Source organism: Salvelinus fontinalis, chromosome 2 (genome assembly GCF_029448725.1).
Source record: "Salvelinus fontinalis isolate EN_2023a chromosome 2, ASM2944872v1, whole genome shotgun sequence".
NCBI lineage: Eukaryota > Metazoa > Chordata > Actinopteri > Salmoniformes > Salmonidae > Salvelinus > Salvelinus fontinalis.
The window spans coordinates 34221909-34366087 of NC_074666.1; the positions used below are offsets into that span (position 1 = coordinate 34221909).

General features: G+C 42.3%; 1 protein-coding gene across 1 annotated transcript; it reads right to left on the reverse strand.

Moving 5' to 3' along the window:
* Positions 1–27021: 27021 nt before the first annotated feature.
* LOC129817551 (WSC domain-containing protein 1-like) lies at positions 27022–57406 on the reverse strand. The gene is made up of 9 exons (XM_055872936.1): positions 57095–57406; positions 42271–42975; positions 41899–42013; positions 40580–40773; positions 38360–38481; positions 31344–31536; positions 30981–31145; positions 30523–30723; positions 27022–27979 (listed from the first exon to the last, which is right to left on the reverse strand). Exons 2-9 carry the CDS (start codon positions 42677–42679, stop codon positions 27633–27635), a joined length of 1746 nt encoding a protein of 581 aa, XP_055728911.1. The 5' UTR covers positions 42680–42975; positions 57095–57406; the 3' UTR covers positions 27022–27632.
* Positions 57407–144179: the final 86773 nt, after the last annotated feature.

Here is a 144179-nt window from a genome sequence, read left to right on the forward strand (position 1 = left end):
TGCGTTTGAGCCATAATGTTCTTTGACTTTCCCTGGTACAGAGGCAATCTCAGTGCATTTAGATGAAACTGCTCTGATGCCTCTCAGTGCACACAGAGAGAAAATGAGGTCCGCTGGGTTCAGCGCACACAATTACTCTGTCTGTTATGGATGCCATCCATTGCACTGCCTACTTGTGCATGTCATGCACGATTGGCCATTCGCAAGTTTTCTGGCCACAAATACTTTTTCATGGCCAATAGCGCTTTAGGGAAAAGGGATTTGAATGGGAATTGTATTTTCCATCGCTACATTTTACAAATGCTATGCTCATATTATTTTGTTATAGAAGTGATACATTTTGTTATCATCCATTTATCAATTCAGGTGGGAATTTCATTGAATCAATTAACAGTCAGTGCATTCTATTTAAATTAGGGTGTCTTATATCCTCTTGCCTCCCACTGTAGTCTGCGGCGCCACTGCTTTTTCACTCTGGCTAGCACCTTTGAGGTTATCATGCTATGGAATGATAGGCTGGTCATATAGAATGAAACACCTTTTCATAGTGGCAGAATGTGGTGATGAAATAGAATGCTTGCCAAAGTGTTCTGGAAAGATCAAGGTCATTAGATAGGATTCAAGGTCTTACCACTATCTTTCATCCACTCCACTCCGTTAATTAAGTGTATGTCCACTGTTTAAGACATGACACAAAAGTCGCCTTTACCAAGGAAACCAACCACTTTGTAAAAAACAATATATTCAGTAGTTTAACAGTTTTCTCCTGGATGTTCAAGGCACACTAGAAGGCAGCAAGTTTGAGTTTAAAAATACTATTATCTTGGCGTTTCTAAAGAACTTGTTAAATATAGACAAGCAATCAAAATGCCAATTTGTTTCAGCACAGCCCGTTTTGACATAAGGCCTACATCATTTACCTTTTCCTTTCTACTCAAAAGAGCTTCATTAAAGATAGGCTATTCAGAAAGATTGGGTTAAGGACTAATAAACAGCTTTGAGAGAACACAAAGTCTGAATATCTCAGAGGAAGCACTCAAATGGCTGTCACTTACGGCTGGAGATGGGGGAGTAGATTGAAATTCTGTTGATTCTGTGGTGGGATATGTTACGAGTTGAAAACTGATCAAGGTGTGGAGAAATGCCAGATGCAAAAGATAAGGCTAACAACTTCTGTATTTAAAGGTTTAATAGACAAAGACAGACATGCATATGGGGAGACAGACACGTTCCTCTACAAAGTTCACAGCAATCTACCACCCTCCAGAGGTGAGGACAGAACTAAATACTCTTTCCTTATCTGTTCGCTCTTTCATCCTTCTGTGCACTCAAGCATTAAATCAAGGCTGAGACCTTGGGGTTGAATAGACTATACATTTTTGTCAGAGTCATGTGTATAGGTGGCAGGGAAGTCAGGCGCAGGAGAATCAAACTTAAGGAATTGGAGTTGTTTAATAACAATAAATAAAACATAACTCCAAAACTATAGTAACAATAAAACAAAGTGGGTACGAGGACCTGTCGCGCATTAATACAAACAACACTAAACTGAACATCAAACAATCTCTGACAAAGACATGAGGGGAAACAGAGGGTTAAATACACAACAGATAATGAGTGTGATTGAAACCAGGTGTGTAGCTTCCTTCCTATCGGTCTGGTTGTTCCAAGACAAAACCAATGGAAAATGAAAAATGGATCAATGATGGCTAGAAGACCGGGGACGTCGACCACCGAGCACCGCCCGAACAAGGAGAGGCTTCGACTTCGGGAGAAGTCGTGACAATTTTTAACATCTTTATCACTTAAAGTGAAGATTGCAGAATTACTATTTAACATTCTGATTGGTTTCATCCTTCAAACTAAAAGTCCCAATATGACATATCACTTTACATTTGTATTTAGGGAGAAATTTATATTTTATCTGAATTTGACTGAAGTTATGTCGGAAAAGCATTTGAAAAAGTGACGCAAAGAGAAGAACAAGCGTGTGAATCCACAGCAGGAGTGGAGCCACTGTCCACATAAGACGGTAAAGTCCCACATCATACCTTGTCCTCATTGTTTAAAAAAATATATTTTGACACTCTTAATAAAGACAACATATAATTTGACCATATCCTGTGATTTCTTTATGATGTATCAGCTAACAATGTTTTTATCACTTGTACAGCGGGCTAGCTTTCAGCATGGCCCCTTTTAGACCCATGCTAACCACTAGAAGCCTTGAAACACATCACTTATTAGCGGTTCAGCACATCAGCATTTATTGTACTGTTACACAAAATCAAGATAAACCTTAACCATCATAGTAGACATTGAACGTCTATAACCAAACTGGTTAAAACTCTGTTGTTGGCAAATAGTAGCTATAGCTAGCCAGATGCTAAACTGAGTGCTAACGTTACTAACGTTACTAGCAGCAGTAACAAAGAGTAAATCCAGGAATAATGGCTAACACAAACATTGGCTACCATCATACCCTTTACGTTATATCGGCCAATAAAGATCAGGCAGTTCAGCAAAAATAAAGGGATACCTTAAAATAAACAGACATTAATCCGATTGGTATTTGACCATTTATTTCTGCAAAATGTGCAGTGTTGATGCAGTTGTTGTAGCTTGCTTGCTGGATTATTCCATCCCCTAAAACCATGCTATATCCAAGAGGGCCAGTTCATTTTGCATGGTGTACTTATCTTCGTTTTTTTTATCTACTAGCAACATAACATGACAAAACTCTTTGGGCACTTTAGTACCGAATTACCTGATTCACCTCCATCACCAAAGCCACCAGCAGGCTGTTCCTTTCTTGACGCCAAAGCCGCAATGTATTGTTGGTATATGAGTTTTTGATAAATGTAATTCAAATTGCAAAAATAGAAGTGTATAATTATGTTTTTATTCACTTTTGCATTAAAACTGTTTAAGTTGATCTCTGGTCTTAAGGGCTGTCCACACCAAGGAAGATAACTATAACGATAAAACAAAAAATGTTGAACAGGGGCGTTCACTACAACAAGAGTGAAGAAGAATAACGAGAGCTATCGTTTGGATCACTTTCAGAGGGATTTTTTCCCTGTCCCGCCAATGATAAAACAATTGACAACCAATCAAAAACATGTTCCGTTGAAGAGTTCTTACTTTTAGGTGCACGAGGCTGCTCGGAGAGAAGGTTGAACGCAAGGTAAGTTTGCCTGAATAACTGGGCATGTGTGAGCATATTGGTGGCCCCATTAATTATAGGATGACATGGGATAATGATGATCCACGACAAACAGCCTATGAGAAAGCTGGTAGGCCTATCTGTTAACACCAATATAACCTAACAAAATACACACTATGACTGGCATGCTAATATGCCGTTCTGGACCTTGTAAACTGTCGAGAATAGAATCATAACAGCATAATCAGGCCTAGGCTGTAAGCATTCATTTCAGCATGATTTTGGTTATTAAAATTAGCCTACATCGCTGCAGTTTACAGCCATAGACAAAATGGTGTACTCACTTGATAACAATAATAGATCCCTCATTGCATTGTGTTGTTGTGGCCTAAGTAGAATAATTTTCTTGTCTAAAAACGTAGACCTAATCAATAGTGGAGCTTTGTGTATCTGGGACTGCAGACTACAACCTGGAGGAATGCACATCTGCCATTTCATAATCTGTGAACTTTTTTTTCTTGCATTTTGAAGGGTAAATATTTATAGCCCTACTATTTATCTAATAAATGGCCTAATATCTAGCAAATATTTAGCTTCTTAGTTCAGCTACACATCCCCAGCCTCTCTCTTCCAGCTGTTCCCGTGCATAATAGGCTATAGGCTACGCAAGCCTCTCCGCTATTCTTCTTCATGTGAAATCCAAGGAAAGCTATAGTCTACAAAAGCAATTGAACATTTATTTAAAAAAATATATATACACTGCTCAAAAAAATAAAGGGAACACTTAAACAACACAATGTAACTCCAAGTCAATCACACTTCTGTGAAATCAAACTGTCCACTTAGGAAGCAACACTGATTGACAATACATTTCACATGCTGTTGTGCAAATGGAATAGACAAAAGGTGGAAATTATAGGAAATTAGCAAGACACCCCCAATAAAGAAGTGATTCTGCAGGTGGTGACCACAGACCACTTCTCAGTTCCTACGCTTCCTGGCTGATGTTTTGGTCACTTTTGAATGCTGGTGGTGCTCTCACTCTAGTGGTAGCCTGAGACGGAGTCTACAACCCACACAAGTGGCTCAGGTAGTGCAGCTCATCCAGGATGGCACATCAATGCGAGCTGTGGCAAGAAGGTTTGCTGTGTCTGTCAGCGTAGTGTCCAGAGCATGGAGGCGCTACCAGGAGACAGGCCAGTACATCAGGAGACGTGGAGGAGGCCGTAGGAGGGCAACAACCCAGCAGCAGGACCGCTACCTCCGCCTTTGAGCAGGAGGAGCACTGCCAGAGCCCTGCAAAATGACCCCCCCCCCAAAAAATAAAGGGAACACTTAAACAACACAATGTAACTCCAAGTCAATCACACTTCTGTGAAATCATACTGTCCACTTAGGAAGCCACACTGATTGACAAAAAATTTCACTGGCTGATGTGAATGTGCCATGCATGTGGCATGGCGCATTGTCCTGCTGGAAAAAACAATCCTCAGAGTTGGGGAACATTGTCAGAGCAGAAGGAAGCAAGTTTTCTTCCAGGGCAACCTTGTATGTGGCTTGATTCATGCGTCTTTCACAATTAGTTGAGGATCGGTGATGATCTGGGGGTGCTTCAGCAAGGCTGGAATCGGGCAGATTTGTCTGTGGGCTTCCAATTAGAGATCAGATCCGGAGGTACCTGCGCCTTCATCCTCTATTCTGTCTCAACTCCGGTGGGTTGATATTCAAAATATATTTTTTAGAAATATTTAACTTTCACACATTAACAAGTCCAATACAGCAAATGAAAGGTACACATCTTGTGAATCCAGCCAACATGTCCGATTTTTTAAATGTTTTACAGCGAAAACAGCACGTATATTTATGTTAGCTCACCACCAAATACAAAAAAGGACAGACATTTTTCACAGCACAGGTAGCATGCACAAAGCCAACCTAACTAACCAAGAACCAACCAAACTAACCAACAAACAACTTCATCAGATGACAGTCTTATAACATGTTATTCAATAAATCTATGTTTTGTTTGAAAAATTTGCATATTTCAGGTATAAATCATAGTTTACATTGCAGCTACAATCAGAAATTGCACCGAAAGCAGCCATAATAATTACAGACACCAACGTCAAATACCTAATTACTCATCATAAAACATTTCTGAAAAATACATAGTGTACAGCAAATGAAAGACAGGCATCTTGTGATTCCAGCCAATATTTCCGATTTATTAAGTGTTTTACAGCGAAAACACAATATAGCGTTATATTAGCTTACCACAATAGCCAGAAACACAAGCCATTCCCCAGTAGCAAAGGTTAGCGATCGTAACAAACCAGCAAAAGATATATAATTTTTGACTAACCTTGATAAGCTTCATCAGATGACAGTCCTATAACATCAGGTTATACATACACTTATGTTTTGTTCGAAAATGTGCATATTTAGAGCTGAAATCAGTGGTTATACATTGTGCTAATGATGCATATTTTTTCCCACAACGTCCGGATATTTTTCTGACACTTTTTCTGACACACATATTCTGACCAAATAGCTATTCATAACATAACTAAAAAATACATGTTGTATAGGAAATGATAGATACACTAGTTCTTAATGCAATCGCCGTGTTAGAATTCTAAAAATAACTTAATTACGATATGCAGTTTACGTTATGGCGAGAGAGTACCCAAAAGCTGGGCACAAATGACTAGTTCACATGTACGACAGATATATGAAATAGCATCATAAAATGGGTCCTACTTTTGCTGACCTTTCATCAGAATGTTGTACAAGGGGTCCTTTGTCGGGAACAATCGTTGTTTGGATTTAGAACGGCCTTTTCCCCTCTCGATTTAGCAAGCACACTTGCCAAGTGGCGCGAATCTCTCCATGTCAACAAACGGAAGAGAACGGAACACGGCAAAACTCCCGAAAAAATTTCAATAATCTGATTAAACTATATTGAAAAAACATACTTTACGATGATATGGTCACATGTATAAAATAAAATCAAAGCCGGAGATAGTAGTCGCCTATAACGACAGCTTTTCATAACGCAATCCCCGGTTCCTTCTTGCGCCTTCCTGAAAACAGGAAATGGGTGACACGTCATTCCAAGAGGATTTATTCCACTTCAGACCAAGATAAACACTCCATTTCTTCTCTCACTGCCTCTTGACATCTAGGGGAAGGTGTATGACGTGCATGTATACTAATACGTATCATGCCCATTTATAGGCAGGACCTAGAACAGAGCCTCGATTTCAGACTTTCCACTTCCTGGTCAGGAAGTTTGTGCCAAATGAGTTCTGTTTTACTCACAGATATAATTCAAACGGTTTTAGAAACTAGAGAGTGTTTTCTATCCAATAGTAATAATAATATGCATATTGTACGAGCAAGAATTGAGTACGAGGCCGTTTGAAATGGGCACCTTTTATCTGGCTACTCAATACTGCCCCTGCAGCCCAAACAGGTTAACAACACTATCAACAAGGCAGGTCTGCAGGCCCTAGTTTTGTCTCACTTGGACTACTGTCCAGTCGTGTGCTCAGGTGCCACAAAGAGGGCTCAGATCAGGGCAGCACGGCTTGCCCTTAAATGTACACAGAGAGCTAATATTAATAATATGCATGTCAATCTTATGGCTCAAAGTAGATGAGAGATTGACTTAATCACTACTTGTTAATGTAAGAAGTATTGACATGCTGAATTAACAGATCTGTCTGTTTAAACTACTTTCACACTGCTCAGACACCTATGCATACCCCACAAAACATGCCACCAGAGGTCTCTTCACAATCCCCAAGTTCAGAACAGACTATTGGAGGAGCACAGTACTACATAGAGCCATGGCAACATGGAACTTGTTCCACATCAGGTAACTGATGCAAGCAGTAGAATCAGATAAAAAAAGAGATACAAATACACCTTATGGAACAGCAGAGACACACACAGGCACAGACGCACGCATACACATGCTAACATCCGCAATCTACACATACGTACACATGGATTTTATTATTGTAGATATGTGGCAGTAGAGTAATGCCTCGAGGTCACACACTTAATGAAAAGTGTTGTGAAATGTAATGTAATGTCCGCTGGTGTGTTATCCGCTGGTGTGGATGCTCGCCAACATTTATTTACTGAACAAAAACATAAACGCAACATGTAAAGTGTTGGACCTATTTTTCATGAGCTGAAATAAAAGATTCCAGACATTTTCCATTTGCACAAAAAGCTTATTTCTCTCAAATTGTGTGCACAAATTTATTTACATCCCTGTTAGTGAGCATTTCTCCTTTGCCAAGATAATCCATCCACCGGACAGCTGTGGTATATCAAGAAGCTGAAAACAGCATGATCATTACACAGGTGCATCTTGTGGAGGGGGCAATAAAAGGCCACTCTAAAATGTGCCGTTTTGAGCAAGTTTTGAGGGAGCGTGCAATTGGCATGCTGACCGCAGGAATGTCCAACAGAGCTGTTGCCAGATAATTCAATGTTCATTTCTCTACCATAAGCCACATCCAATGTTGTTTTAGAGAATTTGGCAGTACATCCAACCGGTGTAACCACGCCAGTCCAGGACCTTCTTCACCTGCGGGATCGTCTGAGGAGGGGGGATGCTGAGCAGTATGTCTTTTGTGGGGAAAAACTTATTCTGATTGGCTGGGCCTGGCACCCCAGTGGATGGACCTGGCTCCTAGGTGGCTGCGCCCCTTCCCAGATTTCACAGTCATGTGAAATCCGTAGATTAGGCCTAATGAATTCATTTAAATTTACTGATTTCCTTCTATGAACTGTAACTCAGTAAAATCTTTGAAGTTGTTGCATGTTTTGTTTAGATTTTTGTTCAGTATTTTATGTATAATTTATCATTATAGTTATTGCTATAGTTATCATCCTTGGTGTGGATGGTCCTATAGAAAGGGTACCTACAGTACAGGACAAATTCCAATAGGGAATGATCATCAGAAAATAGTATTCTTAAACGGTCCGCTGGTGTGGATGCTTGCCAACGTTTATAGTTATGTATCATTTATCATTATAGTTATCATTGTAGTTATCATCCTTGGTGTGGATGGCCCTTTAGAGAGTGTACCTAGAGGCCAAATTCCAATATGGAATAATCATCAGAAAATAGCATTCTTAATAGATGTTAATGTTGAATGTGTATTGAGTGTGCTGAGAGTCGGGAAGCAAGTACAGGGAGTGAGTGTTTAAATAAATAAACAAAATAATAAACATGAAACACAAACAACACACCTACATGAAAGCTGAGTTGCCTGACTTTTTGACACATGGGAAGTCTAGCTTCTACTGCCTCAGAAACCCGGATCCGGGAGCACCCCCCACCTCCCCCACCAGTAAAAAAAGCTGAATAGCATAGCTAGCATAGCGTCACAATTAAATAGTAGCATCTAAATATCATTCAATCACAAGTCCAAGACACCAAATGAAAGATACAGATCTTGTGATTCAAGCCATCATCTCTGATTTTTAAAATGTTTTACAGGGAAGACACAATATGTAAATCTATTAGCTAACCACGTTAGCAAAAATCACAATTTTTCTTTGTCCATCATTTTTTCTCAACACCAGTAGCTATCACCAATTCGGCCAAATAAAGATATTGATAGCCGCTAACCAAGAAAAAACCTCATCAGATGACAGTCTGATAACATATTTATGGTATAGAATAGGTTTTGTTAGAAAAATGTGCATATTTCAGGTATAAATCATAGTTTACAATTGCACCCACCATCACAACTCGACTAGAAAAAATACAGAGAGCAACGTGTATTACCTAATTACTAATCATAAAACATTTCTTAAAAATACACAGCGTACACTAATTGAAAGACACAGATCCTGTGAATCCAGACAATATTTCAGATTTTCTAAGTGTCTTACAGCGAAAACACAATAAATCGTTATATTACCATAGCACATGTGCAAACATTACCCAAGCATTGATTCACGGCAAAAAGAGTGATAGCATTATCACCACCAAAATGTATTAATTTTTTCACTAACCTTCTCAGAATTCTTCAGATGACACTCCTGTAACATCATATTACAACATACATATAGAGTTTGTTCGAAAATGTGCATATTTTGCCACCAAAATCGTGGTTAGACAATGAGAAGAGTACCCAAGCTGGTCAGAAAATGTCGGGCGCCATATTAGACAGTGATCTAGTCTTATACATAAACACTCATAAACTTGACAAAAAAATACAGGGTGGACAGCGATTGATAGACAATTTAATTCTTAATGCAATCGCTGAATTACATTTTTTAAATTATCCTTACTTTTCAATACAGGTTGCGCCAAGCGAAGCTACACCAAACAAAATGGCGGCATAAGCGTTTAACATTTTGACAGAAACACGATTTATCGTCATAAATAGTTCTTACTATGAGCTGTTCTTCCATCAGAATCTTGGGCAATGAATCCTTTCTCCGGTCTAATCGTCTTTTGGTCGAAAGATGTCCTCTTGTCCCGTCGAAATGGCCACTAACGTTCACCATGCACTCGAAAAGTGCCCAGCTCCTCAAAGTGCATCACACAGAAATGCCATAAAATCGCCCTAAACGGATATAAATTGCTATAAAACGGTTCAAATTAACTACCTTATGATGTTTTTAACACCTATAACGAGTAAAAACATGACCGGAGAAATATTACTGGCTAAACAACAGCTTGGAAGGAGGCAAGTCCGATGTCCATCGTGCGTCAGGCGCAGGCAGGAAAAGAAAGCTACTTCCGGTCTTTGGTGTTTTATAGAGGCCCTGATTGCGCAATCGACTCCATTCAAAGTGTCACCACGTACTGACATTCAGAGGAAGACGTAGGCAGTGTTTGTTTCTCCATAGCATTTACAGGGACTTTACAACCGACCTGGGAACAGGGGCCAAGATTTCTGAAATCTCACTCCCTGTCATGAAAAGTGCTGTAGAAGGAGTTCTGTTTCACTCAGAGACAAAATTCCAACGGCTATAGAAACTAGAGAGTGTTTTCTATCCAATAATAATAATAATAATAATATGCATATTGTACGAGCAAGAATTGAGTAGGAAGCCGTTTAACCTGAGACCGATTTATGCTAAGTCGAAACAGCACCCCCTATATTCGCAAGAAGTTTTTAAGTTCACCTAGATCATATTACTCAAGTTCTTCAAAAATATTCCCACAATATTTTTTCCTTGGTGCTAAAATAATGGGAATTGTGGAATTAAATGTACCTTCTGTATTGTAGACCAACATAAATGCTGTTACGAATGAGGAATGGGGGTATATGTACGGACTTTGAGGAAATTTTCATACCGATAGATTTGTGTATACCTGTATTAGTAAATATATCAGTATGAAGACTGAATGAGAGACTGTAAATGGAGAATCCTGTACTGTGAAAATCTGTCAAGCGAAGTTAAACAAGGTTGTCCACTATCTCCATATCTATTTGTTATGGCCATCAAAATGTTAGCTATTAAAATCAGATCCAACAATGACATTTAGAGGTTAAAAATCCAGGGCTTAAAAGTGTCAATGTATACCGATGACTGAAGTTTTCTTTTAACCTGTCTAGGATGAGGGTGCCGCTAGCGGCACTCCCCCCCCACCCCCACTGAAAAACCAGTGCCGCGAAATTCAAAAAATATATTTTTTTTAAATATTTAACTTTCACACATTAAAGTCCAATACAGCTAATGAAAGACAGATCTTGTGAATCCAGCCAACATGTCCGATTTTTAAAATGTTTTACAGGGAAGACACAATGTAAAGATGTACATCTATTACCTAAAAACACATTAGCATAATCTTTTATTTGTCCACCAACACCAGTAGCTATCACCAATTCGGCTAAACTAAGATATTTATAGCCCCTAACCAACAAAAAAACGCATCAGATGACAGTCTGATAACATATTTATGGTATGGGATAGGTTTTGTTAGAAAAAAGTGCATATTTCAGGTAGATGGCATAGGTTACAATTGCACCCACCGTCACAAATGGACTAGAATAACTACATAGAGCAACGTGTTTACCTACTTACTAATCATCACACATTTCGTAAAAATACACAGCATACACTAATCGAAAGACACAGATCCTGTGAATACAGACAATATTTCAGATTTTCTAAGTGTCTTACAGCGAAAACACAATAAATCGTTATATTAGCATAGCACATAGCACATAGCAGCCCAGCATTGATTCTAGCCAAAGTGAGCGATAACGTCAACATCGCCAAAATATATTAATTTTTTCACTAACCTTCTCAGAATTCTTCAGATGACACTCCTGTAACATCATATTACACAATCCATATAGAGTTTGATCGAAAATGTTTATATTTAGCCACCAAAATCATGGTTAGACAATGAGAAATGTAGCCCAGCTGGTGAGAAAATGTCCGTGCGCCATATTAGACAGTGATCTACTCTTATACATAAATACTCATAAACGTGACTAAAAATATAGGGTGGACAGGGATTGATAGACAATTTAATTCTTAATACAATCGCGGAATTACATTTTTTAAATTATCCTTACTTTTCAATACAGTTTGCGCCAAGCGAAGTTACGTCAAAAAACATGGCGTCCTAAGCCACTAACATTTTTCGACAGAAACACGATTTATCATAATAAAAATGTCCTACTTTGAGCTGTTCTTCCATCAGTATCTTGGGCAAATGTAAAGGCAGTCAATGTTGTTCTCCTCCTCAAACGAGGAGGAGCATGGATAGGACCAAGATGCGGATTGAGGGAAATAAGCCATCTTTTAATGAAAACAGCAAAACAATACACTACAAAACTACAAAACAACAAATGAGACTAACCTTCAACTGTCCTGTGAGGACACAGGAACAAACACCCACAAAATCCTACTGCCTATGGCTACCTTAAATCTGGCTCCCAATCAGAGACAAATGAATGACAGCTGTCTCTGATTGAGACCCAATCTAGGCAGCCATAGACATAACTAGACAACCTAACAAACACTATCCCATACACATACAACACCCATGGACTAACCAAACACACACAACATACAATGCCCACCCCAACTCACGCCCTGACCAACTAAACATAATCAAAATAACATAAAAATAGGTCAGGAACGTGACATAACCCCCCCCTCAAGGTGCGTACTCCGAACGCACCACCAAAAGTCTAGGGGAGGGTCTGGGTGGGCATCTGTCCACGGTGGTGGCTCCGGCTCGGGACGCTGTCCCCACACCACCATAGTCACTCCCCGCTTCCGTATCCCCCACCCAATGACCACCCTCCAACTAAACCCACCTAACTGAAGGGGCAGCATCGGGATAAGGGGCAGCACCGGGATAAGGGGCATCACCGGGACAAATTGCAGCACCGGGACAAGGGGCAGCACCGGGACAAGGGGCAGCACCGGGACAAGGGGCAGCACCGGGACAAGGGGCAGCACCGGGACAAGGACCAGCACCGGGACAAGGACCAGCGCAAGGACCAGCACCGGGACAAGGGGCAGCACCGGGACAAGGGGCGGCAGGTCCTGGCTGAGGGACTCCGGCAGGTTCTGGCTGAGGGACTCCGGCAGGTCCTGGCTGAGGGACTCCGGCAGGTCCTGGCTGAGGGACTCCGGCAGGTCCTGGCTGAGGGACTCCGGCAGGTCCTGGCTGAGAGACTCCGGCAGGTCCTGGCTGAGAGACTCCGGCAGGTCCTGGCTGAGGGACTCCGGCAGGTCCTGGCTGAGGGACTCCGGCAGGTCCTGGCTGAGGGACTCCGGCAGGTCCTGGCTGAGGGACTCCGGCAGGTCCTGGCTGAGGGACTCCGGCAGGTCCTGGCTGAGGGACTCCGGCAGGTCCGGGCTGAGGGACTCCGGCAGGTCCGGGCTGAGGGACTCCGGCAGGTCCGGGCTGAGGGACTCCGGCAGGTCCGGGCTGAGGGACTCCGGCAGGTCCTGGCTGAGGGACTCCGGCAGGTCCTGGCTGAGGGACTCCGGCAGGTCCGGGCTGAGGGACTCCGGCAGGTCCGGGCTGAGGGACTCCGGCAGGTCCGGGCTGAGGGACTCCGGCAGGTCCGGGCTGAGGGACTCCGGCAGGTCCTGGCTGAGGGACTCCGGCAGGTCCTGGCTGAGGGACTCCGGCAGGTCCTGGCTGAGGGACTCCGGCAGGTCCTGGCTGAAGGGGCTCCGGCAGGTCCTGGCTGAGGGACTCCGGCAGGTCCTGGCTGGTCGGCTCTGGCAGGTCCTGGCTGGACGGCTCTGGCAGGTCATGGCAGGACGGCTCTGGCAGGTCATGGCAGGACGGCTCTGGCTGGTCATGGCAGGACGGCTCTGGCTGGTCATGGCAGGACGGCTCTGGCTGGTCATGGCAGGACGGCTCTGGCTGGTCATGGCAGGACGGCTCTGGCTGGTCATGGCAGGACGGCTCTGGCTGGTCATGGCAGGACGGCTCTGGCTGGTCATGGCAGGACGGCTCTGGCGCTAGGCAGACGGCAGACTCTGGCCGGCTGAGACGCACTATAGGCCTGGTGCGTGGTACCGGAACTGGAGGCACCGGGCCGTGGGCACGCACCTCAGGGCGAGTGCGGGGAACAGGAACTGGGCACACTGGACTCTCATGGCGCACTCCAGGCCTGGTGCGTGGTACCGGAACTGGAGGCACCGGGCTGGAGACCCGCACCATAGGGAGAGTGCGTGGAAGAGGAACAGGGCTCTGGAGATGCACTGGAAGCCTGGTGCGTGGTGTAGGCACTGGTGGTACTGAGCTGGGGTGGGAAGGTGGCGCCGGATATACCGGACCGTGAAGGAGGACACGTGCTCTTGAGCACCGAGCCTCCCCAACCCTACCAGGTTGAATGGTCCCCGTAGCCCTGCCAGTGCGGCGAGGTGGAATAGCCTGCACTGGCCTATGCAGGCGAACCGGGGACACCACCTGTAAGGCTGGTGCCATGTACGCCGGCCCGAGGAGACGTACTGGAGACCAGATACGTTGGGCCGGCTTCATGGCACTCGGCTCGATGCCCAACCTAGCCCTCCCAGTGCGGCAAGGTGGAATAGCCCGCACTGGGCTAAGCACGCGTACTGGGGACACCGTGCGCTTTACCGCATAACACGGTGTCTGACCAGCACGACGCCCTCTTACTCCAGGGCAAGCCCGGGGAGTTGGCTCAGGTATCCAACCCGGCTTCGCCACACTCCCCTTTAGCCCCCCCCCCCAAGAAATTCTTGGGTGAGCCTCTCGGGCTTCCAGCCTCTCATACGTGCTGCCTCCTCAATCCACCGCTCCTGGGCTGTGGCTGCCTTCTTCACCTCCCGAGAGCGGCGATTCTCTCCAACCTTAGCCCAGGGTCCTTCTCCATTGAAAATTTGCTCCCAACTCCATTCCTCTTCTCTCCATTGCTTTAGTTCCTTTTCTCTCTCCTCAATCCGCTTGGTCCTGTTGTGGTGGGTGTTTCTGTAAAGGCAGTCAATGTTGTTCTCCTCCTCAAACGAGGAGGAGCATGGATAGGACCAAGATGCGGATTGAGGGAAATAAGCCATCTTTTAATGAAAACAGCAAAACAATACACTACAAAACTACAAAACAACAAATGAGACTAACCTTCAACTGTCCTGTGAGGACACAGGAACAAACACCCACAAAAGCCTACTGCCTATGGCTACCTTAAATCTGGCTCCCAATCAGAGACAAATGAATGACAGCTGTCTCTGATTGAGACCCAATGTAGGCAGCCATAGACATAACTAGACACCCTAACAAACACTATCCCATACACATACAACACCCATGGACTAACCAAACACACACAACATACAATGCCCACCCCAACTCACGCCATGACCAACTAAACATAATCAAAATAACATAAAAATAGGTCAGGAACGTGACAGCAAAGGATCCTTTCTTGGGTCTAATCGTCTTTTGGTGGAAAGCTGTCCTCTTGCCATGTGGAAATGCCAACTGCGTTCGGGATGAACTGGAAGCGTGCCCAGCAATTCACAGCGTTTCAGAAATAAATGTCCCAAAATCGCACTAAACGGATATAAATTGCTATAAAACGCTATAAATTAACTACCTTATGATGTTTTTAACTCCCATAACGAGTAGAAACATGACCAGAGTAATATTACTCCCTCCACTAATGCTTGGAACAAGTGCGGGTCGATGTCCTCCAGGCGCATTACGCAGCAAGAAAAGAGTTCCTAGCTACAGGGTTTTTTAATTTATAGTGCCAGTGAACGCGCAATCGACCCCATTCAAATCGTCATCACGTAAAGGCATCCAGGGGAAGACGTAAGCAGTGTCCGTATACTCATAGCAATAACTGTGACCTTTTAACTGACTCCAGATCAGGGGCCAACATTTCTGAAATCTGACTCCATGTCAGGGAAATTGCTGTAGAATGGGTTCTGTTCCACTTAGAGACAAAATTTCAACTCCTATAGAAACTATAGACTGTTTTCTATCCAATAATAATAATAATATGCATATTGTACGATCAAGAATTTTGTGGGAAGCCGTTTCAAAAATTACACGATTAGCATAAATAGTGACAACAGCGCCCCCATCCTCAACAGGTTAAATTCGCAATCTGGATTACTGCAAGGTCTCATTGAGGATGTTGATAATTTCTCTATCTATTTGGACTAAAACATAGGCTGGGATTCAATCAAACTTGCCATAGCTATGTTTACACAGTGTGTTTATTTTTTATAATATTCATCCCTTGCCTAAACTTCTAATTCTGAAAAGTGAAAGCATACCTGTGAAAGGAGTTGCCCTGGCAATAGTTGTAGGTTTTTATACAGTAATTTGACCATTGGAAAAAAGATCTACTGCGTGAATACTGCAATGCGGGTTTGATTGAAATGAGCTCCTAATTATGATGTGTACCATATTACATATTGGATTGTTAACTTTTACAGTACCCTCTAATTTAACAATAAACTGGTCTGATGGTGAAGTAGACAAAATTAACGAACTCACCAAATTCTATAAAAAGCTAGCAAAATTAGACAAGATCTTGCAACCATAGTGAGGTAAATACCAGTCTATTTATGGAAAAATCACACTGATGAACTCTTAAGTCATATCACAGTTTACTTATTTACTTATGGCGCTGCCTGCTCCAGATTACTTGTTATATATAAGCCAAAAATATTTCACTTTATTTTGTATTTTGTTCGGCCAAGGCAGCAGCTACTCTTCATGGGGTCCACACAGGAATAAAACAATTACATCATAATAAAACAATATATCATACAATAACTTATTACATTATTACTCCATTATTACAGATTTACAGTATACATTTTACAACACTACAATAATACAATATTACAATGTGTGTGTGTGTGTGTGTGTGTGTGTGTGTGTGTGTGTGTGTGTGTGTGTGTGTGTGTGTGTGTGTGTGTGTGTGTGCGTGCGTGCGTGCGTGCGTGCGTGCGTGCGTGCGTGCGTGCGTGCGTGTGTGTGTGTCTTCACAGCCTGTGCTGTTCCCTGATGTGTTGTTTTATCTGTTTCTAAATTAGATTTTACTGCTAGCTTTCACTTTATTTGGAACAGTAAGCCAGACAAAATTAAACATGCATATTTACGTAGATAATGAATATGAGTTTGGGCGGCTAAATGTATTAAATATTAAAGCATTAAACCTCTCACTAAAAGCTTCTGTCATACAAAAATTATACTTAAACCCGATCAGCTTATCCAGTAGATTAGTAGGAATGGCTCACCTTTTGTTAAAAAATTTCCTTTTGCCTTTATCCAGATTACAACCTCTAATTCTTGGTTATTTTAAATTACACCTTGTTCAACGTATCGCCTTTTCTAAAACAAGGCATACAAAGCTGTTTACAATTTCAACTTAATCCTCTAGAAAAGACAGAACAAGTATTCCCCAAAATATTATGGTTAAAATCAAATATACTGATTGATATTTTTTTAACATTATTTATGGAAAATAGGTGTTAAAAAATATGTATTAATGATATTATGCATAGTAATGGTGGAGTTATGTCACACGTGTAGCTAACAAAATATATGGGAATGTTTGCTCTATCCAAAGTTACAACCAACTGATTGCAGCACTATCGCAAAAATGGAGGAGGGAATGGGAAGGGGGAGAAGGTAGGGAACTTGTTTGTCTGCCTTATAATAAAGACCAAAATTTGCTGGGAAAAAAATCATAGAAAAATATACCAGATTCATTTCAGGACCAAAATGTTGATAGCTGCAGGTTGCAAAATAACTGGGAAGAGATTATCGATGTTCAGAATCTATGGCACATTGTTTATTAACTGATACACGAAACAAATCTTGTTTCAACAAGCTCTTCAATTTAAATTATTATAAAAAATGATTGCCACCAACAGAATGTTATGTGCAGTATATGTGGCATACAGCCAATTCAGCTCTGCATATTTTGCTGTGAAGAAACAGATAATCATTAGATAATTTATTCTGGTATTGCCCCCATGTAGCTAGTTTATGGTCACAGGTTCAGCAGTGGCTGAAATATTACAACATTCACCTAAAAACCTAACCCTACAAATAGCGCTGTTGGACAATTTGGAAAGCCATTGTCAATCAATAATTGAATAATATTCTTGTCATGCCCTGACCTTAGAGATCGTTTTTATTCTCTCTTTTGGTTAGGTCAGGGTGTGACTAGGGTGGGCAATCTATGTGTTCTATTTCTTTGTTGGCCGGGTATGGTTCCCAATCAGAGGCAGCTGTCTATCATAGTCTCTGATTGGGGATCATACTTAGTTTTCATCATACTGTTTTCTACCTTAGTTTGTGGGATCTTGATTTTGTTAGTTGCTGTATAGCCTGCAGAACTTTACATTCATTTTGTATTTTGTTGGTTTTTGGTGTTCATTTGAAATAAAAGTAAGATGCTTGCCTACCACGCTGCAAATTGGTCCAATCCATCTTTCAACGGACGTAACAATTCTAAATTAATTCTTGATCTTTAATTTACAATCTATGGATACTATGAGATTAGAAAAACACCACAGCACAGTTGAAAAATAAATGCACGTGGAAATCAAGAGAGGGGGAATCCAAGGAGATAGGTGGGATGGGCTGAGTGTAGCTGAGGGCTGGGATTAAAAGCTCATGATCTGTAATCGCCAGGACCGAATACAACATATCATGTACACCAAATATGTCTGAGTACCGTGTAATGTGTATATCAAACTATATGTACTGTATGTCATGTAATACTGTGTATAAAAGTAACATGTATGTAAAAGGCATGAATAATGTACTGTATATGTAACAAAATAACTAAAAAATAAATACAACAAATTCAAACAAAGTTACTTTTGTCCTCCGAAGCGGTTGATGGGCTAATAATTTTTTTTGTATAATCTATTTGCAATGAAAATTAGAATCCTATATCCACAATGTGAGAAACAGAAGGAAATGCTCTTTCTGGCTGTGGAGAAAGGGATTGGGAAGCGTTTTGTCACCATGTTGACTGTTCCTGTGGGTTTTAAAGTCACATATTATTTAGCAGATGGAGTCGTCCGTTTGGACCGTCAATTCAACACAGACCCCCTGTCAGTCCAATAGAGCTGTTTGGCAGGCTACCACACAGGGGGTCCATTATGCCTTCACGTCACTATTTTAACCCTATTATTCACACTGTAAAGTGTTGCTGAGAGAAAGAAGAGTGATATGACAGACAGACCTGTTCTAGTAGGTAAGGCAATCAACATGATGGCCAACTATACACTTGTCACTCTGGACGCAGAAATTAAGAGCTGTCAGGGTTATAAGGAAAAGTGGTTTAAGATTGGATATCATTAATTACTATACTTCACTTTGAATCCCCCTGAGAAATGCTTCTCATACTTTACTTTTTTCCAAAGATGCATAATTTATTAGACTTACCCTGGGCACCTTTTCTCCAAATGCTTTTCTAACATTTTAGAGTAGAGCATCCTTAAAGCTAGAATCCTTGAAACAATAACAACGCTGTCACCCCGTCTGTGTTTTGGTAAAAAGCGGAGGGGTGAGCCTGGAGAATTCTAACCACTCTCAAATTCATAGACTGAGCTATGGATGCAAGGACTGACCATCCATGATATCAAAATTATATGTTTTGAGGCTATACTGTGTTTGTTTATATTGACATTGTTTACAAACATTGGAGTAAAACAAGCTTGTATTTTGGGTTCTGATTTGGTATGACAGTTGAACTAAGCTCACGAGGCATTAAAGTTATATTCTTAAAGTACTTAATTCTATAGCTAGAGTCCTGATATCTTCACGAGTGAAAAGTGTAATTTATTTTGTCTTCATCTGTTGTTGTCTAGTACTGTCTTTTTGCTAGCTAGGGCCATCTACTTTAAGTGCTGCTTGACTTCCCAGCGCCCTACTTGCTGTGGGAACTGATGACTGCTCATCATTTGCAGCTAGTTGATGACTCATCAACCAGGATCAAGGGGCAGAGCAATTTGTGTCTTGTTTTGGTAATCAGTGGATGTATTGGAGGGGGAGTCGTTTGACCTCTCCTAAGCAATTAGCAATTAGTACAGGGAGGCGTGCTCTCCACCTCTGCTAGGCAATTAGCAATTAGTGTTAGTTCTTCAGTCTCCCCTGGTTCCTTAGCGAAAAACTAAGACCGTCGCCGAAACAAAGACGGTTCAGCGGAGTTGTTTGAGGAGGGAAAGAGAGGAAAGCTCCACTCGCTCACTTGAGTATTTTACAGATGATCTAATTTTGGTATTTTGTAGCTTTGTCATCTATGTGTGTGTTTTCTATACCTGTTCGCACCTCTCCATGTAGGCTTTACAGGCGTTCCTCACCTCTTGGCTGCAACCCTTCTAATTTAGTGTACCCTGCGCGCACAACCCGTGTGGAATTCCGGGTCTCTGGCAGCATTTGGAACTGCCGAACTGCGGTCAAGAACACAGAGTTCATCTCGGCCAATGCTGCCCTTCAGTCCCTTTTACTTTTTGGCCCTGACAGAGACATGGATCACCCGAGAGAACACTGCCACCCCCAGCTGCTCTCTCTTCATCTGACTTTTTTTCTCATAGTCCGATAGCATCTGGTCAACACGGTGATGGCACAGGTCTACTCATTTCTCCTAAGTGGAGATTTTCTCTTCTCCCTCTCTCAAATGTCCATCTCTTTATTTTAATTCCATGCTGTCACTTGTCCACTCAAGCTTAGCATTGTCATCTATTGCCCACCAGGTGCCTTTGGAGAATTCCTCAATGAGCTTGACACCTTGATAAGGTCATTTGATAATGATGGTTCATCGCTCTTCGTTCTTGGCGACGTCTGCCTTCGATTCATTTCCTTACAACTCTCTTTCCCCTTGTCTCTTTGACCTCACCCTTTCGCAATATCCTCCAACTCACAAGGCAGGCAATATGCATCTTTACTAGAGGCCGCTCGCCTACTAATCTCACTAACTCCCCCTCCAGGTGTCTGATCACTACTTTGTTTCCTTTTGTCTCCCTTTCCACCAACTCTAACCAATCAGCCGCTACCCAGATGATCATGCACCGTCGCAATCTTCGCTCTCTCTCTTCCACTATTGTCTCCTTCTATCCTATCATCTCTCCCTTCTGCTAAATCCTTCTCCCTCCTATCTCCTGAATCTGCCTTTTTCGACCCTACTCTCCTCCCTTGCCACATTCTTTGACTTGCACTGTCCCCTTTCCTCCCAGCCGGCTCGGCTCTCCCCTCCTGCTCCATGGCTGAGTGACTCATTGCGAGCTTACAGAACAGGACTGCAGGCAGCTGAGCGAAAACGGAGGAAATTAAACTTCCAGTGGACCTATCATCCTTTCACTCCTTTCTCTCTACCTTCCTCAGTATCCACTGCTAAAGCCACTTTCTACCACTCTAAATTTCAAGCTTCTGACTCTAACCTTAGGAAACTAATTTACAACTTCTCCTCCCTCCTTAATTATCCACCCCCTCCCACTGCAGATGACTTTGTCAACCATTTAGAATTTTTTTGATGACATCCGCTACTCATTCACTCAGCCTATTGAGTCCACTGGTCTCTCCCACACACAGAACTACCCTATGCCTTGACCTCTTTCTCCCTCTCTCTTTAGATGACATTCTGCAACAAGTGATGTCTGGCTGCTTGACAACCTGCCCGCTTGACCATCTCTGGAGACCTTCTCACTTCCCTCATCAAAATGCCCCGAGTTGCTCCCCTCAAGGAACCAACACTCATCTGATGTCAAACTACAGACCTGTATCCCTTTCTTTCTAAAACAGTTGAGTGTGCTGTCTCAACTTTTTTGTTATCTCTCTTTGAAACAATCTTCTTGACCCTAACCAGTCAGGCTTCAAGACGGGTCACTGTTCTTCTGTCATGGAGGCTCTCCGTACTGCCAAGGCTGATTCTTTATCCTCTTTTCTCATCCTCCTAGTTGTATCCGCTGCCTACAACACCGTAAACCATCAGATCCTCCGCTCTACCCTCTCAGGTCCGGGTGTCTCAGGCTCTGCCCACTCATGGATTGCATCCTACCTGGCAGGCCGCTCCTAACAGGTGACATGGAGAGGATCTGTGTCTGTACCACATACACTTTTTACTGTTGTCCTTCAGGGCTAGGTTCTAGGCCCTCTTCTCTCTATACACCAAGTCACTCGGCTCTGTCATATCCTCACATGGGGTCTCCTATCACTGCTAAGTGGATGACACTCAACTACTTTTCTCCTTCCCCCCCCTTCTGATACCCAGGTGGCAACATGCATCTCTGCATGCCTGGTTGATATCTCAACTTGGATGTCGGCCCACCAGCTCAAGCTCAACCTCGACAAGACGGCACTGCTCTTCCTCCCGGGGAAGGCCTGTCTGCTCGAAGACCTCCCCATCACGGTTGACAACTCCAGTGTCGCCCTCCCAGTGTACAAGAACCTTGGCATGACACTGGACAACACCCTGTCATTCTCTGCAAACATCAAAGCAGTGACCCGCTCCTGCAGGTTAATGCTCTACAACATCCATAAAGTACGATCCTACCTCACAAAGGAACCGGCGCAGGTCCTAATCCAGGCACTTGTCCTCTCCTGTCTGGACGACTGCAACTCTGTTGGCTGAGCTTCCCGCTTGTGCCATCAAACCCCTACAACTTTTCCAGAAAGCTGAAGCCCGCCTGGTTTTCAACCTTCCCAAGTTCTCTCAGATCACCCCGTTCCTCCGCACACTCCACTGGCTTTCCTACAATTCTACACATTTTGCCATGGGGCTTAGAGAAAAAATTGCAGTTTCATAGCTATTCTAGACATTTTGCAATGAGACAGAGAATTTAGCATTTTTAAGCAAATTTTCTGCTATTCTACAAATTTGGTGCCATGTCTTATGACAGATGTGAACTGTGGTGGGGTTATATATTATACAATGCCTTTCAGAAAGTATTCTCACCCCATGACTTAAAAAAAAAGAAGTTATTTCTACACTCTGCATTTAAAATGCATTACATTTAGATGTTGTCACTGGCCTACACACAGCAGGACTGTGAAGCAGCACAGACGCATGCATACACACAATAACATACCCACTATACATACACATGGATTTAGTACTGTAGATATGTGGTGGAGTAGGGGCCTGAGGGCACACAGTGTGTTGTGAAATCTTTGAATGTTTTAAAATTGTGTTGTACCCCAGGAAGAGCTGCTTTGGCAGCAGCTAATGGGTATCCATAATAAATGCAAATACAATACCCCATAATTTCAATTTAATTTTTGCAATAAATTTAATAAATGAAAAGCTAAAATGTCTCATGTATTCAACCCCTTTGTAATGGCAAGCTTAAATAACTCCAGGAGTAAAGATTTGCATTACGTAGTAAGTTGCATGGACTCACTCTGTGTTCAATAATAGTGTTTAACATGATTTTTGAATGACTGACTCATCTCTGTACCCCACACATAAACCCAGCAAAAAAGAAACGTCCCTATTTCAGGACCCTGTCTTTCAAAGATAATTTGTAAAAATCCATCCATGCTGCAAGGAGGCATGAGGCCTACAGATGTGGCCAGGGCAATAAATTACAATGTCCATACTATACTATGAGACTCCTAAGACAGCGCTACAGGATAGACAGCTGTTCGTTCTCGCTGGTGGCAGACCACGTGTAACACCTGTACAGGATTGGTACATCCGAACATCACACCTGCGGGACAGGTACAGGATAGCAACAACTGCCCGAGTTACACCAGGAACGAACAATCCCTCCATCAGTGCTGAGGCTGGACTGAGGGCTTGTAGGCCTGTTGTAAGGCAGGTACTCACCAGATATCACCGCCAACAACGTCGCCTATGGGCACAAACCCACCATCGCTGGACCAGACAGGACTGGCAAAAATTGCTCTTCACTGACGAGTCGCGGTTTTGTCTCACCAGGGGTGATGGTCGGATTCGTATTTATCATCGAATGGAATGACCGTTACACCGAGGCCTGTACTCTGGAGCGGGATCGAGGTGGAGGGTCCATCATGGTCTGGGGTAGTGTGTCACAGCATCATCAAACTGAGCTTGTTGTCATTGCAGGCAATCTCAACTCTGTGCGTTAGAGGGAAGACATCCTCCTCCCTCATGTGGTACCCTTCCTACAGGCTCATCCTGACATGACCCTCCAGCATGACAATGCCACCAGCCATACTGCTCGTTCTGTGCGTGATTTTCTGCAAGACAGGAATGTCAGTGTTCTGCCATGGCAAGCAAAGAGCCCAGATCGCAATCCCATTGAGCACGTCTGGGACCTGTTGGATCGGAAGGTGAGGGCTAGGGCCATTCCCCCCAGAAATGTCCGGGAACTTGCAGGTGCCTTGGTGGAAAAGTGGGGTTACATCTCACAGCATATACTGACTGTTACTTTTGATTTTGACCCCCCCCCCCCTTTGTTCAGGGACACAGTATTCCATTTCTGTTAGTAACGTCTGTGGAACTTGTTCAGTTTATGTCTCAGATGTTGAATATTGTTATGTTCTGACAAATATTTACACATGTTATGTTTGCTGAAAATAAACACAGTTGACAGTGAGAGGACGTTTCAGTAAGGTCCCTCAGTCGAGCAATGGATTTCAATGGATTTCAAACAAAGACAATGGAGGTTTTCCAATGCCTTGAAAAGAAGGGCACCTATTGGTAGATGAGTAAAAATGAAAAAAAGCACACACTGAATATCCCTTTGAGCATGGTGAAGCTATTAATAGTGTATCAATACACCCAGGCACTACAAAGATACAAGCGTCGTTCCTAACTCCGTTGCCAGAAAGGAAGGAAACCGCTAATGGATTTCACCATGAGGCCAATGGTGACTTTAAAACAGTTACAGAGTTTGATGGCTGTGATAGGAGAAAACTGAGGATTGATCAACATTGTAGTTACTCCACAGTACTAACCTAATTGACAGAGTGAATACAAATATTCCAAAACGTGCATCCTGTTTGCAACAATGCACTAAACTAATATTGCAAAAAATGTGGCAAAGTAACTTCTTGTCCTGAATAAAATTATGTTATTATGTATTATGTTTGGGGCATATCCAAAACAACATATTATTGAGTTCCACTCTCCATATTTTCAAGTAAAGTTAGTGGTGGCTGCATCATGTTGTGAGTATGCTTGTAATTGTTAAGGATTGGGGAGTTTTTCAGGAGAAAAAATAAACAGAATGGAGCTAAGCATAGGCACAATCACAGAGGAAAACCCGGTTCAGTCTACTTTTCACCAGACACTGGGAGATTAATTCACCTTTCAGCAGGGCAATAAACTAAAACACAAGGACAAATCTACACTGAAGTTGCTTACCAAGAAGACAGTGAATGTTCCTTAGTGGCTGAGTTACAGTTTTGACTTAAATCTGCTTACATCTTTGGCAAGACCTGAAAATGGTTGTCAAGCAATGATCAATAACCAACTTGACAGAGCTTGAAGGATTTTGAAAAAAATAATGGGAAAATGTTGCACAATCCAGGTGTGGAAAGCTCTTAGAGACTTATACAGAAAGACTCATAGCTGTAATCGCTGCCAAAGGTGCTTCTACAAAGTATTGACTCAGGGGTGTGAATACTTATGTAAATGAGATATTTCTGTATTTCATTTTCAATAAATTTCACAAATGTTCTAAAAATCATGTTTTCACTTATTCATTATGGGGTATTGTGTGTAGATGACTGATAAAAAGATTAATTGTATCAATTTTGAATTCAGGATGTAACACAACAAAATGTGGAATAAGTCAAGTGGTATGACTTTGTGAAGGCACTGTATAATTAATTAAAATGTCCAAAAATGTATATGGCAACTAAGGAGTCCAGCTTTAATTCAGAACCCTTGACTTTAAGGTGGACAGTGCTCTTCGAACTTAACTGTTACCTGGGGCTCTATTAAACTAGATGCGCTTTAGTTGACATCCGCATTGCGGTTGTTTAGGCGGTGTCGGAGGTAGAACTGCTGTCAAATCCACAAGCAGCTCCTGGCATTATACCTAAATTGGACATTGCCAGTGGCTGCACGGAGTTGCTTTAATAGAATTCCCATGCAGCCTTGTTTACAAGTTCGAACACGGGAATTCTTGATTATGCTGATAGAAATCATCATTATTTCATTTAATAATTTTAAATTTATGTTACCTACACTTTCTCGTTCTGAACTTCTAATGCAAGTGGGACACGTGTGGCTTCGTAACAATGATGAAGAGCAGCTGCTCACCGATTTGACAGCTCCAACGCAGTTACACGTCCGACTCTGCCAAAACATCAGCTATGCGGGTGTAGCTATCGCAGGTATACGCTTGATCTGATTGAATCTAGGTCTTATATTGATCTTATAGTCCCAAAGATTGATTTTATTGTCCCAAAGTTGTTTCTTTTGGATTAAACCAATAAACTACACTGCTGAAAAAGAAAATCTGCATTTGAAAACACATTGAGAGCAATGCATTGAGCTGACTATAGTTCAATGAGCTAGTTACACTATAGTTGTCACGCTTGTGCCATGGTTAGATGTTGTAATGACTGAGTTACAGACTCAGCCTTTTGACAGATGGGTTAATAGTATCATTGAGGGTTTTGATAGGAAGTGTTTCAACATCTTGACTCAGTGGCTTAGAGCCCACATCACTATGCAAATGCATTGTAACACACCCCAAAAACTCAACAAATTCTAATTTAAATGATAGGGTTCAATGAGTTGATTAGTTTTCCGTTGTCTTTGTGTGAAATTCTTTATATTCTGTCATCAGCCAAACACAATGGCAGACAGCCAGAGAGTTGCACCATATTTATTTTCTAATTAGTCTGTGTTTGTTTTGTTCCACAACTATGCCGCTAATCTACATAAACAGATGCCAGTGCTGCCGTCTGTCTGTGCATGGATCCAGCTTTTAGATTCATTAATATGACCAATTGTTTGTTTGTCTATCTTCAAATACCTTTCTGGCCATTATCTTCCCAATGTGTTGACTTGTTGTTTGCAGTAACAGACTGAACATTAAGCATGTAATTAAAAATTATAATTTGGGAAAATATCTTGCACTCAAGTGTCCATATTCTATTCTCAAGCGGTGCACTTTCCCCTATAAACATGGGAAAGCTACTAGACCAAATTAGACCAAAGCTATTAGACCAGCCACAATTTGTACAAGATATGGTACACAATGCTACGAATGGGCTGTTTACCCAGTACAATGTCACTTTAGGTCTCTCAGAGGAATGGAAGCCACTTACAAACTGATACAACTACAAACAAACAAAAAAGCCTGCATAAGACCAAACACTTCAGTTTCACTACCCACTGACTACCACAACAAGATGTGAGTCATCATTCAACCAATAATGAAAAACCTGACAATAGAGCTAAACATAGGACATTTAATTAGCAAAAGTCCAATACAACAACCAGATTACATTGTTGGATGGCATGTTTTCTGTTTAACCGCCCTCTATCAGTAAAACTGATATTAAACATTACAAGAATCCCAAACAAATTCAAACGACCTATGATTCCAATACAAGCTAAAGGACTCACAGTCTACAATGCTTGATTGAATTGTTTGTGCAGACAGGCAATTGTTCCATACTCCTAATGTCTGCAGTAAAAAGGGGAATGTGTCACTTTCAGCAGGAGCTGTAATATTCAGCAATCTTTTCATCCCAGTGAAACTGACAGTTCACACTAAAGTCTAACTCAATGTTATTCCACAACTCTCTGCAGCTATTCACAGTGGGTTGGCAATGTCAAGTGCATCATTGGTGTGTTCATACAGTCACTTTCCCTCTGAGCCACTCTTCTGGAAATGTTTTGTAGCTGACAGAATTCTTCAACACATCTAAAAACTTTCACCCAACCATGCTAATTAGTTGGCTGGACAAATCCCGTTGGAGTGGTGGCAGAGATTGCACCTTCCCCCTTCATTTGTTGTCATGTCCTTTCGGGCTGTAGTGTGGATGAGCTGGTGTTCATCTGGGTTAGTATTTGTGTGGCAGGCCATTGTAGTTCCTGTCCCTCAGGGCCTGGTCCACCCTGAGGATGTAGGAATCGATGGTGCTCCTCATCTCTGCTGTAAAGGGGTCGAAGGAAGGTCGCTGGGCCCCCCCAGAGCGTTTGAAGTGTCCATCCTGGTTGCTTTTGGCACACATCAGCCTCTCCTCCATCATGGTGGCATTGAGGAACAAGGTGAGGAGGCGGAGCTGGGGGAAGAGCGCCCTCTGCAGTTCCTCGTAGTGTACCACCAGCAGGCGACGGCCAAACTGCAACCAGCTCAGAGCGTGGGACGCCCACCAGGGGGCGTAGCTGTCAACAAACTCTGGCCATTCTGAAGTAAACAGAGGAGAGGGGGAAAATAGGTACACTTTATATACAAAAGTATGTGGACAAATTAGTGGATTCAAATTAGTGGATTCGGCTATTTCAACAACACCCGTTGCTGACATGTGTATACAATTGAGCACACAGCAATGCAATCTCCATAGATAAACATTCATAGGAGAATGGCCTTACTAAAGAGCTCCGTGACTTTCAATGTGACACCGTCATAGGATGCCACCTTTCCAACAAGTCAGTTCATCAAATTTCTGCCCTGCTAGAGCTGCCCAGTCACCTGTAAGTGCTGTTTTTGTGGAGTGGAAGCTTCTAGGAGCAACAACGGCCCAGCCGCAAAATCTTAGGCCACACAAGCTCACAGAACTGGACCGCCGAGTGCTGAAGCTCGTAGAATGTAAAAATCGTCTGTCTTCGGTTGCAACATTCACTACCGAGTTCCAAACTGCCTCTGGAAGCAATGTCAGCACAATAACTGTTCATCGGACGCTTCGTGAAATGGGTTTCCATGGCCAAGCAGCCGCACACAAGGCTGAGATTACCATGCGCAATGCCAACCGTCAGCTGGAGTGGTGTAAAACTCATTGGACTCTGGAGCAGTGGCAGGAGGACCGAGCATGCCACCAGTCTCATTGACGGGGCTGTAGTGGAGCAGTTTGAGAGCTTAAAGTTCCTTGGCGTCCACATCACCAACAAACTAACATGGTCCAAGCACACCAAGACAGTTGTGAAGAGGGCACGACAAAACCTATTCCCCTTCAGGAGACTGAAAAGATTTGCATGGGTCCTCAGATCCTCACAAGGTTCTACAGCTGCACCATCGAGAGCATCCTGACCGGTTGCATCACTGCCTGGTTATGGCAACTGCTCGGCCTCCGACCGCAAGGCACTACAGAGGGTAGTGGTGTAGAGGTCTGCCATCCAGGACCTCTATACCAGGCGGTGTCAGAAGGCCCTAAAAATGGTCAAAGACTCCAGCCACCCAAGTCATAGACTGTTCTCTCTGCTACCGCACGGCAAGTGGTACTGGAGCACCAAATCTAGGTCCAAGAGGCTTCTGAACATATAATCAAATTGCTACCCAGACTATTTGCATTGCCCCCCCTCTTTTAGCTGCTACTCTCTGTTATTATCTATGCATAGTCACTTTTAATGACTCTAACTACACATACATATTACCTCAATTACCTCGACTAACCAGTGCCCCCGCACATTGACTCTGTACCGGTACCCCTTGTATATAGCCTCGCTATTGTTATTTTACTGCTGCTCTTTAATTATTTGTTTACTTTTATAAAAACATTTGGGCGGGGGTATTTTTCTTAAAACTGCATTGTTGGTTAAGGGCTTGTAAGTAAGCATTTCACTTTAACATCTACACCTATTCGATTTGAATTGAAAAGCTTCACCATCTCTCAGTCCGACAGATGAATCATAGTGCCAACTGTAAAGTTAGTGGTCTGGGGCTGGTATTCATGGCTCGGGCTAGGCCCTTTAGTTCCAGTAAAGGGAAATCTTAACGCCACAGCATACAATGACATTCTAGATGATTTGTGCTGCCAACAGTTTGGAGAATGCCCTTTCCTGTTTCAGCATGGTAATGTCCCCATGCACAAAGCGAGGTCCATACAGAAATGGTTTGTTGAGATTGGTGTGGAAGAACATGACTGGCCTGCACAGAGCCCTGACCTCAACCCCATCAAACCCCTTTGGGGTGAATTGAAACGCTGACTGCGAGCCAGGCCTAATCCCCCAACATCAGTGCTCGACCTCACTAATGTTCTTGTGGCTGAATGGAAACAAGTCCCTGCAACAGTAGTGGTGTAACGGCTCTCTTTCGGTGAGTGAGTTGACCAAGGCGCTGCGGGTTGTGAATACATAATGAACTTTATTAAACAAGACGAAACTAAACACACGACGAACACTTGAATAATTTTACAAAACAACAAAACGAACTAGACAGACCTAAACTATGAACTTACATGAAACGAGGAACACATAAACAGGAACGACCGAGACGAGACAGTACCGTGTGGTGTAACAAACACAGACACAGTGACAATCACCCACAAACAAACAGTGAGAACACCCTACCTTAATATGACTCTCAATTAGAGGAAAACGCAAAACACCTGCCTCTAATCAAGAGCCATACCAGGCAACCCAAAACCAACATAGAAACGGAAAACATAAACTGCCCACCCAAAACTCACGCCCTGACCATCACACACATAAAAAACACCAGAAAACAGGTCAGGAACGTGACAAGTGGAAAGCCTTCCCAGAAGAGTGGAGGCTGTTATACCAGCAAAGGGGGGGACCAACTCCATATTAATGCCCATGACTTTGGAATGAGATGTTCGATGAGAAGGTGTCCACCTACTTTTGGTAATGTAGTGTATCTTATCAATGTGCGATGTGTAGAGACTATGCTGACATCTCACGTTCAGAGTCTATGCAGCGAGGTATAGCAGCTGACGTGAACATTTGTCACCATATTTCCCTAAACACTGAGCTGTGCTTGTTGTGTGGTGTTACCTTTGCTCCTCCACTGTGCGTCTGTGGCATAGCCCAGGTGTCCAGCACACTTCCGGTTGAACTCTGCCATGAGGGAACGGTAGGGGTTACGGATCAGCAGGATGGCAGAGTCAAACATCTCTATTTCTCTCTGACCACTCTCATGTGTCTTAACACAGATGCTACGCCCACTCTTCCAGTAGTCCTTCTCCCCTTTGAAACCTGGTAGAAAAACCCAGATACCCAAGATGATCAAACATCTGAAAACGTATGCGTCACAGAGCATTCAAGCTGTTATTGCCATTTGTAAGTACTGTACAAGTGCATTCATTGGAAATTCTCTATGAGAGCTCCATGGTAAAACAATTTTTAGCGCATACTTAAAAACATGCAATGATACATTTCAGTAGAGAAACATCAAGCATTCACAGTATGTGCTATTATCCATCACAACACCTGAGCTGTGTTCACAGCCTCACCTCTATTGTAAAGCGCGCCATCAAAGTAGAAGCTACCAGTGTAGTAGCCTGTCACTAGCTCGATCAGGTGGCGTACCCAGGTGTTTCCAGCTCCGGGGAAGCTTGAGAGAGCCACCAGGGAGGTAGACCTCTCAGGCAGAAATGTCCTCTCTTTGCATCTAGAGTCTGAATGAGGCAGAACCAGCAGGGTTGAACATCGCCATAGAAACACGCCATTGATCTATCGCTGAGATACGGTATTGTAGCATGCTGTTGCTAAGAGTTTAATTACAGTTGCAGTGAAGTATAAAGTCCATATATTTTTTATGATTGAAAACTTGGACTGCAGTATCGGTGAAACTAAAGGTTATTCAAGGCTCTCACCAAGTACAGGTGTCTGGTAGACCTGGTAGTAGTCTTGGTCAGATGGGGAAGTGGAGATGGAGGAATCAGTGTGTTCTGTGCCATTAGTCTCCAGACATGGCTGGTCCAGTGGCAAACGTTGACTCAGTCTAAACAGAAACGAGGCCCGGACGCAGTAACAATGTGGCTTCCTCAACACAGCCAGTGGGAGCTCCTGCAGTAGAAACCGAACCAGGATCAATAAAAAACATCAGAGGCATAACTTCAAGCAGTAATTTACAGTGCAAGGAACATGACTGGTCACTCATTCCTCCTCTGGTGGATTGGATGTGATTTTACCATTGGGTGACATGATGGGTGGGTTATATAAGATGTCTGAACCACTCCTGCTCCATTTTCTTTGATTCCTTTTTTTCTAAAGTTCAGATGTTTTTTGCACAAGTTGTCTTAGTTTTTTCCTATTCAATATTGTAAAGCCCCCATCACCTCCACACAAAATGGAATTACAATTTCTATCGAGACTGACTCTGGAGAGAGGCAATTGTGTTATATGCTGGTACAGTTCTCTTTGTTTATTGACACTGGGCACTGGAAGATGCGCTAATGTAAATACACACAAAGCACAAACGTACACACACATACAGAGTGAATAGGCTAAATCAAATACACGATTATCATCACATAGACAAGTCTGTGATATTTCTTCCAACCATGTGTGTAGAGCAGAGCAGAGGACCACCTCACTCAACATCCTAGGCCCACTACAATTGGCATATCGCCCCAACTGATCCACGGACGACGCAATCACCATTGCACTGCACACTTCCCTATCCCACCTGGACAAGATAAATAGTTATGTAAGAAGGCTATTCTTCGGCTATAGCTCAGCATTCAACACCATAGTGCCCTCCAAGCTCATCACTAAGCTCAGGGACCAGGGTCTGAACCCCACCCTGTGCAACTGGATCCTAGACTTCCTGATGGGCTGACCCCAAAGTCGTGAAGGTAGGCAACAACACCTCCGCCACGCGTGCTCAGTCCCCTCCTGTACTCCCTGTTCACCCATGACTGTGTGGCCACACATCTCCAACTCAATCAAGCTGCTGACGACACAACAGTGGTAGGCCTGATTATACACATTGATGAGACAGCCTACATGGAGGAGAAGAGAGCCCTGGCAGAGTGGTGCAAGGATCATAACCTCTCCCTCAACGTCAACAAAACTTAGGAGCTGATAGTGGATTACAGGAGACAACAGAGAGAGCACGCCCCCCATCCACATCGATGGGGACGCAATGGAGAGGGTCAAAAGCTTCAAGATCCTCAGCGTGCACATCACTGACAACCGGAAATGGTCCCTTCACACAGACAGCATGGTGAAGAATGCGCAACAGCTCCTCTTCAACCTCTGGAGGCTGAAAAAATTTGGCTTGGCCCAGAAAACCCTCAAAAACCTCTACAGATGCACCATTGAGAGCATTCTGTCAGGCTGTATCACTGCCTGGTAAGGCAATTGCACTGTCCGCCACTGCAGGGCTTTCCAGAGGTTGGTACAGTCAGCCCAATGCATCACTGGTGGCACACTGCCTGTCCTCCAGGATATCTACAGCACCCGGTGTCACAGGAAAGCCAAGAACATCATCAAGGACCTCAGCCACCCGAGTCAAGACCTGTTCACCCCGCTACCATCTAGAAGGCGGAGACCGTGCAGGTTCATTAAAGCTGGGACCGAGAAGCTGAGAAACAGCTTCTGTCTCCAGGCCATCAGACTGTTAATCAGTCACCACTAGCCGGCCTCCGCCCAGTGCCCTGAACCTCAGTCACTGTTCTGGCCAGATGCACTGTCAACTGTGCGACCTTATATAGACAGGTGTGTGCTTTTCCAATTTATGTCCAATCAATTGAATTTACCTCAGGTGGACTCCAATCAAGTTGTAAAAACATCTCAAGGATGATCAATGGAAACAGGATGCACCTGAACTCAATGTCAAGTCTCATAGCAAAGGGTCTGAATAATTATGTAACTAAGGTATTTCAGTTTATTTTTATTTTTATAAATTTGCTAAAATGTCTAAAAACGTGTTTTCGTTTCATCATTATGGGGTATTGTGTGTAGATTGATGAGGAAAACATGTAATTGAATCAATTTTAGAATAAGGCTGTAATGTAACAAAATGTGGAAAAAAGGTTGGGTCCGAATACTTTTTGAATGCACTGTAAATATACTATATTCTATTCATGGCTCATTCTACATAACTACTGCTGTACACAACTTTCTATTCATATACTGTTCACACTGTATATACACACCATTATAAGTACATGTACAGTACCAGTCAAAAGTTTGGACACACCTATTCATTGGAAAGGTTTTCTTTATTTGACTATTTTATACATTGTAGAATAATAGTGAAGACATCAACTATGAAATAACAGATATGGAATCATGTAGTAAATAAAAAAGTGTTAAACAAATCAAAATATATTTTATATTTGAGATTCTTCAAATAGCCACCCTTTGCCTTGATGACAGCTTTGCACACTCTTGGCATTCTCTCAACCAGCTTCATGACCTGGAATGCATTTCAATTTACAAAATGGCTCCGACAGAGAGGGCTGCCTCGCTTTTAGTCCTTAGGAAGGGTTGCAGTATTTTGTTGTTTTATGTATTATTTATTACATTGTTATCCCAGAAAATCTTAAGTGTTATTACATACAGCCGGAAAAAACTATAGGATATCAGAGTGGCGTCAACTTTCCAGCACTACGACCAGGAATATGATTTTCCCGAAGCAGACCCTTTCTTCGCACCACCCAGGGCATTTGAACTGATCCCAGAGGCCGACCCAAAACAACGACGCCAGAGGAGAGGGAGTCGGAGCAGTCTTCTAGTCAGACTTAGGAGGTGCGCACACCACCCACAGCTTCCGAGTATATTACTCGCTAATGTCCAGTCCCTAGATAACAAAGTAGACGAGATCAGGTCAAGGATTGCTTTCCAGAGACATCAGGGATTGTAACATACTCTGTTTCATGTAAATATGTCTCTCTCGGGATATGCTGTCGGAATCAGTACAGCCACATGGATTCTCAGTGCATCGTGCTGAAAGGAATAAACATCTCTCCAGGAAGAAGAAGGGCGGGGATGTATGTTTCATGATTAACGACTTATGGTGTAATTGAAACAACATACAGGAACTCAATTAATTTTGTTCACTTGACCTAGAATTCCTCACAATAATATGCCAAACATATTATCTCCCAAGAGAATTATTATTGTTGTCACAACCGTGTATGTCTCCCCTCAAGCAGATACCACGATGGCCCTCAAGGAACTTCACTAGACTTTATGCAAACTGGAAACCATATATCCTGAGGCTGCATTTATTGTAGCTGGGGATTTTAACAAAGCAAATTTGAGGAAAAGGTTACCTAAATTCTATCAGCATATTGACTGTAGCACTCGTGCTGGAAAAACACTGGACCAATGTTACTCTACTCTTTTGGGATGCATATCAGGCCCTCCCCCGCCCTCCTTTCGGCAAATCTGACCACGACTCCATTTTGCTCCTCCCTTCCAATAGGCAGAAACTCAAACAGGACGCACCCGTGCTAAGGACTATTCAATGTTGGTCTGACCAATTGGAATCCATGCTTCAAGATTGTTTTAATCACGAGGACTGGGATATGTTCCAGGTAGTATCTGAGAATAATATGGATGTGTACACCGAAACGGTCACTGAGTTTATCAAGAAGTGTATAGGAGATGTTGTACCCACTGTGATTATTAAAACCTACCCTAACCAGAAACCATGGATAGATGGCAGCATTCGCGCAAAACTGAAAGCACGAACCACCATATTTAACCATGGCAAGATGACTGGGAACATGGCAGAATACAAACAGAGTGATCGTTCCCTCCGCAAGGCAATCAAACAGGCAAAATGTCAATATCGATACAAAGTGGAGTCGCATTTCAACGGCTCAGATACGAGATGTATGTGGCAGGATTTACAGACAATTACGGACTACAAAAAAAAAAACGACCACTTCGCGGCCCCAGACGTCTTGCTGCCAGAAAAGCTAAACACGTTCTTTGCCCGCTTTGAGGATAAAACAGTGCCACTGACGCGGCCAGCTACCAAGGACTGTAGGCTCTCCTCCGTGACCGACGTGAGTAAAACGTTTAAACGTGTTAACCTTCGCAAGGCTGCCGGCCCAGATGGCATCCTTTGACGTGAGCTCAGAGCATGTGCTAACCAGCTGGCTGGTGTGTTTACGGACATATTCAATCTCTCCCTATCCCAGTCTGTTGTCCCCACATGCTTCAAGATGGCCACCATTGTTCCTGTACTCAAGAACGCAAAGTTAACTGAACTAAATTACTATCGCCCTGTAGCACTCACTTCTGTCATCATGAAGTGCTTTGAGAGACTAGTCAAGTATCATATTACCTCCACCTTACGTGTCACCCTAGACCCACTTCAATTTGCTTACTGCCCCAATAGGTCCACAGATGATGCAATTGCCATCACACTGCCCTATCCAATCTGGACAAGAGGAATGTAAGAATGCTGTTAATTGACTATAGCTCAGCATTCAACACCATAGTACCCATTAAGCTTGAGGCCCTGGGTCTCAACCCCAACCTGTGCAATTGGGTCCTCGACTTCCTGATGGCCCGCCCACAAGTGGTGAAGGTATGAAACAACACCTCTACTTTTCTGATCCTCAACACTGGGGCCCCACAAGGGTGCGCTCTCAGCACCCTCCTGTACTCCCTCTTCACCCATGACTGCGTGGCCATGTACGCATCCAACACAATCATCAAGTTTGCAGACGACACAACAATAGTAGGCTTGATCACCAACAACGACGAGACAGCCTACAGGGAGGAGGTGAGGGCTCTTGGAGTGTGGTGTCAGGAAAATTCTCTCTCTCAACATCAACAAAACAAAAGGAGATGATCGTGGTAGCACCCCCCTATCCAAATCGACAGGACAGCAGTGGAGAAGGTGGAAACAGCCATCACTAGCATAGAGAGGCTGCTGCCTATATACAGACTTGAAATCATTGGCCACTTTAATAAATGGAACACTAGTCACTACAATAATGCCAATTTAACAATGTGTACATATCTTGCATTACTCATCTCATATGTATATACTGTTTTATATACTATCTATTGCATCTTAGCCTATGCTGCTCTGACATTGCTCATCCATATTTCTATACATTCCTATTCCATTCTTATTACTTTGATGTGTGTGTATTAGGTTTTTGTTGTGTAATTGTTAGATATTACTTGTTATATATTGCTGCACTGTCGGAACTAGAAGCACAAGCATTTCGCTACACTCGCAACATATGTTAACCACGTATATGTGACCAATAAAATTGGTTTTGATTTGGAATAAACAGGTGTGCCTTGTTAAAAGTACATTTTTTTGAATTTATTTCCTTCTTAATGCGTTTGAGCCAATCAGTTGTGTTGTGACAAGGTAGGGGGGTATACAAAAAATGGCCCTATTTGGTAAAAAGACCAAGTCCTTATTATGGCAAGAACAGCTCAAATAAGCAAAGAGAAATGACAGTCCATCATTATTTTAAGACATGAAGGGCAGTCAATCCAGAACATTTCAAGAACTTTGAAAGTTTCTTCAAGTGCAGTTGCAAAAACCATCAAGCGCTATGATGAAACTGTCTCTCATGAGGACCAACACAGGAAAGGAAGACCCAGAGTTACCTCTGCTGCAGAGGATAAGTTCATTAGATTTACCAGCCTCAGAAATTGCAGTCCAAATAAATGCTTCACAGAGTTCAAGTAACAGACACATCTCAACATCAACTGTTCAGAAGAGACTGCTTGAATCAGGTCTTAATGATCGATTTGCTGCAAAGAAACCACTACTAAAGGACACCAATAAGAAGAAGAGACTTGCTTGGGCCAAAAAAAAGAAGGAAAAAAAAGCAATGGACATTAGACTGGTGGAAATCTGTCCTTTAGTCTGATGAGTCCAAATTTGAGAATTTTGGTTCTAACCGTTGTGTCTTTGTGAGACGCAGAGTAGGTGAACGGATGATCTCCGCGTGTGTGGTTCCCACCGTGAAGCACGGAGGAGGTGTGATGTGTGGGGGTGCTTTGCTGGTGACACTGTCAGTGATTTATTTTGAATTCTAGACATACTTTACCAGCATGGCTACCACAGCATTCTGCAGCGATACGCCTTCCCATCTGGTTTGCGCTTAGTGGGACTATCGTTTTTTCAACAGGACAATGACCCAATACACCTACAAGCTGACAAGTGCTCAGCATATGTGGGAACTCCTTCAAGACTGTTGAAAAAGCATTCCAAGTGATGCTGGTTGAGAGAATGCCAAGAGTGTGCAAAGCTGTCATCAAGGCAAAGGGTGCATGCTTTGAAAAAATCTAAAATCTAAAATCTATTAAACACTTTTTTGGTTATTACTTGATTCCATATGTGTTATTTCATAGTTTGGATGTCTTCACTACTATTCTACAATGTAGAAAATAGTTTTTAAAAAATAAGAAAAACCCTTGAATGAGAAACTTTTGACTGGTACTGTATACTATATATTTATATTCCTGTCTCTGACATTGCTTGTACAGATTTTTTTTTTTTTTTACTGCACTGTTGGAGTTAGAAGCACACACATTTTGCTGCACCTGAGATAACATCTGCTAATCTGTGTACGTGACCAATAAACTTTGATTTGATTTGATTTGACCCAACTGATGCACCCATTCAGCGTGAAGGACTGATTCCAGAGCCCATCTATTTCTCCTTAGAGGGACATTAAACCTTAAACAGTCAAATGGTGTTCCAGGCGCTCAATCACACAGAGCCATGCCATTCCCATCTCCCATCTCCAGGGAGCAGAGACAGAGACAGGCCATGATCGATGATACCTCACTCCTAGGTCTGTGTGAGGAAGACTGGGGTCTGGGCTGGTAGTGAAGATGAAATAAATGGTTCAGTGGTTTTCAGAGTTTCTTTTTGGTAACAGAATCAAACCTTATCTGTGCAGGTCTCGATGCAGGTCTGTGAAGTGGAGTTTGGTTGAAAGGAGTAGACAGGGAAGGTGTTGGTGGTGTTCTTTGGAACCTTGAAGCAGCCACCATAGCGGACGTTTCTGACTATGAGTAGAACAGAGGTATGCAGACATCAGACCACATCTTATAAACATAGCTACATTCCTTGAATTTGTCTATATGTTTCTCTGTATTGATCATGTCAAATGATCTACAAGCATAGTCTTACACTGCCAAGCTTAAAGGAAACATTGGCCATAGAAATCTATCTATTATCAACTTAACAAATTGCTAAATCAAATTTTCACATCAAATTTTATTTTGTCACATGCTTCGTAAACAACAGGTGTAGACTAACAGTGAAATGCTTACTTACTGGCCCTTCACAACAATGAAGTGACATGTTAAAAAAAATTATAGAAAAATAGAAACACGAGGAATAAATACACAACGGGTAATGATAACTTGGCTATATACACGGGGTGACAGTACCGAGTTGATGTGCAGGGGTACGAGGTAATTGAGGTACATATAGGTATAGATAAAGTGACTAGGCAATAGGATTTCTCTCCCAGGCTGATACAGAGAGACTCATCTATGCTTTTATTACAAACAGGCTTGACTGCTGTAATGCTCTTCTGTCTGGGCTACCCAAGAAAGCCATTGGCCATTGCAAAACATACAGAATGCTGCAGCACACATTACACCGGTTTTAGGTCTCTGCACTGACTGCCTGTAAGTTTAGAATTCATTTGAAGATTCTTTTATTTAAATCAATCCACAATTGTGCACCCCAATACATGTCAGACATGCTTTTACGTTATGTACCCAGTAGGTCCCTCAAGTGCTCTGGCACTGGCCTTAAACTATCCCAAAGCCTAGGACCAAGAGGCATGGAGAGGCAGCCTTTAGTTATTATGCCCCCTGCCTCTGGAATAGCCTGCCAGAGAACCTGATGGGGGCCGAAACTGTGGACATTTTTAAAATAAATCTTAAAACACACCTTTTTAGCTTTGTTTTCCTTAGGGTGCTTTTTAGTCGTTCAGTTTTTATTGTTATTCTTTAGTTTTTTATCCTCTTATGTTTGTGTAGTAAATATTTTCTAGTTTTAATTCGTTTTTCCTGTGAAGCACATTGTGGTGCATTCCATGTCTGAAATGTGCTGTAGAAATAAAGCTTGATTTGATTTGATTAGGCAACAGGATAGATAATAAACAGTAATGGCAGCGTATGTGATGAGTCAAAAGACAATGCAAAAAGGGTCAATGCAGATAGTCCGGGTAGCTATTGGTTAATTACTCTCTGAAGCGCCTTGCGATCGGATGCCAAGCAGTTGCCGAACCAAGCGGTGATGAAACTAGTCAAGATGCTCTCAATGGCGCAGCTGAAGAACCTTTTGATTATCTGAGGGCCCATTCCGTATCTTTTCAGCATCCTGAGGGGGAAGAGCCGTTGTCGTGCACTCTTCACAACTGTGTTGGTGTGTGTGGACCATGATTATTTCTTAGTGATGTGAACACCTAGGAACTTGAAGCTCTTGACCTGCTCCACTACAACCCAGTCGATGTGGATGAGGTGTGCTTGGCCTTCCAATTCCTGTAGTCCACGATCAGCTCTTTTGTCTTGCTGATGTTGAGGGAGAGGTTGTTGTCCTGGCACTACACTTCCAGGTCTATGACCTCCTCCCTATAGGCTGTCTCATCGTCGGCGGTAATCAGGCCCACCACCGTCATGTCGTCGGCAAACTTAATGATGGTGAGTTGTGTGCTGCCACGCAGTCGTGGGTGAACAGGAAGTACAGGAGGGGAATAAGCACGCACCTTTTTCAAGTGCCGGGGAGTTGGGCCTGAAGTAGAAGTCCTCCTCCAAATTGAGGTTAGTGATATCTGTTCTGATGATCATAGGAAACGACGGCGGAAACATTACGTACAAAAAAAGTTAAGATCAGCGCAAAAGAAATACACACAATAGCACAATTGGTCAGGAGCCCGTAAAATGGCCGCTATTCCTTCCAGTGCCATGCTTGCACAGTGCATAGTCCTGTGGCTATGGCTGATATAGTGTACAGTAAGCATTATTAAAGCACTGGTCTCTCTTGACACTGTTGGTCAGCGCTCAGGAGATGTGGTTCTGGGTTCAGAGATTAGTAAAGTTTTACAGCCATTCAATCAGCCAGTGCTCTATCCAGATTGAATGTACTTACATTTCCTCTGTCCCGGGAGCTGTTCCTCCACCTTGTAGATGGAGAGGCGCCCCACACCCCCACAGGGGACTCCCCTCTCGCCCCTCTCCCCCCTGCAGACCAGGCTACAGTCCTCCTCCTGGGCCCGCGAGCTGCTGATGTGGTTACCACAGTGACATTCTGCTCCGTACTCCAGACCTGCAAATCGGTATCCACTGCATAGAGGAGACAAGCACATAGGTCACACACACACACACACACACACACACACACACACACACACACACACACACACACACACACACACACACACACACACACACACACACACACACACACACACACACACACACACACACACACACACACACACACACACACACCTCAGTGCCTTAGCCCAGAGCTGTCTTTAACCATCATTAGCCTTGGGATAATTTGCCCCAAAGGACACCAGATTGCATAACCCCAGGCCAGCATGTGAATAAATACTAAACATTTTATTTGAATCAATCAGGGCAGGCAGCGGAGAAGCACAGCATTCATTGCTCTGTGGTGCTGGCTGGTAACAGTTTTCACCGTTGACTAGATCACAGTAATAGCTCTGGGTGGATGATGGTCCTTTCTAATCCCAAGGGCGACATGAGTCATCCTACCTCAAGTATCTTTATCCTCTCTCCTTGGAAAGAGAGGACCTATTCAAAATGACCTTTTTGCATTTGCTTTGAGCTCCACCAAACATTTCCCAGACTTTTATTTGACAGCTAAAAGCTTGACTCTACTCTCCACATGGGTGGGGGAAAGGCTGAGCAGGCATATGATTCTGGCTGAATATCCTCCCAGCAGTCCACATTGATTGATTCTATTTGCTTTGCCTATTTGTTTTTGTGGCAATCATTTCCTGTGTCTAAACGTACTGTGGAATATTGCACTGCTAACGGTTTTGGCATAAATTGATTTATACAGTTTTGTCATTAATTTGAATGTATACTAACACTCCTCTAATACCCATTATATCTTATTCTGCATCTCTAACACAGATCTGGCCTTCCACTACACACACACGCACACACACACACACACACACACACACACACACACACACACACACACACACACACACACACACACACACACACACACACACACACACACACACACACACACACACACACACACACACACACACACACACACACACACACACACACACACACACACACACACACACACACTCACACCACCATTCTTCCCCATTGGAACACAGGATCTATTCATCCCAGCGACTGAGACAGAATAATTAACCAAATAGCCGCAGCTCTCCATGGTTCCAGACTCATTACCTTTCTGAGCAGGTGTCTTGACACAAAGAGCTGGTCATTTTGCGCAGGTCATACAACACGGTTCCCCCCAGGGCTTGATCATTGGCATCATGCATGAAGCAGCCCATGTAGGTCCCTTGCCATGTCAAAACAAAGCAGTTAATGAAAAGCCATATTATATCCATTCAAACAACAATATTAATAATTTAGTACAACACACTATTGAGAAGTGATGGCAACACAGGTTTGCAGCAGATTTTAGGCTCTCAGTCCTGTCAGTGAGTACTATTTAACTCACAAATACTATTTAAACCAGGTCTGGTATGCAGTCAGCGGTTAAACTACACCTATGTTGGCAATAAAGTAAACAATGTTGCAGTGGGTAGGTGGTACCTTTGTGCCTGGTATTGCTTTGTAGGGGACCCCTCTGCTCCTGTGCGTCTGGCATCAGACCGTGGAACCAGCGGCGGTGCAGATGTTGGACCCTCAGGTGCCGGGATGTGGGCCAGTGCCGCCCCATCTTGATGCCCATTCCACCACCCAACACGCCCTGGGGGGCTGCCCATCTGGAGCGCGCCCTCATGCCCAGGCCGGGGGCAGCCCTCACGGCTGTGGGAGGCGCTGGCAGTGCCATGAGAGAAGAGAGGCTGGCGCTGCCTGGTGGCTGGGTGGTCCTCAGGGTCAGGCTGGAGCGCTGCAGCAGCAGAATGCTCCCTGCCATCAGGTAGGCGATGCCCAAGAAGAGGAGGAGCATCTGAGCTCGCCGCAGGAAGCAACGCAGCCTGTAGAGGGGCGTGGCCATTCCCAATGTCCAGCTGGTGGCTATTTGATTCTTAGTGAGCCACCATTCCAGAGAGAGGGGTGAGGGATCTACAGCTTCATTATAACCCCATCAGTCCAGTGACAGTAGGTAGGCTACCTGGCTGCAGCTTCAGATGGTTAATGAGGCTCCACGCTTAATAGCCATGCCTCTGGACAGGAGACCAAAAAGACCACTGTGTAATCAGATCCCTCAGATGAGTCACAGCAGCGCCAGACTTTACAGTAATCTCCAAGGCAACAGAACAGCCAGCAAACCCTGGAAGCCAGTAGTTTCACCTAGGGCAACAAAATAGAAGCAAATAAGATTTTAATTGGCAGAATATAATTATCTTTGTATACAACCCCTATAGAATATATGAGGGAAATGTATATACAATAGCTTTGTGGATTAGATCTACAGTTCATGTTGACATATAAGATTGTATTTCTGTTCTAGAGCAGTGAGCATAAAGTAATTTCCCTTGCTATTTGTTGTTTGTCTTTCCTCTGAACCTGGTGTGATATTATATCTGGTGTCAGAGGGTGTGTGGGAAGAGGTTATCTTCCTGTTAGCTACAGAACAGTTTCTCAGCTTTACGCTTGTCTTGGCTTAGAAAATATCCATCATTCTGCCTCAATTACACTGGCAGCATGACAGCATCACAGCACCATCTGTATTATGTTCTTGTTTCCCTGACTTTTCTCAGTGTGTTGGTACATTTGTAAAGCTCCACAGACATGGGTTTGTGAACCATCTTTTGACGATTTGTACCATATCAAACCAATTATGTTTAAGCGGCAACTCAGATTGAGAGTTATGGAAATTAGTGATTTTCAAAAGCATTTAACTGGATTTGTGACCCACATCAAAAGCATTAAAGGGATAGTTCACCCAAATTACAAAATTACATGTTGGTTTCCTTACCCTGTAAGCAGTCTATGGACAAGGTATGACAGTAATCCATGCTTTGGTTTTGTTTCTCTGGCACTGTTTCCAAATGCTAACGTTTTAGCATTTGTGGCACAAATCCAATGCAAGTCATGGTACCTACAGTATCTTAGCATTTTTTGTCCAAATCATCCTAAATTATCTCAAATTGATTAGGTAGCTCAATTAAGTCACTTATTGATGATTTGGACATGATGAGCGAAAAATACTAATACAGGTACCATGAATTAGATCTATGTCACAAATGTTAAAATGTTTTGGAAACAGTACCAGCTGTAAACAAAACCAAAACATGGATTGCTGTCATACTTTATAGGTTAAGGAAACCAATATGCCATTTTGTAATTTGGGTGAACTATTCCTTTGAAAGTAATAGTGCTCTCAGATAACATGTTAATATCTGCCTGCTGCTTCCAAATCTAAATAAAGTTCCTAAAAGATGATTTCACTAGATACACTATTACCACAGTGGGAAATTATGACGTGATAAAACTGTCTTGAGGGGGGATATTTATGGTTGGCTCCAATGAAACAAGCACACATGTCACCCGACTTTAGAGTTTTATCTTTCAAAATATGGATAAATCAATGGCTCTGCTCCTCCACCTACACAGGTTAAACTCTACCATGAAGATTGGAGAATAATGTGATGCAGGAGGGTGTTAAAAATAATAAACTATTTTCAGTATTTTGGTCATGTATAGCAGTGAATGAAGTGTTTAGCTGTGACCTGTAACACTCAAAGAGAGTATAGGCCAGTGGGAAATCGTAAGGGCCTTCTACGCCTTCAGAGCACAGGAGGTTGCTGGCACCATAATTTGGGAGGACGGGCTTGCGGTAATGGCTGGAGCGGAATAGGCGGAATGGTATCAAACACATGATTTTTATGTGTTTCATGCCATTCTATTCGCTCCGTTCTAGACATTATTATGAGCCATCCTCCCCTCAGCAGCCTCCACTGCTCCAGGGAAGGCCTAAGGATTTATAAAAGGATTTATTATTTTTAATAACTTCAATTTCATCATTTATTTTCTATCATTTAAATTATATTCTGATATAATTTCTTCAGTTTGTTTTGGAAAGGGGAAGAGTTAATGCTGAAGCAAAAACAAAAAGATCCAATCAGGATTTTTATTTGATGGTCTCTAGGGAGAAAAATCTACTTAGCTAAGTCAGCCATTGGATAGGCTCTCAGAATCTAGACAGAAGGCATCAACTGTATTAGGGCAGAATTTTGGAGAGACAGGGAAATCTCAAATGCCTAGAAGACCTAGACATGTAACTCCCGATAGCATGAGAATTAGCTTAGTTTTCCAACAGTCTACCTAGCTTTTGTTGTAGTGCGCGGCTAGGAACATAGGTGTGATGCGGCTGCAGCCACAAGTGTTATTGAGGAGAATGTGAAACTAACACTGTAAAAAGGTGAACAAAAATAGATTGGTGTTATTTCCTGATAGTTGCTGGTAGAAAATATAATCTACCAAATAGTTTTGGATTTCCATGGTGACATTACCATGCAGTGAATCTGTTAATAGACCAATAACAAATGGGTCTCCCCAATTGTCCCCAAGAAGGGAAATAAGAGATTTGAATGTTTAGATTTGAGATAACATTTGTCAAAAATTACTCCTCCAAAAGGATAAAAGTTATATATACAGTTGAAGTCGGAAGTTTACATTCACTTAGGTTGGAGTCATTAAAACTCGTTTTTCAACCACTCCACAAATTTCTTGTTAATAAACTATAATTTTGGCAAGTCAGATAGGACATCTACTTTGTGCATGATACAAGTAATTTTTCCAACAATTGTTTACAGACAGATTATTTCACTTATAATTCACTGCATCACAATTTTAATGGGTCAGAAGTTACATACACTATGTCACGATCGTGTGGAGGATTGACGGACCAAAACGCAGCAGTAGGAAAATAAGCCATCTTCTTTTTATTAAGAAGAAGGAGAACCGAAAACAAAACACTCTTACAAAACTAACAAAACAAACAAACGACCGTGAAGCTATGAACGTCGTGCACATACAGGCTACAAACGTATAACATAGACAATTACCCACATCAAACGAAAGCCTATAGCTACCTTAAATAGGGCTCCCAATCAGAGACAACAGAAATCAGCTGTCTCTAATTGGGAACCCATTCAGGCAACCATAGACTCTCCTAGACAACTTACACCCAACAGACACAGCTAGACACATACACTCAACACAAACCCATACACTACACCCAACACCCCCTTTACCATATAACCACCCAAAACCGATAAAACACAAACATTCCCCATGTCACACCCTGACCTAACTAAAATAATAAAGAAAACAAAGAATACTAAGGCCAGGGCGTGACACACTATGTTGACTGTGCCTTTAAACAGCTTGGGAAATTCTAGAAAATGATGTCATGGCTTTAGAAGCTTCTGATAGGTTAATTGACATAATTTCAGTCAATTGGAGGTGTATATGTGGATGTATTTCAAGGCCTACCTTGTCAGTGCCTCTTTGCTTGACATCATGGGAAAATCAAAACAAATCATCCAATACCTCAGAAAACAAATTGTAGACCTTCACAAGTTTGGTTCATCCTTGGGAGCAATTTCCAAACGCCTGAAGGTACCACGTTCAATTGTACAAACAATAGTACACAAGTATAACACCATGGGTGTCGCGTTCCTGACCTGTTTTCTTTTGTCTTGTATTTATTTAGTTGGTCAGGGCGTGAGTTGGGTGGGTTTGTCTATCTGTGATTTTCTATGTTGGGAGGTTTGAGTTCGGCCGGGTATGATTCTCAATCAGAGGCAGCTGTCAATCGTTATCCCTGATTGAGAATCATACTTAGGCAGCCTGGGTTTCAGGTGTGTTTTGTGGGTGTTTGTTTCCGTGTTTGTATTCGTGCCACACGGGACTGTTGTCAGTTGTATTCATTTTGTTATTTTGTTTCATGTTAGTGTTCAGTTTCGAGTTAATAAATTATCATGAGCACTACCCACTCTGCATGTTGGTCCGATCCATGCTCCTCCTCGTCTGAGGAGGAGAACGACTATGACGACCGTTACAGAAACACCCACCAAAAAAGGATCAAGCAGAGTGGGAACAGACAGCAGCAGAGACCGAGGACACAGGACTCGTGGACTTGGGAGGAGATCCTGGACGGCAAAGGACCCTGGGCTCAGCCAGGGGAATATCGCCGTCCCAATGCGGAGTTGGAGGCAGCGCGGCGACGCGTTTGGGAGCCCGAGAGTCAGACCCAAAAAGTTCTTGGGGGGGGGCACACGCGGAGTGTGGCAAAGCCGGGTAGGATACCTGAGCCAACTCCCCGTGCTTACCGTGGAGTGAGAGGGCGTCGTACTGGTCAGACACCGTGTTATGCGGTAAAGCGCATGGTGTCCCCAGTACGCGTGCTTAGTCCAGTGCGGGCTATTCCACCTTGCCGCACTGGCCGGGCTAGGTTGGGCATCGAGCCGGGTGTCATGAAGCCGGCCCAACGCATCTGGCCTCCAGTGCGTCTCCTCGGGCCGGTGTACATGGCACCAGCCTTACAAATGGTGTCCCCGGTTCACCAGCATAGCCCAGTGCGGGTTTTTCCACCTCGCCGCACTGGCAGGGCTACGGGGATCATTCAACCTGGTAAGGTTGGGCAGGCTCGGTGCTCAAGAGCACGTGTCCTCCTTCACGGTCCGGTTTTTCCAGTGCCACCTCCATGTACCAGTCCTCCGGTGGCAGCCCCCCGCACCAGGCTGTCTCTCCGTCTTCTCTCTCCAGTTGCTCCCACCTGTCCAGCGCTGTCAGAGCCTTCCTACTCTCCAGCGCAGCCAGTGTCTGAGCTGCCTGCCTACCCAGCACTGTCTGAACTGTCTGCCTGCCCAGCGCTGTCCGTCTGTCCCGAGCCGTCAGAGCTGCCCGTCTGTACTGAGTCTTCAGAGCTGCCAGCCGGCCATGAGCAGCCAGAGCTGCCAGCCGGCCATGAGCAGCCAGAGCTGCCAGCCGGCCATGAGCAGCCAGAGCCATCCAGCCAGGACCAGCCAGAGCCGTCCAGCCAGGATCCGCCAGAGCCGTCCAGCCAGGATCCGCCAGAGCCGTCCAGCCAGGATCCGCCAGAGCCGTCCAGCCAGGATCCGCCAGAGCCGTCCAGCCAGGATCCGCCAGAGCCGTCCAGCCAGGATCCACCAGGATCCGCCAGAGCCAGCCAGCCAGTATCCGTCCCTCAGTCCGGTACTGCCCCTCAGTCCGGAGCTGCCCCTCAGTCCGGAGCTGCCCCTCATTCCGGTGCTGCCCCTCAGTCGGGTGCTGCCCCTCAGTCCGGTGCTGCCCCTCAGTCCGGTGCTGCCCCTCAGTCCGGTGCTGCCCCTTAATCTAGTGGGGTTAATTTGGAGGAGGCTACGGAAGAGGGGATTGACTATGGTGGGGTGGGGACCACGACCAGCGCCAGAGCCGCCACCGTGGACAGACGCCCACCCAAACCCTCCCCTAGAGTTTATGCTGGTGCGCCCGAAGTTCGCACCTTAAGGGGGGGGGGGGGGTTATACCGCGTTCCTGACCTGTTTTCTTTTGTCTTGTATTTATTTAGTTGGTCAGGGCGTGAGTTGGGTGGGTTTGTCTATGTGTGATTTTCTATGTTTGGATGTTTGTGTTCGGCCGGGTATGATTCTCAATCAGAAGCAGCTGTCAATCGTTGTCCCTGATTGAGAATCATACTTAGGCAGCCTGGGTTTCACGTTTGTTTCCGTGTTTGTATTCGTGCCACACGGGACTGTTGTCGGTTGTACTCATTTTGTTATTTTGTTTCATGTTAGTGTTCAGTTTCGAGTTAATAAATTATCATGAGCACTACCCACTCTGCGTGTTGGTCCGATCCATGCTCCTCCTCGTCTGAGGAGGAGAACGACTATGACGACCGTTACAATGGGACCACGCAGCCGACATACCGCTCAGGAAGGAGATGCGTTCTGTCTCCTAGAGATGAACGTACTTTGGTGCGAAAAGTGCAAATCAATCCCAGAACAACAGTAAAGGAACTTGTGAAGATTCTGGAGGAAACAGGTACAAAAGTATAATGATGTATAACTGTATAATAATACAATTGTCAGGTCTTTTACCTAATCGCAGCGCTCTAAACATACAATTCCCATAGGAACAGACCCATTTTAAATGTGCAGGGCTTGTGCAATTGTTTTTGGTCTAACATGAATGATCTACCTTTTGACCTGTTTAACATTTTGTTGTGTTACAGCCTGAATTTAAAATGGATCAAATTGAGATTGTATGTCACTGGCCTACACACAATACCCAATAATGTCAAAGTGGAATTATGTTTTTAGACATTTTTACAAATTCATTGAAAATGAAAAGGTGAACTTTCTTGAGTCAGTAAGTATTCAACCCCTTTGTTTTGGCAAATCTAAATAAGTTCAGGAGTCAAAATGTGCTGAACAAGTCGTATAGTAAGTTGCAGTGTTTAACATTATTTTGGAATGATTACCTCATCTCTGTACCCCACGCAGAGGTCCCTCAGTTGAGCAGTGAATTTCAAGAACAGATTCAAGCAAAAAGACCACAACACAATACAACCTAAATGACAGAGTGAAAAGAAGGAAGCCTGTACAGAATAAAAATATTCCAAAACATTCATCCTGTTTGCAACGAGGCACTAAAGTAAAACTGCAAAAAATGTGGGAAAGACATTTACTTTATATCCTGAATACAAAGTGTTATATTTGGGTCAAATCCAACACAACACATCACTGAGTATCACTCTTCATATTTTCAAGCATTGTGGTGGCTGCATCATGTTATGTTACTCAAATTACTCAAATATTACTGCTGGAAATGTCATAAAAAGTCTTTAGGAGCTTTGCACACCTGGATTGTACAATAGTTGCGCATTATTCTTTAAAGAAATCTTCAAGCTCTGTCAAATTGGTTGTTAATCATTGCTAGACAGCCAAGTCTAGCAATGATTTCAAGTCTTGCCATAGATTTGAGTCAAAACTGTAACTCGGCCAAGGCACTTAGGAACATTCAATGTTGTCTTGCTAAGCAACTCCAGTGTATATTTGGCCTTGTGTTTTAGGTTATTGTCCTGCTGAAGGTGAATTTGTTTCCCAGTGTCTGTTTGGAAGCTTGTCATCGGCAAGGACTTGGGAGTTTTTAGGATAACAATAAACGGAATAGAGCTAAGCACAGGCAAAATCCTAGAAGTGAACCTGGTTCAGTCTGCTTTCAAACAGACAAATATTGTACAATCCAGGTGTACAAAGGTCCTAAAGACTTTTTATGACATTGCCAGCAGTAATATTTGAGTTTGATTTCCATAAAGACAAGGCCTGTAGCTTTCAAATAGCTTTCAAATGGCCCCTGTACAGGGCCCAAAACAACCACTCAGAGTGAAATGCAGAGGCCATGACTAAAGCTAAACGAGAGTTGTCTTGGGGGATGGTTTAGTCTGGGTGTTCGCACGTGGCAAGCGTTTGTACATTCACTCTGCCAAAACAGTACACAGTTACAGTCACTCACCCTTCTACAGTAGATAACCTGAAACAGTCTAACCAGGTATTGTGTCTTGAAGTCGCCTAGGCTAGCTAGAGCTAGCCAACTTCTTTTGCCAATTAGCTTCAGCCGGCTGGTGTGCGACCATGGCAAAGTTGGTTTGACATGGGATAGTCTATCTCTGGGGCTAGTTAGGGACCGATAAATAAATTACATAAGGTAAATCGGACAATATTTTCATGTTGCACTTCTTTTAGTTGTCTCATTAAATGCTTTCAAATAAGGGGTTACCAACTGAGCATGGTTTGAGGTATTGGCATAATGCATGTATTCCAATTCAAGCTAACTCCATGGTATTTTGTAGTAGGAAGTTAACTGTTGAACATAGCATGTTTGTTTTAGAAACTTTGTATGATCTGAAATCCTGCAGCTGCAGTCTTAGTCTGATTCGTGTACTGTAAATGACAGAAGTTTAATTTCTAAAATGTATTGTATTGTAACTCTGGCATCTCAAACCAATCCGGACATTCTGGTTATAACTGAATCTTGGCTAAAGAAGTCTATGCTGGACTCTGATGTGTATCTAACTGGTTATAATGTTTTTAGATCTGATAGAGTTAAATGTTTTTGTAACCATCACCACCTTTGTCCCTAAGAAATGTGAATGTCTAGTCCTAAACACGGGACTTGGTAAGAATGCCCATCTGACGCTGATGGGAATTTATCGCCCTCCCTTGGCCTCCATACGTGCTCTTAGCAAATTGTTGACCTACTGTATAACTATGCTCAATCTGAATTACTGATAGTGGGTGATCCTAATCTAGATTGGTTGATTCCAGTATCTGATGGGCTGAAAGACATTTGCACTGAGCTAAATCTTACTCAGCTGATAATTAAACCAACTCACCCCAACTTTAAACACCCTGAATAATCTACTCTATTAGATATTATTCTAACAAATTCCCCTCATAAGTTTACAGCCAACAGGATATTTGCCAAATATTTCAGTGACCATTGTTCCTTTGCTTGTATAAGACATATTAAACTTCCTAAATCTTGCTCACACATTATTACAAAGAGACATTTTTGGAATTTTAATGAGCAACATTTTTTGTCTGAGCTGGGGTTGAGTGGCTGGGGGATTGTGTCAACTATCACTGACTCGGATCAGGCCCTTCATTGTTTTATTTCCGTTTTATTTCTGTTGCAGGTAAACGGGCCAAACAAAAAACTAAGGGTAAAAGACTGATGTAATCCTTGGTTTCCGCATAAACAATCTGAGCAATTATAGGAAATACATTTAGCTTGAGTTAAGGCTAGACTAATTGATTCTACGTCTGATTGGCCATTAAGATATTTGAAAAATGAAGGTCTATCCTTGGTTAAAAAGAAAAATCAATATACTGTATTTCTTGAATTGTGTATCAGAGAGTGGTGGTAATCCAGCCCATTTATGGAAAGTGGTCAAATCTTTTAAATAAAACCTACTCTAGCAGGTTTTGACAGCCTCTGGACCCATTCTAGACAAAATTGTAATTTGTGATGCTTTTAATAACCATTTTGCTTCAGCTGGCCACCTGTTTGAAAAGATAATCTCATCCCACTAGAAGATCCTTTAGTCACCTGAGAACAGATTGTACAGAATGATGCATTAACATACCTTATTTTAATTTCAACCCTTTGATGTTTATGATGTACTAAGTGCCTTGCTAAAGATTGGTGTTAAAAAACAACAACATAGGGGCTGATTCACTTGATCCCTTCATACTGCAGCTCTCTGCCCCTCTTATTGCAGAACCACTGACCTATATTTTTAACTTCACAATTGTTTCTGATGTTATCCCTAAGATCTGGAAAGCGGGCACATGTCCTTTCCTTATGTAAAGGAGGAGATCCTTCTGATTTTTACCGTCCAATTTCCAAATGATCTTGCCTTTACAAAGTTTTAGAATCCCTGACTAACTTTCAGCTAAGAACTTTTTAAACTTCTCACTCTATTCTCAATGTGCACCAATCTGTTTTAGACCTGGACATAGCACAGTTTCAGCTGCTCCGCTTGTTTTAGAGGATGTGTTAAATTACTTGGATCATATTTATAGACCTTTCCAATGCCTTTGATACCGTTGACCATCACGTTCCAATTCAAAGGTTGACTGAAATAGGCCTGGATCAGGCTTCTTGCAAGTGGTTTGAAAATGATCAGTCAGACAGGACTCAATGTGTGATCTCTGATGGTGTTAAGTTTCCTGGATATTATAAAAGGTGTACCACATGGGTCAGTACTGGGACCTGTTCTCTTTACTATTGATATATATATAATATTGGTCTATCTGTTAAATCTTTTAATATTCATCTGTATGCAGACGACACTGTTATGTTGGCCATTGCCCCAACTGTTGACCAGGCTATGTTAGAGCTACAATCTGACTTTGTTACGTTACAGAAAGCCCTGGTTGGTTTAAAACTTGTAATTAATAGCGGCAAGACTAAATACATGTTGTTCTCTAGTTCTCACAAGAATGTTTCAGATGATCTACATATTTATTATTGGATGGTTCTCCCATTGATTGGGTTCCCGCCTACAAATATCTGGGCATTTGCACTGACAAAGACTTAATGTTTACAAAACATACGGATGAGCTAGTTAAAAGCTAGGATTTAAAGTAGACTTCTTTTTTAGAAATAGATCTTGTCTCTCCCTAAATATCAGGACGCAGATTGTACAGTCAACTTTCCTGCCAGTTCTTGATTATGGTGACACCATATACCAGATTGCAGCAGCCACTACTCTTAAACCTTTGGATGCCGTGTACCATAACGCCATTCGTTTTATCACTGGTGGCAGTGTTAATACTCACCACTGCATCCTGTATCAAAAGGTTGGCTGGTCCTCATGAAAGTCCCGTAGATCAATTCATTACTCCCTCTTTGCTTACAAAACCCTACTAAACAAGCTTCCAACTTACCTAACTTCATTGTTAAAGTTTTAATTTTTTTAAACATGAAATACCAAACCTGCTCACAGTTGGTTAACTCTTGAGGTTCCTCTCCACCAAATTAGGTAAATCCCCTTTTAGTTTTAATGCACCTCATTGCTGGAACCAACTGCAAAATAAATTGCAATTGGTCGCTCTGATGCTGCATGGGCAATACAAAATATTGATTGGAGAATATGGCTGTTTTTCTTGATTGTTTGTTGTGCTGTATTTTAGTTAGTTTTTTTTACTGATATTGATTTTGAATTGATCTATGACTTGTATATGCAGGGCTCCCTTGTGAAGGAGACCCTGGTCTCAATGGTGACTCCGTTTAAATAAAATAAAATATATATATGCTGTATATAGATTTGTATCTTAATTTCTACAGTTTATAGTTTATTTGTCATTGAAATTTAGAGCTATTGCCATTTTTAAATATTGTTCCATGTACATTGTGTAATTTACTGATGGTCCCTAACTAGCACCATAGGGATATCAAATGTCAAACCAAGCTGACCATGGGCATTACGAACGGGTTGCTGTGGGCATGTGGGCAGGATTGAAATAAACCCAACCAAAGGAAAACTGTTACAGTACCCTTTATTCCGTGACACACCATTTTTTTCTATCATCTTACATGACCAAAATTATCCTATTTACACTTTGTAGTCAATTTTGACAACAGAATAAATGTTTCTGACTCATGTAGATGCCACATAGGTCATTTTCAAAATTAGAAGTTGCTTTTTAGGGGCAGTCGCTTTTTAACATCGTCCTTCAAGATTAACTTTCAACAAGAAGTTAAGTATGAAATGATCATCATTTGGTGAGCAGCACTGTTTTTTTGTAGCTCAATTGCTGTCAGCTCTTTCTTTGAAAATAATGTGTGCGAAAGATTGTTGCATTGAAACTTTAGATCACATGTTACTTTGTGTGCTGAACGTGATAAAATATGTTTGCAATGGGAAGTAATAGTTAAACATTTTGATTTGTAAATGCTTAATGGTTGTGTTTTTGTTATGATTGGGGCCTACGGGGTTATTATGAATGGGTTTCTTAAAACAGTATGCTGTGTGTGACTGCTTTCTTTCTATCGGTCGTGTCTGTGTGTTTTACAAAAAGTGTTCTATCCTAAATGGAGTGAGCAGATTACGGTCGCTGTCCTTTCAGCACCACACGCCTGTCATCTTTGATGTGTCGTTGTTGTCATTACTACGCTATTTGTGATAGTGTGATAATGATGGTGTAAAGGCTACCTGGTTCAGTTTGCTCCTAGCAGAACTCGGCTTGGTGAAGTGAATGTCTGTGCCTCGCATACTCCCTCCACTTGAACCTCCACTTGAATAAAAGAAAATAGCGGCAATAGTACTGTTTGTCCCTCTTGAAACACCATAGCCAGTATACGCTTCCTCAAAATAATCAGACTTAATGTAAGATAATTAGTAATTAATTTTGACGTTTTTGCTGAGGTCTTTGTCACGCAATTTTTCGAACTAAAATGTTTGGTGCAGTTTTTCTCAAGTGAAAAAATGTGCATGAAAACGAGTCGTCTCTCGTTGAATGACAACAAATACTTAATTGAAGAATCCCTACTGTTGACCAATCACCAATGAAGGGCCGTGCACGTTGGCTACTATCAGGGTCGTGTGTATAGGTGGCAGGGAAGTCAGGCGCAGGAGAGTCAAATGGAGTGTAAATGGAGTCTTTTAATATAGGTCCACTTAACATGCTCCAAACACTAATACGTACATACATAAAATAAACATGGGTACGAGGAGCCGTCGCGCACCTATACAACCATAAACAACACTGACATAAAACAATCTCTGACAACGACATGAGGGGAAACAGAGGGTTAAATACACAACAGGTAATGAATGGGATTGAAACCAGGTGTGTGGGAAGACAAGACAAAACCAATGGAAAATGAAAAATGGATCAATGATGGCTAGAAGACCGGTGACGTCGACCGCCGAGCACCGCCCGAACAAGGAGAGGCAACGCCTTCGGCAGAAGTCGTGACAGCTACTGGACTTTGGATTGTCTCAGGAAAAAAATGTTGTGTGCATGAACAAACCCTTGTCGAAGACCGAAACGAACAAAAACATCACAAAATGTCGTCATAGTATATGCACAAACTGTTTTGGATGGGAAGCAAGCAGGTGCCTTTAGGCTACCACAGGTTGTTTAAGTGATTGTTGTTGTTGTTGCTGGTAGCATGAGTGACAGCCGATGCGTTGCTCAGGCCTGTTTGATTAATTCATGGTGTCATCAAAAAGCATTCCTACTCCTGCATGAGAGCTAGATATAATGTAAGGCGTATTAAGTGATGATGTTTCTGTTATTTTTCTTGATTTATGAATTTGAAGTTTGACGGCTTTGGAGATTATTTTCCCCCACTGAAGTCCTACATCTAAAAATCAAGGTTCGCCACTGGTGTAGGCTTTATACAATCTCGCTTATTATGTTTTATTTCTGTTTGTGAACAGCACTTTATACACGTTTTCTCTATAATTCTGTAATAGTAGCCTAATGGAGGACTGCCAGGTAGTGCATGACACGCAAATTAAGACTAAACAGTGGAAAACCTTTTAAGATTTTACGGCTTAAATGAAAGCCACAGGTTAGCCACATGAAAGGCAGCAGTGGGTGCAATTATTTAGGCTATTTATTACCCTCTACGGATGTCACGTTCCTGACCTATTTATGTTAGTTGTTTTGTGTGTTAGTTGGTCAGGACGTGAGGTTGGGTGGGCATTCTATGTTTTCTGTTTCTATGTTGGTTTTGGTTTGCCTGGTATGGCTCTTGATTAGAGGCAGGTGGTTTGCGTTTGCCTCTAATTAAGAGTCATATTTAGGTAGGGCATTCTCACTGTTTGTTTGTGGGTGATTGTCTCCTGTGTCCGTATGTATGTTTCGTACCACATAGGACTGTAGCGTTTGTTTGTTCGTTTTGTTTCGATGTCGTCTGTTGCCTGTTCGTGAGTTTACGTTTCAGTTATGTAAGTTTATGTTCAGGTTTCGTTCTACGTCGTTTTCTTGTTTTGTAGTTTGAAAGTGTTTTGTATTTGTTTTCGTTTTGCCATCGTATATATAATAAAGATGGCTTATTTCCCTGAAGCTGCGTTTTGGTCAGAAGATCCTTCTCTCCTCACCTCTTCCGAGGATGAGGAGAGCACAAGCCGTTACAACGGATCTAACTTCAACCCTGATCCAGGGGCCTAACTAAACTGGCCTGGAATCAAAACCCTGATCAGTTAAATTAGATGAGTTCACTTTAATTCTCTTTGTTAGGGTCGATCAGACCGGGGGCGTTGTTGTCTCATTGTGCGAATCGTATGGGCAGGCAGTGGTAGTGCCAACCACCACTAATTCTGTAATAGTAGCCTAATGGATAAATGTCAGGTAGTGCATGACGGGCTAAAGATAACCATTAACATGAGATATTTTGCTGTCCTATTATCTCTAGACCTTCAGCACAAATACAGCATTTGGACCAATGTCATATTACAGAATTATTGTCATGACAGTTTCTTTTGGGACTTTTTCTGCCACTAATTCCAATTGTATGACTTTTCCCACTGTTCCAACATTATCCCCAGTTCAATAGATATAACCTTCTGGGACAATCAGGCTACCTCATCGTGGGGTTCTTGGGAATACCAGGCCAGCCAAGGGAAGCAACAGTTTGCACATACACTAGGCTTCCACCACAACACGGAATTTGCATCTATCCTTTCGGGAACTACCATTTTCTCTAACTCTGGTCAACATTGTCAGTAATTTCTAAGTATAAAGTGGCCACATTTTCGAGAATATTGCCCCTTGGAAAATAATAAACTATGCTTTTGTCAGCTTTAATCTAAGAGTAATGTATAATTCATAACGACATTATTAAACACCAGTCATTAATCAAAACAAGTTGCAAAGCGCACATTTACTCAGCTAGAATCATTGTGATAAAATACAAATCTGAATACCATTTAGCCTACCTTAGATGTGGAACCCTTTAGGAACTGCGTTTAACCATACAGAAAGCTATCAGGATCGAATCTCTCTCCCACGTACTCTGAAGATTTAGAACATTATTTCCTATTCTATATCCTAAAGAAGTGAAGACGCGTTTGTATTGTAACGATCTTTAAAAATTGCCTCTCGGCTCCTCTTCTTTCTCCCTACTCTCTCTCTCCCTCTCCGTGGCAGAGTAGAGCGTTACAAAACGAGAAGGCAGGGAATGAGGGAGCATACTCATTTGCATTGGCCATCCCCGATGCGTCACCAGCCCGCTGTGGTGTGGGAGATGTGTCCCCCAGCTGCCAGGAACCTCTAGATATGGTATGTTATGATCCCGTGGTTACTGTAGAAAGCTGAGTGCATGTTGCCAATATCAACACATGAATGAAGTTCAAACCATTTAACCATCTCATGGTTACTGTGCTGTCCATCTGCTGCCCATTCTGACATTGAAAATGGACCATTCAGCCCGTGTGTTCATTCATTAAAAGCCTCTCCATTGTCCGTGCAGAGAATGAATACATCAGATAAGGAGAGGAGCTGACTGTCGAAGCATGTAGCATTTTACACAAGACATCAGCACCACGGAGAGGGCAAGTTCTGACGGTTACTTCCACGGTATGAGTTATCTTTCTTTCAGAGCAGAACTATTGTAGGTTAAGGAAGGTAGTCCTTTCTTTCCACACAGAAATGACCAGATATTTTCCCAGAAATTGCATGGTAAAATGGTAACCACATATTAATGTAGATGTACAATGTAGATTTGTTTCTGTAGGATTGATTAAAACAAGCATCACTAACAGTGCACAAGTAGCCTTGCAGCAATTGTATTGAATTGGCTGCCCATTATGTATTTTTATCTAATTTGATCAACCTTAACATATGAAAATTGTAGTATGTAGACTTCTGAGTTTTTTATGTAATATGTAATTGCTGACCAGGAATCTGAGCTGTTAGATCAACCGGTGGGCTTGCAGCTCACAAGATTTTGTACTTATCCTCACATTGATTAAGTCTTCTTCAACTGTTTAAAACATGCAACAGACTATTAACGTAAGACATGTCTCATTTTGCACTAATATTCAGGGAAACATTATGGAATATGTGTAAATGACATATGTGTCTGGGGCATCAGTACATAGGGTATTCTCTTCCTGTCATATGTCTAAACTGTGGCTCAAACACCCTGCCTGTCAAGAGTCAAACAGAATTCTCCATGAGGAGGTGCGCCGAAATATAAGGGCCTATTACATGTAATAGATATGCAACCCTTCAATGATTCTGCCCTCTCTATTTCCTTCCTTCCCTGGCCTACATGTTTTGCAAAGAGCCCCCATTTACAATCCTCTTTCAATTTGTAATCTATTAATTTCATTATGCTGTAGGGCAGTGCACCATGGTGAGCCTGAGTTCCTTAGATGAGACGAGAGAGGGTAATTGCTGCGAGGTGATTCAAATAAACTGATGATTAGTCAGAATGACTCCTGCTGCCAGCTGTGGGTCTGTGGGGCTGTTTCTCTGGCTGCAGGCGTGGCTTTTTATGCAGGTGAGGGGACTTGTGGCTGCAGGCGTGGCTTTTTATGCAGGTGAGGGGACTTGTGGCTGCAGGCGTGGCTTTTTATGCAGGTGAGGGGCCTTGTTTTCAAAATGTGTATCTTTCCATTAAGAGCACAGAACATTCCATTTAATTGCCTTAAAAAGGAAAGGCATTTCAGGACATACATACATCAGCGGCAGGGACTGGGAGACTGTTCAGGATTGAGGGAAAGATAAACGGAGCATACAATACACACATATACAGTGCATTCTGAAAGTTTTCAAACCCTTTGACTTTTTCCACGTTTTGATATGTTACAGCCTTATTATAAAATGGATCAAATCAAATAAATTCCACATCAATCTACACACAATACCCCACAATGATGAAGCAAAAACAGGTTTTTAGACATTTTTGAAAATGCATTACAAATAAAAAACAGAAATACCTTATTTACTTAAGTATTCAGACCCTTTGCTATGAGACTCGAAATTTAGCTCAGATGCATCCTGTTTCCATTTGTCATCCTCAAGATGTTTCTATAACTTGAATGAAGTCTACCTGTGGTGAATTAAATTGATTGGACATCATTCGGAAAGGCACACACCTGTCTATATGAGATACCACAGTTGACAGTGCATGTCAGAGAAAAAGAACAAGCCAGGAGGTCAAAGGAATTGTCCATAGAGCTCCCAGACAGGATTGTGTCGAGGCACAGATCTGGGGAAGGGTACCAAAACATTTCTGCAGCATTGAAGATCCTAAAAAACACAGTGGCCTCCATCATTCTTAAATGGAAGAGGTTTGGAACCACCAAGACTCTTCCTAGAGCTGGCCGCCCTGCCAAACTGAGCAATCGAGGGAGAAGGGCCTTGGTCAGGGAGGTGACCAAGAACCCGATGGTCACTCTGACAGAGCTCCAGAGTTCCTCTGTGGAGATGGGAGAACCTTCCAGAAGGACAACCATATCTGCAGCACTCCACCAATCAGGCCTTTATGGTAAAGTGGCCAGATGGAAGCCACTCGTCAGTAAAAGGCACATGACAGCCTGCTTGGAGTTTTCCAAAAGGCACCTAAAGACTCTCAGACCATGAGAAAAACGATTCTCTGGTCTGATGAAACCAAAATTGAACTATTTGGCCTGAATGCCAAGCGTCACTTCTGGAGGAAACCTGGCACCATCCCTACGGTGAAGCATGGTGGTGTTAGCATCTTGTTGTGGGGATGTTTTTCAGTGGCAGGGACTGGGAGACTGGTCAGGATCGAGGGAAAGATAAATGGAGCAAAGTACAGAGAGATCCTTGATGAAAAACTGCTCCAGAGCGCTCAGAACCTCAGACTGGGGAGATGGTTTGGAACCATCATGGGCTTGAGTGGCCCAGCCAGAGCCCGGACTTGAAAGTGATCAAACATCTCTGGAGAGAACTGAAAATAGCTGTGCAGCGACGCTGCCCATCCAAACTGATAGGGCTTGAGAGGATCTGCATAGAGAATGGGAGAAACTCCCCAAATACAGGTGTGCCAAATATTTTTTTATTTTTAATATTTTTTTTTTAAACATTTTTTTAACTAGGCAAGTCAGTTAAGAACAAATTCTTATTTACAATGACGGCATTCTCAAGGCAGTAAATACTGCCTAAGGTGCTTCAACAAAGTACTGAGTAAAGGGTCTGAATACTTATGTAAATGTGATATTTCATTTTTCATTTTTTATAAATTTGCTAAAATTCTAGAAACCTGTTTTTGCTTTGTCATTATGGGGTATTGTGTGTATATTGATGAGGGGGAAAAAACAATTTAAAAAGTATTGGAAAATTGGAAAAAGTCAAGGGGTCTGAATACTTTCCGAATGCACTGTACAATATTTATAAATGTCTTAATTACATTATTTTACTTTTAGATATGTGTGTATTGTTGTGAATTGCGAGATATTACTTCACTGCTGACCTAGGAACACAAGCATTACACTACATCTACAATAACATCTGCTAAATATGTGTATACGACCAAAACAATTTTATTTTCATTGATTTGACACACACACACACACACACACACACACACACACACACACACACACACACACACACACACACACACACACACACACACACACACACACACACACACACACACACACACATTAACTGGACTCTGACAATAATAGGATATTCTGGGACTAATGATCCTGTATCACCTCTATGTGTTGTGTTCTAAGAAAATGGCTCTATTTTTTTTTTACTCCTCTAACAAATCTTTGTCGAGACATCTGCCTCATTTCTCTGTTTTATGACTAATCCTGCCAAGAGCTTTTCTACCCTCTAAAATTGGGCCCTGTCCAGCCACACAGGAACAAGCAGCTTGCCCACACACAGGGTTTGATATTCTAATATTGTCTCTACACTTCTCACCACCACTGGATTCACTGGTTCATAGCAGGATACAGGCAAAGTTATACTATACGTTTGTATGCTCACGGCCAAATGTCCACAATTCAGTTCATGGTGACCTGTCCATTTAATAACTTGGCCACACCACTTCAGCAGTCACCACTGTTGTATACTCTGTGTTGACCTTGGCTATAAAAGCTGATGAAATCAGATAGGGAATGAGTGACATTTGTACATATGTGATGTCCAGTGCATCGACCAAGCCTCCCAGACACTGTAAAATACCACTACTTGATTTAGAGACCTCTTTGTTCAGATGGATTGCAAGCTCCTGGTGATGCTGCTGGTTTAGACTGGACTGTTCTATCTATTATTACCTGATTGTTGAATTTGTCACATTGCTACAGGTGTACGCAAGGAGGCATGATCAAATTAAGATTGTAAACAGTTGAAAACCGTTCAAGATTTTACGGCTTAAATTAAATCTACATTGGCTACAGGAAAGCTAGCAGTTGGTGCAAGTCTTTAGGCTATTACCCTCTACAGATCTATTGCCAACCCTGATCTTAGGGGCCCAACTAAACTAGCTTGGAATAAAAACCCTGATCAGTTAAAGGAGATGAATTCACTTTAATTCTCTTTGTTAGGATCAATCAGCACAGGGGGCAATGTTGTCTCATTGTGTGGATCTCATGGGTAGACAATGGTAGTATCAACCATCAACTGCCAACCATGGCCCAGCTCGGATCTCGTCATTGTGAGTAATCCTATTATTGGTTTGCTCAAGGTCACAGAACAATCAAGAGATTGATTATGATCAATCCTCCATCTCTCCATGTCTGCCATTGGGGGATAAACTGGACCAAAGCACTTGGATGGCTGTGGAGTTAAGGCTTTAGGGATAGCAGCAAACACATTCAGTTTGTCTCTACAAATGTAGGATCTTAATTTGAGCCAGTTTGCTACAGCAGGGAAATAATCCTGCAGCAACAGGAAATGTGAAATATTATGTGGATTATAATTAACAAAAATTATTTTAGAGGTGGATGCATTTTTCGTTAGGGCAAATCAACTGACATTTTAAAGTGGAAATTGCAAACTTTGGAAGCCTTTTAAAATGTCATCCACTGATGTGCAGAAGAATTCTCAGCAATAAAAGAGTGATCATATTAAGATCCTACATCTGTACATGCCTTTTCTGATTCAATCATCCACAAGTAATTACTGGAAGAAATGAAACTCCCCTGGATTCCAAAGCTGATGGAAAACAGCTAGTGAGAGATGTGATCCTCATAATCTGTGTGACAAGAGGTTGTCTTGTAGGCTACTCACAGGGTCCTTCATGTTTCTATTTGATGTGACTATTGATGTTTAGTGGATGACTATTCACTGATACATTTACACTTTTTTCTTTTTCGTATTGGTTAATGAAATATCTCTTTGTAGACCATCTTGTCATTTATCTTTGAGTTGATTTCACTAGATGGAGAGTATGTTCCCATTAGACAGTGTACAATAAGTCAAACATTGGGATTGTTGGTTGACCCTTTATTCAATCAGCCAATTAGACAAAGAACGAAACAAACAGAAGCATCACCTATGAAGTGTACTGTAGCACAGGCTCTGTCAGTGCCTGACTGCTGTAGTCTGGATTTGTAAACATGATAATGAATAATGATGACAGGTTCATATTGCATGTCAAGACAGTGAGGCAGAGGGCTTTGTGTACTGTCCAATATCTGTCCATTTACATTACAGTATTTAAGTATTTCAAGCTCAGACTGAGTCAATGATGTAATGTTCTCTCCTTTATAATCCCAGTGAAAACCTTGTAGCGTCTGCATAACTTGAAATCTACATGAATGGCTGCGGAATACCAACTGAACTGAATGTGTGGTGTTTCTGGCAGTGAGTGAGTGAGCTGTTGGTCTTTCCAGGTCACGTGCTGTAGACGACCTCTGGGGAGGAAGAGTGAAGGACTTGCTTTAGAGGGTGGAGAAGGCATCTCACTCTCTCCCGTCTTCTATTCGTTGCTCCCCCTCTATCTCTCTCTTTCCCTTATTTCCACTCTCTTTCTCCTCTACCCATCGCTCTCTCTCCCTCTAACAGCTCTTCAGAGCAGGAACGATAGCCCCCAGTGTTTACACTTCACACTGCATTACTTATACATGAAGAAGATCCTCTTCATTCATCTCTGGGACTCCCGCAGCGCACAACGCTCTTGTCGTGTCTTTGCTATCGTTAAATTGAAGACTTATAGTTTTTATCATATATTCCTGTAATTAGGGCTTACGCTATCACTTGAGTAATAACGTAACTAATTAACTATGAATTCGAGGGCACCAGGGAAAGTTATTAGATTACAAAGTTATAATTTCCCAATATAACCTTTCAAATATTTTCATATCTGATCAATAGTCTTCTAATTAATGATTTATTTACTCTACCTCGTCAGTCTCATTCCAAACGTCGTAAATCGTTGATTATCTGCACGAACCCAGTCTTCACTATGAGTCATCCATACATCAATTGTCTTAAATCATTTATTTATTACTAACTAATTAATTCACAGAAATGCATAAACAAACAAACAAACTTAAAATAGTTACATGAAATGATGGGAGCAATATACCCTAGTGGGCTGAACCGGCATGGCGGCTGTTAGACAAAGGGAAAGTTGCGTTCGACTAATAATTCACTACAGAGTCCATAACTATAACAATTGACATGCTAATCCTTACACATGAACGCTCACTCATTCGGGAACAATTGCAATCAATATATATATAGTTACGTTCAGTGTGTGTGTCGTCTTGATCGTTGGAGAGAAGTTCGTTTTTGTTGGAGTTATTGTGGAGAGTTCAGTGACATTCGTAATAGAATGGATGTTTCGGCGGTTGTCTTTCTTCGCGTTCAATGATACCGAATTCCTAGCTGCAGACTAGAAGTCAATATCAAAGACTTGTTATGATTCGTATAAGAGTTTTAACCACGTGGGATGGTTAAAAGATTCAGCAGTCTGGTCTCAAACCTTGGCCCTCTCGTTATCGAGGTAAGCTGGTCTGCAACCTTTGTCCTCTCGTGATTGAGAGAAACATGGTCTAATGGTAATTTCTTAAGAGTTGGGTTTTATTCAGATAGCAAAGAGGGGTGGTCCCATGGTCTCTGACCCATACTGGGCTCAGGGCGGTCCTTGGATTTAGTTCAAATCAAAAAGGTATTTGTATTTTTCTTAATTAAACAGTCCAAAATCATATTACACAATTATACAAACAGTATCATACTCACTCATTCATTTTATACAACAAACAGATGTAAACCTCATATCTGAGGTTATTATATAAACAGCGGTATGGTAATGTGGTCCCACAGTCTCTCCTGAGATTCCCACATGGGGACAAATGGACATGTTAATAGCTAGGATCTTCACCAATCTTTCCTACTTAGGCAGGAACATGAAATATGTTCGTACCTCAAGTTCTGTGAGGTGGAAGAGAATTCCTTTGTCCTGAAAGTTTACCCTCTGTCTTAATACTGTTTGTGGTGGGGAGATTCTCAGGAATTTACGACATCTCTCTGTGATCACCGCATGGGTTGTGGTGGAAAGGGAGAGGCAGGGAGAGGGGGATGGGGTTTGCTATACCCACGCAGGCAACGTCATGACACTCTGTCGTCTGTATTAGTCTCATGCTATGTCTTCTCTCTTCTCTTCTCTTCTTTCTTCTCTTTTCATCTTCTCTTCATGACCAGAGTCAGAGACAATGCACGGCTTTTACTCAGGGCTGAGCCTCAGTCACTGGGAAAATAGCCGGGGCTGAGTGGAATTGAACTGGACAGATAGACCTGGCACTCATATTTGACCACTTTAGTCTTTCCAGGTATGTGCGCAGAGGGGCTTTCACGCAGCCTGTTTGATTTTCTGTCCATATGAGCCTTAACATCTACATTGAAACGTTTAGGTCTCATTATAACCTGGGATTTCAGTTGTTTATCTAATTGGTATGTTGTTGGTTTGTACCAAAAGACCCTTGTAGATTATTGTAGATTTTGTTCAGTTGAGCGGCTGAAAAAGGTATGTGAGTTCCAGTCTTCTTCAACAATTAAGGGCTCTATTCAATCTGTATCACTGAAGCGTTACAGAGAGCACGCTAGAAATTTAACAGCTATTTTCTATTGAGCCGACTTCTGCAGCATTTACTGTGAATGCAGTCTCTGCTAACGCTGGAACATTGCCTTTACATTTCAATCACGCTGTAACGCTGAATTTCCGCCATGTGGATTGAAAAGTAAGAGGTTAAGAGGTTATCTGAAGAGATCATTATGAAAGATTGTGCTGCTAGCCTATTTCTTTATACAATGCAGACTCCAATTATCCCTTCTGATTTGTTTTAAGGATTTCTACCTTGCGCTCAGCTGCTCACTAAGCCAGCTACAATAGGGGCTAATTATGGAATACAAATGTTGTGTAAGATAATCCTTAACCTTAAATTCATTCATGTGTTTTAAATAAGTTTAATCAGCTGTCCAAAAGTTATATTGAAGGTATGAATTCTTCAAAGAATGTCATATAATGTATTATTTAGGCCTTATCAAGACAGAGCTTGAGTGAAGTACTGCATTACTGATTAGTCTTTATGGATTCAGTTTCAGTGTACTGTATCTCTCATTATATCTTTCATATCTGTCATTGCATCTGCCCAGAAATAAAAACCTGTCAATGAGAGCCATTTGTAAGGTGAGGTGAGGACATTTTAACACCTCCCTTGCTGAGATAATAAGGAAGACGAATGTAAAATCCTGGCATTCCATAATATCCATGGTGGCTAATTAGAGGCTGGCTGGTTTATGATCACAGACGGTAAACTTAAATCTTCCCCACCCCCACCTCTGCCACACACATGCACACGCACACGCACACGCACACGCACACACACACACACATACTTTTCACAGCTCTAATAGGCTTAGTTCAATAATGAACGAGTGTGTAAGGTACTCAAGGGTTGAATGTGTTTCATTTTATAATTAAGACATTAATGGCAACAGGGAGAGAAACCTGGCTGCATCCATGGGGGAAAACACCTCACTAACATAAACCAGATGGGAGAGAGGAGACTAAAACATGAGGGACGGTATGACAATTACAGTCAATGGGAAGGATTAGATCACATTGAGCTCTATCTGAATCTCTGGCTTGAAAATATACACACATATACAAAACATTACAAACCCTTTCCATGACATAGACTGACCAGGTGAATCCAGGTGAAGCTATGATCCCTTATTGATGTTACTTGTTAAATCCACTTCAATCAGTGTAGATGAAGGGGAGGAGACAGGTTAAAGAAAGATTTTTAAGCCTTGAGACAACTGACATTTCAGTCATTTAGCAGACACTCTTATCCAGAGTGACGTACATATTCTAGGTTATTTTACATGAGCTATTTTTTTTTTCTAGGTTATTTTACATGAGCAGGTAAAAGTTTATTTGAATGTCCTGGAGGCAGAACTGAGCAATTTTCACTAGATGGGCCGTCTGCAAAGTCAAAATTATCCGATCATGCACTTCGTTTAGCCTAGGCCTATAGCCTATAGTATAGCTATAGGCTATTGTCGTGTCTTTGCTATCGTTAAATTGAAGACTTATAGTTTTCATCAAAGATTCCTGTAATTAGGGATTACGCGATCACTTGAGTAATAACGTAACTAATTAACTATGAATTCGAGGGCACCAGGGAAAGTTAGATTACAAAGTTATAATTTCCCAATATAACCTTTCAGATATTTTCATATCTGATCAATAGTCCTCTAATTAATGATTTATTTACTTTACCTCGCGTTAGTCTCATTCCAAACGTCGTGAATTGTTGATTATCTGCACGAACCCAGTCTTCACTATGAGTCATCCATACATCAATTGTCTTAAATCATTTATTTATTACTAACTAATTAAGGAGCAATTAGGGTTAAGTGCCTTGTTCATGCACCACTTCCAGATTTTTCACCTAGTCGGCTTGCAACCTTACGGTTACTGTCCAAAGGCTCTTAACCAATAAGCTACTTGCCATTAAGGGGGTGAATGGGCAAGACAAAATATTAAGTAAGTGCCTTTGAACGGGGTATGGTAGTAGGGTCCAGGCACACCGGTTAGTGTCAAGAACTGCAACGCTTGTCACGGCTTCCGCCGAAGTTGGTTCCTCTCCTTATTCGGGCGGCGCTCGGCGGCCGGCGTTGCCGGTCTTCTAGCCATCATCGATCCACTTTTCATTTACCTTTTGTTTTCACTTATCTTCCCACACACCTGGTCTCAATTCCCTCATTACATGTTGTGTATTACCCTCTCCCGCGTCCGGGAGCACGTGGCGATGCTCCACCATCTTGGCACTGCCATGGACCACGTTGTCCAAACAATGGACCGCTGGGAGAGACAGGGAGTTCTTCCAGCACCTCCACCAGCACAACCGGGGTCTCCACTACTCACCCCCCATTCTCCTGGTCCCAGTGGGATTCGTCTCGCCCTTCCCCGGGAATACAACGGGACGGCTGTACGCTGCCAGGGGTTCGTGTCGCAGCTCAACCTATACCTGGCAACAGTCCACCCGGCTCCTCCGGGCCGTGAGAGGGTGTCCGCCCTCGTCTCGTGCCTCTTTGGGAAAGCCCTGGAGTGGGCCAACGCCGTGTGGAGAGAGGGAGCGCCCAGGAGTTCGCCCTGGAGTTTCGGACCCTGGCCGCCGGCGCGGGATGCAACGACAGAGCCCTGATCGACCATTATCGTTGCAGTTTGCGCGAGGACATCCGTCGGGAGTTGACCTGCAGAGACACAACCCTCACCTTCGACCAGCGGGTGGACCTGTCCATCCAGCTGGATAACCTGCTGGCTACCCGCGGACTTCCAGTTCGGGGTCTGTCGGTTCCATCCCCCCGCACCACCTCTCCGATACCCATGGAGCTGGGAGGTGCGGTGCGCAGGGAGACCGGAGTAGGTTCCAGCTCGTGCACCATCTATGGCCCCAGAGGTCACACTGCCGGTCGGTGCCGGGTTGGTTCCTCTAGGGATTGAGGCAGCAGGCAGGGCAATCTGGCATCACCCTAGGTAAGCCGGCACCATTCTCACCCAGAGCCCTCTGTTGCACATATGTTTTTGTATGTTACTTTTTCTGAGTTTTCCTCGCATTTCCAACATAAGGAGCGGCTGGGAATGTTATAGATAGATCGTTCGCCCATAGTTTAGGGATCCCCATTGTTCCCGTGGCTGTGCCCTTCCCCGTTCACGCCTTAGATAGTCGGCCATTAGGGTCAGGGTTGATTAGGGAGGCCACCACTCATCTGGGCATGGTGACGCAGGGGGGTCACAAGGAGAGAATTAGTCTCTTCCTCATTGACTCTCCTGCGTTTCCCGTGGTGCTAGGCCTACCCTGGTTAGCTTGTCATGACCCCACTGTTTCTTGGCAACAGAGGGCTCTCACGAGGTGGTCGCGAGAGTGCTCGGGGAGGTGTTTAGGGGTTTCCGTTGGTGCTACCATGGTGGAAAGTCCAGACCAGGTCTCCACTGTGCGTTTTCTGAACATAACGCGCAACCCAAATGGCGTTTTTTTGTCATAAAAGTAATATTTATCAAACAAAAAGAACATTTGTTGTGTAACTGGGAGTCTCGTGAGTGCAAACATCCGAAGATTATTAAAGGTAAGCGATTAGTTTTATTGCTTTTCTGACTTTCGTGACCATGCTAATTTGGGGCTAGCTGTTGTAGCATTGATTGATACACTCACAAAAGCTTGGATTGCTTTCGTTGCAAAGCATATTTTCAAAATCTGACACGATGGGTGGATTAACAACAAGCTAAGCTGTGTTTTGGTATATTTCACTTGTGATTGCATGATTATAAATATTGTTAGTAATATTTTGCGCCCTGCAATTCAGTGGTTGTTTAGGAAAATGATCCCGCTAAAGGGATCCGTAGCGCAGAGAAGTTAACTTTACTGACCTGCCAAGTAAAATAAAAATATGTGTATGTTTGTATTTAGTGTGTAAAAAAATATTTGTATTATTATTTAAAAAAATAATAAAAATAACACTTTTTCTGTTTTTGAGTATTTTCTAATACACTGCCCAAAACATGTACTTTTATTTGAGTTTTTGTAAAAACCAAATAGTCTGCCAAATTGTATTTGATAGTATGTTGAAATATGTATTTCAAATACTATTTTCAAATACCTGGGTTAAATGCAAGGGAGTGTATTTGAGTCAGTGAATTTGAGCTTTTCAAATTATTTTCCAAGTGTATTTCTAAATACATTCAAATACTAAACTACTTGTCTTTTCAAGTAAAACATATCTGAATACTTACTTTGAATGTAGGTGAAAGTAATTGAGCTATTTGAAATAGTATTTGTACCCAGGTCTAACATACACACATGCTCACACACTCACTACTGTCACCACAAACAGTCACATGCACTCACAGTCATCACCACACACAAACCCACTCACCACATACACTACAGTTAAAGTGACTATATTGATCACTATTACCATTACACTGCTGCTATGTTGATAATACGATTATTATTACAATTACTATGTATCTTGCTAACAGCCACTTTCTACCCATTTTATTATTAGGATCATGACCATTGGTATTTATTCTGCTACTAGTCACTTTTACCCCTGTTTATATACACATACCCCTTTTATCTTCTCTCGTTTTTCTTGTTGGTTTTATTATTATTCTGCATTGTTGGGAAGGAGCTCGCAAGTACGCATTTCACTGTACTGTTATACACCTGCTATATCCTGTGCATGAGACAATACAACTTTGAAACTTGAAACTTGAATAGCAAATGGCTGAATGAATAGCAAATGTCACACGTCTTGGAGATTATGTTATTTGATGCAGCCTAATGTAGTCTGCATGCATTACATGTGTACATGAGGTAATAAAGCCATCTCCCTGGTCTCGGCTGCAAGTCTCTGTCTCTCCACTCTGGTTAAAGATGCAGGCTCGCCTCGGAGCAATAGAAATGATCTATAGCTGATGAGATAAGCCATTGACATGCTAGAACACACATGCTAACACATCCCAGCACCCAAAACACCTCTCTTTGAGGCTGAGTACAGGCACGGTGACGCTAGGTTAAGTGATGTATTTATCCTCTGCTGTTTGCAATCAGTAGATTAGACTTTATTGGATTTCCTTGTCGTTCTTGAACTACTGTCTTGGAAAAGCCCAGGGGTCAGATTTGCCAGCTTTGCAACAATTTCTCATCCAGTCAACAACAGAATTACACAACTCACAATATTTGTTGTTGTTGTTGTTGTTGTTGTTGGTGGTGGTGGTGGTGGTGGTGGTGGTGTTGTGTGTGTATGTGTGTGTGTGTGTGTGTGTGTGTGTGTGTATGTGCGCGAGTGCGTGTGTGCGTGTGTGTATTTTTACATGGTTGGTGCAGTCGCCCAAGCGGACATTGTCGTCACCACTTTAGTGCCTTGCTCTGGTCTTTGTGGAAATGTAGCAGTAGAGAGAAGTAGTGTTGAGAGAGAGAAGTACAGTTGATGTTTGTGTTTTTAGGAGAAACACAGGCAAATTGGGAGAGGAAGGAGAGAGGAGAAGGTGCAGATATATGACCGAGCGGCAAAGGCATGATGCAATAGACGGTATAAAATACAGTATATACTTATGGGATGAGTAATGCAAGATATGTAAACAACATTATTAAAGTGGCATTAATAAAGTGACTAGTGATCCATTTGTTAGAGTGGCCAATGATTTCAAGTCTGTATGTAGGCAGCAGACTCTCTGTGTTAGTGATGGCTGTAACAGTCTGATGGGCTTGAGACAGAAGCTATTTTTCAGTCTCTCGTTCGCAGCTTTGATGCACTTGTACTGACTTCGCCTTCTGGATGGTAGCGGCGTGGTTGTTTTCCTATATGATCTTTTTGGCCATCCTGTGACATCGGGTGATGTAGGTGTCCTGGAGGGCAGGTAGTTTGCCCCAGGTGATGCCTTGTGCAGACCGCACCACCCTCTGGAGAGCCCTGCGGTTGTGAGCAGTGCAGTTGCCATACCAGGCGGTGATACAGCCCGACAGGACGCTCTCAATTGTGCAGCTGTTAAAGTTTGTGAGGGTTTTAGGTGACAAGCCAAATTTGTCCAGCCTCCTGAGGTTGAAGAGGTGCTGTTGCGCCTTCTTCACCATGCTGTCTGTGTGGGTGGACCATTTCAGTTTGTCCGAGATGTGTACACCGAGGAACATAAAAACTTCCACCTTCTCCACTGCTGTCCCGTTGATGTGGATATTGGGGTGCTCCCTCTGCTGTTTCCTGTAGTCCAGGATCATCTCCTTTGTTTTGTTAAAGTTGAGTGTGAGGTTATTTTCGTGACACCACACTCCGAGTGCCCTCACTTCCTCCCTATAGGCCGTCTCATCGTTGTTGGTGATCAAGCCTACTACTGTTGTTTTGTCTGCAAACTTGATGATCGAGTTGGAGGCTTGCATGGCCACTCAGTCATGGGTGAACAGGGAGTACAGGAGAGGGCTCCTGCATGTACCCTTGTGGGGCCCCAGTGTTGAGGATCAGCGAAGTGGAGATGTTGTTTCCTACCTTCACCACATGGGGGCGGCCCGTCAGGAAGTTCAGGCCCCGATCACAAAGGGCGGGGGTTGAGATCCAAGGCCTCAAGCTTAATGATGAGCTTGGAGGGTACTATGGTGTTGAATACTGAGCTGTAGTTAATAAACAGCATTCTTACATAGGTATTCCTCTTGTCCAGATGGGATAGGACAGTGTGATGGCGATTGCATCATCTGTGGACTTATTGGGACGGTATGCAAATTGCAGTGGGTCTAGAGTGACAGGTAAGGTGGAGGTGATATGATCCTTGACTAGTCTCTCAAAGCACTTCATGATGACAGAAGTGAGTGCTACGGGGCGATAGTCTTTCAGTTCAGTTACCTTTACCTTCTTGGGTACAGGAACAATTGTGGCCATCTTGAAGCATGTGGAGACAGCAGACTGGGATAGGGCGAGATTGAATATGTCCGTGAACACCCCAGCCAGCTGGTCTGCGCATGCTCTGAGGACGCGTCTAGGGATGTCATCTGGGCCGGCAGCCTTGCGAGCGTTAAGAGGCGACCCTCTCTGTCGGCGCCATCTTGCTATATATCCACTACATTCCTAATGTAAATAATGTACTTTTTACTCCATACATTTTCCCTGACACCCAAAAGTACTCGTTACATTTTGCTTAACAGGACAGGAAAATGGTGTCACGCCCTGACCTTAGAGAGCCCTTTTGTGTCTTTTTGGTTTGGTTTATTGGTTTATGTTAATTGGTTTATGTCTCTTTTTATTTGGTTTGGTGTGATTTGGGGTGGACATTCTATGTTCTGATTTCTATGTTTTTGTATTTCTATGTGTTGGCCGGGTATGGTTCTCAATCAGGGACATCTGTCTATTGTTGTCTCTGTTTGGGAATCATACTTAGGCAGCTATTTCTCTTTTGTCATTGTGGGAAGTCGTCTTTGTTAGGGGCACTATAGCCCTTGTAAGCTTCACGGTCGTTTTTGTTATTTCTTGTTTTGTTGGCGACATTTTTCTATAATATAAGAAAATGTACACTTACCACGCTGCACTTTGGTCCACTTCTTTCGACGGCCGTGACAAATGGTCCAATTCACACACTTATCAAGAGAACATCCCTGGTCACCCTACTTCCTCTGATCTGGTAGACTCACTAAACACAAATGCTTCATTTGTAAACTATGTCTGAGTGTTGGAGCGTGCCCTTGTCTATCCGTAAATTTAAAAAACAAGAAAATTGTGCCGTTTGGATTTACTTTTGATACTTAACTATATTTAAAACCAGATACTTTTGGACTTTTACTGAAGTAGTATTTTACTGTGTAACTTTCACTTTACTTTAGTAATTTTCTATTAATGTATCTTTACCTTTACAAGTATGACAATTGGAATGAAGATGGATGGCCCTCCCTGAACACTTGAAAAAAAACAAGTGACCCTCCCCTATACCCAGAATAATAATTAAAACATAAAATGCCTAGACGATAACATGCCTACTGTTTACCCCCACTCCTAGGACAGACCAGAGACTTTGGTATGTCATTTTAGAAAATGTTCCTTGTCTCTTAAGCATTACATGGCAATGTAGCGTGCAGGTCTACGGACCAGACGATTGGGGGTTCGCAGAACGCTGCGGACATGGGTAGGAGTGAAAATTTGCCCTTTATAATAAAATAATTTCATGAATCTCTCATCATATTCTAGGTTATTTTACATGAGCAGGTAGAAGTTTATTTGAATGAGCCTTGTCCTGGAGGCAGAACTGAGCAATTTTCACTAGATGGGCCGTCTGCAAAGTCAAAATTATCCGATCATGCACTTCGTTTAGCCTAGGCCTATAGCCTATAGTATAGCTATAGGCTATTGTCGTGTCTTTGCTATCGTTAAATTGAAGACTTATAGTTTTTATCAAAGATTCCTGTAATTAGGGATTACGCGATCACTTGAGTAATAACGTAACTAATTAACTATGAATTCGAGGGCACCAGGGAAAGTTAGATTACAAAGTTATAATTTCCCAATATAACCTTTCAGATATTTTCATATCTGATCAATAGTCCTCTAATTAATGATTTATTTACTTTACCTCGCGTTAGTCTCATTCCAAACGTTGTGAATTGTTGATTATCTGCACGAACCCAGTCTTCACTATGAGTCATCCATACATCAATTGTCTTAAATCATTTATTTATTACTAACTAATTAATTCACAGAAATGCATAAAGAAACAAACAAACTTAAAATAGTTACATGAAATGATGGGAGAAATATGCCCTAGTGGGCTGAACCGGCATAGCTTGTTAGACAAAAGGGAAAATGGCGTTCGACTAAGAATTCACTACAGAGTCCATAATTATAACAATTGACATGCTAATCCTTACACATAAACGCTCACTAAACGCTCACTGAACAATTGCAATCAATATATATATATTTACGCTCGGTGTGTGTGTCGTCTTGATCGTTGGAGAGAAGTTAGTTTTGTTGGAGTTCCTTCTGTCGTAGTTAATGTGGATTGTTCAGAGTGACATTCGTTATAGAATGCTTGTTTCGGCGGTTGTCTTTCTTCGCGTTCAATGGTACAGAATTCCTAGCTGCAGACTAGTAGTCAATATCAACGACTTGTTCTTATTCGTCTTAAGATTTCAACCACGTGGTATGGTTAAAGATTCAGCAATGGTACTTAACCTTCGTTCTCCTCATGGAGGATAAACATGGTCTAATGGTAATTTCTCATAGTTGGCTTTTATTCGGATAGCAGAGAGGGGCTGTCCCATGGTCTCTGACCCAACTGGCTCAGGGCGGTCCTTGCATTTAGTTCAAATACAACAGGGATTTGTATTTTTCTTCATTAAACAGTTCAAAATCATATTACACAATTATACAAACAGTATCATACTCACTCATTCATTTTATACAACAAACAGATGTAAACCTCATATCTGAGGTTATTATATAAACAGCGGTATGGTAATGTAGTCCCACAGTCTCTCATGAGTTTCCCACGTGGTGGCCAATGGGCATGTTAATAGCTGGACTCTCCACCGATCCTTTATACTTTTGCAGGAACATGAAATATGTTCGTACCTCAAGTTCTGTGAGGTGGGAGAAAATTCCTTTGTCCTGAAAGTTTACCCTCTGTCTAATACTGTTGGGCCATGAGGAGATTCTCAGGAATTTACGACCTCTCTGTGACCACAGCATGGGTTGAAGAGGCAGGGAAAAGCAGGGAGAGGGGGTGGTGAGGTTTGCAATACCCAAGCAGGCGACGTCATGACACTATGTATAATTTGATTGAGACCACAGGCACACGGTGCACCTGATATTGCGCATTCAGCAGAGAAACAGGGATGAGGGTCAGAATCGGGCAATACAGAAATTTCATCAATTACAATTTACATGACCCTCCCCTGACTGAATTTGAAAAAGCATGGCCCTCCCTCATTTTTCTCAGAGTCCCAGTTACAAAAATTTAGAACAGTCCCTTGATAATGTGCAATTCCATTGAAATATCCAATTTGACAACATGATGTCCCCAACCACTACCACTACTGGCAACAGCGAACGTTCAGCCTGCTGCACAGCAGACCTGGGTTCAAATACTATTTCAAATATCTCAAGTACTTTCAAATACCTTCAAGGTAAGTACTCAGATACATTTTATTTGAAAATAAATATTTTAATATTTTAATGTGTTTAGAAATACACTTGGAAACTAAAATACACTGACTCAAATACACTCCCATGCATTTAACCCATGTATTTGAAAATAGTATTTGAAATAAGTATTTGAACATGGTTTTTATAAAGAACAATTTAAATCCTCAAATAAAATTACTTGTTCTGGGCTGTTATTTAAAAGGTATTTTAAATAACAGATACTCAAATACACATGTATTTGAAGCCAGGACTGCTGCACAGTCACCATAGAAGCTTTAGTCTGAAGCGTCCGGTTAAATTGTGTTTAGGATCAAAGTTGGTAGAATCTTATTCAAAACGATTCACAGCTGGAAGTGCTGCCAAAGGTGCTTCCACCAAGTATGAACTCTGGGGTGTGAAGACATGCAATCAAGACATATTCCTTTTTTTATTATTAATTTGTAATCCATTTTTTAAGGCAGCATGTATGTTTCTAGCTTCAACAGTGCAGTATACCTAAAAAAACAAAACAACAATACTGTAACGGCTGTCTTTCGGTGAGTTAATAGACCAAGGCGCAGCGGGTGATGAACACATAATGCTTTATTGCAAGACGAAGAACAGACACGAAAATACACTTGACTACTTTACAAAATAACAAAACAAACTAGACAGACCTAAACTACGAACTTACATGAAACGAAGAACACATGAACAGGAACGACCGAACGAACGAGACGAGACGAGACAGTACCGTGTGGTGCAATAAACACAGACACAGCGACAATCACCCACAAACAAACAGTGAGAACAACCTACCTTAATATGACTCTCAATTAGAGGAAAACGCAAAACACCTGCCTCTAATTAAGAGCCATACCAGGCAACCCAAAACCAACATAGAAACAGAAAACATAGACTGCCCACCCAAAACTCACGCCCTGACCATCACACACATACAAAACAACAGAAAACAGGTCAGGAACGTGACAGAACCCCCCCCCCCCCTCAAGGTGCGAACTCCGGGCACACCCCTAAAACTCAAGGGGAGGGTCTGGGTGGGCATCTGTCCGCGGTAGCGGCTCCGGCGGCGGACGAGGACACCACTCCACCACTGTCTTTGTCCCCCTCCTTAGCGTCCTTTGAGTGGCGACCCTCGCCCCCAACCATGGTCCAGGAACCTTTACTAAGGCCCCTCCAACATAGAGGAGACAGCTCAGGACAGAGAGGTAGCTCAGGACAGAGAGGTAGCTCAGGACAGAGAGGTAGCTCCGGACAGAGGGACAGCTTAGGACAGAGGGACAACTCTGTACTAATGGCAGCTCCGGACTGAGTGGCAGCTCCGGACTGAGTGGCAGCTCCGGACTGAGTGGCAGCTCATGACTGAGTGGCAGCTCATGACTGTAGGGCAGCTCATGACTGTAGGGCAGCTCATGACTGTAGGGCAGCTCATGACTGTAGGGCAGCTCATGACTGTAGGGCAGCTCATGACTGTTGGGCAGCTCATGACTGTTGGGCAGCTCATGACTGTAGGTTAGCTCATGACTGGAGGGCAGCTCCTGACTGGCTGGCGGCTCTGGCAGCTCCTGACTGGCTGGCGGCTCTGGCAGCTCCTGACTGGCTGGCGGCTCTGGCAGCTCCTGACTGGCTGGCGGCTCTGGCGGCTCCTGACTGGCTGGCGGCTCTGGCGGCTCCTGACTGACGGACGGCTCTAGCGGCTCCTGACTGACGGACGGCTCTAATGGCTCGGGGCAGACGGGCGGCTCAGAAGGCGCTGTGCAGACGGATGGCTCAGACGGCGCTGGGCAGACAGATGGCTCAGACGGCGCTGGGCAGGCAGATGGCTCAGACGACGCTGGGCAGGCAGATGGCTCAGACGGCGCTGGGCAGGCAGATGGCTCAGACGGCGCTGGGCAGGCAGATGGCTCAGACGGCGCTGGGCAGACAGATGGCTCAGACGGCGCTGGGCAGACAGATGGCTCAGACGGCGCTGGGCAGACAGATGACTCAGACGGAGCTGGGCAGACAGGCAGTGCAGAAAGCGTTGGGCAGACGGCCGACACTGCCCTGCTGAGGCGCACAGTAGGCCTGGTGCGTGGTGCCGGAACTGGAGGTACCGGGATGACGGCACGCACTTCAAGGCTAGTGCGGGGAGCAGAAACAGGTTACACTGACCTCTCGAAGCGCACTTTAGGCCTGGTGCGTGGTGCCGGAACTGGAGGCACTGGGCTGGAGACACGCACCATAGGGAGAGTGCGTGGAGGAGGAACAGGGCTCTTAAAACGCACTGGAAGCCTGGTGCGTGGTGTAGGCACTGGTGGTACTGGGCTGGGGCGAGGAGGTAGCGCCGGAAATACCGGACCGTGTAGGCGTACTGGCTCCCTTGAGCACTGAGCCTGCCCAACCTTACCTGGTTGCATGCTCCCCGTAGCCCGTCCAGTGCGGGGAGGTGGAATAACCCGCACTGGGCTGTGTTGGCGAACCGGGGACACCATGCGTAAGGCTGGTGCCATGTACACCGGCCCGAGGAGACGTACTGGAGGCCAGATATGTTGGGCCGGCTTCATGACATTTGGCTCAATGCCCAATCTAGCCCTACCAGTGCGGGGAGGTGGAATAACCCGCACTGGGCTATGCACCCGTACAGGAGACACCGTGCGCTCTATTGCGTAACATGGTGTCTGCCCGTACTCCCGCTCTCCACGGTTAGCCTGGGAAGTGGGCGCAGGTCTCCTACCTGCCCTCGGCCCACTACCTCTTAGCCCCCTCCCAAGAAATTTTTGGGTAGTACTTGCGGGCTTCCAGCCTTGCTTCCGTGCTGCCTCCTCATAACGTCGCCTCTCCGCTTTAGATGCCTCCAGCTCCGCCTTGGAACGGCGACACTCCTCTGGCTCTACCCAGGGTCCTTTACCGTCCAGGATCTCTTCCCATGTCCAATCCTCCTTTTCCCACTGCTGCTGTCGTTGCTGTCCGTTAACCCGCTGCTTGATCTGGGTTTGGTGGGTGATTCTGTAACGGCTGTCTTTCGGTGAGTTAATAGACCAAGGCGCAGCGGGTGATGAATACATAATGCTTTATTGCAGGACGAAGAACAGACACGAAAATACACTTGACTACTTTACAAAATAACAAAACGAACTAGACAGACCTAAACTACGAACTTACATGAAACGAAGAACAAATGAATAGGAACGACCGAGACGAGACAGTACCGTGTGGTGCAATAAACACAGACACAGCGACAATCACCCACAAACAAACAGTGAGAACAACCTACCTTAATATGACTCTCAATTAGAGGAAAATGAGTATTCTAATTAAGAGCCATACCAGGCAACCCAAAACCAACATAGAAACAGAAAACATAGACTGCCCACCCAAAACTCACGCCCTGACCATCACACACATACAAAACAACAGAAAACAGGTCAGGAACGTGACAAATACACACAAGTCCAAAAAATACTAATTCAGAAATATCAGAACGAGCAATGTCATGGTGTGTATAGACAGTACGGACAGGATAGGAAACAGGATAGGAAACAATGTAGAGTACATAGGGCAACAGTCTCTAAGGTGCAGGATAGAGTATCGGGCGGTAGCTGGCTAGTAACAGTGACTAAGTTCAGGAAAGGATACTGGGAGGAGGCCGTCTAGTGGTGACTATTTAACAGTCTGATGGCCTGAGGATAGAAGCTGTTTTTCAGTCTCTCGGTCACAGCTTTGATGCACCTGTACTGTCTCCGCCTTCTACAGTGGCTTGCGAAAGTATTCACCACCCTTGGCATTTTTCCTATTTTGTTGCCTTTCAACCTGGAATTAAAATAGATTTTTGGGGGGGTTATATCATTTGATGTACACAACATGCCTACCACTTTGAAGATGCAAAATATTTTTTATTGGGAAACAAACAAGAAATAAGACAAAAAAAACAGAAAACTTGAGCGTGCATATGTAACGGATGTGAAATGGCTAGCTAGTTAGCGGTGGTGCGCGCTAATAGCGTTTCAATCGGTTACGGCACTCGCTTTGAGGCCTTGAAGTAGGGGTTCCCCTTGCTCTGCAAGGGCCGCGGTCTTTGTGGAGCGATGGGTAACGACGCTTCGTGGGTGACTGTTGTTGATGTGTGCAGAGGGTCCCTGGTTCGTGCCCGGGTATGGGCGAGGGGACGGCCATAAAGTTATACTGTTACATTGATGCTGTTAACCCGGATCACTGGTTGCTGCGGAAAAGGGGGGTGAGTGTAACGGATGTGAAATGGCTAGCTAGTTAGCGGTGGTGCACGCTAATAGCGTTTCAATAGGTTACGTCACTCGCTTTGCGGCCTTGAAGCAGTGGTTCCCCTTGAAGTAGTGGTTCCCCTTGCCGCGGCCTTTGTGGAGAGATGGGTAACGACGCTTCGTGGGTGACTGTTGTTGATGTGTGCAGAGGGTCCCTGGTTCGCGCCTGGGTATGGGCGAGGGGACGGACTAAAGTTAAACTGTTACACATAACTATTCACCCCCCAAAGTCAATACTTTGTAGAGCCACCTTTTGCAGCAATTACACCTGCAACTCTCTTGGTGTATGTTTCAAAAGCTTGACACATCTAGCGACTTGGATTTTTGCCCATTCTTCAAGGCAAAACTGCTCCAGCTCCTTCAATTTGGATGGGTTCCGCTGGTATACAGCAAACTTTAAGTCATACCACATATTCTCAATTGGATTGAGGTCTGGGCTTTGACTAGGCCATTCCAAGACATTTAAATGTTTCCTCTTAAACCAGTCGAGTGTTGCTTTAGCAGTATGCTTAGGGTCATTGTCCTGCTGGAAGGTGAACCTCTGTCCCAGTCTCGAATCTCTGGAAGACTGAAACAGGTTTCCCTCAAGAAGTTCCCTGTATTTAGCGCCATCCATCATTCCTTCAATTCAGTCCCTGCCGATGAAATATATCCCCATAGCATGATGCTGCCACCACCATGCTTCACTGTTGGGATAGTGTTCTCGTGGTGATGATAGAAGTTGGGTTTGCGCCAGACATAGCGTTTTCCTTGATGGCCAAAAAGCTCAAATTTAGTCTCATCTGACCAGAGTACCTTCTTCCATATATTTGGGGAGTCTCCAACATGCCTTTTGGGGAACACCAAATGTGTTTGCTTATTTATTTCTTTAAGCAATGGATTTTTTTCTGGCCACTCTTCCATAAAGTCAAGCTGTGTGGATTGTATGGTTTAAAGTGGTCCTACGGACAGATACTCCCATCTCCACTGTGGAGCTTTGCAGCTCCTTCGGGGTTATCTTTGGTCAGTTGTTGCCTCTCTGATTAATGCACTCCTTACCTGGTCCGTGAGTTTTGGTGGGTGGTCCTGTCTTGGCAGGTTTGTTGTGGTGCCATATTCTTTCTATTTTTTAATAATGGATTTAGTGGTGCTCCGTTAGATGTTTAAAGTAGATGTTTAAAGTTTCAGATATTTTTTTATAACCCAACCCTGGTCTGTACTTCTCCACAACTTTGTCCCTGACCTGTTCGGAGAGCTCCTTGGTCTTCATGGTGGTGTTGCAGACTCTGGGGCCTTTCAGAACAGGTGTATATATACTGAGATCATGTGACAGATCATGTGACACTTAGATTGCACATAGGTGGACTTTATTTAACAGATCTTTTTTAGGGGCTTCATAGCAAAGGGGGTGAATACATATGCACGCGCCACTTTTCTGTTTTTATTGTATATTATTTTTTGAAACAAGTAATTTTTTTAATTTCACTTCACCAATTTGGACTATTTTGTGCATGTACATTACATGAAATCCAAATAAAAAATCTATTTAAATTTCAGGTTATCCTTTTCTCAATAGGGGGTGTTGATTTCACTTTGTAAAAATTTCGTTCCCAAATTAAACTGCCTCGTACTCAATTTTTGCTCGTACAATATGCATATTATTATTACTATTGGATAGAAAACACTCTCTAGTTTCTAAAACCGTTTGAATTATATCTGTGAGTAAAACAGAACTCAAGTTGGAGCAATTTTCCTGTGAGGAAGTGAGAAATCTGAAATCAGGCAGGCTGTTCTGGGGTCAGTTTATTAATTTGCATGTCTTCTATTGGTCGAGATGCACTGCATACGCCTTCCCCTAGATGTCAGCAAATAGTGAAAATTGGAATGGAGTTGCTAGGCAGATCTGAGGCCATATAAATGGGCTTGGAACGTGGGGTGCAGTCTTTTCAACATTCGCCATGACGCAAGACAGACCTCAGGATTGCGTTCTGGAAAGCTCCCGTTATAGGCCTTAGATATATCCGGCTCTGATTTTATTTGATATAGGTGTTAAAGACATCATAATGTTGTTATTTTAAACCGAGTTATATCAGTTTATATCAGTATATTGCGATTTTCGGATATTTCTTAGTGCTGCGTTATAGTGAGTTGGACACGTCTTCGCCACATGGCTAATGTTTACTGCTAATTCCAAAGTTGAAGGCGACAATCTACAACCGAGCAACGATTCCTCTGGACAAAGGACAACTTGCCCAATATTCTGATGGGAGCTCATCAAAAAGTAAGAAGTATTTATGATGTTAATTCGTTGTTCTGTTGAAAAATGTAAAACTACTATTCCGCCATTAATTTCGGTGCGGTCTCGCTTTAACGCACGCTGTATGTCATAGTAACTTTAATTTTAAAAATCTAACACAGCGGTTGCATTAAGAACTAATGTATCTTTAATTTGCTGTCCAACCTGTATTTTTTAGTCAAATTTATTATTAGTTACTGATTAGATTAGGTGCCTCTCCCAAGATTTCTCCCGACATTTTGTTGGCAGCTTGGCTACTATTCTCATTGTAAAACCACGATTTGTGCCGCTAAATTTGCACATTTTCGAACAAACTCTATATGTATTGTGTAATATGATGTTATAGGACTGTCATCTGAAGAAGTTTGAGAAGGTTAGTGAAAAAATTAATATCTTTTGCTGGTTTATTCGTTATCGCTATTGTTGGCTTGAATCAATGCTGTTGTGTGGTTGGCTATTGTAGTAAGCTAATATAATGCTATATTGTGTTTTCGCTGTAAAACACTTAAAAAATCTGAAATATTGGCTGGATTCACAAGATCTTTGTCTTTCATTTGCTGTACGCTGTGTATTTTTCATAAATGTTTTATGATGAGTATTTAGGTAATTCACGTTGGTCTCTGTAGTTATTCTAGTTGCTTTGGTGAGAGTTGTGATGGTGGCTGCAATGTAAAACTATGATTTATACCTGAAATATGCCCATTTTTCTAACAAAACATATGCTATACAATAAATATGTTATCAGACTGTCATCTGATGAAGTTGTTTCTTGGTTAGTGACTATTTATATCTTTATTTGGTCGAAATTGTGATATGCAGGAAAAAAATGGTGGGGAAAAAAAGTTGTGTCTTTTGCTATCGTGGTTAGCTAATAGAAATACACATTGTGTCTTCCCTGTAAAACATTTTAAAAATCAGAAATGATGGCTGGATTCACAAGATGTGTATCTTTCATCTGGTGTCTTGGACTTGTGATTTAATGATATTTAGATGCTAGTATTTACTTGTGATGCTATGCTAGGCTATGCTAGTCAGCTTTTTTACTGATGGGGGTGCTCCCGGATCCGGGATTGTGATGAAGTAGAAGTTAAAATGCAACAAAATAGGAAGAAATGCCAAGGGGGATGAATACTTTTGCAAGGTACTGTATATGGTAGCGGGTGAACAGGCCATGGCTCGGGTGGCTGAGGTCCTTGATTATCTTCTTGGCCTTCTTGTGACACCAGGTGCTGTAGATGTCCAGGAGGGCAGGCAGTGTTCCCCTGGTGACGCGTTGGGCTGACTGCACCACCCTCTGGAGAGCCCGACCCAGCAGGGATGCAGCCCGACAGGATGCTCTCCATGGTTTATCTGTAGAAGTTTGTGATGATATTAGTGAAATATTAGTGAAATTGTGAAAAGTTTGTCCTGCCTACAAGTAGCAATACCACAAACATCATTATTGCCATGTGTTACGGCCATACAGCAAGCACAAGATTCGGAGAAAAGACATGCTGTTCAAAGTAGCTGTGCCACCAACCAGTATTACCCAGCAGCCTTCTCTCTGATCTACATGGAGCCGTACTAAGCAGCAGCAGCAGCAGCAACTCCCCTATGGCTTATCTCAAAACACCTGTCTCACCTAACCCGACCCTGTCTCTCATGTGCAGCAACATGAAGTGATCCCAAACAGTACAATATATACTGTCTTTATACTGTCACACAGGTATTCATGGGAAATATTATGGGGGACTCATAACCTGTTCAGAATGTCTCCTTTATCATTGCTAATTCATACCCAGATTAGGAAGTTCCAAGAGAAAGTACAGCCATTTTATCGCTTTTTCCAGTCAATACCACCTTAACTGCTGCTGTTCAAAGTTTTTATTTATTTAGTAAAATCTCTAACTGTTTTAATGCGGTCATCGATCACACCCCTCTCCCCCTTCCTACCCACCTAGCAGAGGAAAGACAGAGTCCTTGGGTAGTGTTTACAGATTGATCATCTCTCATAAACTCAATATAATGACAGAGAGAGAGGCCAGGCTAATTCCTGAAGTGATAGATGTTTTGTAAAGTGACTCAGAGTCCTAAGGAGAAACAAACAGTCCCTGGTTATCTGCTCTGAAGTTACCGAAGTGTAGTCAGTAATGACAGTGTCTGACTATGAGAGAAAGCTTTGAATAAATGTGAATAGAAACACCCTCAATAACAGACAGGGAGCTGCAAACAGTCATGCAATGGACGTCTTTTTCATTCTTGGATGATTTAACTTATTTGTGAACAAAATGGTGTATGTGTGTGCGTGTGTGCAGTGGTGGAAAAAGTACCCAATTTTCATACTTGAGTAAAAGTAAAGATACCTTAAATGAAAATGACTCAAGTGAAAGTCACCCAGTAAAATACTAATTGAGTTAAAGTGTAAAAGTATTTGGTTTTAAATGTACTTAAGTATTCTTATATTATGCAAACCAGACAACTTGTTTTTTAAATTTACGGATAGCAGGGGCACTCTGACAAAAATCTCAAACGAAGCAGTTGTTTTTAGTGAGTCTGCCAGATAAGAGGCAGTAGGGATGACCAGGGATGTTCTCTTGATAAGTGTGTGAATTAGACAATTTTCATGTCCTGCTAAGCATTCAAAATGTAACAAGTACTTTTGGGTGTCAAAGAAAATGTAAGGACTAAAAAGTACATTCTTTTCTTTAGGAATGTAGTGGAGTAAAAGTAAAAGTTGTCAAATTTATAAATTGTAAAGTACAGATACCCCAAAAAATAACTTAAGTAAAAATACTTTTAAGTACTACCTAAGTACTTTACACCACTGTGTGTGTGTGTGTGTGTGTGTGTGTGTGCGCATGCATAGAGAATGCACTTGTTGATGTTTTTTTACAGTATTGTCACCTTAACCACTCATACCTTACGAATAATTATGTGATGCACTGTGTTTTGCCAGTGTGTGTTGTTCAATACCACCAGTGAGATCACTGAGGTCATTTAGAGGTCAAGAACCTCAACAGGTATCAGAAACAGCCGTCTACCACTGGACTCAACAAGTGTTATTCCCCCAGTCTGCCTCGTCAATAACTAATAAACTCCGGGACCATCAATGACAGATCAATGTGATGCTCTCTCCTACTCTCTTTAGTCGTTGTGTATTTATTTTTGGACATCCTGAATGTCTCATTATTAATATAGTCAGAAAAAACAGTTATTGGCCAGATTTTAAATGAATCTCAAATAACATAACGACACACTCTCATCCAGATCGTTCTTTGTTAGTGAAAAAATATTTGCTATCCTGGATGGAAATCTCCAGCCCTGGGTAATGCTGTTTGATTCTGGCCATGAAAGAGGGCCATTAATAAAGTTCTCTGGGCTGAAAGCGTGAGTACTTGGGTTATTACGTGCATAAGCAGGAAATTACATGGATTAGCCGCAAATTCAATTTCCAGGACACATGCTGTCTATGTGCCTCTCCTGCCTGATTGGGGAAAATGGGGAGATAGAAAAACAATAGAAAATCCAATGACTAAAATGAGCATTCACTTTACTGTAGGAGCATTCCTCTCATAAGGGGTTCTGTTGTGATGGACCAAATGTCCGCCGAATGGATTGGCTCTCCAACAGAACAGCAGCCTTCATTGACCTCCTCATCCCAGCCTCGCGGGCAGCCCACTCACCACCCACTGGGCACACAATGGTTGAATCAACGCTGTTCTGCTTATTTCAATGAAATGACGTTGAACCAATGTGGAATAGATGTTAAATTGTTTCCAGTGGGCAGGCCCCATCACATCACTACTGTCTGTCTGAGTGCACAGGCAGGCACAACCAGGGATGGAACTCACTCGCTCACAGAGCCCCTTCTGCATGCAAACTCAATTATACTTCTAATGGTCTCTCCCCAATCGTAAATATCCCACAATCCAGTGCATGTGTTTAATAAAGCAGATCTGATTATGTGGGAGGGCGAGTTTATTAAAACTGTATTTCTTCCATACCCCCTTATTCAAGGGTTTGTCTGCCATTATTTCTCAATGTTGCAGCATGTTCTCTCCTGCTCCTTTCCTCCATCTCTCCTCTTTCAACAGTGTTTTATGTAAGTTTTCTCTGCAGTCGTATGAGGTGTTCTTTGCTACATGGTGTGCTGAGTCTGTTAGCCTAAACTCCCTTTTCTCCCCATTACTTAGTTAAGTAGTGACCTCAGTCATGCTGCCTATTCCTCTTTCGAACCTAAATCAGAGGGCTCTATTTTAACAAACCTAACACAATGGTAAATCTAAGCTCTGTCAGAAATATTTTAGCTATTTTCAAATCAAATCAAGTTTATTTTATATAGCCCTTCGTACATCAGCTAATATCTCGAAGTGCTGTACAGAAACCCAACCTAAAACCCCAAACAGCAAGCAATGCAGGTGTAGAAACACGGTGACTAGGAAAAACTCCCTAGAAAGGCCAAAACCTAGGAAGAAACCTAGAGAGGAACCAGGCTATGAGGGGTGGCCAGTCTTCTTCTGGCTGTGCCGGGTGGAGATTATAACAGAACATGGCCAAGATGTTCAAAATATTCATAAGTGACAACCATGGTCAAATAATAATCAGGAATAAATGTCAGTTGGCTTTCATAGCCGATCATTAAGAGTTGAAAACAGCAGGTCTGGGACAGGTAGGGGTTCCATAACCGCAGGCAGAACAGTTGAAACTGGAATAGCAGCGAGGCCAGGTGGACTGGGGACAGCAAGGAGTCATCATGTCCGGTAGTCCTGACGTATGGTCCTAGGGCTCAGGTCCTCCGAGAGAGAGAAAGAAAGAGAGAAGGAGAGAATTAGAGAGAGCAGTTGGTATTATGGGCGCAATAGCTGCTGGTGGCACGAAAGGCCTGGGTTTCGATTAATTAACAAGTTGTAGGTGTGATGAAGGCTTGACCACTCACTGACCAATCAAGGTGTTCCATGGCTTAATACTGCATGCGCTTCTCTAAAGTTCTGTTATCAGGAATCAAGGTAAAACCCAGATGCAGACTGTCGAAGTAACAATATTTGTTATAGCAACAGGGGCAGGCAATGACATGTCAATAATCCAGAGTATAGGGGCAAAGGTATAGGACGGCAGGCAGGCTCAGGTTCAGGTCAGGCAGAGGTTGCTAATCCATAGGTGTGGCAAAGGTACAGGACGGCAGGTGGGCTCAGGGTCAGGACAGGCAGAGTAGTCTGGCAGGTGGGCTCAGAGACAGGACAGGCAAGGGTCAAAACCAGGGGGGCGAGAAAAGGAGAGACTGGGAAAAGCAGGAGCTGAGAAAAGCCACTGGTTGACTCGACAAACAAGTCAAACTGGCAACGGACAAACAGAGAACCCAGGTATAAATACACAGGGGATAATGGAGTAGATGGGCAACATCTGGAGGGGGGTGGAGACAATCACAAGGACCGGTGAAAAGCAGATCAGGGTGAGACATCTGTAGGTTATTGGTGGTCTATGCATTGTCATCAACTCCAATTCGGCTGGGGGCAAGGAATACGCTTGTCCTAGTCCATTGTGGATTGATCCTACAGTTTATTAAATAGCTTAGGCTACAGACTAGTAATGATTAAAAGACACCACTGAAAATGTCTGACAATGTGATGTCGTGTCTTTTGGCATCATTAAACTGAAGACTGTTATTTCATCAAATCAATACTCTGTAATTATTATTACGTGATTAAACTAATCACGTAAATGTAATTAACTAGGAAGTCGGGGCACCAAGGAAAACATTCAGATTACAAAGTTATAATTTTCCTAATATAACTTTCTGATATTTTAATATCTGATCAATTAGTCTTCTAATTAATGAATTATTCTTTACCTCACATTAGTCTCATTCCTAACATCGTAAATTGTTGGTTATCTGCAAGAACCCAGTCTTCACTATGAATCATCCATACATCAATTGTCTCAATCATTTATTTATTAACTAACTAAATAATCATAGAAATGCATAAACAAACAGTAGTACATATGGTTACAAGGAAATAATAGGGGAGGTTCCCTAGTGGGATAAACCGATATTACGGCTTGGTGGACAAAAGGGAAGTGATTAAGTGGATGTGATGTATGTGATGTGATGTAAAATGGTTGAGTGTTTACTCAAAAATAAAATACATGTTTGTAATTTGTCTGAAAAGAATTGCTGTGTAACAGAGTCTTACTGTAATGTTATGTACATTGCCTTCAAAAAGTATTCACACACTTTGACTTTTTCCACATTTTATTGTGTTACAAAGTGGGATTAAAATTGAGTTAATTGTCAACGATCTACACAAAATACTCTAACTCTAAGTGGAAAAACTTTTTTTTTATTAATGGAAAATAAACATAAACATGAATATATCTTGATTAGATACCATACGTATTCAACACCCTGAGTAAATACATGTTAGAATCACCTTTGGCAGTCGTTACAGCTGTGAGTATTTCTGGGTAAGTCTCTAAGAGCTTTACACACCCGGATTGTATAATATTTGCCCATTATTCTTTAATAAATTCTTCAAGCTCTGTCAAGTTGGTTGTTGATCATTGCTATATAGCCATTTTCAAGTCTTTCCATAGATTTTCAAGCCGATTTAAGTCAAAACTGTAACTAGTCCACATTCAATGTCGTCTAAGTAAGCAATTCCAGCATATATTTGGCCTTGTGTTTTAGGTAATTGTCCTGCTGAAAGGTGTTTGTTGGAAAGCAGACTGAACCAAGTTTTCCTCTAGGATTTTGCCTGTGCTTAGCTCTATTCTGTTTATTTTTATCAAAAAAAACTACCTAGTCCTTACCAATGACAAGCATATAGCATGATAGGCTACAATGACTTTGTTCATGATCATGCATGCGCAAATGACATGTAACTAACTATAAGTTCCTTTCTTTCACTAGTGCCTTTTATGCATAGATAATTTTTTATTTTTTATTTTATTTTATTTTTACCCCTTGAAGTATAAAAAAAATACAGAAAATTACTGCTATTAGCCCATACAAACTCATTGAATAACAGATTCACCACATGGAACAAAAGATAGTCCCCCCCCCCAAAAAAAAATGTAAAGGAAGTTTATTCTGGAGAGATAAAAGAAAAATCAGGAAACCTTATTTTATGTTTGTATTTAAGCCCTTGTTTTTGACTTTTTCCACATTTTGTTAAATTACAGCCTTATTCTAAGAAGGATTAAATAAATAAAAATGCTCATCAATCAACACACAATACCCCATAATGAAAAGCGAAAACAAGTTTTTAGAACTTTCACTCCAAATCAAAACTCCAAACCTACAACCAGATTTTGGACGGAATTACCTGGAATTACCTGGAATGCTTCCTACACCCATGGATTATTATTCCCAAACTATACAGCAAATGCTCTGGGAAACAAACAGAAACCTGAAAACACCATCAAACCTGGAACTAAGTCTGAAAGCTACCAAGCTTGCTAGGACAAAGAGATACAACTTCAATTAGCACTGACATGTGAAGCGAAAGGTGTCGGAGCCTTTGAGCCCAACAAATGGCAGGCTACCCCACCCAAACCCAGAGGCCTTGAAGCACCCTCCTGCTGCTTGGATTCCACCTGGCGATCTGTTCACCGTCTGCTCTGATTGTATCCCCCTGTCTGGTACAGATACCCCCCCATCCTCTCTCCTGAGCTTTCGCTCACCTCCAGCACACGGGCACTGTTGGGGCGAGTGACTCTGAACTTACAATGGCTAGCCCCAAGTCGTTATATATTACATTTTTTCTTGTGCATTTTGCTATTTTGCTGTTTGCCTCATGACTCCTGCATGCTTTGTTGACTACGAACTTTCTTTACCCAACCGTGGGACAGACTATGTTCGTTCCCACACCCGGGACTCTGACTTTCTATTGATTACACAGACTTTTGGCCTCCCATCCCATTCTAACCACCTCTCGCCGACTTTGTATTCATGTTAGCTGATGAAATTGCTGTACAATATGATCTTGTTGCCATCTGATGCACATTCAGACATCATAAATCAGCACTGCAGAGCTCTCCCTGTACTATGCTGTGCCTTGATTGTATTACTGTTGATGATATCTGGAAATGTGCATGTACACCCTGGCCCATCTACAGTTGCTAGCCCAAATTCTGACTTGCGCTCTGATATCTGCTTCACAGATATCTGCTTCACAGATTTCTGCTCTTGTAAAAGCCTGGGTTTTCTGCACGTTAACACTAGAAGCTTATTACCTAAAATGGATACATTGAAAGTGTGGGTTCACAGCTCCAATCCAAATATGTTGGTCAATACTGAGACATGGTTAAGAAGAAACCCTCCTCCTCACAGCGGCCCATGTCCCTTAAAGTTGATGATGTGGTTGCTACTGACAAGAAGTACATGGCTGAGCTCTTTAGTCACCACTTCATTAACTTCTTGCGACTACAGGGGGTGCTGTTTTCTCATTAGCATAATTGCATTACAGACTAAACGGCTTCCTACTAAATTCTTGCTTGTACAATATGCATATTATTACTATTATTGGATAGAAAACACTCTATAGTTTCTACAGGCGTTGGAATTTTGTCTCTGAGTGGAACAGAACTCATTCTACAGCAATTTCCCTGACATGGAGTCAGATTTCACACATTTTGGCCCCTGATCTGGAGTCAGTTTAAAGGCGACTGTGAACGCTATCAGGATACGGACACTGCTTACGTCTTCCCCTGGATGCCTTTACGTGATGACGATTTGAATGGTATCGATTGCGCAATCACAGCCACTATAAATGAAAAAATCCTGTAGGTAGGAACTCTTTTCCAGCTGCACCGGATGCGCGTTGGACACCGCGCTGCTCTTTTTCCAAACATTAGTGTAGGCAGTAATATTTCTCCTGTCATGTTTTTACCCGTTATAGGTGTTAACAGCATCATAAGGTAGTTAATTTGAACCGTTGTATAGCAATTTATATCCTTTTAGTGCGATTTTGAGGCATTGCTTTGTTGTGCACTTTGACGCGCTGGGCACATTTCGGGGTCCCAGTCGTACGTTAGTGGGCATTTCGACGGACAAGTGGAAATCTTTCGACCAAAAGAAGATTAGACCCAAGAAAGGATTCTTTGCACAAGATTCTGATGGAAGAACAGCTCAAAGTAGGAACAATTTATTATGATAAATCGTGTTTCTGTCGAAAAATGTTAATGGCTTATGACGCCATCTTTTTAGACGTAGCTTCGCTTGGCGCAAACTGTATTGAAAAGTAAGGATAATTTAAAAAATGTAAATCAGCGATTGTATTAAGAATTAAATTGTCTATCAATCGCTGTCCACCCTATATTCTTTAGTCACGTTTATGAGTATTTATGTATACGACTAGATCACTGTCTAATATGGCGCACGACATTGTCTGACCAGCTGGGCAACTTTTGTCATTGTCTAACCATGATTTTGGTGGCTAAATATGCACATTTTCGAACAAACTGTATATAGATTGTGTAATATGATGTTACAGGAGTGTCATCGGAAGAATTCTGAGAAGGTTAGTGAAAAAATTAATATATTTTGGCGATGATATGATATCGCTCTCTTTGGCTAGAATCAGTGCTCGGGTAACGTTTGCGTATGTGGTATACTAATATAACGATTTATTGTGTTTTCGCCGTAAAACACTTAGAAAATCTGAAATGTTGTCTGAATTCACAAGATCTGTGTCTGTCCATTGCTATGTGCTGTGTATTTTTAAGAAATGTTTTATGATGAGTAAATTGTTAATACAAGTTGCTGTCTCTAGTAATTCTAGGAGCTTTGGTGAGATTTGTGATGCTGGCTGCAATGGCAAACTATGATTTATACCTGAAATATGCAAATTTTTCTAACAAAACCTATCCTATACCATAAATATGTTATCAGACTGTCATCTGATGAGGTTTTTTCTTGGTTAGTGGCTATCAATATCTTAGTTTAGCCGAATTGGTGATAGCTACTGATGTTGAGAGAAAATGGTGGACAAGAAAAATTGTGATTTTTGCTAACGTTTTTAGCTAATAGATTTACATATTGTGTCTTCCCTGTAAAACATTTTAAAAATCTGAAATGGTGGCTTTATTCACAGGATCTGTATCTTTCATTAGGTGTCTTGGACTTGTGATTTAATGATATTTAGATGCTACTATTTAATTGTGACGCTATGCTAGCGATGCTAATCAGTGTGGGGGGGGGTGGGGGGTGATCCCGGATCCGGGGCAGATACTCGTGAAAGGTTAAGTCAGTATTCCTATTTGACTCAGCCATGCCTCCTTGCCCATCCAACATTTCCTCATCTCCCACCCCTTCTAATGTGACTATCCCGATGCTTCTCCCTCTTTTTCCCATGTCCCGCTACAAAGTTTCTCCCTGCTGGCAGTCACTGAGTCCGAGGTGCTAATGGAGCTCCTGAAACTTGACCCCTAAGAAACATCTGGGTCAGATGGTTAAGAACCTTTCTTCTTTAAGGTTGCTGCCCTTATCATTGCCAAGCTTATATCAACTTTTTAACCTGTCTCTCCTTTGTGGGGAGGTTCCTATTGCTTGGAAGGCAGCCACGGTTCGTCCTTAATTTAAAGAGGGAGATCAAGCTGATCCTAACTGTTGTTGGCCTATTTCTATTTAGCACTGTTTATCAAAAGTGTTGGAAAAACTTGACAATAATCAACTGACTGGCTTTCTTGATGTCTATAGTATTCTCTCTGGAATGCAATCTGGTTTCCGCTCAGGTCATGGATGTGTCAATGCAACCTTAAAGTTCCTCAAGGATGTCACCATTGCCCTTGATTCTAAGCAATGTTGTGCTGCTATTTTTATTGACTTGGCCAAAGCTTTTGATACGGTAGGCCATTCCATTCTTGTGGGCCGGCTAAGGAGAATTGGTGTCTCTGAGGGGTCTTTGGCCTGGTTTGCTAACTACCTCCCTCAAAGAGTTCAGTGTATAAAGTCAGAACATCTGCTGTCTCAGCCACTGCCTGTCACCAAGGGAGTACCCCAAGGCTCAACCTCAGTCCCCACACTCTTCTCAATTTACATCAACAACATAGCTCAGGCAGTAGGAATCTCTCTCATCCATTTATATACAGATGATACAGTCTTATACTCAGCTGGCCTCTCCCCAGATTTTGTCTTAAATGCACTACAACAAAGCTTTCTTAGTGCCCAACAAGCTTTCTCTACCCTTAACCTTGTTCTGAACACCACCAAAACAAAGGTCATGTGGTTTGGTAAGAAGAAGGCCTCTCTCCCCACACGTGTGATTACTACCTCTGAGGGTTTAGAGCTTGAGGTAGTCACCTCAAACAAGTTCTTGGGAGTATGGCTAGACGGTACACTGTCCTTCTCTCAGCACATATCAAAGCTGCAGGCTAAAGTTAAATCTAGACTTGGTTTCCTCTATCGTACATGCTCCTCTTTCACCTAAGCTGCCAAACTAACACTGATTAAGATGACCATCCTACCCATGCTAAATTATGGAGATATCATTTATAGATCGGCAGGTAAGGTCGCTCTCGAGCAGCTAGATGGTCATTACCATTCGGCCATCAGATTTGCCACCAATCCTCCTTATAGGACACATCACTGCACTCTATACTCCTCTATAAACTGGTCATCACTGTATACCCGTCACAAGACCCACTGGTTGATGCTTATTTATAAAACCCTCTTAGTCCTCACTCCCCCTTATCTGAGATATCTACTGCAGCCAGTCACATTCTGTTAAAGGTCCCGAAAGCACACACATCCTTAGGTCGCTCGTCTTTTCAGTTCGCTGCACCTGGCGACTGGAACGAGCTGCAACAAACACTCAAACTGGACAGTTTTATCTCAATCTCTTCATTCAAAGACTCAATCATGGACACTCTTACTGACAGTTGTGGCTGCTTTGCGTGATGTATTGTTGTCTCTACCTTCTTGCCCTTTGTGCTGTTGTCTGTGCCCAATAATGTTTGCATGTTTTGTGCTGCTACCATGTTGTGCTGCTAACATGTTTTTGTCATGTTGTGTTGCTACCATGCTGTGTTGTCATGTGTTGCTGCCTTGCTATGTTGTTGTCTTAGGTCTCTCTTTATGTAGTGTTGTGTTGTCTCTCTTGTCGTGATGTGTGCTTTGTCCTATATTTCTATGTTTAAAAAATAAATAAAAAAATCCCAGCCTCCATCCTTGTAGGAGGTCTTTTGCCTTTTGGTAGGCCGTCATTGTAAGTAAGATGTTTTTCATAACTGACTTGCCTAGTTAAATATATGTTAAATAAAATAAATATAAACACATGTAGCGTACAGACATGAAACACTGAAACACAGAACGCCTAGGGGGAAAAAACTAAGGGAGTGACATATATAGGGACGATAATCAGGCAGGTGATGGAGTCCAGGTGAGTGATGAGGCGCTGGTGCGCGTAACGATGGTGACAGGTGTGCGTAATAATAAGCAGCCTGGTGACCTTGAGAGCCGGAGAGGGAGTATACATGACACAAACAGAGAGTGAGTTAGCTGTATTGACAATTCAATTTTTTGCCACAAAGTATTTTGGCGCCGACAGAGATAGTCGCCTCACTTCGCATTCTTAGGAAACTATGCAGTATTTTGTTTTTCTATGTATTATTTCTTACACTGTTACCCCAGGAAATCTTAAGTCTTATTACATACACCCGGGAAGAACTATTGGATATAAGAGCAACGTCAACTTACCAACATTACGGCCAGGGATACGGCTTTCCTGAAGCGGATCTTCTGTTTGGACCACCACCCAGGACAATGGATCGGATCCCAGTAGGCGACCCAAAAGAACAGCACCGCAGAATAGGCAGAGGGAGCAGTCTTCTGGTCAGGCTCCATGACGGGCACACCGCTCACCGATCCCGAGTATACTACTCGCCAATGTCCAGTCTCTTGACAACAAAGTAGACGAAATTCAAACATGGGTTGCCTTCCAGAGAGACATCAGAGATTGTAACATTCTCTGTTTCACAGAAACATGGCTCACTCGGGATACATTATCAATTGGTATAGCCACCCGGTTTCTTTACGCATCGCGCCGACTGAAACAAATAACTCTCTGGTAAGAAGAAGGGCGGGAGTGTATGCCTTATGATTAACAAGTTGTGGTGAGATCAAAACAACATACAGGAATTCAAGTCCTTTTGTTCACCTGATTTAGAATTCCTTACAATCAAATGCCGACAACATTATCAACCAAGATAATTCTCTTCGATTATAATCACAGCCATGTATATCCCCCCCAAGCAAGCACCTCGACGGTCCTGAAAGAACTTCATTGGACTCTATGTAAACTGGAAACCACATATCCTAAGGCTGCATTTATTGTAGCTGGCGATTTTAACAAAGCTAATCTGAAAACAAGGCTCCCTAAATTTTATCAGCATATTGAATGCGCGACCCGGGCTGGCAGCATTCTGGATCATTGATACTCTAACTTCCGCGACGCAAAGCCCTTCCTCGCCCTCCTTTCGGCAAATCTGACCACGACTCCATTTTGTTACTCCCAGCCTATAAACAGAAACTTAAACAGGAAACGCCAGTGCTCAGGTCTGTTCAATGCTGGTCTGACCAATCTGATTCCACGCTTCAAGATTGCTTCGATCACGTGGACTGGGATATGTTCCGGATAGCCTCAGACAACAACATTGATGTATACGCTGATTCGGTGAACTAGTTTATTAGCAAGTGCATCGGTGATGTTGTACCCACGGTGACTATTAAACCTTCCCCAACCAGAAACCGTGGACTGATGGCAGCATTCGCGCAAAACTGAAAGCACGAACCACTGCTTTTAATCATGGCACGGCGACCGGAAACATGACCGAATACAAACAGTGTAGCTATTCCCTCCGCAAGGCAATCAAACAAGCTAAGTGTCAGTATAGAGACAAAGTAGATTCGCAATTCAACGGCTCAGACATGAGACGCATGAGACGCTCAGACATGTGGCAGGGTCTACAGTCAATCACGGATTACAAAAAGAAAACCAGCCTTGTCGTGGACACAGACGTCTTGCTTCCAGACAAACTAAACAACTCCTTTGCTCGCTTTGAGGACAATACAGTGCCACTGACATGGCCCGCTACCAAAACCTGTGGGCTCTCCTTCACCGCAACCAATTTTATTTTTATTTTACTAGGCAAGTCAGTTAAGAACAAATTCTTATTTTCAATGACGGCCTAGGAACAGCGGGTTAACTGCCTTGTTCAGGGGCAGAACAACAGATTTGGGGGATTTGAACTTGCAACCTTTCGGTTACTAGCCCAATGCTCTAACCACTATGCCACCCTGCCTCCCCCAATGCGAGGGTTAACATGTTTGAATGTGTTAACCCTCACAAGGCTGCCGGCCCAGACGGCATCCCTAGCCGCGTCCTCAGAGCATGCGCTGACCAGCTGGTGTGTGTATTTACGGACATATGCAATCAATCCCTATCCCAGTCTACTGTTCCCACATGCTTCAAGACGGCCACCATTGTTCCTGTTCCCAAGAAAGCTAAGGTAACTGAGCTAAACGACTATCGCCATGTAGCACTCACTTCCGTCATCATGAAGTGCTTTGAGAGACTGGTCATATCACCTACACCCTACCTGACACCCTAGACCCACTCCAATTTGCTTACCGCCCCAATAGGTCCACAGACGACGCAATCGCAATCACACTGCACACTGCTCTACCCCATCTGGACAAGGGGAATACCTATGTAAGAATGTTGTTCATCGATTATAGCTCAGCATTTAACACCATAGTGTTCTCGACCCCGCCCTGTGCAACTGGGTCCTGGACTTTCTGACGGGCCGGCCCCAGGTGGTGAGGGTAAGAAACAACATTTCCACCCCGCTGATCCTCAACACTGGGTCCACAAGGGTGCATTCTCAGCCCTCTCCTTTACTCCCTGTTCACCCATGACTGAGTGGCCATGCACGCCTCCAACTCAATCATCAAGTTTGCAGACGACACTACAGTGGTAGGCTTGATTACCAACAATGACGAGACGGCCTACAGGGAGGAGGTGAGGGCCCTCGGAGTGTGGTGTCAGGAAAATAACCCCACACTCAATGTCAACAAAACAAAGGAGATGATCCTGGACTACAGGAAACAGCAGAGGGAGCACCCCAATATCCACATCGACGGGACAGCAGTGGAGAAGGTGGTTAGTTCTAAGTTCCTCGGCGTAGACATGACGGACAAACTGAAGTGGTCCACCCACACAGACAGCATGGTGAAGAAGGCGCAACAGCGCCTCTTCAATCTCAGGAGGTTGAAGAAATTGGCTTGTCATTGAAAACACTCAGAAACTTTTACAGATGCACAATTGAGAGCATCCTGTCGGGCTGACCGCCTGGTACAGCAACTGCTCTGCCCACAACCGTAAGGCTCTCCAGAGGGTAGTGAGGTCTGCACAACGCATCACCGGAGGCAAACTACCTGCCCTCCAGGACACCTACATCACCCGATGTCACAGGATGGCCAAAAAGGACAACAACCACTCAATCCACTGCCTGTTCACCTCGCTATCATCCAGAAGGCGAGGTCCGTGCAGGTGCATCAAAGCTGGGACCAAGAGACTGAAAAACAGCTTATATCTCAAGGCCATCAGACTGTTAAACAGCCATCACTAACATTGAGTGGCTGCTGCCAACATAATGACTCAAATCTCTAGCCACTTTAAAAAATTGGATGTAATAAATGTATCACTAGTCACTTTAAACAATGCCACTTTATATAATGTTTACATACCCTACATTACTCATCTAATATGTATATACTGTACTCTATACCATCTACTGCATCTTGCCTAGTCCGTTCGGCCATCGCTCATCCATAAATTTATATGTACAGTATATATTCTTATTCATTACTTTATACTTGTGTGTATAAGGTAGTTGTTGTGAAATTGTTAGATTACTGTCACGATCGTGTGGAGGATTGATGGACCAAAACGCAGCTTTAGGAAAATAAGCCATCTTCTTTTATTTTTTAAAGATGACGAAAAATAAACACGAAACACTTAATACAAACTAACAAAACAACAAACGATCGTGAAGCTAATAAACGTCGTGCACATACAACAGGCTACAAACGTTCTGACATAGACAACTACTCACAACCAATGAGAGCCTATGGCTACCCTAAATAAGGCTCCCAATCAGAGACAACCGAAATCAGCTGTCTCTAATTGGGAACTCATTCAGGTAACCATAGACTCTCCTAGACAACTAAACATACATAGACAACACTAGACACATGTACTCAACACAAACCCATATACTATACCCAACAACCCCTTTACCATAAAAACACCCAAAACCAACAAAACACAAACATTCCCCATGTCACACCCTGACCTAACTAAAATAATAAAGAAAACAAAGAATACTAATGCCAGGGCGTGACAATTACTTGTTAGATATTACTGCACGGTCGGAACTAGAAGCACAAGCATTACACTACACTCGCATTAACATCTGCTAACCATGTGTATGTGACCAATGAAGCCTTCTTTACCACAATTGAACCACTCTCCGTGAAGTTCTTGATGATCCGAATAAATGGTTGATTTTAGGTGCAATCTTACTGGCAGCAAAATCCTTGCCTGTGAAGCCCTTTTTGTGTAAAGCAATGATGACTGCACATGTTTACTTGCAGGTAACCATGGTTGACAGAGGAAGAACAGTGATTCCAAGCACCACCCTCCTTTTGATGCTTCCAGTCTGTTATTCAAACTCAATCAACATGACAGAGTGATCTCCAGCCTTGTCCTCGTCAACACTCACACCTGTGTTAACGAGAGAATCACTATGATAATGTCAGCTGGTCCTTTTGTGGTAGGGCTGAAATGCAGTGGAAATGTTTTTGGGGGATTCAGTTCATTTGCATGACAAAGAGGGACTTTGCAATAAATTGCAATTCATCTGATTACTCTTCATTAGATTCTGGAGTATATGCAAATTGCCATCATACAAACTGAGCCAGCAGACTTTGTGAAAATTAATATTTGTGTCAATCTCAAAACTTTTGGCCACGACTGTAGGATCTTAAATTGATCACTCTTTTATTGCTGAAAATGTTACTGTGCCACAGGAAATGCAGATGAGCTTTGTGTTTTACATAAATTCACCAAAAACCCACACTAACACACAGTTATATTAACAATATTTCATTTTTCATGTAGCCTCATAATCAGCTAATAGCCTAACCACCAATCAAGCAACATTATAGACTAAACATTAAAATCCTGTTGCTGCAGGATTGATTTGTTTGCTATGACAATACAGGTCAAATTAAGATCCTAAATCTGTACCAGTTTTGTTCCTCAACTGTAATCAAGACCTTGATGCATACAATGTACAAAGATGTAGATAGCAAAGAACCTGTTAGTGCAGCAGCAAGGTATAAATGGATGAGTTGTAGTCTAAAGAAGCAATCAAGTGCTTTCAAGGTCCTTTTTATTGAAAAGGTAATGGTTCTCTGATGTTTTTCCCTTACGTAGTTACTTTGTTATCTCTCTCTTTGAAGACGTTATGCCCATTACATTTCAATATATTATTTGAACTGTCGCGCTACCTGACATGAAACATGCTTACATGAACAACCAATCAATCAATATACAGTACTGTAGCCTGCCTTATACCACAACAAATAATCTGATTAAATCCTAAAATGCAGTGATTATCTTATTGAACCATTAAAATCTAGACATCTCATTTGACAATTTAGCTTTAATATATTCCTCAGAGGTAATGACATTGAATTTGTATGAGGATTGCCAATTTAAATACACTGAGAGATGTGTCTGACTTTCATCAATAATTAATCCATCTCCTTGAGTATCCATTCCATTCCACATTCTAGTTCTAATGTATCCTCAAGTTCCAATCATTGAAAATAGATTCGTACCACAGCCTAATGCAATGTTAATCAAGTGGCCCACTCTCAGTGGGATTGGAATGAAAATAACATTGATTGGTTTTCCCTGGCTATTTCATCTTTCAGTATATATACAGTACCAGTCAAAAGTTTGGACAAACCTACTCATTCAAGGGTTTTTATTTATTTGTACTATTTTCAAATTGTGCAAAAATAGTGAAGCAATAGAAACTATGAAATAACACATATGGAATCATGTAGTAACTAAAACGTAAAAAAAAAAAAAATGATTCTTTAAAGTAGCCACCCTTTACCTTGATGACAGCTTTGCACACTCTTGGCATTCTCTCAACCAGCTTCATGAGGAATGCTTTTCCAACAGTCTTGAAGAAGTTCCCACATATGCTGAGCCCTTGTTGGCTGCTTTTCCTTCACTCTGCGGTCCAACTCATCCCAAACCATATCAATTGGGTTTAGGTCAGGTGATTGTGGAGGCCAGGTCATCTTATGCAAGACTCCATTACTCTCCTTCTTGGGGTGCCAGGTAGCCTAGTGGTTAGAGCATTGGACCAGTAACCGAAAGGTTGCAAGATTGAATCCCCGAATGACAAGGTAAAAATCTGTCGCTCTGCCCCTGAACAAGGCAGTTCCTAGGCCGTCATTGAAAATAAGAATTTGTTCTTAACTGACTTGCCTAGTTAAATAAAGGCAGAATAAAAAAATAGGCCTTACACAGCCTGGAGGTGTGTTGGGTCATTGCCCTGTTGAAAAACAATTGACAGTCCCACTAAGCACAAACCAGATGGGATGGCGTATCGCTGCAGAATGTTGTGGTAGCCATTCTGGTTAAGTGTGCTTAAATTCTAAACAAATCACTGACAGCGTCACCAGCAAAGCACACCCACACCATGACACCTCCCCCTCCATGTTTCATGGTGGGAACAACACATGCGGAGATCATTCGTTCACCTACAGTACTCTGCATCTCACAAAGACACAGCGGTTGGAACCAAACATCTCAAATTTGTACTCATCAGACCAAAGGACAAACTTCCACCAGTCTAATGTTTATTGCTCATGTTTCTTGGCCCAAGCAAGTCTCTTTTTCTTATTGGTGTCCTTTAAAAGTGGTTTCTTTGCAGCAATTTGACCATGAAGGCCTGATTCACGAACAGGTGATGTTGAGATGTGTCTGTTACTTGAACTCTGTGAAGCATTTATTTGGGCTGCAATTTCTGAGACTGGTAACTCTAATGAACTTATCCTCTGCAGCAGAGGTAACTCTGGATCTTCCTTTCCTGTGGCGGTCCTCATGAGAGCCAGTTTCATCATAGCGCTTGATGGTTTTTGCGACTGCACTTAAAGACACTTTCAAAGTTCTTAAAATGTTCCGTATTGACTGACCTCCATGTTTAAAGTAATGATGGACTGTCGTTTGTCTTTGCTTATTTGAGCTGTTCTTGCCATAATATGTACTTGGTCTTTTTACCAAATAGGGCTATCTTCTGTATACCACCCCTACCAACACAACTGATTGGCTCCAGTGCATTAAGAAGGAAAGAAATTCCACAAATTAACTTTTAACAAGGCACACCTGTTAAAATTGAAATGCATTCCAGGTGACTACCTTGAGAAGCTGGTTGAGAGAATGCCAATAGTGTGCAATGATGTCATAAAGGCAAAGGGTGGCTACTTTGAAGAATCTCAAATATAAAATATTTTTCGATTTGTTTAACAGTTTTTTGGTGTACTACATGACTCCATATGTGTTATTTCACAGTTTTGATGTCTTCACTATTATTCTACAATGTAGAAAATTGTAAAAATAAAGAAAAACCCTTGAATGAGTAGTTATGTCCAAAGTTTGAACTGGTACTGTATATATAAAAAAGTACATTGTAGTATCTATATTTCCTATGAAAGATTGACAGTTATATTTAAAACAATGCATATTTCCGCTAAAGTCAACATGATCTGATGTGTGGACCTCCAACTAGCTTTGTCGTCTCATTTAAAAATTGAAATATTCAGGCTGCAACTGTCACGCCCTGATCTGATCTGATTCACCTGTCTTTGTGATTGTCTCCACCCACCTCCATTAGTGCCTGGGTACTTATTCCTGTGTTCCCTGCTTGCCTGTTGCCAGTTCGTCTTGTTTGTCAAGTCAACCAGCGTGGTTTTCCCTTTCGCCTGCTTTGTCCTGCTCTCTGTTTTGCTAGTCCTCCCGGTTGTGACCCTTGCCTGTCTGGACTCTGAACCTGCCTGCCTGACCATTCTGCCTGCCCTGACCCCGAGCCTGCCTGCCACTCTGTACCTTCTGGACTCTGAACTGGTTTTGATCTTTTGCCTGTCCACGACGATTCTCTTGCCTACTCCTTGGATTATAATAAATATCAGAGACTAAACCATCTGCCTCCCTTGTCTGCATCTGGGTCTCGCCTTGTGCCCTTATAGTAACACAACAAAATGTGGAAAAAGTCAAGGGGTGTGAATTCTGGGGAGGCTCACTGTGTCTCGTTAGTTGGGTTTACATTACATGGCTCATCATTACCATTACAGAGAATTTAATCCACCAACTTCAATGGGTAAAGTACGTCTTTGTTTATATAGGAGTGCACAGGGTTTATATTCAGTTTTTTCTGTCTTCTTTATTTCTATTTATGAATATGGATATTGGTTAGAATATTAAACGAATGGATGGATGGTCTCCAGAAACTGTGCAATAAAGACTTGCATTATGTCAAGAAATTGATATTCAAAGCTAATCTATGTGAGACCTAGGCCCCAGAGTTATTTTGTGACTGTCACATAAGATTTGAAACTGTACAGGTGACACAGAAGTCTATGTCCCATTTTGTGGAGAAAAATGGGCAGTGAATGTAAGCTTACAAATTAAATGAAACTAAAGAACACATTGTATACAGTTGAATCAATACAATTGCAACAGAGTAAGCTGCACGTTTGTGACAATAAAACTGATAACTTTAGACAGCATGTGGTAATAGGAGCTTGTTTAAAACAGGCTGCAGAAACCTCCATGAACTTCATAGATTTCAATAAGCAATTAAACATTGGCTGATTGGCAGCCCTTCTGACCTCTGAACTTTCCCTGACTAATTGGTCTCATTTTGCCAATCACATCAACAGCTGGGTGAGGATAATCATCCTACCACAGTGTGGGAGGCTCTCACCCAATTAAAATAACACAATTATACAATACAGTATCTATGCTCTAATCTTAACAATCCATTCTACTGACCTGTCTTGTTCACCATTCTGCCCCAATCAACCAAGTGAAGGCCTGATGATGATGATGTAATGGATTTGTGATGATTAGCTCATCTTCCTTGCACGAGAGAAGTGTTTTTAATAAGTCAGGACCAAACTCTCCCCTAGCTTCCTGGATTCCATATCAGCTGCAGTGTCTCCTTTATCTCTATTCTATGTTTTTGATGATAAGGATCATACTTAAGCTACTGATAATGCTGTTTCTGTAAGTGGGTTCTTTAGATGCTCCCTGGACATCATGTGGGCTACAGCTTTCTGAGGGCTGGATGATAAGGGGTCTAGTTTGTATTCTACAGTACTGTATATTCATAAACTTTGTGGGGCCTGAAATTCAATACCTCAGGACTGTGTCTATTCAGATGTTCTGCAAATCCTTTCAAGGCTTTAGTGCTCAAAGATGAACAATAATGTACTAGTAGGTTGCCAGTTAAAGATTGAATGTCTAAAGCTGTCTTTTTCTTCAGCAGTTCAATTGAGTTGAGAGGACAAGCTGACGGCATTTCAAAAGCATCAGTCAGGCAAAGTAAATTGGCTGTGATGAGTGTAGTTACACTTTAGAAGGGAATTACAGTACAGTACAATGGAGGTGCAAAGTAAAGAGATGAGCTGGGACTAATGTTACCCAGGGGCTATATGTTTCAGATGGCAAGTATTGTATGTAAATATATTGAAGCTGGCCAGTCTCCTGGGTTTGCTACATGTAATCATTGAATAACCCAAGGACACAATGTGATTTAATAGACGTGTCTGCAGTCGGACAATGGGAAATCACACTAGGAAAGAGAACTTAATCAACTGTGACCTTTATGGAACACATTTCAATTATGGAGCTAAACATCTTGCCACACACAGCACAGAGACTTTAAAGCACTGACAAATAGTATAATAACAAGTAATTCATGTAATTGATTGAAATGTTTCCAATCTCTCGGATCTACACTATGTGATGCCAATTACAAAGTGTGTATGGGAGTGAACATACGGCAACAGAATATCAATATGGATCTTTTCAGGGGAAAGTTTGACCTTAGAATGGGTGGACTGTTCTTGATTTAACAAGAAATTATGATCTGGGAGACAATGGAAGACAAAAAGACAATGTAATGCACATTTCCTAAGTGGATGTCTCACTCTTTCTTATTGACTTACCCTCTCTAGTGATTGCTACCACTTAACATGTATCCCTCTGTATAGAGTGCATTTGGAAAGTATTCAGACGTCTTTACCTTTTCCACATTATGTTATTCTAAAATGGATTAAATTGTCCCCCCCCCCCTCATCAATCTACACACAATACCCTATAACGACAATTCCAAAACAGTTCATTTTATTTTTATTAAAACTGAAATATCACATATTACATAAGTATTCAGACCCATTTCTCAGTACCTTGTTGAAGCACCTTTGGCAGCGATTACAGCCTTGAGTCTTCTTGTTATGATGCTACAAGCTTGGCACACCTGTATTTGGGGAGTTTCTCCCATTCTTCTCTGCAGATCCTATCCAACCTGATGAGTGACCATCAGGTTGGATGGGGAGCGTCACTGCACATTTGCTCCGTTCATCTTTCCCTCGATCCTGACTAGTCTCTATGTCCCTGTCAACTATGGGACCTTAAATAGCTAGGGGTGTGCCTTTCCAAATCATGTCCAATCAATTGAATTTACCTCAGGTGGACTCAAACCAAGGATCTCTGTACTTTGCTCCGTTCATATTTCCCTCGATCCTGACTAGTCTCCCAGTCCCTGCCACTGAAAAACATCCCCACAGCATGATGCTGCCACCACCATGCTTCACCGTAGGGATGTTATCAGGTTTCCTCCAGACGTGACGCTTGGCATTCAGGCCATAGAGTTCAATCTTGGTTTCATCAGACCAGAAAATCTTGTTTCTCATGGTCTGAGAGTCCTTCAGGTGCCTTTTGGCAAACTCCATGCGGGCTGTCATGTGCCTTTTACTGAGGAATGGCTTCCGTCTGGCCACTCTACCATAAAGGCCTGATTGGTGGAGTGCTACAGAGATGGTTGTCCTTCTGGAAGGCTCTCCCATATGCACAGAGGAACTCTGGAGCTCTTTCAGAGTGACCATCAGGTTCTTGGTCACCTCCCTGACCAAGGCCCTTCTCCCCCGATTGCTCCGTTTGGCCGGGAAGAGTATTGGTGGTTACAAACTTCTTCCATTTAAGAATGATGAAGGCCACTGTGTTCTTGGAGACCTTCAATCCTGCAGAAATGTTTTGGCACCCTTCCCCAGATCTGTTCCTCGACACAATCCTATCTCGGAGCTCTACGGACAATTCCTTCGACATCATGGCTTGGTTTTTGCTCTGATATGCACTGTCAACTTGTGGGACCTTATATAGACAAGTGTTTGTCTTTCAAAATCATGTTCAGTCAATTGAATCACAGGTGGACTCCAATCAAATTGAATGATTAATGGAAAGAGCTCAATTTCGAGTCTCATAGTAGGTATTTCTGTTTTTTATTTTTTATTCATTTGCAAAAAGAATTGTCATTATGGTGTATTGATGATGATTTTTTTACATCATCCATTTTAGAATAATGTAAATATGTCACGGAACAAAATGTGGAAAAAGTCAAAGGGTCTGAATACTTTCCGAATGCACTGTATACACAGAGTCTACAAAGCATTTTGAACACCTGCTCTTTCCATGACATAGACTCACCAGATGAATCCAGGTGAAAGCTATGATCTCTTATTGATGTCACTTGTTAAATCCACTTCAATCATTGTAGATGACGGGGAGGAGACAGGTTAAAGAAGGATGTTTAAGCCTTAAGACAGTTGAGACAAGGATTGTGTGTGTGTGCAGTTCAGAGTGTGATCGGGCAAGACAAAATATTCAAGTGCCTTTAAACGGCTATGGTAGTAGGTGACACCGGTTTGAGTGTGTTAAGAACTGCAACGCTGCTGGGTTTTTCATGCTCATCAGTTTCCTGGGTGTATCAAGAATGGTCCACCACCCAAAGTATATCCAGCCAACTTGACACATTTGTGGGAAGCATTGGAACAATATGGGCCAGCATCCCTGTGGAACGCTTTCAACATCTTTTAGAGTCCGTGCCCGATGAATTGAGGCTGTTCTGAGGGCAAAAGGGGTGCAACGCAACATTAGGAAGGTGTTCCTAATGTTTTATACACTGTGTATATGCATGTAGGGTAAACAATTAGTTGATTAAAAACCTTTGGGTAACTGAGTTTTCTTTCTTTCTGAAACCTAATGAAAAATAAACCTGCCTGACTGTCTGGTTTACCTAATCTACCAAAATCTTCTTTTGACAGCCAGGTTAAATTCTTTCTCCTAATCATATTTTCTTTCCACTTCTTTCTATTTCTCTGGCTCAGAAAATAATAATTGATTAAATTGTGTATCTTAGCGGAACTTGGGAAAAAACACAGAGAGAAGCCTCAGTAGCCCAATCAGTCAGCCTGGCTTGTAATGCATCTTTATCTCTGACTAACGAGCACAATTATTTTCAAATTCTCATTACCGTCCGCTGGTCCGTATGCAAGCACCCTTGTCTATCTTTTCCTGGGGAGACTCGTTAGAGTGAGACTGTGAAAATGTGTGTATATCTTGTATTTGGCATGGCTCGTCTATGGTCCACACTGAATTGACCTGTGTTGGGGTCGTGTCAATAGTGTTCGTCATTTACCTCGCTGTTCTGTTGGACTATGATGAAATGGTTTTTAAACAGTACACCAGAGATTTGTGAATGTGCTATCATTATTGTAATTGCATTTTATGTTAGGATCATTTTCTGGTTTAGAATGAAATCATCCATCAGCCTTGGAAGAAAAAAAAAACATAAAAAATCTGCTTCTGTTCTTGTGGGCATAAAGCCTAAACACTTTTCCTTGCCTAACCTCTCCACTCTACATGTTCTTTCATAATATATAACCGTCTCTCTCTCTCCACTCCTCTCCTTATTTGCTCTCCTTCCCTAACCTCCACCACGTTCCCCCCATATCTCCTGTGTGATCTTTTCTCTCGCCTCCCATCACCTCCTTTCACAGACGCTTTTACAAACCAATTTCCCTGGGGGAAAAAATCTATCTATTAGAGGGAGGCTGCAGGAGGATGAGAAAATGAAATAATTAGGGTTGATCAGAGAAAATACAGGTTTAAATTAGCCTGTCCACTTGCTTAACAAGGTGTCGTTTAATATTCTTGAGAAGTGCCCCCTGCATTAGCATACAGATAACATTTTAGGAGAAGACCAATTTACTCCTCAAAATCAGTTAGGCCCACTCTATTACCTGAATTAGCTGGTTGGGGTGATGTGGGGTCTGGGACTCCTCAGGTTTACACACAGGTGGCTCTGCAGCATAACAATTAAGGTAAATCTAAGAGCTCTTGGCCTGGTTTCATAAAAGCATCTTAAGACTAAGTTCATTGTTAGAACCTTCACAGGAGCATTGTTAAATCTCCCAGCTGTTTCCCAAAACCATCGTCACTAAAGTTGCACTTGAAAAGGCTTGTTATTTAACGACTGCTTCAGACCAATCATAGAAAAATTAAATGCGTCGTTAGATGCTTTTTTGCCCTTCCACGTCACTTTGTACACAGAAGATCTCCGCTAAAAACAAAATCAAGACGTTTATCTGTCTTTCTGTGACCGCCAATGACTTCAGAATGAATATGACTATAAATACAAAGTTGCCCATGTCTTTGCAATTGTTACAAACAAGAGAAGGATATAATGATGCTTCAAATGAAATGACTATTATTAAAAGATAAATTCAGTAGGCTATGGTCTACATATAGGCTACCTTTATACATTCATTTAATTTCATGTTAATTCAATTGAGTTTTATTCAGCTATTTATAGGCCTACACTACTGTCTGTACTTTTTGCCTCAATATAGTTAATGATGTGTTGCCTACATGTCCGGGTAAGGATTAGAATAAGCTGCTTCAATATTTGTAGCCATCTGTGATATTATCTCGTATGAGCTGATCCGTAGTCAGTATTGTGGAATAATTCTAATGTTAAGGTAAGAATTGAAAGGGAAAACGATGATCCGAGAGCAGGACTGCTTTTTTTCCAATCCTATCAGTATCGACATATGCCACAACAGGGAACGTTCTCTCTGAGTGGTGTTTTGGGGAATGCATGTTACATCTTCAGCCGTTGTCACGCCCTGGCCTTAGTATTCTTTGTTTTCTTTATGTTTTTTAGTTAGGTCAGGGTGTGACATGGGGAATGTATGTGTTTTTGTAGTGTCTGTGTCTATGTTCTATGTTGCATGTGTGCACTTAGTTCATTTATATAGCTTCACGTTCGTCTATTTGTTGTTTTGTTTCGTTTTTCTTCTTAATAATAAAGAGAAGATGTATTTTTCACACGCTGCGCCTTGGTCCACTCTCTCACCCTTAGACAGCCGTGACAGCCGTTGTACTAAAGACACATCGTAAAATGGTTCTCACGATTATCTTAACTCTATGAAGGCTCTGGGAAACAAGGCCCTATTCGGTCAAAACTGGTGTCTGATAGTTTCTAAGGTTGGATAAAACAACATGGCGCACATGAAGAGTCGGCTAAAATCCAATATCCAACATGAAGAGCAGCCTTAAATCTAATATCTGGCCAACTAGACAACAAAAGGTGACATTTATCTGGGCTTATTCATCCCTAGGATTCAAAATCACAAATAATCAGAGATAAGCTACTTGGAAGGGTAGCTTACACAGTAACATATCAGACAGAACATTGGTAATTGTGTTGGGTTTAGTAAGCCTAGTAGCAATTTTATGGGGGCATTTCTAGAGAGAGAGAGAGAGAGATCATAAACATTAACAATTTAATATGGATGCAAAAATGAAGGGGTGTTATTGAATCTAAATCTATGAAAATGGGATAAACAGACACAGATCTGAACTACCCCTCCAACACCTTACCTTAATAAATCTTCTTATGGCTCAAATCCCGTTACCGGGATCGATTTGACAACAGCCAGTGAAAGTGCAGGGCGCCAAATTCAAACAACAGAAATCTCATAATTAACATTCCTCAAACATACAAGTATTATACACCATTTTAAAGATAAACTTGTTGTTAATCCAGCCACAGTGTACGATTTCAAAAAGGCTTTACGATGAAAGCATACCATGCAATTATGTTAGGTCAGCGCCTAGTCACCAAAAACACAGCCATTTTTAGCCAAAGAGAGGAGTCACAAAAAGCAGAAATAGAGATAAAATTATTCACTAACCTTTGAGGATCTTCATCAGATGGCACTCATAGGACTTCATGTTACACAATACATGTATGTTTTGTTCGATAAAGTTCATATTTATATAAAAAAATCTCAGTTTACATTGGCGCGTTATGTTCAGTAATGTTTGCCTCCAAAACATCCGGTGATTTTGCAGAGAGCCACGTCAATTTACAGAATGAATACTCATCATAAACATTGATGAAAGATACAAGTGTTATGCATAGAATTAAAGATATACTTCTCCTTAATGCAACCTCTGTGTCAGATTTCAAAAAAGCTTTACGGCAAAAGCACACCATCCGATAATCTGAGTACAGCGCTCAGCCACCATACAAATACCCGCCATGTTGTTGAGTCAACAAAAGTCAGAAATAGCATTATAAATATTCACTTACCTTTGATGATCTTCATCGGAATGCACTCCCAGGAATCCCAGTTCCACAATAAATGTTTGTTTTGTTCGATAAAGTCCATCATTTATGTCCAAATACCTCCTTTTTGTTCGCGCGTTTAGTCCAGTAATCCAAATGCACAAGGCGCGGGCACAAAGTCCAGACGAAAAGTCGAAAAAGTTTTATTACAGTTCGTAGAAACATGTCAAACGATGTATAGAATCAATCTTTAGGATGTTTTTATTATAAATCTTTAATAATATTCCAACCGGACAATTCCTTTGTCTTTAGAAATTAAAGGGGACGGAGCTCGTGCTCACGGCCGCGCACGTGACTAAACTAAAGGCTTTCAGCCAGACCCCTGATTGAAACAGCTCTTATTCGCTCCCCTTTCATAGTAGAAGCCTGAAACAATGTTCTAAAGACTGTTGACATCTAGTAGAAGCCTTAGGAAGTGCAATCTGACCCCATTTACTGTATATCGGATAGGCAATCACTTGAAAAACTACAAACCTCAGATTTCCCACTTCCTGATTGGATTTTTCTCAGGTTTTCGCCTGCCATATGAGTTTTGTTATACTCACAGACATTATTTTAACAGTTTTGGAAACTTTAGAGTGTTTTCTATCCAAATCTACTAATTATATGCATATTCTAGTTTCTGGGCCTGAGTAACAGGCAGTTTACTTTGGGCACGCTTTTCATCCGGACGTGAAAATACTGCCCCCTTGCATAAGAATTAATGAATATGTAACAAATAGTAATACATGTATTTCGAACATAGTAGTTACTTGTAATTACTATGCAAGTCAACTGTAATAAGGGTTTAGCGGTATAGGTTATTACACAAGTGGAACAAGGACATACAATTACACCCTATCATTAACTACAGCTTCAGTTATTTTGTTTCCATATCATTTGTCTTAATGGATGTACTGAATTAAATGTAAGAGCAATGTATTTACAATGGATATGCATGTAACTGTAATATACCTACCCAGGAGCAAGCAATGTAATGTAAAGTGAAACACATAATGGTATAACCTTTGTAAATACTATGCACCTGCCTTTGAAAAGGGATTTAAGGGTTTATTTCTCTGGCTTCAAAGGTGTAATGTAAGAAAAATGTTGTTCAAAATAATATAATGTTAATGTAGGTACTCATGAGCAAGCAGCTTCAAGTCAGTGATGAACAGTAGCGTAAACCTTTTTATTACAATCATTGGGAAAATACACTTCAGTGTAGAATAGCTGTAGTTACAGTGCCTTTAAGTATAATTACTATGCACTTTCAATATTATAAAATATTTGGCAGGGGATATCAAACGTTTAGTTATTACAATGTCGTTATAAAGAAAAGTATTGTAAATATAATGTTTCTACACAGGAACAAGCAACTTAATGTAAAGTGAATCACATTTTATTTACTCATGTAATTAATATGTAGTTACTATGTTACAATGTGTTTTTGATTGTGTTAGGTGACGTTTGGTAATACATTTTCTTGAGGGTTGGTGCTAAGACTGTTGATCGGACAGTGATACAGTTGAAGTCGTAAGTTTACATAGACCTTAGCCAAATACATTTAAACTCTGTGTTTCACAATTCCTGACATTTAGTCAGAGTAAAAATTCCCTGTTTTAGGTCAGTTAGGATCACCACTTTATTTTAAGAATGTGAAATGTCAGAATAATAGTAGAGAGAATTATTTTTTTCAGCTTTTCTTTATTATATTACATTCCCAGTGGGTCAGAAGTTTACATACACTCAATTAGTATTTGGTAGCATTGTTTAACTTGGGTCAAACGTTTCGGGTAGCCTTCCACAAGCTTCCCACAATAAGTTGGGTGAATTGTGGCCCATTCCTCCTGACAGAGCTGGTGAAACTGAGTCAGGCTTGTAGGTCTCCTTGCTTGCACACGCTTTTTCAGTTCTGACCAAATATTTTCTATGGGATTGAGGTCACGGTTTTATGATGGCCTCTCCATTACCTTGACTTTGTTGTCCTTAAGCCATTTTGCCACAACTTTGGAAGTATGCTTGGGGTCATTGTCCATTTTGAAGACCCATTTGCGACCAAGCTTTAACTTCCTGACTGATGTCTTGTGATGGTGCTTCAATATATCCACATAATTTTCCTCCCTCATGATGTCATCTATTTTGTTAAGTGCACCAGTCCCTCCTGCAGCAAAGCACCCCCACAACATGATGCTGCCACCCCTGTCTTCACGGTTGGGATTGTCACGCCCTGGCCTTAGTATTCTTTGTTTTCTTTATTATTTTAGTTAGGTCAGGGTGTGACATGGGGAATGTTTGTGTTTTGTTGGTTTTGGGTGATTCTATGGTAAAGGGGGTGTTGGGTGTAGTATATGGGTTTGTGTTGAGTACATGTGTCTAGCGTTGTCTATGTATGTTTAGTTGTCTAGGAGAGTCTATGGTTGCCTGAATGGGTTCCCAATTAGAGACAGCTGATTTCTGTTGTCTCTGATTGGGAGCCATATTTAGGGTAGCCATAGGCTTTCATTTGATGTGAGTAGTTGTCTATGTTAAACGTTTGTAGCCTGTGTGTGCACATCGTTTATTTAGCTTCACGATCGTTTATTGTTTTGGTTAGTTCGTAAGTGTGTTTGTTTCGTTTTGCCTTCTTCATCAATAAAAGGAGATGGCTTATTTTCCTAATGCTGCGTTTTGGTCCGTCAATCCTCCACACGATCGTGACAGGGATGGTGTTCTTCGGCTTGCAAGCCTCCCCTTTTTCCTCCAAACATAACGATGGTCATTATCGCCAAACAGTTCTATTTTTGTTTCATCAGACCAGAGGACATTTCTCCAAAAAGTACGATCTTTGTCCCCATGTGCAGTTGAACACTTTAGTCTGGCTTTTTTTATGGAGGTTTTGGAGCAGTGGCTTCTTCCTTGTTGTGTACTATTGTTTGTACAGATGAACGTGGTACTTTCAGGCGTTTGGAAATTGCTCCCAAGGATGAACCAGACTTGTGGAGGTCTACAATTTTTTTTGCTGAGGTCTTGGCTGATTTCTTTTGATTTTCCTATGATGTCAAGCAAAGAGGCACTGAGTTTGAAGGTAGGCCTTGAAATACATCCACAGGTACACCTACAATTGACTCAAATTGTAGGTGACTCAAATTATGTCAATTAGCCTATCAGAAGCTTCTAAAGCCATGACATAATTTTCTGGAATTTTCCAAGCTGTTTAAAGGCACAGTCAACTTAATGTATGTAAACTTTTGACCCACTGGAATTGTGATGCAGTGAATTATAAGTGAAATACTCTGTCTATAAACAATTGTTGGAAAAATTACTTGTCATGCACAAAGTAGATGTCCTAACCGACTTGCCAAAACTCTAGTTTGTTAACAATACATTTGTGGAGTGGTTGAAAAACAAGTTTTAATGACTCCAACCTAAGTGTAAGTAAACTTCTGACTTCAATGTTTGAAGCAATGGAATCCAGAGTCTCCCGTTTCATGTGATATCAAATTAAGTGTACGTGGAGTTACCCAAAAGACACTGATAGCAACAAAACATGCTTATAACCCTGTCAAAAGAATGAAACACTTTAATTTTCTGTAGGATCGTAGTTCCAAAGACATCGTATTGGTTGATATAAATTAAACGTTGAGATTCGGTTGCCGGGTTTTCCCGGCTCCATTTCCTCTGGGGGGTGTATGCTAAGAGTGAATATCTTACAGCTGATATACTAATCGGATGTATTTGAAGAGTTCAGAGAGTACTCCTTTCTGATTTTCTTTACCCAACCAGTTCATCCATTCAATAAAATGAAGTTGCTTCTTTCAAATTTTTGGGGTCCGATTGCCCCTTAGCCTCCAGACCTGCCCCTTTATTGTCTGCCACGCTCTTTCAATGTGTTGTGTGTGTGACATCCTGTATGAGGATCCACAAAGTTGTTTGTGTGGTTGACTGTCTGGTGATTGCAACCCAGCCTATTCAGAGACCTGACATACGCTCTCCAGCACTCATTCAGAATGGTGTAACCTCTTCGCACATGTCATCTAATGATAGGGATTAAGGTTTCCTGTGAACGATTTTCCACCATTTGAAGATCTGAGTGCCGTCTGTTGTGTTTGATCTATATCATTCCAAACACCCAACCCTGTCTTCTCCACGTTGGCCCCATCCTTCCACGATTGTACTGAAAGATGGGAATAAGTGCATATCGTTATTTTGTGATAGGGAGTTGGCCAGTGGTTCGTCACGCCTTGGAATGGCGGGGGATCAGTAAATCCATGGGAACTAGCATAATGTCACTTAAGGTCTGATGGGTGAAGTTGTATAATGTTGAAAGACCCAAAACACTATCATAGGAAACATCGCTGATGATTTGTCCAAGAGCGCAGAGATGTATCTATCAAATAATTCCGTATATGAAATGGGCAAGCCCTGTTTTTTTATCCATATCAGTATATCTACTGAGGAGTACTATAAAGGCAACTGATTACCATAATTGAAATATTTCAACGAATTATCTCTCAGTTCCCAAGTCCATATAATGAATCTTACTACATCAAAGTCAATAATGCTATACCTTCCTCTTGTGCGAGAACTTGGATTCATCCATCACCACCAATCTCCATAGAGAACTTGGCCCAATTTGGAAACCCTTCCTCCTCTTGAACTTCATCAGGGCTTTGTTGCAGACCTTCAATAATGACAGGTAAGACAAATGTTAGTGATACGAGAAGACTTGAGTGTCCCAGGGAAGCATGACCATCAACTTCTATAGGAGGGGCACTGAAATCAAATCTCACTTAGGGTCCCAAATTGTCTTGAGCTGACACTGCTCCTGTCTCATGTGGAATTCCACTTTAATGAAAGTTGTCACAAAATAACTGAGTTTGAGTTTGTCTGTTGTTGCTATTTGCACTGTGATGCACTGTAAACATTTAAATATTAGATAAAACATTCAGCCTGTAATCAAAGTAATAACTGACAGATTGATTATCAAAATAGTTGTTAGTTGTAGCTCTAAAAATGGTACTCAAAACACATTTGTAACAGCTTTTACTTAATTTGCCTGAATTAGGCTCACAAGATGTGGCGCAGATTCGCAGCCCTATTCCTGGCCTGCCACCATGACAAGTAACCTAAATACCCGTGGGAAACACTGGTTGGGATGGGTGGCAAAAAAAGCTAAATGTTGAAAATCTTGGAGAGCCCCTTTAAACTGTCCAGATAATAATGCATGAAATATCCCAAAAGCCTGATTAAAAATACCCTTTTACATACAGTTTGCAAATTGGCAAATATTTCCTCGGAGTGAATATAGGTAAACAAAGCTGGTGGCTTTTTCAGAGTCAATATTCCTCATAATTCTGCGTTGATCAGCAATTATAACAATTTCTGTCTTTTCGTCATTCTTGTCAGGGTCCTTGATCTCCGTGCAATATCATCCTCTATAATATCAACTTGCCTCAAGTAGCCCCTGTGCAAATCTGCAATATTGCAACAAAGAAATGAACAAATCAGATCAATAGTATATGACAATAGAAATCCAAATATTATTTTCAGAAATTAAACCTATGATAGGCCCCAGGCTCAACTCAAGATTTTCGTAATGTGGTGGAAATTCAACACCAGGGACACCTGAAGTCAACATTAAATGAATCACTCTTTATTATTATCAATTAACTGGAGAGTTTACAACAAACTCTGCACACTCAGTACAGGTTGATCAGAAGCTCCCCAAGGGCAGTCCCTTCAGTTCTCTTATATACTGCTACACAGACAAGTTATATTTGCATGATTTACATTATTCATTATTCACCATTAACGTTGGTTCCTGCATGTGACTGACCAATACCTCACGAGGCTTCTTCTCTCAAAGCTGAGACCTTGAAACTGAGACACATTTTGGTTCCCAGAGCAATATCCTGGGCGTACTACTGTGATAGTGAGGATTCCTCCCATGCGCAATCAATCAGTCACTTGCATGAACCCAACCGAGTCGGTTATACAATCTGTGTACGATCTGATACACACAAACAGAACATTTCCTTCACAGTAACACAACCTTAACTTGCCCTTAAATCACATTCTCTTCAGCCTGGAGAGACGTGCTTGCCATACCTTGCTCCACTTCTGTACTAACCTATTCCACGGAACACTAATTAACATGTAATTATCAAGGCGCAAGGCGAGAACCAGATGCAGACACAGGAGGCAGATGGTTGGAGTCTGACAATGTTTATTAATCCAAAAAGGGGTAGGCAAGAGAATGGTCGTGTACAGGCAAAAGATCAAAACCAGTTCAGAGTCCAATAGGTAGCGAAGGGCAGGCATATTCAAGGTCAGGGAAGGCAGGATGATCAGGCAGGCGGGAAAGTAATCCAGAGTCAGGCAGTGGTGAAAACCGGGAAGACTAGCAAAAGAGAATAGAAAAGGAGTACGGGGAAAACACGCTGGTTGATTTGACTAAACATTCAAGACAAACTGGCACAGAAAGACAGGAAACACAGGGATAAACACACTGGGGAAAATAAGCGACGGGTGAAGACAATCACAGGGACAGGTGAAACAGATCAGGGCGTGACAGTAATTACTTAGCAGAGAGCCCCACACTCACCAGTACCTTGTGTATGGTTGTTATGCTTCATTTTATTGGGGGCTGAAAGAGCATGGACTTTCTGTGGGTGACAGTTATTAACAAACAAAGTGTTGAAAATTATGTATTTTCTGACCTTGGCAGGTCTACCACTAGCCCAACTGTTTAATCATCAATGAAGCATGCCATTCCAGTGTAAAAAAACTAAAAAGTGTTAGCGATTTTTGGAAGAACTTTTGGGTAACGCAGCCCCTGATTGTGAACCACTTTCTAAAAATGTCATTATCCCAAACTGTATTAGTGTGTCAAATTCATTAACCTACCGATGAAGAAATGTTACCTAATCCGTAAGTGTAACGTTCGTCGTTGGAATGAGACCAAAGTGCAGCGTGGAAAGTGTTCATGATTTCATGTTCACAAAAACACTCAAACAAAATGACAAAAGGAGAAAAACGAAAGCACACAGTTCTGTCAGGGAAACAACCTAAACAGAAAACAAGACCCCACAAAACCCAAACGGAAAATGACAACTTATATATGATCCCCAATCAGAGACAACGATAGACAGCTGCCTCTGATTGGGAACCACACTCGGCAAAACAACAAAGAAATAGAAAACATAGATTTTCCCACCCGAGTCACGCCCTGACCTAACCAAACATAGAGAATAAATATGGATCTCTAAGGTCAGGGCGTGACAGTAAGTGTAACCCGAGAATGGCTAAACATTCATTCAATCAAAAGTATTTATAAAGCCCTTTTAACATCAGAAAAGTGCTATACATTGAATCCTTCCAGGTGGAGTAGGTCGGACTCTGATGATGCCTCTTGTTTTGAAAAATCTTGCAAGGTGCGTGTTTTAGAGACTGACACTAAGTGATAATTGAAATGGAGCATAGGCTAAGTAATTCTATTACATTAAATTCCATTCTACTATGATTATGAAGGAACTTTTTCAGTAAGAGTAGGAATACATCCACATTGTTGGAAATAGGAGAACAAAAGCTTTCCAGACAGACATGAAACATCTTGAGTGGTAGGCTGCAGGCCAAATGTAGACCAGAAGGGTGTGCGTCTCCTAAGCTCTTCACTCGCTCTACATGGGATTGCAGTCCAGAGTGGCCAGAGCTGAAATGCAGCCTGGACACAGAGGAGCGCGAGCCCTTGTAGAAAGACTGGAAATCTAATTTCTCAAGTAGCACATACACAATTATGAAGGACACTGGCCACTGGAAAGCTTTGATTATTCTCTTCAATGCATGTTCATAGCAACATTTTTATTTTTTATTCTGGCTTGTTAAATAATTGTATTGGTCAATGTCAGAGGAGGCTGGTGGGAGGAGCTATAGGAGGACATACTCATTGTAATGGCTGGAATGGAATTAATAAAAAGGTATCAAACATACAGAAACCACGTTTCACTTCGTTCCATTTATTCCATTACAGGCATTACAATGACCCCGTCCACCTATAGGACCTCTCACCAGCCTCCACTGGTCATTGTCAGCCCTGCCTGGCAGTGTAGATGTCTAGAACCTATAAGACTAGCTAACTAGGCTAGATACTACCTCAATATAAAAGTTAGATTAAAACATTTCTTACAGTACAGAACTCCTCATTTCAAAATGTACCAAAGTTCTCTAGGCTAATCAATACCAGTTGTAACATTAACTTACCATATGTATCCATCTTTGCAAGCATGCTGGATCCTTTTCTGCTTGTGGCCATAGATACTGTAGGACACCTCACAGTATTCTTGAACAGACCTTTCTTCTGGAGATATTTGATAACCTTCTTTTTGTTTTTCTGTTGTTTTTTTGCCGACAATATATCACTTAGCACACGAGCCATGTTCAATTCAAAATCATTGGAACAGGTAAAATCAGTATTGATTTGGGGGCGCACTTTAAGCGTTTCAATTTCTAGTGAAGTTACTCAGCAAAATGTTTTTGAACAACATCGAGGACGAAAGCACACCGACAGTCAACGTTGACCAAGGACAACCAAGGTAAATAAATAGTAAGATATTCATGTAGTTAAAATGTAGAATTGTATTTGTCTTGATAATCAGTGGATTTCATGTGACATCTGAGTGCGAATAAGGCGCCTTTTGTGGGAGTATCTCGTTCTCGGTCCCAGCCTGTCGTTAGGAACATAACGTTAGTTAGCTAGAACTAAGTGACTGATCTGGAATTTAGCTGGTTTACACAAACAGAAGCTAGCTAGTTGTATTTTGCGAATTATATTATCTTCACTTGGTTTATTATCTAGCCTACAATGTAACAGACGCAAAAGGCATATTAATCGTTGCCATAGCAAAATTGGCCAGTTTGCTGACAGTGGTTGTTAGGCTAACCAGTTTACATTGATTATCCAACTGTCAACTAACTTTTTGATGGCTAGTTAACTATAGTAGGTAGCTAAGTTAGCTAATTACATTATAATAGCATTAGCTAGGAGCCTGGCTATACTCTAGCTTGGCCATGTATAGCCGTTTGGCATGTTTAGTCTGGCTATAGCTTGGTCATGTGTAGCTGAGTAGAAGCCCACTCAAATAGTCCGGATCTAATTTAGATCTCCTTCATAAGACAAGACAAGATAAGACAAGACAAGACAACGATAGACAGCTGCCTCTGATTGGGAACCATACCAGGTCAACAAAGAAATAGAAAACATAGATTGCCCACCCTAGTCACACCCTGACCTAACCAAATAGAGAATTAAAAGGATCTTGACAGGGCGTGACAGTCTGCTGAGTTCTATCTCTTGTAATTTCAAATTAAACAGGTCCTGAGTACTTTAAGGGCTGCTTAACTCCCACTTTGATACCATTTGTTTTGTTACTCTTCTTTCTTTCTTTCTTTCTTTAACTTCCCTAAATGCCCCAACTACTCTAAACACCGCAACTACTCCAAGTACTAATGAATGGAATTCTATGGGAGATATGCTTTTAAATCGGCACATGCTCATTGTTTAAGCTAGAGACTCCATTTATCTTTCCAGAGCCTTTAAGAGTCTTAAAAACAAAATACACATATTTTTCTATTTTGAAGAATCGGATCATTAAGTAACGGAATCAACTAAATCTTATCAATACCAAACCGTAGCCTGTGTGTGAGTGCCAGTGAGTGGAAAATGGAGGGATTCAATTCAATGCTTTGATAGCCCTATTGTTTAATTACCTTAACACATATCATGTGGGGGGAAAAGTAGTTGTTTAACAGGTTGACGCGGTTCGTCGGTGGGATGCATGCACCGCACAGTCAGGTTCAACAATTATTATCGTCATGTGTAACTGGAAAAGGAATGTTCTGTAACATAGGAATAACTCTTCCTTTATGTGTCAGGGGACAATGTTGCCAGATGTGAGTCGGACAACAGCTCAGATTTTTCAAGCTCAGACAGCTTATCATCCACTGACAGTGATAATTAGAAAAAGAAGAAGAAGAAGGGACAAAAACGAAACCGCTAAATGTAGAGGTATGTGTCTTGACACTACACACATTTAAATAATGTATTTATTGAAATCAATGAACATCAGACACTTTTTATGTGTTTTAAAGGCAAGCTATCAAAGTCAAGCTGTCATATGGCATGTATATTCATGGAAGACTAATGAAAAAAGTTTCAATAGTGTAACGGTGATCGTCATATTCTTCCTCCTCCTCGGACGAGGAGAGGCGAGACGGATCGGACCAATACGCAGAGTGGTTAGGGTTCATAATGATTTATTATAACGAAACTGACTTACAAAACAAATAAACAAAGTGCATAAACCGATACAGTACCGTGTGGTGCAACAAACACAGACACGGAAACAAACACCCACAAAACACACGTGAAACCCAGGCTGCCTAAGTATGATTCTCAATCAGGGACAACGATTGACAGCTGTCTCTGATTGAGAATCATACCCGGCCGAACGCAAACATCCCAACATAGAAAATCAAACATAGACAAACCCACCCAACTCACGCCCTGACCAACTAAATAAATACAAGAAAAAGGAAAACAGGTCAGGAACGTGACAAATAGAGTAGAAATTCAACAATATTTGCCCACTTCCATGGAAAATCCCAAGGTCACGTCGGAAACGCCCGATGATTTTAAGGGGAACAAAAGCGGCTAGCTCCCTCTCCCAACAAAATTGTTATGTTTTACAACTAAGGTCATATGTCTTTGAATTGCTGTCAGCTATTTCAACAAAAGCATTTTATAGTACCTACTGTTTATGTCAACACATATTCCTGTTAATTTACTAAAATCAGTTTGAAGTGCAGCTAGCTCACTCCTGCGCAGACTAGCCAGCAAAGGGGCGTTAGATGGTAAACTTTGATCTAGCATTAGTTAGCCTTGTTTTGTTGCTTGGGTTACCCTCCTGTCATAAAATTGTGCATTATGGGTAGAGTTCTGAAACAAGGTCCAGATGCAGTAGAAAAATATGAGGGACAATCTAAATTTTACTTTTAAAAAACAAAAATACATTTCTACTTTTGGGAAATTTCAACTGCTTAGGGGTTCTGTAAGTGACCTACGTTGTTACTTTTGTGGATATTTTAGCCTGGAGCATGGTCTTTAAGAGCAAGTTTTAGGCATAATGCACATGGGCAGTTGTCACTTTAAGGCTAAAACGCGCCAAACGGACAGTTGGCTGACTGTTCCTCACCCCGCATTGGATAGAGCAGACCCGAGTTAACCACAAAATCATTATATCAACATGGTCTTCACACAGCCCCAACGTTGAGTTATCACATCATTTGAACAGCTTGTTCTGCCACGAGTGGAGCCAGCTGGCAATTTACATGACTACTACTACTCGGTTTTCAAACACCTTAATCCATTATCTCCATCTTATCTCCATCTCTTCATTCAAAGACTCAATCATGGACACTCTTACTAACAGTTGTGGCTGCTTTGCGTCATGTATTGTTGTCTCAACCTTCTTGCCCTTTGTGCTGTTGTCTGTGCCCAATAATGTTTGTACCATGTTTTGTTCTGCTACCATGTTGTGCTGCTGCCATGTTGTCTTGCTACCATGTTGTTGTCATGTTGTGTTGCTACCATGCTGTGTTATCATGTGTAGCAGCCATGCTTTGTTGATGTCTTAGGTCTCTCTTTATGTAGTGTTATGGTGTCGCTCTTATCGTGATATGTGTTTTGTCCTATATACTGTATGTATATATTGTTTAATCCCCTGTCCCCGTAGGAGGCCTTTTGCCTTCTGGTAGGCCGGCATTGTAAATACAAATTTGTTCTTAACTGACTTGCCTAGTTAAATAAAGGTTAAATAAAAAATGAATTACTCTACACTGATAATTTTGGGCACAAAAGCCCCCAAAAGCCATATGGCCTATTTGATAAAGCTTAAAGTATAAAATGAACAAATTGCCTGAGTAGTAATAGTAACTACTTAGTTTTAGTTACTAGATAGTAATTATGTTATTAACAACATTTTAGTTTTATTGGAATTGCAACTATGTAATTACATGGTAATATTGTTTAGAACTATAGGTTATTACATAGGTGGAACAAGGTATGGGGGAGGGCGGACTAAGGGTGGAGGGGTCCTGTAATACATGTGTCACCAAACTGTAATTACATTGCAATTACTATTTACCTACATTGTTGTTACTAAGAGCACTACTATATAGTTACTATATAACATCAACTTAAGGATAAGTGTTATCATGTTTTCTAATTAAACATCCTAAATCATTTTGAACATGCTGAAATTGATTTGGTTTTCTAGCCTAATCTTTGAGTTATGGCAGAAGGAAAGATATAAATATGTATGTTTAGAATAAATGCTATTGTGTTCAGATTTCAGCAAGCACATTAATAAATTGCTTTATGTTGTATATGTTAACAGCCAAAACCCCGGAAGATACAAGAAAGTCCTGGCGACCTACAAAAAGAAGGGAAGCATATCCACTGCTTTCCACAGCATCGTGTGGACCGCAACACTGTGGCGATGAGTGCCCCTCTGGCAGAGATCATGCTAGTGATGCCAAAGTTCCTTCGTTCACAGCCAGCGTTTAACAGCTCTAAAGAGACGCTCAACCAATATGCAAGAAGGATCACCAAAAATGCAACAGCAGAGATGAGCAACACTATAAAAGAGAAGAGGCGTGATGAACTGCTCCCTATCACTTATAAGTTCAAATAACCACTGATTATACAGACTCATTCACACACACACACACATACTAGGTAGAGATAATGGGAGAGAAAGTAACAGTAAGACACAGTGTGTTCTCGCTGTAAACATTTTTATTTCAGAAATTAGGCGCATGGAACTGCTCCATATCTCCTATAAACATGATTTTGCACACATTTATGTTTAACTGTTACTCTGGGATATGTGGGACGGTAGCGTCCCACTTGGCCAATAGCCAGGGAAAATGTAGAGCGCCAAATTTAAAAAAATGATATAAAATCAAACTTTCATTAAATCACACATGTAAGATACCAAATTAAAGCTACACTTGTTCTGAATCCAGCCAACATGTCAGATTTCAAAAAGGCTTTTCGGCGAAAGCATAAGATGCTATTATCTGATGATAGCACAATGTCAACAAAGAGAGAGTAGCATATTTCAACCCTGCCGGCGCTACTCAAAACGCAGATATAAAATATAAAACATGCATTACCTTTTAAAAAAAAAATGTATCCCCTTTTCTCCCCAATTTTCGTGGTATCCAATCTCTAGTAATTACTATCTTGTCTCATCGCTACAACTCCCGTACGGGCTCGGGAGAGACGAAGGTCGAAAGCCATGCGTCCTCCGAAGCACAACCCAACCAAGCCGCACTGCTTCTTAACACAGCGCGCCTCCAACCCAGAAGCCAGCCGCACCAATGTGTCGGAGGAAACACCGGGCCCGCCACAGGAGTCGCTGGAGCGTGATGAGACAAGGAAATCCCTACCGGCCAAACCCTCCCTAACCCGGACGACGCTAAGCCAATTGTGCGTCGCCCCACGGACCTCCCGGTCGCGGCCGGCTGCGACAGAGCCTGGGCGCGAACCCAGAACATGCATTACCTTTGACGAGATTCTTTTGTTGGCACTCCAATATGTCCCATAAACATCACAAATGGTACTTTTGTTCGATTAATTCCATCCATATTTGTCCAAATTGTCCATTTATTTGGAGCGTTTGATCCAGAAAAAAACAGCTCCATTTTTGAACAACGTCACTACTGTCACGCCCTGGCCTTAGTATTCTTTGTTTTCTTAATTGTTTAAGTTTAAGTTAGGTCAGGGTGTGACATGGGGAATGTATGTGTTTTTGTAGTGTCTAGGGTGGTTGTAAGGTTTAGGGGGTTTATTAGAGTAGTTGGGTTTATGTTTAGTATAGAAGTCTAGCTGTGTCTATGGTTGAGTGTAGGTATCTAGGAAAGTCTATGGTTGCCTGAATTGGGTCTCAATTAGAGACAGCTGGTTATTGTTGTCTCTGATTGGGAGCCATATTTAAGGCAACCATAGGCTTTAGCTGTTTGTGGAATTGTCTATGTCGAAGTGTTTTGTGTCAGCACTTATGTTTGTATAGCTTCACGGTCGTCTGTTTTGTTGGTTTGTTTTGTTTTTCCTTCTTATAATAAAAAGAAGATGTATTTTCCACGCGCTGCATGTTGGTCCTCACTCTCTCCAAAAGACGATCGTGACAACTACAAAATATCTAAAAAATTACCTCTAAACTTTGCCAAAACATTTCAAACTACTTTTGTAATACAACTTAAGATATTTGTAAACGTTACTAATCGATCAAATTGAAGACGGGTCTATCTGTTTTCAATACAGGAGAGCAACAAACTAACACTACTTTTTTTAGTCTTGCGCAACTCTCAAACAGTACACATGACGTTACACTGCTTCCGATGGCCTTCTTCTTCATTGCACAAATGAATAACCTCAACCTATTTCCTAAGACTGGTGACATCCAGTGGAAGCAGTAGGAACTGAGAACAGGGTGATTAGAAATCTGGCTTCCCAATGAAAACTCATTGAACAGACAGTGACATAAAAAATAAAAAAATCTGAATGGTTAGTCCTCGGGGTTTTGCCTGCTACATAAGTTCTGTTATACTTACAGACATGATTCAAACAGTTTTAGAAACTTCAGAGTGTTTTCTATCCAAATCCACTAATAATATGCATATCTTATATTCTGGGGATGAGTAGAAGGAAGTTGAAATTGGGCACGCTATTTATCCAAAAGTGAAAATGCTGCTCCCTATCCTAGAGAAGTTTTAAGGATACAGCATGTTCTCGCTGTAAATTCAAATAAAAAATAAACAAAATGTTGTGAGTGGTTGATGCTTGTTCCAGATGTGCAGTAGAGAGAGCAGTCTGTATATGTTCCACGAAAGATAATCACAGAATTGACTTTGTTGCTTGTTCCTGTGGTGAAACTTTTCTTTATAACAACATTGTAATAACGGAATTTGTGATATACCCTGCAGAATATTTAATAATATTGAAAGTACATAGTAATTACACTTAAAAGTGCTGTAACAACATTCTTTCTAGATTGACATGGATTGCAATTGATCACAAATAAAAATATTATACGGGGTGTTTTCCATTGTAACATACTAACTACATAGTACTGTAATTACATGAGTAATTCATTACGTTTTTCCCTTTATATTAAGTTGCTTGTTCCTGTGTCGAAACATTGTAGTTACAATACTTTTCTTTATAACAACATTGTAATAACTGACATTTTGATCTATCCTGTGAAATATGTAATTGTATTGAAAGTACATTGTAATTACACTTAAAAGTACATTGTAATTACGCTTTATCAACAGTTATTCTACATTGAAGTGTATTTTCTAATAAAAAGGTTTACGCTACTGTTCATCACTTACTTGAAGCTGCTTGCTCATGAGTACCTACATTAACATTATATTATTTTGAACAACATTTTTCTTACATTACACCTTTGAAGCCAGAGAAATAAACCCTTAAATCCCTTTTCAAAGGCAGGTACATAGTATTTACAAAGGTTATACCATTATGTGTTTCACTTTACATTGAGTTGCTCCTGGGTAGGTACATTACAGTGACATGCATATCCATTGTAAATACATTGCTCTTACATTTAATTCAGTACATCTTTTAAGCCAAATAATATTCAAATAAAATAACTGAAGCTGTAGTTAATGATAGGGTGTGCATTGTTACAACAGCTGACGGAGTCCTAGCCTAGCTTATTTTGGTGGTAGTGACTTATTTAGTTACATGTAACAAAGTTACATAATATGATGCGTTGTTAACATGGTGCTACACAGGAGACCGCAACAGTGTAATTACAGAACAAGTTACATTTGAAACTACACAGCTTGTAATTACATATACATCAATCATGAGTAATTACACATGTGGAATAACCTCTGACAAGCTGATTTGTAATGACAAAACCTTGTTCTACTTGTGTAATAACCTATACCGCTAACCCCTTATTACAGTGTATTTCTGTAGTATTTACATACTAATTACAGGTAACTACTATGTTATAAATATATTATTACTATTTAGTTACATGTTAATTAATGTACACTTAAGGTAACACAATCCAGCGAAAGTTTTCTCCGGTCATGAATGATCTCCAATACAGTAAATTGCTTTCATTTGAAATTTGGATTCGATCATGGTGACAATTATTTCAGATATCAGTAAGGTAAGTCAATTGTTTTTATAGCCTACTCCTTTAACACCTAAATGGATCCTCTTAAATGGTCAATAAACAGTGATTAATCTACAATTGCATTTCCTTAATGACCATAGCCCCTCATATAATGTCGTTAGATCCACTATGGCGCGTTAAAACAAGTCTATGATCTGTCATTTAATGAATTTTCTTTAAAGCAAAGTGAGGTTTTGAATTTCCGAATGTGATCCATCTTTATGTAAGAGTTGCATTTAATGATGCATCAACTGTCCCGTCACAAAGACAGTTTGGACAAAAGACATTACAGTAGAGTAGGTCAATATGTCACATCACTGCATATAAAAGCCTACATCAGGCCCATCTCACACATGAACAATTAAAATATCTTCTACTCTCGTCAAAACACTCCTTCTCACTCCTTCTCAAATGTCAGGGAATTTACACTTGAATTGTCAATTGATTCCATTGTCAGGGCAAGGCAGACTATATGTTGGATATAGAGTTCACACTGAGATTTACATATTTCTTCAGGAGAAAAGCCCCCTGCGACCATGGGGAACATAGCGAGATGGCCTGCAATCCAAAGATGGCCCAGCTTCATGTCCCTCTCTTTCTCCCTTCAGGTCCCCCCCCCCCCTCCTCTCTGCCAGCTCCCCTCAGGCCTGTGGGTTGACCATGCTGAGGACATTGAGCCCAATGCCCTTCCGCCTGCCTAACCTGTAAGTTCTAGTCCCTGCTGGTAAAAAGCCCAGCCAAATTTGTGTGTTTGAAGTTAAGGTTCTTTTTAAGTTAGTGCTTTTTTTGTTCCATTTTATTGCTCATGTGGTCACATTCTTGTGTTGAGATGGTGATGGTGTGTCTCAGGTTGACACTGAGAGCAATGGGGGATTGGCTGCAGGCTGTGTCATGGCTGGGAGACACAGAGGGTCGAGAGGGGATGACCCAGCTACAGGTAATTCTGCTTTGTCCTGCAAGTCAGAGGGCAGCTCTCGACTGCCTCAGGAAGATGGTATGCCGCCACCCTGATGACTTGATGATTGCCCAGGGAGGGGTTCCAGCACCACAGGGTCTGAGGTCACTCTGTGAGCTGCAGGCATGCCAAACCTTCGGTGACATGATGAGTGTCAAGGTCTCCATCCCGGGCCAAACGTTCATATTAACCCTAGGCTACAACAACCTCATCCTCACCACTGTAACGGCACCATTGGTCAGCTCCAACCTGACCTAGCTGAATCCCATCCCCAGTGATGAGACCAACAGTGGACAGCCCAAGCCATGCCGACAACGTCTGAAGCTCTGGAGGAGGCCCAGAGCCAGGCTGCATCGGAATGTCGCTTTGACCACTGCTCTAAAGATGCTTCTGCTCTACACCCTGGGCAGGTTTGTGTACAGGGTCTACCCCCTGGATGACTTCTCCCCAGAGACAGGCCAGGACATAAAATAATGTGTGGTGCTGACACAGCAGCTCTTGAACCTGATCCAGGAGGCGATGGCCAAAGCCTCTAAAGCGAAAGCCCTGTGGCAAAAACTGAGGAAGCTCACTGAGCCCAACCAAGACCATAGCCTGCTGGAGCTCCAGCTGAGAAACCTGCTCTTCAGCCACTATGAGGAGGAGTTCCCTTCACAACAGCCCCCAAGCATTTCCCTACACTCGCAGTAACATCTGCTAATCACGTGTATGTGACCAATACAATTTGATTTGATTTGGAGCCACCAGCTGTTGGATGTGTCTGGTATGGTGAGCAGGGTGCTGCTGCACCACTGTACCCCCACGGTGAAATTCAGAGAAATTCTCTGTGACATCAGGGAGATCAGCCTCAGACCTCAGCTCCACATGACTCACTGTGGGAGCCTTTCTGATCTTACTCTCCCCGAGCCTTCAACAGATACTTTCAGCGAGGTAAGAATTGAGAATGAAAACCACATCCACTCTGAAACAGTGTTTCAGAAATCTATGTTTGACGTAGCCTTATTATTGAACATTATTAAATCTAACCATTTCATCTGACTTGTACTTCTGGTTGTTTCTAGTCCGCTGATGAAAATGATTAAGAGCTGAAGCTCTCAAAGGGTTTGTATCCCAGAATGCACTGCAAATACACATCTAATGCAGCCCTGGGGTTGAAATATTAATGTCTAAATGCTGGGAATCAAGGGTCTAACTTTCTCTACGGAGGCTGATGGAAAGGAGAAATAAAAGGCGCCAGAAGAAATGGCAGCAGTTTTAAGGGCGACCAACCAATTGTGCTATTAGGTGTTTTTTTTCGCGTTATTTGTAACTTATTTTGTACATAATGTTTCTGCAACCATATCTTACGTCAAAAAAGAGCTTCTGGATATCAGGACAGCGATCACTCACCTCGGATTAGACAAAGATGTTTTCTACAACAAAGACGATGCACAAGACATTCTCCAAACACCCCACAGGACCGACATCCCCATTATTTGCAAGAGGAAGCGACGCAGGTACAGAGGACAAAGAGCCGGATGCCTGGTCAGGACCCGGCGAAGGCGACTGGGAAAGCTGCCGTTACCGTCAATACTACTCGCCAACGTGCAATCATTGGACAATAAATTAGACGAGGTACGATCACGAATATCCTACCAACAGGACATCAAAAACTGTAATATCCTATGTTTCACGGAATCATGGCTGAATGACAACATGGATATTCAGCTAGCGGGCTATACGCTGCACCGGCAAGATAGAACAGCACACTCCGGTAAGACGAGGGGGGGCGGTCTGTGCATATTTGTAAACAACAACTGGTGCACGAAATCTAAGGAAGTCTCTAGATTTTGATCGCCTGAAGTAGAGTACATTGTGATAAATTGCAGGCCACTACTTGCCGAGGGAGTTTTCAGCTATACTTTTCGTGGCTGTTTATTTACCACCACAGACAGATCCTGGCACGAAGACCGCACTCAGTCAGCTGTATAAGGAAATAAGCAAACAGGAAACCACTCCACCAGAGGCGTTCCTAGTGGCCGGAGATTTTAATGCAGGGAAACTTACAGTATATCACAAAAGTTAGTACACCCTTCACATTTTTCTAAATATTTGAGTATATCTTTTCATGTGACAACACTGAAGAAATAACACTTTGCTACAATGTAAAGTAGTGAGTATACAGCTTGTATAACAGTGTAAATTTGCTGTCCCCTCAAAATAACTCAACACACAGCCATTAATGTCTAAACCGCTGGCAACAAAAGTGAGTACACCCCTAAGTGAAAATATCCAAATTGGGCCCAAAGTGTCAATATTTTGTGTGGCCACCATCATGTTCCAGCACTGCCTTAACCCTCTTGGGCATGGAGTTCACCAGAGCTTCACAGGTTGCCACTGGAGTCCTCTTCCACTCCTCCATGACGACATCACGGAGCTGGTGGATGTTAGAGACCTTGCACTCCTCCACCTTCCATTTGAGGATGCCCCACAGATGCTCAATAGGGTTTAGGTCTGGAGACATGCTTGGCCAGTCCATCACCTTTACCCTCAGCTTCTTTAGCAAGGCAGTGGTCGTCTTGGAGCTGTGTTTGGGGTCGTTATCATGTTGGAATACTGCCCTGCGGCCCAGTCTCCAAAGGGAGGGGGATCATGTTCTGCTTCAGTATGTCACAGTACATGTTGGCATTCATGGTTCCCTCAATGAATTGTAGCTCCCCAGTGCCGGCAGCACTCATGCAGCCCCAGACCATGACACTCCCACCACCATGCTTGACTGTAGGCAAGACACACTTGTCTTTGTACTCCTCACCTGGTTGCCGCCACACACGCTTGACACCATCTGAACCAAATAAGTTTATTTTGGTCTCATCAGACCACGGGACATGGTTCCAGTAATCCATGTCCTTAATCTGCTTGTCTTCAGCAAACTGTTTGCGGGATTTCTTGTGCATCATCTTTAGAAGAGGCTTCCTTCTGGGATGACAGCCATGCAGACCAATTTGATGCAGTGTACAGCGTATGGTCTGAGCACTGACAGGCTGACCCCCCACCCCTTCAACCTCTGCAGCAATGCTGGCAGCACTCATACGTCTATTTCCCAAAGACAACCTCTGGATATGACGCTGAGAACGTGCACTCAACTTCTTTGGTCGACCATGGCGAGGCCTGTTCTGAGTGGAACCTGTCCAGTTCAACCGCTGTATGGTCTTGGCCACCGTGCTGCAGCTCAGTTTCAGGGTCTTGGCAATCTTCTTATAGCCCAGGCCATCTTTATGTAGAGCAACAATTCTTTTTTTCAGATCCTCAGAGAGTTCTTTGCCATGAGGTGCCATGTTGAACTTCCAGTGACCAGTCAGTATGAGGGAGTGTGAGAGCGATGACACCAAATTTAACACACCTGCCCCCCATTCACACTTGAGACCTTGTAACACTAACGAGTCACATAACACCGGGGAGGGAAAATGGCTAATTGGGCCAAATTTGGACATTTTCACTTAGGGGTGTACTCACTTTTGTTGCCAGCGGTTTAGACATTAATGGCTGTGTGTTGAGTTAATTTGAGGGGACAGCAAATTTACACTGTTATACAAGCTGTACACTCACTACTTTACATTGTAGCAAAGTGTCATTTCTTCAGTGTTGTCAAATGAAAAGATATACTCAAATATTTAGAAAAATGTGAGGGGTGTACTCACTTTTGTGATATACTGTTTATCAGTTCTACCAAATTTCTATCAACATGGTAAATGTGCAACCAGAGGGAATAAAATTCTAGTACTCCACTCACAGAGACGTGTACAAAGCTCTCCCTCAACCTCCATTTGGTAAATCCGACCACAACTCTATCCTCCTGATTCCTGCTTACAAGCTAAAATTAAAGCAGGAAGCACCAGTGACTCTGTCTATAAAAAAGTGGTCAGATGAAGCAGATGCTAAAGTACAGGACTGTTTTGCTATCACAGACTGGAACATGTTCCGGGATTCTTCCGATGGCATCGAGGAGTACACCACATCAGTCACTGGCTTTATCAATAAGTGCATCTAGGACGTCGTCCCCACAGTAACTGTACGTACATACCCCAACCAGAAGCCATGGATTACAGGCAACATTCGCACTGAGCTAAAGGGTAGACCCGCTCAGCAGCTCAGCGTTCAGCACCGTAGCACCCTCAAAGCATATCACTAAGCTAAGGATCCTGGGACTAAACACCTCCCTCTGCAACTGGATCCTGGACTTCCTGACGGGCCACCCCCAGGTGGTGAGGGTAGATAGCAACACATCTGCCACGCTGATCCTCAACACTGGAGCTCCACAGGGGTGCGTGCTCAGTCCCCTCCTGTACTCCCTGTTCACCCACGACTGCATGGCCAGGCACAATTCCAACAACATCATTAAGTTTGCAGACGACACAACAGTGGTAGGCCTGATCACAGACAACGACGAGACAGCCTATAGGGAGGTGCCAGAATAACAACCTATCACTCAACGTAGCCAAGACTAAGGAGGTGATTGTGGACTACAGGAAAAGGAGGACTGAGCACGCCCCCATTCTCATCGACGGGGCTGGAGTGGAGCAGGTGGAGAGCTTCAAGTTCCTCGGTATCCACATCAACAACAAACTAGAATGGCCCAAACACACCAAGACAGTCGTGGAGAGGGCACGATAAAGCCTATTCCCCCTCAGGAAACTAAAAAGATTTGGCATGGGTCCTGAGATCCCCAAAAGGTTCTACAGCTGCAACATCGAGAGCATCCTGACTGGTTGCATCACTGCCTGGTACGGCAATTACTCGCCATCTGACCGCAAGGCACTACAGAGGGTAGTGCGTACGGCCCAGTACATCACTGGTGCTAAGATGCCTGCCATCCAGGACCTCTACACCAGGCGCTGTCAGAGGAAGGCCTTAGAAATTGTCAAAGACCCCAGCCACCCAAGTCATAGACTGTTCTCTCTACTACCACATGGCAAGCGGTACCGGAGTGCCAAGTCTAGGACAAAAAGGCTTCTCAACAGTTTTTACCCCCAATCCATAAGACTCCTGAACAGGTAATCAAATGGCTACCCGGACTATTTTCACTATTTTCACAACCCCCCCAAACCCTCTTTTTCCTCTGCTGCTACTCTCTGTTTATCATATATGCATAGTCACTTTAACTATACATTCATGTACATACTACTTCAATTGGGTCGACCAACCAGTGCTCCCACACATTGGCTAGCAGGGCTATCTGCATTGTGTCCCGCCACCCACCACCCGCCAACCCCTCTTTTACACTACTGCTAATCTCTGTTCATCACATCATATATGCATTGTCACTTTAACCATATCGACACGTACTACCTCAATCAGCCTGACTAACCGGTGTCTGTATGTAGCCTCGCTACTTTTATAGCCTCGCTACTGTATATAGCCTGTCTTTTTACTGTTGTTTTCTTTCTTTACTTACCTATTGTTCACCTAACACCTTTTTTGCACTATTGGTTAGAGGCTGTAAGTAAGCATTTCACTGTAAGGTCTACACCTGTTGTATTCGGCGCACGTGACAAATAAACTTTGATTTGATTTGATTTGAAAAATAAGAAAGGAGTCCCGGGACTTCTTCCATAAAGAATGGCTGTTAATACAGCCACACTTGGCTGTGTGCTCTCTAACTAAATTGCTAGACTCACATGAGACTGGACCACCACAACACTGACCAGTTCAATTCACTCTGGGCTGAGCTCCAGTTGTCTGGTTTCATTTTGGTCAATTAAAATAGTTTCTTGTAATTAGCCTAAGCTTATTTTCTTTCATGAAAATGGAAAAATAAACCATAGAATTAGGCCTAAACAGAATGTGTTGTTTATGTCTGTCTTTTTAAATTATCTTCTCTACCGTGGTAGTAATGCTCTATTTGCAAAATATTATGATTTAGTTAATATTTTACAGCGGGTGAATAATAACATTGTGGGCTCCAAGCCTAGGACAGGTAGGAAAGTCTTGTTTTACATTTCCTGCGACTGTTCAATGGCGAATCACATGCAGTAGGATTTTCGGTATACCTGGCTTCCTTGTTTTAACCATTAGTCTTTCCATATAAATACCCAATGTCCATTCTTAACAATAATTTGGAGTATAATCCGATGGATTTGTCATATCACAACATTGGGAAACATAGCCCCTAGCTACGTCGGCTAATTAAAGAGCAGCGACCAATTGGAGAGCAGCCTGTAGTCTGGTTCAGAAGCTACAGTTTGCAGCTGGTTTCTCCCCAAGGTACATGTAGGCAAACACACACCTTGCTAGCTTGCATAATAATTATAGTGCAATGACTATTTCTTAGCATTAGCGTGTGTGATATGGGGATGACCAGATAAGAATGCCATCGCTCCCAGAAAAGAGAGACTGTGTAACGTCCTGACCAGAGTTCTTATGTGTTTTGCTTGTTTAGTGTTGGTCAGGACGTGAGCTGGGTGGGAATTCTATGTTGTGTGTCTAGTTCGTCTGTTTCTGTGTTCAGCCTAATATGGTTCTCAATCAGAGACAGCTGTCAATCGTTGTCCCTGATTGAGAATCATATATAGGTGGCTTGTTTTGTGTTGGGGATTGTGGGTGGTTGTTTCCTGTCTCTGTGTTTGTGTTCTGCACCAGATAGAACTGTCTCGGTTTTCACGTTTGTTATTTTGTAGTTTGTACAGTGTTCACGTTATTGTCCTTCTTTATTAAACATGTTGAACACTAACTGCGCTGCATTTTGGTCCTCTCCTTCATCCCAGGAAGAAAGCCATTACAGACTGCCACTGAAACGTGGTACAAATTCACAGTCACATTCATTCCTGAAGGCGGTAGAAGAAAAAAATCATCCAATTAATAACATAATTCCTCTGAAATTCTTCCCCTATGGCTTTTAATAAGAATATTACTCCTCCATCCCGCAAGACATTTAGCCCAAGCCTAGGCCCACATACAAAGCCATGATTTCTCTGCGATAAAGCTACAGTACTGTGTTTTCTTCCCTTTTCATTGGGTATTATCAAGGAAAGCAAAAGAAATAGTGACATTTTATTAGTCTCACTGATGTCGTTACTAATTGTAGCACTGTATAGGTTTCTGTACATACTGTAGGTACAGTTTTGTTTATATGTGTGTTACTTTAAAGCTGTTCTGTAAAAGTCTAAGTCCAAAACAGCTCTATAAGGGGGATGGGGGGCAGTGAGGTCACAGCCTTACTGTATGTTGCTTTTTGATTGCTTTCAGGGTCAATGTGGGCATTCATTTCTCTGTCCAGCTGCAGACACAAGGAGCAGATTGAATTATGAGCATGGCCGTAACTACCTATGAGGACACCAAAGTCCGGACCTCAGGAGCTTTTTCTAATTTGAAAAATAAATGAATAATAATAATATACTATCTATCTATATCTATAAACACAGTACAAGTCAAATGTTTGGACACATCTACGCATTCAAGGGTATTTCTTTATTTTGACTATTTCGTACATTGTTGAATAAAGACATCAAAACTATTAAAAAACACATATGGAATCATGTAGTAACCCAAAAAGGTGTAACATAATAAAGAACATCTATTACGGGTCAACACCTAAATATTGCTCTCAGCATTGGTTAAAGTTCAGAAACATATATTATTGATCTGACTGAGTTCTAATTGTGCCTGCCTCTTTGGGACTGTGTGGAATTATGAAAAGTGGTTTGTTCATTATGTTTGCCTTCATCCCCTGGTTTTGCCTCTTTAGAATCACATTCACCACTCTCTCAAACGGCTAACTCTGTCCTCTTGAACTACCCCAGCTCGCAGTCAGATCAAGTAGGCATTTTTAAACCGTTCCTCGATTCCTGCTGTGTCTACAGACATCCCCCAAAACAAACAAAAACTGACTCTCTGACAATGAGTGCACAACTGGTAAATAGTCACTTATACAATTGAAGTAGGAAGTTTACATACACCTTAGCCAAATACATTTAAACTCAGTTTTTCACAATTCCTGATATTTAATCCAAGTAAAAATTCCCTATCTTAGGTCAGTTAGGATCACGACTTTATTTTAAGAATGTGAAATGTCAGAATAATAGTAGAGAGAATGATTTATTTCAACATTCCCAGTGGGTCAGAAGTTTACATACACTCAATTATTATTTGGTAGCATTGCCTTTAAATTGTTTAAATTGGGTCAAACGTTTCAGATAGCCTTCGACAAGCGTCCCACAATAAGTTGGGTGAATTTTGGCCCATTCCTCCTGACAAAGCTGGTCAGGTTTGTCAGGTTTGTTTAACTGAGTCAGGTTTGTCAGCCTCCTTGCCTGCACACGCCTTTTCAGTTCTGCCCACAAATTTCCTATAGGATTGAGGTCAGGGCTTTGTGATGGCTACTCCAATACCTTGACTTTGTTGTCCTTAAAACCTCTACAGAGTACCTAACCCGGATTCGGGAGCACCCCCCACCCCCCCCCACACTGATTAGCATCGCTAGCATAGCGTCACAATTAAATAGTAGCATCTAAATATCATTAAATCACAAGTCCAAGTGTCACGATCGTGTGGCGGATTAACGGACCAAAATGCAGCAGTTGGAAAATAAGCCATCTTCTTTTTATTATGAAGAAGGCAAGAAACGAAAACAAAACACTGACACACTATACAAAACAACAAAACATAAACATTACCCATGTCACACCCTGACCTAACTACAATAATAAAGAAAACCAATAATACTAAGGCCAGGGTGTGACATAACCCCCCCCTTGAGGCGCGAACTCCGGGCGCACCATACACAGTCTAGGGGAGAGTCTGGGTGGGCTTCCTTCCACGGTGGCGGCTCCGGCTCTGGTCGCGGTCCCCTCGTCACCACAGTACCTAACCACCTCCTAGGCTTTCTCCAAACGACCCCCCTCCACATTAACCCCATTGCATTCAGGGGCAGTTCCAGACTAAGGGGCAGTACCAGGGTAAGAGGCAGTACCAGGGTCAGGGGCAGTACCAGGGTCAGGGGCAGTACTAGGGTCAGGGACAGTACCAGGGTAAGGGGCAGCACCAGGGTAAGGGGCAGCACCAGGGTAAGGGGCAGCACCAGGGGAAGGGGCAGCACCAGGGGAAGGGGCAGCACCAGGGGAAGGGGCAGCTCCGGACTGAGGAATGGCAGCTCCGGACTGAGGGACTGCAGCTCCGGACTGAGGGACTGCAGCTCCGGACTGAGGGACAGCCCATGGCTGGCTGACAGATCTGGCTGCTCATGGCTGGCTAACTGATCTGGCTGCTCATGGCTGGCTGACGGATCTGGCTGCTCATGGCTGGCTGACGGATCTGGCTGCTCATGGCTGGCTGACGGATCTGGCTGCTCATGGCTAGCTGACGGATCTGGCTGCTCATGGCTAGCTGACGGATCTGGCTGCTCATGGCTAGCTGACGGATCTGGCTGCTCATGGCTAGCTGACGGATCTGGCTGCTCATGGCTAGCTGACGGATCTGGCTGCTCATGGCTAGCTGACGGATCTGGCTGCTCATGGCTAGCTGACGGATCTGGCTGCTCCTGTCTGGTTGGCGGCTCTGGCAGATCCTGTCTGGTTGGCGGCTCTGGCAGATCCTGTCTGGTTGGCGGCTCTGGCAGATCCTGTCTGACGGACGGCTCTAGCGGCTCCTGTCCGGCTGGCGGCTCTAGCGGCTCCTGTCTGGCGGACGGCTCAGTGGGCTCATGGCAGACGGGCGGCTTTGCAGGCTCATGGCAGACGGGCGGCTTTGCAGGCTCATTGCAGACGGATGGCTCAGATGGCGCTGGGGAGACGGATGGCTCAGATGGCGCTGGGGAGACGGATGGCTCAGATGGCGCTTGGCAGACGGGCAGTTCAGTCATTGCAGTGCAGACGGCAGACTCCTGCCGGCTGAGGCGCACTGTAGGCCTGGTGCGTGGTGCCGGGACTGGTGGCACCGGGCTGGAGACACGCATCTCAGGGCTAGTGCGGGGAGCAGCAACAGGACGCACAGGACTCTGGGGACACACAGGAGGCTTGGTGCGTGGTTTAGACACTGGTGGTAAAGGGCTGGAGACACGCACCATATAGCTAGTGCGTGGAGGAGGCACTGGTGGTACTGGATTGGGGCGGGGAGGTGGCGCCGGAAATACCGGACCGTGCAGGCGTACTGGCTCCCTTGAACGCCGAGCCTGCCCAACCTTACCTGGTTCTATGCTCCCCGTCGCCTGACCAGTGCGGGGAGGTGGAATAACCCGCACCGGCCTATGTAGGCGAACCGGGGACACCATGCGTAAGGCTGGTGCCATGTACGCCGGCCCGAGGAGACGCACTGGTGACCAGATGCGTTGGGCCGGCTTCATGACATATGGCTCAACGCTCAGTCTAGCCCGGCCGATACGTGGAGCTGCAATGTACCGAACCGGGCTATGCACGCGTACAGGAGACACCGTGCGCTCTACTGCGTAACACGGTGTCTGCCCGTACTCCCGCTCTCCACGGTAAGTACAGGGAGTAGGCGCAGGTTTCCTACCTGACTTCACCACCCTCCCTTTAAGGCCCCCCCCAAGAAATTTTTGGGGTGTACTCACGGGTCTCCAGCCTTGTCTCCGTGCTGCCTCCTCATATCGCCTCCTCTCGGCTTTCGCTGCCTCCAGCTCTTCACGAGGGAGGCGATATTCTCCAGGTTGTGCCCATGGATCTTCTTCCAATTCCTCCTCCCAACTCCAGAGATCCTGTGTAGGTATGTCCTGTTGCCGCCTTCCATGCCGCTTGGTCCTATGGTGGGTAATTCTGTCACGATCGTGTGGCGGATTAACGGACCAAAATGCAGCAGTTGGAAAATAAGCCATCTTCTTTTTATTATGAAGAAGGCAAGAAACGAAAACAAAACACTGACACACTATACAAAACAACAAAACATAAACATTACCCATGTCACACCCTGACCTAACTACAATAATAAAGAAAACCAATAATACTAAGGCCAGGGTGTGACACCAAGACACCCAATGAAAGACACAGATCTTGTGAATAAAACCACCATTTCAGATTTTTTAAATGTTTTACAGGGAAGACACAATATGTAAATCTATTAGCTAAACACGTTAGCAAAAGACACCATTTTCTTACTCCAACAGTTTCTTACTCCATCAGGTGCTATCACCAATTCGGCTAAACTAAGATATTGATAGCCACTAACCAACAAACAAATTCATAAGATGACAGTCTGATAACATATTTATGGTATAGCATAGTTTTTTTTTTTAAATGTGCATTTTTCAGGTATAAATCACAGTTCTACATTGCAGCTGCAATCTGATATAGTGCTGATGCAGCTAGAACAATTACAGAGACCAACGTTATATAACTAATTACTTGTCTTAAAACATTTCAGAAAAAATACACAGCGTACAGATATTGAAAGCCCAACATCTGGTGAATCCAAACAATATTTCAGATTTATTAAATGTTTTATAGCGAAAACAAAATGTAGCGCTAATTTAGCATAGCCACGCCAGCCAGAACCAGCTGGGCGCGCCCGACCAGTTCACATGCACGACAGATATATGAAATAACATCGTAAATTGGGTCTTACTATTGCTGATCTTTCATCAGAATGTTGATCAAGGTGTCCTTAGTCCTGATGAGTCGTTCAATCCATTCACAATGGCAACTTTTCCTCTTCATTTAGCCTGGGTACTGGTCGACTGGCACGGTCCCTGTCCAAAGTTAAAAAACTCACAGAACGGAACACGGCAAAACTCCCGAAAAAATTCAAATAATCTGATTAAACTATATTGAAAAAACATACATTACGATGATATGGTCACATGTATCAAACAAACTTCGAGACGGAGATAGTTTTCATCCGTAACGTCAGCATAACAAAAGACAATTGCACCTCTAAAACGCGCGTTTCAGAAAACCGGAAGTTGTCGGTCACGCTAAAGAAATAGGTCTTATTTCACGTCAGTACAAGATAAACAAAAAATTTCTCCTCTGACGTCTTCCTGACACCCAGAGGAAGACGAAGGAAGTGTGTTTCGGGTCATAGGTGGCGTGACCATATATAGGCAGAGCGTTGAAGCGAGCATACACATCTTGCAATCTTCTTCTGGCTCAGGGAAAGTGCTGTCAAATGACCTGTGTTTCACTCAGAGACAAAATTGAAACGGATTTAGAAACCATAGCTTGTTTTCTATCCAATGGTATATGGTTATATACATATAGTAACAGCAATAATTGAATAAGAGGCAGTTTAATCTGTAGAGGCAATTATGCTAATGTGAAAACAGCACCCCCTGTATTCTCAAGAAGTTAAGCCATTTTGCCACAACTTTGGAAGTATGCTTGGGGTCATTATCCATTTGGAAGACCCATTTTGCGACCAAGCTTTAACTTCCTGACTGATGTCTTGTAATGTTGCTTCAATATATCCACATAACTTTCCTCCCTCATGATGCCATCTATTTTGTGAAGTGCACCAGCCCCTCCTGCAGCAAAGCACCCCCACAACATGATGCTGCCACCCCCGTGCTTCACGGTTGGGATGGTGTTCTTCGGCTTTGCTGTTGTTCTGGGATTGATTTGCACTTTTCGCACCAAAGTACGTTCATCTCTAGGAGACAGAACGCGTCTCCTTCCTGAGCAGTATGATGGCTGCGTGGTTCCATGGTGTTTATACTTGCGTACTATTGTTTGTACAGATGAATGTGGTACCTTCAGGTGTTTGGAAATTGCTCCCAAGGATGAACCAGACTTGTGGAGCTCTACAAAAAAAATGTTCAGGTCTTGGCTGATTTCTTTAGATTTTCCCATGAGGTCAAGCTAAGAAGCACTGAGTTTGACGATGTAGATACAGTATGTCAGTCAGTCAGATGGCTCTAGATAGCTAGAAGGATGAAGTAAGAAGCTATAGCTAATGTTAAACAGAGCCTACCACAGCAGGAGCAAAAGAATATACAACTAAGTTCTCATAATAACTTTGCTTTACAGAGAGTAGGCTACTGAGGCGGTTGGGGGGAACCTGTGGGAGTGCCACAGCACTCTTTCAAGGACAGCGGACAAGAGTAGGGGGAGCAGGTAAATGCTCACCATGCTGTAGTGAATATGTCTGTAGAGTGTGAACTATGTGTAGTCCAGGGGTGTGGTGGTGCCTGGAGAAGTGGTTATATTTCCCAAATGGCCCGCCCGGCGTAGGGAAAGCTCCCTGTGTGAAAAATGACATGAGAAACAGTGACATGACCTAAAATTATAATCCTACTGTCCAAGTACTCTAGGCCAATGGTAGATCCTACTATTGAAACAGATAAATAGTCAGAAATGCATGTTTTTTTCAGGTTTTCACTCTGAAAGTCACACTTTTTAATAGACAAACAACCACATTGGATGTTTCTAAGTCCATAACAATGCTTAAACCACATCAGGAGACCACTTTTGAGGTCTGGGAAAAATCTAAGACATTTAGATTTTTCAGTGTAGTTATTACCCTTTACTTCAAGATTGCATGCACCTACCACTCTTGTTTGGTTAGCAGTGTTTCTGTAGCACAATAGATTGAGTTTTCAAAACAAATGGCCACAGGATTGATGCAAATAATCATGATATCATTCTGCCAGGTAGGCATATGCTTCTTTGTAGCTAGTTGACATTAAATTGAGAAGGTTTTTGGGAAAACCTTTCTCTCTACCAAAAGAAGGTTCCCACTGTGAAAAAAGTATTTGAATCAACATGGTTTCCACGTCATTTAAACAAAAAAATGTAATGTGATGACATTGAATCAACATTGGAAAATGATTGGATTGTCACGTGTGCTCCCTCTTCGGCCTCTAGGTCACCAGGCTGCTCGTTAGGGCGCACACCTGTTAGGCGCATAATGACACTCACCTGGACTCCATCACCTCCTTGATTACCTTCCCTATATATGTCCTATATATGTTCTTCCCCAGTTGTCATTGTTCCTGTTCTGTCGGTGTGCTGTTCGTGGTTCTTGTTTTGTGCTTTTATTTATTAAATGTATTTACTCCCTGAACTTGCTTCCCGACTTTCAGTGTACATCGTTAAATGGATTTGCAAAAAGTAATCAACTTTAGGGAACTGTATGTTTTCACACAACTTTTAACCTAAATCCAATGACATGGTGATTTAACAAAAAATTCCCATTAGTTGACAACTCAACCAAATGTAAATCAAAACAAGACGATGAAATGGCGTCTGTATCCAGTGGGTTAGGCATATTATTAGCATTGCTTTATTTTTCCTGTTCCTTAATTCCTTGAAACATGGGCATTTTACTTCATACTATGATACATGTCTTATCTTGCTTCAAAGTAGCCTATAGACAAAATCCTACAATGGAAACGTGGAGGCAATTATTTTATTAAGACTCCCTCATATTTGTTTTCCTGTTCTATTGCTTTTCTTTCAACTTTCTTCCATTGTCTAGCAGTCAAAGGCATTATCCTAGTCATATTAGCAACCCATGATAGCTGTTTAGATCTCTTTCTATATTCTAATGGATATTTCCTTCTTTATCAATAAAACTGCTCGCATGTGCAGTGCACATTTTAGAACAGTGTTGTCCCGCAAATTGCAACATCCACTCGTATGCCTACCACCTTGTGCACATTGCTGCACCGAAAATGTGAAGAAATAATAGTTTATCAACATTTTAAGCTAAACATTCTGATCTGTTCCATCAGCCTTATTAATTGATACGACGTATACCTCCACTACACGACTTTGATAAGCATCGTGGGGATTAAGAAGTGAGTATATGCAATGCTCACTGAAAAATAAGTAGGTATACGGTGTACACCTGTGTATACCTACCACTACACCACTGGTGTAGTCAGTGATTAGGGTAAATTAGTGAATTTTTATTAGGATCCCCATTAACTAACGCCGTAACGTTAGCTAATCTTCCTGGGGTCCAACCCAATTTGATCGGCTTTATACAGACATCATAGATTTCTGTTGATGCATTCAGAGGTTTGCATTCTTGGAAGAGGCGGGTGTGTGAATCATAAGTGTAACGAAACTGTGAGTGTGTGCATCAGTGCATGGATGTGGACATGTATGCTGTACTTCAATTGAAATCCTGTGTGGTTAACTGCATGTTACTGCTTTGGTTTGGTGTCTTCAGAAGAAATTACTACTAGGTTATGAAATGATTAACTGCAGTCAACCACTAGCCAACATCCAGTATTTGTGTGAGAAATGCACTGCAGTGTCTGTCTTTGGCTCCACTTGAAGCACTCAGAGGTTCATCTTCCTCAGAGTGGTAGGCAGTGGCGTAGGAAGGCATCTTGTTTTTAGGATAATACTGTGGCAGAGAAAATGTCAATAGCAAAGGCATGAGGTGTAGAAAACTCTGATAATTTTGCTTCACAGATAAGCATAAAACTCCACAAAGTATAGATTTATGTCATTTCACCTGTCAGCGATAGAGTCGTTTGTCCTCATCTAATGGAAGATAAGAGACCTACCGGTATTCATCTACATATTGTACATTTACTTCTTGATTTTTTTTTTAAGAATCAAGTAATATATTTACAAATAGTTGTACTAAAATGTCTCTCTTTTTAATGTACAGCAGCACCACTATATTTTGAAATATGCTTAGTATTTGTGTGTGGTTTTAGTCAAGGTAATGTTGTTGGTTGGTATCTTTCAGTAACAGAGTTATTTTCAAGGATGCCCTAGATGTTTTTCCAGACACTGTTTTTATCAGATTTTTTCCACAACACTTGTGATGTGTGTTTAATTGGAACAGACTGTCCTCGCATCAGTTTTGATGAGCGATCAATAGGTGAGCTCAAGGCTTCCAATTCCAAGAGAGAGAGGAAAAAAGGGGAAGAGAAGAATGAGGACGTAATAAAACCCCACCACCAATGGTAAAAATACATAGCCATTAAGACATCCGCAAGGCCTGATCCGTCAGTGTGGCAGGTAGCCTAGAGGTTAGAGCGTTGTGCCAGTAACTGAAAGGTCCCAAGTTTGAATCTCTGCGACAACAAGGTGAAACATGTGCACATTAATACACACTTGTACATGTCTGAAATCAGACAAATATAAGCACCCACATTATTATTATCCACCAATACCTTGATGTAGAGACACTGCTAATTGTAACGAATGACAAGTGGAGCATTTTTTGTTTGTACACTTTGCCATTTCCTTATTGTTTTCTTCCACAACATCAACAACACCAACTGCCAATGAATAATGGCAGGGTTTTTCAAATGCAGTCAAAATAGAACTGAGTCATTGGACTGAGTCACTTGATAATCATGACTCCTAATCAAAGTAAATATCAAGTGATCGAGATGAGAGAAAAACAGTAGGGAATTATTGGCGACCATGTTAAAAAACGGATCAGGGCTGAGATGCATAGCTGGGTTGAAATAGTATTTGCTGTCTTTCAAATACATTTCAGCATGTTATTGAGCTTGCCTGGAGTGCCAGATGTGCAGGGTTAGCACTTTTGGGACTATTCCATTGGTTCTATTGCACCAGGCAATGTTCAATCAAGCGCGGCTGAAGTATTTGAAAGAAAACAAATATTGCTTGGACCCTGTTCTGCTGAGGCGACGCACACTGGCCCAGCATGCTGTAGTATTGGTATATGCTTTAGTATATTCAACACTGCTAGCAGGGGCCCTGCTGTGACCAACCACACAATCAGAACAGTCACAGAGAGAGGCAAGCCAAAGATATCACCTTCACACGTCCACCAGCACACTGCGGGCAGCTATATGGCTGTCTCTGTCTTTGTTCTACCAGCCAAGCAGTCTAACCATGGTGGCTTGGGAGATGTCATGTGTCACCTTCTTCCAGGTCTCCGTATCTGTCTCATCTGGTTCAGGATCACCAGGACATGGCTGCTATTTTTTACCCTGGTCAGGACCTGTTGATGTTGCAGTCAGATCATGACCTAAAAATGCCTTGTTCTATTGTTGCCCTTCAAGCTGAAGCAAACTGGTATCTCGTCCTCTAGTCAAAGGACACGGCCCCCGTTAAAGTACAAAACTCTCTCTATAACTGCTCCTTGTTCCATTTGAAAACAGAGGTTTGTCCACACATCCTCAGCCCAGCCATGTACTGTAAGGACACCCCCAACACAGTACTGCATTGACATGAGTGAGTGTCATGCTATTGACTGGCTGTATATAGCGATGTACAGTATGCACACGACATGAGGGGAGTGTCCAGAGGAGGAGACGATTATGGATGAAGACTGTCATGAAAATAAAACAACCGTCATAACCGTTAAAAATATATATACTGGACAAAAATAAAAACTCAACATGCAACAATTCATATAAGAAAATCAGTCATTTGATATAAATGCATTATGCCCTAATCTATGGATTTCACATGAAAGCATCTGTTGGTCACAGATACC

What these genes read in the sequence shown, in the direction of transcription:
- LOC129817551 (XM_055872936.1), bottom strand. Translation starts at nt 42,679, where the DNA reads ATGGCCACGCCCCTCTACAGGCTGCGTTGCTTCCTGCGGCGAGCTCAG. An exon ending in GCTCCCGGGACAGAGGAAAT is followed by an intron (nt 38,482 to 40,579) that starts GTAAGTACATTC and finishes TTCTACTCATAG; the next exon opens with TCAGAAACGTCCGCTATGGT. An exon ending in TCGAGACCTGCACAGATAAG is followed by an intron (nt 31,537 to 38,359) that starts GTTTGATTCTGT and finishes TTTCTACTGCAG; the next exon opens with GAGCTCCCACTGGCTGTGTT.